The 122,693-nt window shown below is 53.1% G+C and overlaps 3 protein-coding genes and 1 long non-coding RNA gene across 13 annotated transcripts; 2 read left to right on the forward strand and 2 right to left on the reverse strand.

The window, feature by feature from the left end:
- Positions 1 to 17,369: 17,369 nt before the first annotated feature.
- Positions 17,370 to 28,449, forward strand: HCRTR1 (hypocretin receptor 1). The gene is made up of 8 exons (XM_032160034.2): positions 17,370 to 18,124; positions 18,266 to 18,444; positions 19,577 to 19,820; positions 20,183 to 20,298; positions 22,226 to 22,452; positions 23,696 to 23,817; positions 25,488 to 26,572; positions 26,677 to 28,449. Exons 1-7 carry the CDS (start codon positions 17,926 to 17,928, stop codon positions 25,676 to 25,678), a joined length of 1,278 nt encoding a protein of 425 aa, XP_032015925.1. The 5' UTR covers positions 17,370 to 17,925; the 3' UTR covers positions 25,679 to 26,572; positions 26,677 to 28,449.
- A 101-nt stretch (positions 28,450 to 28,550) lies between these two features.
- PEF1 (penta-EF-hand domain containing 1) lies at positions 28,551 to 43,884 on the reverse strand. 3 transcript variants are annotated; one of them, XR_004249194.2, is made up of 6 exons: positions 43,700 to 43,884; positions 33,851 to 34,151; positions 31,824 to 31,979; positions 31,168 to 31,311; positions 29,234 to 29,526; positions 28,551 to 28,909 (listed from the first exon to the last, which is right to left on the reverse strand). XR_004249194.2 is itself a non-coding variant. In XM_032160038.2 (6 exons), the coding sequence occupies exons 1-6, from the start codon at positions 43,721 to 43,723 to the stop codon at positions 29,297 to 29,299; spliced, it is 690 nt and encodes a 229-aa protein (XP_032015929.1). In that variant the 5' UTR covers positions 43,724 to 43,884; the 3' UTR covers positions 28,551 to 29,296. The 3 variants fall into 3 exon arrangements, 2 of the variants coding, with proteins under 2 accessions (XP_032015929.1, XP_032015928.1); XM_032160038.2 differs by having other exon boundaries at positions 28,551 to 29,526; positions 33,851 to 33,943; positions 34,109 to 34,151; XM_032160037.2 differs by having other exon boundaries at positions 28,551 to 29,526.
- A 31-nt stretch (positions 43,885 to 43,915) lies between these two features.
- On the forward strand, positions 43,916 to 59,009 carry LOC131384012 (uncharacterized). The gene is made up of 4 exons (XR_009214474.1): positions 43,916 to 44,241; positions 50,681 to 50,820; positions 54,738 to 55,012; positions 58,547 to 59,009. It is a non-coding gene; the product is annotated as an uncharacterized LOC131384012 (long non-coding RNA).
- Positions 49,374 to 102,923, reverse strand: COL16A1 (collagen type XVI alpha 1 chain). Of its 8 annotated transcripts, XR_009214468.1 has the most exons (74): positions 102,736 to 102,923; positions 101,023 to 101,129; positions 98,960 to 99,034; positions 98,732 to 98,849; positions 97,387 to 97,510; positions 96,816 to 97,082; positions 96,133 to 96,213; positions 95,876 to 96,001; positions 95,001 to 95,054; positions 94,675 to 94,701; positions 94,101 to 94,136; positions 93,060 to 93,086; positions 92,008 to 92,070; positions 91,684 to 91,725; positions 91,515 to 91,559; positions 91,378 to 91,413; positions 90,932 to 90,994; positions 90,526 to 90,570; positions 90,345 to 90,440; positions 90,123 to 90,161; positions 89,508 to 89,552; positions 89,346 to 89,372; positions 88,720 to 88,830; positions 88,302 to 88,337; positions 88,028 to 88,063; positions 87,839 to 87,949; positions 87,448 to 87,483; positions 85,314 to 85,349; positions 85,162 to 85,206; positions 84,714 to 84,845; positions 83,913 to 83,948; positions 83,616 to 83,723; positions 83,202 to 83,324; positions 83,043 to 83,096; positions 82,804 to 82,845; positions 82,424 to 82,459; positions 82,284 to 82,337; positions 82,024 to 82,092; positions 80,111 to 80,155; positions 79,993 to 80,019; positions 78,999 to 79,058; positions 78,787 to 78,834; positions 78,615 to 78,668; positions 74,247 to 74,300; positions 73,996 to 74,028; positions 71,712 to 71,828; positions 71,585 to 71,626; positions 71,405 to 71,491; positions 70,630 to 70,674; positions 69,618 to 69,662; positions 67,819 to 67,872; positions 67,189 to 67,242; positions 66,596 to 66,649; positions 64,998 to 65,042; positions 64,843 to 64,896; positions 64,544 to 64,579; positions 64,133 to 64,195; positions 61,424 to 61,495; positions 61,171 to 61,224; positions 60,500 to 60,544; positions 60,254 to 60,298; positions 59,906 to 59,959; positions 59,425 to 59,478; positions 57,763 to 57,813; positions 57,337 to 57,426; positions 55,878 to 55,913; positions 55,227 to 55,271; positions 54,132 to 54,320; positions 53,629 to 53,695; positions 52,704 to 52,880; positions 52,421 to 52,498; positions 51,400 to 51,675; positions 50,083 to 50,245; positions 49,374 to 49,969 (listed from the first exon to the last, which is right to left on the reverse strand). XR_009214468.1 is itself a non-coding variant. In XM_032160040.2 (72 exons), the coding sequence occupies exons 2-72, from the start codon at positions 101,093 to 101,095 to the stop codon at positions 51,473 to 51,475; spliced, it is 4,851 nt and encodes a 1,616-aa protein (XP_032015931.1). In that variant the 5' UTR covers positions 101,096 to 101,129; positions 102,736 to 102,923; the 3' UTR covers positions 51,325 to 51,472. The 8 variants fall into 8 exon arrangements, 1 of the variants encoding a protein (XP_032015931.1); XR_009214467.1 differs by having other exon boundaries at positions 49,374 to 50,245; XR_009214469.1 differs by lacking the exon at positions 93,060 to 93,086 and having other exon boundaries at positions 49,374 to 50,245.
- Between the last annotated feature and the right edge of the window lie 19,770 nt (positions 102,924 to 122,693).

Genomic DNA, 122,693 nt, shown 5'->3' on the forward strand with positions numbered 1-122,693 from the left:
CTATTGAATTCTGGTTAATTTCTTCATATCTGTCTTTCAGCTTTCCCTTCAGCTATATCTAACCTACTGTACTTTTCAAATATATAGCTATTTCAAATATATATATATTTCTATATATATATAGATAGATTTTGCAACAATAGCCATTAAAGATAGAAGTCAGAAGAATGATTTCTTCAAAATTCCTAGAGAAAAAAACTGTTGATTCGGAAACATGTACCCAGTAAAGACTATATATATTTGAAATATATATATATATTTGAGCATGATCTTGGCTCACCACAACCTCTGCCTCCCAGGTTCAAGTGATTCTCTGACTCAGCCTCCCAAGTAGCTGGGATTACAGATGCCTGCTACCATGCCCAGCTAGTTTTTGTACTTTTAGTAGAGACCGAGTTTCACCATGTTAGCCAGGCTGATCTCAAACTCCTGACCTCAAGTGATCCACCCATCTCGGCCTCCCAAAGTGCTGGGATTACAGGCACCAGCCACCATGCCCGGCCTCAAATTTTTTAAATTGTGAAATATAACACAATATGGAAAGGCATATCAAATACAATTGCACAGCTTAAATAATAATTATAAAGCAAACATCTACGTAACCCCCCAGGTCATAGAGTAGAAGATGATAGGCACTCCTAAAAGCTCCCTGTGTATATCCCATCACAATCCCTTACTTTCTCTCTTAAAGGAAACCATTACCCTGACCTTATGGTAATCATTGTCTTGCTTACTTTTTATAGCTTTGTCCTCTGTGCATGCCTAAAGATGTGTTTTAACCTGTTTTTGGATTTTATATAAATGGAATCTTACAGTTTGTATTATTTTTGTCATGCTTTTTTACTCTACATTGCATTTTTTAAGATTTATTCTTTTTGTTATGAATAGCTATCGTATGTTTATTTTCACCACTGTATACTATTACATTATATGAATATACCACAACTTATATATACTTTTGTTGATAAATATCTGATTGTTTCCAGCTTGTGGCTATTATAATGTTGTTTCTCACCTGATACTCAGCCCAGACATCAGGTTTTCTTTCTTTTTTTTTTAATTTCAGCATCTCATTTTCCTTTCTAGTGTCTCTATTTAGTTGTTTTTCCCACATCTGCCTCATCACTTTTTTTTTTTTTTTTTTGAGACAGTGTCTCTCTCTGTTGCCCAGGCTGGAGTGCAGTGGCATGATCATGGCTCACTGCAGCCTCTATCACCTGGGCTCAAGCAGTTCTCCCACCTCAGCCTCCTGAATAGCTGGGACCACAGATGTGTGCCACCATGCCCGACTCATTTTTTATTATTATTATTTGTAGAGACTAGGTCTTGCTATGTTGCCCAGGCTGATCTCAAACTCCTGGGCTCAAGCAATCCTCCTGCCTTGGCCTCCCAAAGTACTGGGATTACAGGTGTGAGCCACCATGCCCTGCTTACCTGATCATTTTTTAGAGTATCTTTTTGCTTGTTCATTTTTGTAATCTGATGTTATATTTACTAAAATATTTTATTCACAATTATGGTGTTTTATATTCCATGTTTGATAAATCCAATATCGGAAGTCTTTGGGGTCTAAGTTTATTATTTATGGTTTCTAGCTGGCTCTCAGTCATGGTGACTTGATTCCTTGGGAGTTTGGTTGACAGTGTGATATAGGTATATACTTCTCTTTCTTCCACACGGAAAACCAGTTTTCCCACCACCAGGTATTGGAGGGAATTGATTTAAATGCCACCTCTGACATAGGTTGAACTTCCAGTCTGCATAGCTCTGTGTCTGAGCTTTCAGTTCTATCCCATCCGTTTATTTGTACATCCCTCTACCAATAGCTCCCTGCCTTAATGACTTTGGTTGTATATATCTTGTTATGTGGAGGGTGATTCTCCTCATTTTGTTAATTTTCTTCAAAATTACCTTGGCTACTCTTAACTATTTGTTCTTTCATATGACCTGAGGATAAGCTCGACATGTTTCCCAAGATATTAATTTTAAAATCTCTTCTTTGAACCTCTTACTGAAAGTAAAATAAATGTATAGGTTAATTTAAAAATAACATCTTTACAATTAAGTATTTTCTTCTATGAGCAAGTTATACTTCTCCATTTATCTAGGTCTCTTGAATGACCATCAAGAAAGTTTTAGGCCAGGCGTGGTGGCTCATGCCTGTAATCCCAGCACTTTGGGAGGCTGAGGTGGACAGATTGCTTGAAGTCAGGAGTTCGAGACCAGCCAGGCCAACAAGGTGAAACCCCATCTCTACTAAAAATACAAAAATTAGCTGGGCATGGTGGCAGGCTCCTGAAGTCCCAGCTACTTGGGAGGCTGAGGCACGGGAATCTCTTGAACCCGGGAGATGGAGGTTGCAGTGAGCCGAGATCGTGTCACTGTACTCCAGCCTGGGTGACAGAGCAAGACTCTGTCTCAAAAAAATAAATAAATAAATAAATAAAAATAAAAAGAAAGAAAAATAAAGTATAATTTTCTCCATAAAAATCTTGCATATCTCTTAGGTTTATTCCTAGGTATCCCATAGTTTTTTTTATGCTTTTATAAATGGTGTCTTTTATAAATAGCATTTTATGTTTGTTGCTTAATGACTGGGATGTGTTCCGAGAGAGGATTTTACTGTTGCGTGAACATCACAGAGTGTACTGACCCAAACTTAGATGAGATAGCCTACCTACTACATATACACCTAGACTACATGGTACAGCCTGTTGCTCCTAGGATACAAACCTGTACAGCATGTTATTATACTGGTTACTGTAGGCAATGCAATGGTGAATATCTGTGTATTTAAATATATTTAAACATAGAGAGGTTACAATAAAAATATACTATGAAAGATTTTTAAATGGTACATCTGTATAGGGCACTTACTATGAGTGAAGCTTGCAGAACTGGAAGTTGCTTGAGTGTCAGTGAGTGGTGAGTGAATGCGAAGACCTAGCACATTACTATACACTACTGTAGACTTTATAAACTGTACACTCAGGCTACACTAAATATATTTTTAAATTTTTCTTTAAAAATAAATTAACCTTCGCTTCAGTAACTTTTTTACTTTATTAAAACTTTTTGATTGTTAAAAACTTTTTGCCAGGCGCGGTGGCTCATGCCTGTAATCCCAACATTTTGGGAGGCCAAGATGGGAGGAGGCCAGCCCAGACCCTTAGCTGTCACAGTATTGTGGATGCTGGCAGAAGACTTGAGAGTCTTGGGTCAGAGACAAAGGACTTTATTACTCATGGCCCAGGAAGTAGCATCAGGTTCATGTCTGAGTCAATAGTTTCACTTGCCCCCCAAGCCCCACAGTGATGTTGAGGGCAGTGGAGGTGGCATAGACGGATGACGCACATGCAATGAGTTTGCATAATAGCAGAGGAACCCTGAGTTTAGGGAACCGAAATCCCTGATCTCTGCTACTGTAAAAGTTATCAGAATCAAAATGGAGTCACTTATGTTAAAAGTGACAAATAAAGCTGGAGAAGGTCATGAAGAGACAGCTCTCATGCACAAGTTGCCTGATCACAAGAACTATCCCAATTAGCCAGGCGTGGTGGTGATTGCCTGTAGTTCCAGATACCTGGGAGGCTGAGGCGAAAGGATCACTTGAGCTTGGGAGGCAGAGGTTGCAGTGAGCTGTGATGAAGCCACTGCACTCCAGCCTGGGCAACAGAGGGATACCCTGTCTAAAAAACAACAACAACAAACACTATCCCAAAAGACTGCAACAACCATCACAATCTTACACACAAAATACCGCAAGGCTATCTGCCCAGAAATTGCCTGTCCAGCCTCAGACTAGCGCCATCCTTATTATTGATCCTTGTAGCCAAGGATAATTATCTTGAACAATGATGGAATCCTCCTCATTTTTCCCTCAAAATCTTTTGCCTTTACCTCCATGAATACGCATATAGTATACTACGGCACACATATTCCCATTGCAATGCCTATTCCTGAATAGATATCATTTTCTTTCAGAGAGCCTCTTTCTCTGTGTTTTAGGTTGACATCACAAACGGAGACATTATTAGGCCGGACAGTAATAAGTCTCCTGTTCAAGAAGGAGACACTAACTATACGTTCCAAAGATGGTTGATATACCAACATCCTTGAAAAGACAGTCCAGAACAAAAGAGCAGTTAGTGCCTCTGTGTGCAGGGCATCCAGAAACGAACCAGACCCATGGAAAACCTTCTCAACAGTTTGAATAGTTTGTCTGTGGAATCTCTTAGATTTTCTATGTAGATGATCACATGATCTATAAATATAGATGACCATTTTATTTCTTCCTCTCCAGTGGTTTATACCATTTATTCCTGACATCACAAACGGAGACTTTAAGACGGAAGCTTGCTCTGTTACCCAGGCTGGAATGCAACGCCATGATCTCGGCTCACTGTAACCTCCATCTCCTGGATTCAAGCAATTCTCCTGCCTCAGCCTCCCTAGTAGCTGGGATTACAGATGCACGCCACCACCACGTCCGGCTAATGTTGTATTTTTGGTAGAGATAGGGTTTCACCATTTTGGTCAGGCTGGTCTCAAACTTCTGACCTCAGGTGATCCACCCATCTCAGCCTCCCAAAGTTCTGGGATTACAGGTGTGAGCCACCACGCCCTTCTGATGACCAAGGTTTTCTGGGCCAAACTCTCAGCTTCCTGCTCCTTGGTCTGTAAGAAAAATTCTCTCTTCCAGTAGTCTCTTCAGCTCCTGCAAAAACTCAGTCCACTCTGTCAATGAGGCCAGACATACGAGGACTCCAAGAGTGGTCAGGAGAGGCATGACCGAGCCTGCGAGCCTAGGACATGGGGCGTGGGGTCAAGTCAAGCTTGTTAGTAGGTAGTGAGGCTGTGATAAGGTTCAGCTGGGAGGACTCTAGCTCTTGCCCTTCACTAAGGCCCCCACTTTATATCATCAACAATAAAAGGGATATTGTTCTTCCATAATCAGTATTTTGCTTTCTTTCCCAGCATGTCAGAATCTGGGTGAGGAGGAAAAGGACTATTTAAAGGAGACCCCTTGAAAACTGGATATCTGTATGCACAAGAATGAAACTAGACCCCATCTCTCACCATATACAAAAATCCAATCAAATGAGTTAAAAACTTAAATCTAAGACCTCAAACTATGAAACTACTGCAAGAGGCCAGGCGCGGTGGCTCACGCTTGTAATCCCAGCACTTTGGGAGGCCGAGGCGGGCGGATCACGAGGTCAGGAGATCGAGACCACGGTGAAACCCCGTCTCTACTAAAAATACAAAAAATTAGCCAGGCGTGGTGGCGGGCGCCTGTAGTCCCAGCTACTCGGGAGGCTGAGGCAGGAGAATGGCGTGAACCCGGGAGGCGGAGCTTGCAGTGAGCCGAGACTGCGCCACTGCACTCCAGCCTCGGTGACAAAGCAAGACTCCGTCTCAAAAAAAAAAAAAAAAAAAAGAAACTGCTGCAAGAAAATTCCCCAGGACATTAGACATAGGAAAAGATTTCTTGAATTACATCCCACAAGCACTGGCAACCAAAGCAAAAATGGGCAAATGGGAATACATTAAGTTAAAATGATTCTTCACAGCAAAGGAGACAATCAACAAAGTGAAGATACAACCCACAGAACAGGAGAAAATACCTGCAAACTACCCATCCAACAAGGGATTAATAACAAGAATATATAAGGAGGTCGGCCTGGCGCAGTGGCTCACACCTGTAATCCTAGCCCTTTAGGAGGCCAAGGCGAGTGGATTGCCTGGGCTCAGGAGTTTGAGACCGGCCTGGGCAACACGGTGAAACCCCACCTCTACTAAAATACAAAAGAAATTAGCCGAGCATGGCAGCGTGCGCCTGTAGTCCCAGCCACTTGGGAGGTTGAGGCAGGAGAATTGCTGGAACCCAGGAGGCAGAGGTTGCAGTGAGCCGAGATCAGCCACTGCACTCAGCCTGGGCAACAGAGCGAGACTCCATCTCTACAAAAAAAAAAAAAAAGAATATATAAGGAGCTCAAGCAACTCTATAAATCTAATAATCCGATTAAAAATGGGCAAAAGACCTGAGCAGACACACCACACAATTGGCAAACAGGCATATGAAAAGTTGTTCCACATCAGCCAACAAAGTTATCCCATCTTCATTGCACCTGCCTTGTTCCAGTTGCTGGCGGCTGACAGGATGGCTCCACCCACATTGAGGGTGGGTCTTCCTCTCTCAGTCCACCAACTCAAATATCAGTGTCCTCTGCCCACACTCTCACAAACACACCCAGAAACAACACCAGCCATCTAGGCATCCCTTTATCCAATCAAGTTGACACCTAATATTAACCATCATACCATACATAAGTACATAACAATAAAGTAGCAAGAAGATGCCACAAAAATTGAGATGTGGTATAAGAATAACAAAAGTTTAGAAAATACTCAAATAAAAGCCTATTTAGTGAGTAACAAGCCAGTATTCGCCATCAACACCCCACCCCCTAACAAATGCAGACATCTGGAACATACAGGGAGGGGAGAGATTTTTAAAGAGAGGGAACAGCTTTCTAAAAAAATTAAGTCACCTTGGACAGTCACAGTGGTTCACACCTGTAATCCCAGCACTTTGGGAGGCTGAGGCAGGTGGATCACCTGAGGTCAGGAGCTCAAGACCAGCCTGGCCAACATGGCGAAACCCCATCTCTACTAAAAATATAAAAATTAGCCGGGCATGGTGGCATGTGCCTGTAGTCCCAGCTACTCAGGAGGCTGAGGCAGGAGAATTGCTTGAACCCGGGAGGCGGAGGTTGCAGTGAGCCAAGATCGTACCACTACACTCCAGCCTGGGCGACAGAACGAGACTCCGTCTCAAGAAAAAAAAAGTAAGTGATATTTTTCATAAGGACTAGAGTGCCTACAGGGAGTGTTGATGTCTAGAGTAAATCCCTCCTTATGTGGCCCAGGGTGGAGGCTGGAGTGTCTGTTTGCGTATCTGCCCTCTGCCACGTACCCTAAGCCTGCTGGTTCATCCTCCCCAACTCAGTCAATGAAAGGACAACCTAAAGACATTTTCAGATACGCAAAGATTCAGAAAGCTTTCCTTCCATGCACCCCTTTTAAAAATGTTATTTGAAAATATACTTGAGATAAAGGGACATAATTCGAGAAAGAGAGACATAACAGATTCACAAAACAGTGGAATTAACCCAGTAGCACAGTGAATAGAAGTACCAGAGGTCCATAAAGCCATCCATCAAAATTAGAACAGGAAGTCAGAGGGTTTGGAGAAGAACGTCTTTAGGAAGAAAATGGGCTTCATTCAACAAATAATGTAATTAAGAAGCTGGAAGATTTTAATGACTTGACTTAAAAGGCATATGTTTCTTCTCTCAAGGAGAAAAGAGGAAAGCAATTAGAAGCTCCATGAAAACAAGAAATTGTGTAAGAAAGTCATGGTCCAAATATGAAGTGAATTAAAATGTCATATGACTCTGAATAGCTGAGGGAGTGGAGGAGAACACACTTGAGCTTGAAGCCTGGAGCACTTCCCTTTGAGCAGCATTTAGACCATAAGATTATAGTTCCTTCTCTATGTGTCCCAGGGTTCTATTTGGCTCTGTAGAGAATAATGTTTATATAATCATAATATTGTTTAAGAACACTATTGATTTTCAATATTTGAAATTCAGAGATAGACGATACACAAAACCAGAACATTTTAATTATGGATATAGAACTAGATGCAAATGTAGCAGTTTAGCAAAAGGAATTAGGAGAGAAAGCAAGAGTGATGTCTCATCTTACACAGTGGGGAGTTAACAGATAGTGCATGAAATTAATGGCACAAGAAAAAAGAGCTGGAGATATTTGTATCTAACCAAACTCTGGAGGGAAGTTACCTTTGCTACATTCATCTCGTTTCTGTTTTCTTTCTTTTTCTTTTTCCTTTCCCTTTTTTTTTTTTTGACAGGGTCTTGCTCTGATGCCCAGGCTGGAGTGCGGTGGTGCAATCACAGCTCACTGCAGCCTCAATCTCCTGGGCTCAGATGATCCTCCCACCTCAGCCTCCCAAGTAGCTGGGACTACAGGCACCTGCCACCAAGCCCAGCTAATTTTTTGTATTTTTTGTAGAGATGGGGTTTTCCCAAGTTGCCCAGGCTGGTCTTGAGCTTCTAGGTTCAAGTGATCTGCCAGCCTTGGCCTCCCAAAGTGCTGGGATTACAGGCATGGGCATTACAGGTGTGGGCCACCACACCCGGCCATAAACTCGTCTTTCATAGTAGGAATTGTTTCAGATGCTGTCAGTTCTTCAATAACCACCCCTTCCTCTACCTGTAGTCACAGAACTCTTACATCTCAGCTGGACACCACCTGACATGGCTACCCAGACAAAAATTATATTTCCCAGCCTCCACTGCAGCTACATGTGATCAGGTGACCAAATTTAGGTCAACTTGATGTCAGCAGAAGTGACGTGCCTTTCCACTTAGTTGAATTATAGATGTGACCAGCCATCTCTGACATAGGTCGAGAGTTTTTTAATTTTTGTGACAGAGTCTTGCTGTGTTGCCCAGGCTGGAGTGCAGTGGCATGATCTCGGCTCACTGCACCCTGTGCTTCCCAGGTTCAAGTGATTTTCATGCCTCAGCCTCCTGAATAGCTGGTCTTACAGGTGTGTACCACCACACCCGGCTAATCTTTGTATTTTTAATAGAGACAGGGTTTCACCATGTTGGCCAGGCTGGTCTCGAACTCCTGACCTCAAGTGATCCACCCACCTTGGCATCTTAAAGTGCTGGGATTACAGGTGTCAGCCACTCCACTCAGCCTAGGCCAAGAGTTTTGCCATAAATATTACAATAGTAGCTAACGGTTATATACATGCTAAGTACCCATCAGGCACCTTTCTAAGTGTTTTGCATGTATTAACTCATTTAACCCAATGGGGATATGTAGTCACTTCCTATTGCTGCTGTAACAAATTAACCACAAACTTAGTGGCTTCAAGCAACACAAAGTTATTCTCCTACAGTTCTGGAGGTCAGACATCTAAAATCAGTGTTTCTTTCCTTCTGGAGACTCAGGAAAATCCATTTCCTTGCCTTCTTCAGCTTCTACAGGTCACCTGCAGTCCCTGGCTCGTGGGCCTTTCTTCTTATCACCACGACCACTTGCTTCCATCCTCACATCTCCTATCACTACTCTGACCTCTTGCCTCCCTCTTATAAGGATCCTTGGATTTCATGGAGCCCACTCAGATAACCCAGGATTGATACCCCCAACTCAAAATGTTTAGCTTGATCACTTCTGCAAAGTCCTTTTTGCCGCATAAGGTAACATTCAAAGATTCTAGAGATTAGGACTCAGACATCTATTATTCTCCCTACCACCGATGGGTACTATATCATCCCCTTTTATAGATGAAGAAACTCAAAATAGAGAAGCTAAATAGCCTGCCCAGGATCACACAGCTGGTAAGTGGCAGATCCACAGTTTAAACCCATACAATATGGTCCTAGAATCTGTTCATATAACCATGATACTCTTCTATCCTGGCAGAATTCTGGCTTTCTGATGACATTGGAGTTGCCTGACCAGCCCTGGAGAGAGAAAGACACCTTTTTTTGGGGGACCAAGTCTCATTCTGTCGCCCAGCTGGAGTGCAGTGGCACGATCTCGGCTTACTGCACCTCCGTTCCCTGGGTTCAAGCAATTCTCCTGCCTCAGCCTCCCGAGTAGCTGGGCTTACAGGCACACACCACCACGTCCAGCTAATTTTTGTATTTTAAGTAGAAATTTTTTTAGTAGAAAAATTTAGTAGAATTTTTTTATTTTTGTACTTTTAGTTTCACCATGTTGAGACCAGGCTGGTTTCAAACTCCTGACCTCACGTGATCCACCCGCCTTGGCCTCCCAGAGTGCTGGGATTACAGGTGTGAGACACCTCGCCCAGCCAAGAAAAACACTTTCAACTTTCAAAGCCACTGTCATTTGGTGGGGCTCTTTGTTACAGTGGCTATATTCAAATACAGGAGTCAATAGTAATCCACATAAATAAAAGTAATGCTTTTCATTTATTCTGAATGGTTTGAATATTTTACAAGGAAAATGTATTATTAATTTCAAATCTGCTTAAGTTGCAGGACAAAACTGCCGACCCGTCTGTGTCGCACCTGGGTTAAACCCTCCCACCGTCTTTGGGATACATTGAGTTCAAGAACCTCAGCCTGCCTTGGAGGCCAGCGTTTCACCCATCTTTTTGTTTCTCATTGCTCCTCTTCATTGGAACACTCTCAGGCCAAACTAGTATTTGTGGCATACTAGTTTGCAACAGACCTTTCACCATGGCCACCTTTGCCTGTGCTCATGCTGTCCCCTCTACCCAGAATACTGCCCCTTCTTCCTCTCCCACTCCTGCCTAGCATGTCTCATTCAAAGCCTAGCTGTGAGCTCCTGTTCATCCCTCAATACCTAGCCGAAATTGCCTGTGGAAATCTTTTCTGTTTATCTTGGTCTTTCTCTGCCCTGTTACATATTTTCCTCAAATGTCTGGTGATCCAGGTTATAGTTTGAAACCCCAGCTCCCCACCTTTCCCACCATACACACACACACACACACACACACACACACGCACACACACACACACACACCTCCCAGGAAGAACAGGCGCCTCCTTTTTCCTTCCCCCACTTGTGTGTCCCTGTGTCAAAATAATCATACCAGAGGCAGGGCGTGGTGGCTCACGCCTCTAATCCCAGCACTTTGGGAGGCCGAGGCAGGTGGATCACGAGGTCAGGAGATCGAGACCACGGTGAAACCCCGTCTCTACTAAAAATACAAAAAATTAGCTGGGCGTGGTGGCGGGCGCCTGTAGTCCCAGCTACGCAGGAGGCTGAGGCAGGAGAATGGCGTGAACCCGGGAGGCGGAGCTTGCAGTGAGCGGAGATCGCGCCACTGCACTCCAGCCTGGGCGACAGTGAGACTCCGTCTCAAAAAAAAAAAAAAAAAAAAAAAAAATCATACCAGCACACATTTACTATGGCCATTGTTTATTACTAATATTATTTATTATTTTAGGGTTTAGATCTGTAGCAGCCCCCAGCACCAATACATGGCTCAAAACAATACCAAATGTCCACTTCAGTGTCACGATGTCTGACAAATGATGACCACTTGGACTTCTTAAAATGTTAAATTATTTTTAAATATGTGCATGTGTATGATTATGTCTGTCTCTGCCCTGCTGGTGCCCCAGCTCCTGATGCCCTGCACACCTATCTGGTCTCGGGATCCTTACAAATTCTATATGGCAAAGATCCTTGTTAGTTTCATCTTATTACCAGCAAAGTGAGGTACAGAGAAGCTGTTAGTTTTCTATTGCCGCAGTAACAGATTAACACAAATTTAGCAGCTTCAAACAACACAAAGCTGGGCACAGTAGCTCACGCCTGTAATCTCAACACTTTGAAAAGTCGAGGAAGGTGGATGGTTTGAGCTCAGGAGTTCGAGACCAGCCTGGGCAACATAGCGAAACTCTATCTCTACAAAGAATACAGAAATTAGCCAGGTGTGGTGGTGTGTGCCTGTGGTCCTGGCTACTTGGGAGGCTGAAACAGGAGGATTGCTTGAGCTGCGGAAGTCAAGGCTGCAGTAAGCCGTGATTGCTCCACTGCTCTCCAGCCTGGGCGACAGAGTGAGACCCTGTCTCAAAAAATATATATATATGTGTGTATATATATATGTGTGTATATATGTATATATATGTGTGTATATATGTGTATATGTATATATATGTATATATGTGTATATATGTGTATATGGATATATGTATATATGTGTATATATGTATTATATGTATATATACACACATATGTATATATATTATATGTATATATATAATATGTATATATATACACAAATAAAAACAACACAAGTTTATTCTCTTATGGCACTATAAGTCAGAAGTCCCAAATGAGTCTTGTGGGGCTAAAATCAAGGGGTTGGCAGGGCTGCATTTCCTCTTCATCATCCTGTCTTCTCTTTCTGACCCTCCCAGCTCCCTCTTATAAGGACCGTGTGATCACACTGGGCCCACCTGCATAATCCAGGATAAGCTTCTCATCTCAAGACCCTTAATTTAGCCACATCTGCAAAGCCCCTTTTGCCATGGAACATAGCCACATGTTCTGGGGGTTACGACGTGGACATCTTTGGGGGCCATTATTCAGCCTATCACAGAGATGAAGGAAGTGACCAGCCCAGGATCACCCAGTAGTAAGCAGCAGAGTGGCGGTCTAATCCCCATCTTCCTGACCCCAAAGCCTGGCTCCTGACCTCCCCTCAACACGAGGGGTGGGGTGGGGGTGGGTGGGAGGAGATGTATTTTCTGCGGTTTCTGTACCCTGTTGTTGGTGCTGTCCCATTCCGCCCCCACCCTGCCTCCACAGGCTCCATCCTGATGCATTTCACACCACCCCTGTCCACTCATCTCCATGAGGGTCTCCCTAGCCTAACCAGGAGAGTCTCCATCTCTGCAGCCTACCCAGCCTCCGAGTTTGTTTGTTGAGTGAGTATATGGGTAAGTGGACAGACAGAAGGCTGCAGGCTCCAGCCCCTTCTTCCTGGCTCCTGCCACTGGCTTGAAGATGCTGTCTAGGCTGGGAGTGGTGGCTCACACACCTGTAATCCCAGCACTTTGGGAGGCCAAAGCAGGAGAATCACTTGAGCCCAGGAGGTGGAGGTTGCAGTGAGTCATGATCGTGCCATTGCACTCCAGCTTGGGCAACAGAGCAAGACTGTCTCAAAAAACAAAACAAAACAAAACAAAAGAGGAAAATGATCTCTAGCTTTGGGAGTCACAGAGAATGCCTGACTCTGGGTCCTGGGCTCCTCCTCTCCTAGTGGCTACCTGTCTCCTTCAAGCCACCCAGACCCTGAAGGAGGAGGCCCATCCAGAGGAGAAGAGGCACAAAGGCTGAGGACCTGGATATGGGGAACAGGAGGTCTCTGAGTCCCTCCCTGGGCATGAGCTCCCAGAGGCCACTACTGTTGGCCCAAAGACCAAAACACCGCAGCTGCTCAGTGGCCTCCCCAGGCTCTGCTCTCAGAATCCCCTTTCCCGAAGCACAGCCCATCTCTGCTGGCCTCCCCTCACCCACCCCACACCTCGGCCTGCTGCCTGATGTCTGCTCTTCTACAAAGCACCTCTGCCTTCCCCAGAGTTTTCCTATCCACGCGCCCAGGTCTGTAGCGGCATTAGCAAGAGGAAACCCAATTACATTCCAATTACTCTAGTCCTAGCCAGACAGAGGTTACTGTAAGTCACAGAAGGATTGGGAAAGAGGAGGAGGTAGCACCTGGGGCCAGTGCCTGGGGTGACACTTGAAGACGGATATGACAGGGACCTGTGGCTCCGAGGCTCAGGATTAGATCAACAAGGCTGGGGCTGGCTGGTTCCAGGAAAGAGGTCGTGTGGGCCCCTGTTGACAGACAGCTCAAGCACAGCAAAGCCCTGAGGCCAGCCCTCCCTGGGCAGAGGAGGCGCCAGGGCTGGAAGCCCGGCCTGGACATGGAGGACCTGAGGTCCCTGGGGCCCTCCCTTGGACATGGGCATTTTACCAGCGTTCCCAGAGCCAGTGCTGTTGTGCCTGAGGAACAAAATCCTGCAGCTTCCTGTAGGTCTTCTAGAACACTACTGGTTCCCACCGCCCTGCCCCCAGGATTTTCTCTGAGCATACACCCACTCTCTCTCATGCCCATCTAGGCCAAATAACTGGCCTCTCCCACCCTTGGGCTGTGGCTAAATAGGCCAGATTCAGGACCAGAGGGGATGCGAGACCTAGTGCCTCCAGGCCAGAGCCCTGGCTCCTGCTGCTGGCTTGAAAATCCCTGGCCAGCATCTGATAGGGGAGACAGGGAGATCTGTTGCTTGTGATGGCAGGAATCTCTCAGGATCCCTTGACCTGGGGAGCAGCCATCTTTGGGGCACCAAGGGATAAAGAGTGGGGGAAGGTTGGCAATTGAGATCCCTCTTAAATGGAGGTGGGACTGACTCTGTGACATTGTATACTGGGGGGAATTCTCAGCCATGATGTCCTCCCTACACAGGCATGCACCACCCTGTATCATGACTTGGGGAACCTGGAGAGCCCCTTGCCCACTCCAACCCATGGTATCTGGGAGGCCCTGAAATATGGAGATCTGCACTCTGGGCTAGGTTCTAAGCCTGGGCTGTGCTGGGCTTGGCCGGTGCCTACCGCCCACACAGACAAACATGGATCTGTACCTTCCACACCGTTGGCTGCACCTTGTTTGCCGCAGCTGTCATTGGAGTGTCCCCACACAATCTGCCTCCCATCCCCACACATGCTGCAGCCCCCTCTTCAGCCCCTATATAGCAAACAGTCACAGCTCCAGGTAGGGGGGAGAATGTGGGGGGATAAGATGAGTCATTGCTGTGGGAACAGATGTACCAAGTTCCACATACGCACACTCACAGAGCCTTACACACAAAGGCATGGCCACACTCACATTCCCACACTCACAGGGAAACACGCTGGGAGGCCAGTGCTAGTCAAAGCCACAGTTGAACATTCAGATCCACACAGAGAAACAGTCATCTCCTCACACATACACATTCCCCATAGACACAAACACCAAAACACAGGGACATATCAAGACCCAGACAGACACATCCCACCCAGAGTGACCTCCAGTCATCAACCCAGAGCCCACCCCCTGTTGATATGCACAGTCAGACTCAAACATACTGGATTCCCTAGACACACACCACAGCCCTTACTTGAATTCAAGACTCAAACACAAACACACACACATGCACACATATGCAGACATGCATGCGCCCACGCATTCATGCACGCACACACACACACACACACCAGCCCCTCTTCTGAGTCCCTTCACTCATTCTCCTACCTCGGCCAGCACCGAGGGAAGGCAAGACATCACACACCATGCAGATGCCATACCTGCCCAAGGACAAAGTTCTGCCTGGGGTTTAGCTTCAGTCCATCCTCCTGTTCTGCAGAGGTGAAGGTCACTGGCCCCTCCCTTATGCTGCTCCAGTTCTTCTCCCACACCTCCTATGCCTGACGCTGCATCTCCAGAGCCTTTGAAAAGGGCTTTGGCTGCAACGGGAAAGATGGTGGTTACATCCCAGGAGTCATCTCCCAGGAGGGAAAGAGTGTGAGTTTCAGAGGGTGACATATTAGGAAGGTCCTATGCTGACGTAGGGGATGGCCAAGGTGACTGCATTGATGCTCAGGCAGTCACCCTTCACCTACCTGTGATTTCCAGAATCCCCAACCTTCAAACCTTTGCACCTGCTGTTTCCTGACCTTGAATGCCTCTCCTCGAATACCACAATCCCCCTTGCAGGACTACCTTCTTATTCTTCAGGTCTCCATGGAGATGCCCCTGCTCCAGGAAGCCTGTTCTCATGCCCTGGCTGAGTCGGTCTGTCCTCCTGTGCCCCACAGCCCCCAGGGCCCTCACACTCTCCTCACACCACAGGTTAATTGCCTGGGTGTGCACCTGCCTCCCCAGCAGCCAGAGAGATTTTGCAGGGGAGGGAGCCTCTGACTGGTAAGAGAGGCTAGAGGCCTGAGAGGGGCAGAGGCTTAAAGCCCAGCTCTGCCTCTGCTGTGCGACCTTGGGCAAGTCATTGCCCCATGTGGGTCCAGTGTCTTTATCTGTAAAATGGGGACAATAACGACCACCTCACCAGGCTGATATGAAGATTAAATGAGAGCAGGCATCATATGCGTTGTACATTGTACAAATGGTAGCTGTATTATGATAACTCATCGCCTGGCACACAGCTTAATAAATCGTTATTTGTGGAATTAACGAACCCCCACTTCTGTCCCCACCGGCGTCCTTGATTTTTGGGGGGAATAGTAGGTATAATAAAAAGAGGAACTGGGGGCAGATAGGATGGGGGGCTGGGAGATGGGAGAGCAGGGCTCTCTGGCATCGTTGGGAGCTAGCTGTTCCAGCAGCATCCGGGGCTAGGCTGGAGGCGGTGCAGGCATCCTCTCTGTCTCACTCCTGTGACCCACCTGTGCCATCCTCCTCCTCAGTTAGGTGAGGCAGCAAGGAGAGGCGGGGCTGGGCTCCACCTCTGCACTGTAGCCCTCTGAAGCTGCCAGGCCCGCCGGCACACATTAAGTGCGCCCAGAATGCGGGGTGGCCGGGGGCATAAATGTTGAATGAATGAGGATGGAATGAATGAACGGATGGACGCATGAATGGAGGTGGGATGGAAGCGCGAAGTGGGAGGCGAGAAGGAACGCGAGTCTCCCTCCGCCCTGCGGGTCTCGGGGCTGGAAGACACGGAGCAAAGACCGTCTGGGGGCTCCCACCCCGCCCTGCCCCTCCCGCCGGCCCTCCCTCCCCGCAGCGCGCAGCCCGGCGGAGCCCGCGCCGAGCCACAGCCCGCGCAGTTGCCGGGGATCGCGCTCAGCCCCGCGAGCCGAGGCAGCGCAGCCTAGGGAGGGGGCTGCCCCGACCCCCTCCTGCAGCCCCGGCCCCCAGAGGCTCGGCCTTCCTCGCAGGAAGGCGAAGTCCCCGGTGCCAGGTCCGGGGACCAGCAGCCGAGAACACCCGGGTCCCGGAGCCAACAGGTGCGGGGTGTGGGGGACCCCCAGGCCCGGGATGGGGGTTCCAAAGGACCCGCGGCGAGGGATGGGAGGAGCCAAGAGTCTCGGGGGGTAACCTGGGTGCTGGGAGACCGGCTCCTCGGCCAGCGCGGCTCTCCTCCAGGCAGGCTCCGAGTGCCCTCGCTCCCCGCGCCTTCCCGGAGCCCCCGGCAGCCCCCGAGGTGCAGGAAGGTCCTGCGGACGGAGCGGGCCTACCGGCGTTCAGTGGGGTATGAAGGCGTCCCCTCCCCTTCCCCAGGGGTCTCCAGGGATCCGCAACCCTCCGGCACCTGGCCGGGGTCGTCCTAGCCCAGCCGGCGGAAGGAAGGGCTGAGTGCGGGAGGAGGGAGGGGCGGGGAGCTGGGCTGGCTGGATTTATGAATGGAGAGCGACCCGCGCGCCGGAACAGCGGCTCCTGGCGGCCGTCGGGGAGCGTCGCGGCCCTGGGGACCCAAAGGGGGCCTCTTAGGGGGCCTGGATGCTCCCCTTGCTCCCAAGGGGTCGTCAGTCCCTCCGCGCACCACCCCCACTGTGTGTGTGTTGTATGTGTACGTGTCCGCGCGTGCCCACCGGAGGGTCTGGCAGGTATGGCGGGTGGGGCTTGGGTCTCTAATACCTCCCTTGGCCCGTTTTCCCAACCCAAAGTTAAAGCCTCTGAACTGGCTCAAGAAATGTTTGCAATCGGGATGGCTTCTCCTCCCAAATCTATGGTGTCTGGTGGGTTCGAACAGACCTGGCTTAGGAGCTTTGTGACCTTGAGCAAGAGACTCAATCTCTCTGAGCTTCCGTCTCATCTGCAAAGCAGGGTACCCTAATAATGGTAACCAGAAACGCCCCGAAACTACCTTCTCGTACCAGGTTCTTGGTGAAGCACTTGGCACTCATCGGAGCTCATTACTCCTCATCGTGGCCCCGTAAGGTAGGTAGGGCTGTCACCCCATTAGACAGATGGGGAAACCGAGGCTGAAAGAGGCCAGGTAAGCTACCCAAGGCAACTGGTGTGGAATTGGGATGCCACCCAGGTCTGTCTTCCTCCACCAATTTCATGACTGTGAGAATTAAGAGGGAACTTATATGCAAAGTGCCTGTCACACTCCCTAATGTTTCCTTCCTTCTCTCTTTCCCCACTCCCTCCTTTCCTTCCTCCCTTCAGGAAGTTTGGGGCTGAGACCCAAAAAGACCTGGGGTGCAAGCCTCCAGGCACCCTGAAGGGAGTGGGCTGAGGGCTGGCCCGGGTTCCCTCCTCTCCCTCTGCAGAGCCTAGGATGCCCCTCCACTGCAGCAGCTCCTGAACTCATGGAGCCCTCGGCCACCCCAGGGGCCCAGATAGGGGTCCCCCCTGGCAGCAGAGAGCCGTCCCCTGTGCCTCCAGACTATGAAGACGAGTTTATCCGCTATCTGTGGCGCGATTATCTGTACCCAAAACAGTACGAGTGGGTCCTCATCGCGGCCTATGTGGCTGTGTTCCTCGTGGCCCTGGTGGGCAACACGCTGGGTAGGTCCAGGGCTTGCCCGGCAGTGCTTCTGGCTTTCCCTGGGGATTGAAGGGCGTTGTGTGGGGGGAGGAGCTGGCTGATTGGGCAGAACTAGGATGGGTGCGGCTCTGCCACCCGCTTCACCCCGCTGCACCCTGCAGTCTGCCTGGCTGTGTGGCGGAACCACCACATGAGGACAGTCACCAACTACTTCATCGTCAACCTGTCCCTGGCTGATGTTCTGGTGACCGCCATCTGCCTGCCGGCCAGCCTGCTGGTGGACATCACTGAGTCCTGGCTGTTCGGCCATGCCCTTTGCAAGGTCATCCCCTATCTACAGGTGAGCTCTGCCCAGGCACCCCTCACCACTCCTTGTCACACCTGTACAAAACCCACGGCCTTGCATAGGTCTCAGTGACCCCCAGACTTGCCTGTCAGACAGGACAGTGGCTCGTGACCCCTGAAGTGTCATCCCCTGCTGCTAGCAAGGGCAAGCCACCAGATCAGACACTCGAGTACACAGACACAACCCCACACACTTATAGAGATCCCCTCCTGGTCACAGCCACGGACGTATACATAGACACGTGTGGACACATATAGTCACCTCCAGGTACACAGGCACACCGTCAAGGAGAGAGGCACCAGCCCACAGTGACACATACACAACACCCTGGGCCTGCTCCCCAATCCCAAAGGGGCAGACGTGGGGGCCTGATGGAAACAGCCTTCTCCTCTCCCTCCTGCACTGGCCAGGAAAGACCCCAGTGGTGGAAACCAGGATGTCCAGATGGGGTTAGTGGGGTGGAAGGAAGGCTTCTCTCGGTTTGTATCCTGTGATCCACTTCCTGCACCCCAGAGGGCAGGGGGCACCCCTAGAGGCAATGCCCACACACCTCTGGCCCAGACTCATCTCTGCCTCCCAGAATGAGGGCTTTTTCCTAACTGCCTGGGGAAGGGATGGCATTCCATGGCAGAGATAAACGCCTCTTGGATTTCCCACTATTTTGAGGCTCCCCACTCAACTGGTTAACTCTGGTGACCCTGAGCATAAAGACAGATGGATGAGGGAATTCTGTGCCTCAGTTTCCTCATCTGTAACAGGGGGGCAAGAGCACTTACTTTGTGGGATTGTCATGAGGATGATGAGAACAGTGCCCAGCACATAGTAAGTTACGTAGGTGCAAGTTATTCACCAGAGGGGTGCACCTACCATGTGCCAGGTCTAAGGCTGGACATTGTTTATACATGATTTCACTTATTCTCGCAAGAATCCTGCCAGGTAGATGGTGTATTCTCATTCTGTAGACGAGGCTCAGAGAGGGTGAGTGACTTGCCCACATTTACACAGCCAGTAGGTGGTGGAGTCAGGATTTGCACTGCCCTGCACCTGCCGTCAGCCTCCTCACTCACCTACTCTCACATCTCTGGGTGGCCCCCAAAATGACCGACGTTGTGTCCCCACGGGGCAGGCCGTGTCCGTGTCAGTGGCAGTGCTGACTCTCAGCTTCATCGCCCTGGACCGCTGGTATGCCATCTGCCACCCACTGTTGTTCAAGAGCACAGCCCGGAGGGCCCGTGGCTCCATCCTGGGCATCTGGGCTGTGTCGCTGGCCGTCATGGTGCCCCAGGCTGCAGTCATGGAATGCAGCAGTGTGCTGCCTGAGCTAGCCAACCGCACACGGCTCTTCTCGGTCTGTGATGAACGCTGGGCAGGTAATGGTGGAAGCCTCAAGCAGGCATCCCCTCAGGTGGGCACTTCGGGAGCATGTACCCCTAGGGCAGGCATCTAGCAGGGTCCCTTCCAAAGTGGGAAACCCCAGGGCAGGTATTTCCCTAGGGGACAGCCTAGACTGGCTCCTGCCAGGGATACTCGCAGGGTGGGTGCCTCCCCTCATGTAGACATCTGCTCTAGTGTAGACGTCCTTCCAGGAGGGACACCCCAAGTTGGACAACTCCAGGGTCTCTGTCTGTCATGGTGGCTGCTTTGGCCCTAGTCAGGACAGGGTGGCATTGCTAACCAGGGCAGGGTGGGGCTCACAGATTGGGCCTGACTCTGCATCTCTTGACCCCTGCAGATGACCTCTATCCCAAGATCTACCACAGTTGCTTCTTTATTGTCACCTACCTGGCCCCACTGGGCCTCATGGCCATGGCCTATTTCCAGATATTCCGCAAGCTCTGGGGCCGCCAGGTGAGGCCCACTCTGGTGTCACTGTGTGGGCTGGGGGGCGGTGGGGGACCACTGGTCTAACTGAGTAGGCAGTCCTCTGCCATCAGCACATGCCATCTTGGCTGCAAGCAAAGAGAGAGGAAGCCCAGAGACACGTCAGACTCAAGGCCAAAGGCACCAGTGGCTACCCTGGAATGGAAGAGTAACACGTCCTTCTAACATTAGCGGCTGCCGTTTATTGAACTATCCACTCCCAGATAGTCTTGCATCCCCTTAGCCACCATATATTACCCACATTAAATATACAAGAAAACCGAGACCCAGAAGATCAACGTAACTTCCCCCAAACCACTCAGCTAGTGAGTAGATGAGGAACTAAAGCCCGGATCTGTGAGCTCCCACTGCTCAGTTTAGTACCACTGCGACAATAATAATAGCAACTCCATGTTGCCTGCCAAATTAGGCACTTTGCATCCAATGTCTTAACAACTATCTAACAAAAGAAGCAACGTTACCCACGTCACAAATGCCAAATAAGGGCAACCGACTTGCCAGATTCAACAGCGGCAGAGCCTTCTGGTTCCAGGGCCTATCTTCTTTCCTGCATTACAGACTGACCCACGGTGGGTTTCCTAGGTTTTTGGGGGGCAGGGGTGCTCAGGGGCCCTTGGCCTAGCGAGTGGGAGTCCTGGATTGGCGTCTGGGCGGTGAGAAAAGGCAGGCCAGAACATGACCAGGCTCAGGAAGGGACTCTCACACTTGGGGATGTCACCTACATTCCACAGGAAGTACTGGCTTGTACCCAGGCCATGCCGAGCAGTGGGTGGGGACACGTACTGGCTGTGACCCAGGTCCTGCCTTGGAGGAGCACCCAGTCCAGTAGGGCCCTTCCTGGCTGGCCACCCCTGCAGTCCACCAACACTCATCATCTGCTCCCCACAGACCCCCCCAACCAAGCAGGACACAGGTGCGATCTCCTCATTTGACAGACATGAAAGCAAGGCTTAGAAAGGAAAATGAGGTGGCCAAGGTCACATAGCCCACCAATGTCTGAGCGGGCTCTAGACCCACGTTTCCAGAACTCTAGCCCCATGCCCCTCTGTGGTGGGTGATTTGAGTGTCCGGTGGCAGGAGAGCCTTCTCCAGGAGTCCAGAACCACCCCAGGCTTATGGGCAGTGGCCCAGGCCATTCCATGCTGCCCACCTGCTCACCCCTTGCCCAGGCCTCCTCACAGTCTGGTATGACCCACGGGAGGCACAACTCACCCCCGCCCCTACCCTCAAAGATAGTGTTGGAGATTTAGGGAGGATGGATGGGCAATTGAGAGGATGGGGCCTGGGGTCTTGTCAAGGGTCCCCACCTCTTTGAGTCTTAGTTGCCTCATCTATACCTAAGGACCAATAATATCTTTCCACAAGGTGTGTTGCAGGGGATTTCACAAAGAGCTAATGGAAAATGAAAGTCTAGGCTGGGCTCAGTGGCTCACACCTGTAATCCCGGCACTTTGGGAGGCTGAGGCGGGCAGATCACCTGAGGTCAGGAGTTCAAGACCAGCCTGGCCAACGTGGTGAATCCCCGTCTCTACTAAAAATACAAAACTTAGCCTGGGTGGTGGAGCACACCTGTAATCCCAGCTACTCGGGAGGCTGAGGTTGAAGAGATCCAAGATTGCACCATTGCACTCCAGCCTGGGTGACAAGAGTGAAATGCCATCTCAAAAAAAAAAAAGAAAAGAAAAGAAAAGAAAAAGTGAAAGTCTATCGTTCACTCTCAAGCCCAGAGTGTTAGTCTTTATCATAAACATTAGACTCCTTCCTCTCGCAAGGGTTTTATCCCTTTGCCCATCTCCACCCTGCCCAGGGTCCAGCCTGGCGTGGGCTCCACAAAAGGCAACCACCCTCCCAAGGTGCTGTACCCACCACTGCTGTCTCTATGTGTGCTGGACAGATCCCCGGCACCACCTCAGCACTGGTGCGGAACTGGAAGCGTCCCTCAGACCAGCTGGGGGACCTGGAGCAGGGCCTGAGCGGAGAGCCCCAGCCCCGGGCCCGCGCCTTCCTGGCTGAAGTGAAGCAGATGCGTGCGCGGAGGAAGACAGCCAAGATGCTGATGGTGGTGCTGCTGGTCTTCGCCCTCTGCTACCTGCCCATCAGTGTCCTCAATGTCCTTAAGAGGTGAGAGCGCGGGGCATGGTTGGGGTGGGGAGAAGTTTGAGGTTGGGGAAGGAGCTCTCCTTGCCTGGGAGAAAGACCTGGCTCCACCCCTTCTCCACTATGTGATCTTGGGCGGGCCATTTCTCTTCTCTAAGCCTCCATCTCCTAGGGCTATCGTGAAAATTCACGCATTCATTCACTTAATCATCACATTTTAGGGGGCTGGAAATACAGTGAACAAGTGCATAAGACAGACAAAGTCCCTCCCTTCATGGAGGCTGCATTCTAGCGGGAGAGAAGGGAAGTAAACAGAAAAATCAATGTATATTATAATGTCAGGCAGTGATAACTGCTGGGAAGAAAAATAAAATAGGACGGAGAGTGACCATGATAAGGGTTGGTGGGTTTTTGCTTTTGCTTTAGATACAATGGTTTAAAAAAAGCAGGGGGCCAGGTGCAGTGGCTCACATCTGTAATCCCAATACTTTGGGAGGCCAAGGAGGGAGGATCGCTTGAGGCCGGGAGTTCAAGATCAGCCCAGGCAACATAATGAGACTTCGTCTCTACTAAAATTCAAAAAATTAGCCAGCCATGGTGGCATGTGCCTGTAGTTCTAGCTACACAGACTGAGGTGGAGGAATAGCTTGAGCCCAGGAGGTCGAGGCTGCAGCGAGCCATGACTGCACCACTGCACTCCAGCCTGGGTGACAGAGCTGTCTCAAAAAAAAAAAAAAAAAAAAAAAGCCTTTCCAAGAAAATGACATTTGAGCAGAGACTTGAAGGAAGTGAGACAGCTAACCATGCACGTGTCTGTACGGACAGCCAAAAAGGGTCACAGGGCGCCGGGGACAGAATGCAGGCTATTGGACAGAGGACAGTTTCACTTAGAGATTGTGCTTGGCCACTTCCTGGTTGTGTCATCTTCGGCATGTCACTTTACTTCTCTGAGCCTCAGTTTCCCTAATGGAAAAATGGATGATGTCTATGACTCATCATGTTGCTGTGAGGATGGATGAGAAAGTGGATGGGAAGCCCCAGGGGATCCGATGGCCAGGAGGCTAGAGATGCCCATCGTGGTGCTTGATGCCCTCCATGCTTGAGAACCCCAAACCCTGGCCAAGACCTCAGGTACAGAAGGCCAGGAAACATGGACGGAAGTGGGCAGTAGGAACTCTTGCACTTTACAGCTCAGGTTCTGTGAGCAGCACTCCGATACATGCACACACAACTACCCCATTTCTGACGCTCCTCCACCCGGGCCTAGGGTGTTCGGGATGTTCCACCAAGCCAGCGACCGTGAAGCTGTCTACGCCTGCTTCACCTTCTCCCACTGGCTGGTGTACGCCAACAGCGCTGCCAACCCCATCATCTACAACTTCCTCAGTGGTGAGCGGGCTGGGGATGCTAAGTGACTGAGGGTGGCCAACAGTCCACGTGACAAGTCTCCCCATCCCCAGGCCAGGGCCCAAATAAAGGATGGTGGGCGAGGATGTACCTGCTGTGGGCACAGTGATCCTGCTCTGGGTGGACCCACCCCCAGCAGCCCTGGCCTGAGTGGGAGACGGGCCACACTCCCCACGGTGGCTGGCAACCAGGATCCAGTTTTGCAGATTCTGCAGACCAGTGAGTGAGTGGAAGGGCAGGGGCTAGGGCAGCTCACCCCCACTCCCACCCCGGGTGCAGGCACAGCAAGACCTCCAATCAGCTCAGGCAGAGGAGTCCACCCTTCCCGGAGGGAGTCAGACCTGTGGGAGGAGGGCCCTGGAGCCCCTGCCTGAGGAAGGATTGCACAGTCCAGGTGTCGGGGCTAACGGAGGGTCACTGGCAGAGACAGGCCAGGCCCAGGAAAGGGCTTCACCGGCTCAGCTAGACACACACTGGCAGAGCGACTGGAATCTCAGGGGTTGTTCCCTTTGGAAGTCTTCCTCCCCTGCCGCCCCCACTCCCACTCCAGGCCTCTCCTCTCTGCTGTCCCACAGTGCCCACCCCCCGCTCTACCTCCCAGTCTCAGGGTGGTAATGGCGCTGAGGCTGAGCTCAGCAGAAGCGTGACTCACCAGCCCTCTGACTTTGGGAATAGACTTCCAAAGAACAGGTCCAGATGACTGTTCAAGCCTGGACAGAAATAATCTTTGAGGAACTATTAAAAGGTTAAAGAAGGGATCAGGAGACAATAGTATAACCCTCACTGAGACTCAAGAATTACTCAACAAGGCTGGCTGTGGGTTTCCAGCTCAGAAAAGAGAACAGATGATGAGCTGTGTGGGGAGGGGAGGGCAGACAGACTTACTGACACATATGCCTTTGTTTGGCCTATATTTACTGAGCACCTACTGTGTGCTTGGCCCTGTGCTGGGCACCAGAGAGGCTGGCAGGCTAATGACACATGATCAAAGGGGCTTCAGCCTGACAAAATCTGTTTCTGTGGTATACTTGGGCTGAACAAGGTGGTGTGGCGTTCCCTCCTTCCCTCCTCCCCCTTGAGAAGGGCTTTGGAGTTAGAATTGGGTTCAGCTTCTGGCTGGGTGGCCTTGGGCAAGCCACTGTACCTCTGTGCATCTCATCTGTGAAGTGAGGATAAAGGACTGCAGCCTTTCAGGGTGCTGGGATGCTCTGGGCGACAGAGGCCGAGGCACCCAGCACAGCGTGACTGCCAAATGCAAAAGGGCTGCTGCTGCCGTCATTTTCATCATCAAAGGCAGAGAGGATACAAGCCTCGAAACAGATAGTGACCCCCACGTACACACCAAGGACAGCAGAGGTGATCCGAGGCCCCTGAGCCAGACACCACGTTTTGAGCCAGCCTCTGAGCCAGAGCACAGTCAAGGAATCAGATGGCAATTGCGTCTCTCCTTGGGAACCCGCTCCAGGGCTTCTGTCCTCTCTCCCTGGCGGTGCCGAGGTTGCCTCAGGGCTCTCCCTCCCAGCTCTATCCCTCCCTCCCTCCCCGCCCCCTCACAGGCAGCTTGGCTGGAGCTGCGTGGGTGTCCCTGGGCTCAAGGCCCCTTCCTGCTGCATCTGTCTCCTTATGGCTGTGTCTTTTGTTTCCCAACCAAGGCAAATTCCGGGAGCAGTTTAAGGCTGCCTTCTCCTGCTGCCTGCCTGGCCCGGGTCCCTGCGGCTCTCTGAAGGCCCCTAGTCCCCGCTCCTCTGCCAGCCACAAGTCCTTGTCCTTGCAGAGCCGATGCTCCGTCTCCAAAATCTCTGAGCATGTGGTGCTCACCAGCGTCACCACAGTGCTGCCCTGAGCGAGGGCTGCCCTGGAGGCTCCAGCTCGGGGGATCTGCCCCTACCCCTCATGGAAAGACAGCTGGATGTGGTTAAAGGCTGTGGCTTCAGTCCTGGGTTTCTGCCTGTGTGACTCTGGATAAGTCACTTCCTCTCTCTGAGCTTGTGTCCCCTAAGCAGGGTTGATGTGAGGATTAAGCATGCTAAAGCAAGTGGAAAGCTCCTTGTAAACTGTGAAGTGTTGTGGACATGATTATTGTTGTACTTCTCTCATTTGGCCATACCCCACAGTATAATCTGGCCCCATCATCCTTCCAGAGCTTGGCCATCCTCCTGAAGACCCCTTTCCTACCCAATTACAGGCCTTCCCTGGAGTCTGCTCTAGAGGTCCCAACAGGCATTTCCATCTGGTTCCATGGCTCCCTGAAGCCCAGGGCTGCACTTGGCCAGCTGTTGATGCCTGTGTGAACTAATCTGGGCCCAGCCTTTCTCCAGTGGGCCACAAGCGCAGCCCCACCCTAACCAGGTGCCAAGGGCACACACCACAGACCCGACCTTGTTGGCTTTGTGGTGTGATAAAACACTCTCCATGGCCGCTTGGCACAGAGGCCAGCAGCCCGAAGCAACTGTAATTAAAAGCCTGGCACTGAATGTTCCCTTTCCTTGTCATTGCACAAAATCTGTGCTGCTTAGGTTAGGAGCAGAAGGTGGGGAAGCTGGGGGGAGGGAAGACAAGAAGGCACTAGAATGCTCTTATCTGCTGACCTCCCACCCCCACCACACGGGATCCCAGATGGACTCAGCCAGGCCTCGGCACATATGGTGCTGCCTCCTCACGCGGTGCCAATCCTGTGACGCTGGGACCTCGCCCCTTGACACAACTGTCTGCTCACAGGCCCAATGGCCTGAGGAAGGTAAGGGGGGCCGGGTGGGCAGATAGTGGGTTAACGGGCTGATCTACTGTTATCTTCATCTTCTTGGAAACCAGGGCTTGCGTCTATTTTCTATGAACTCACAGGATAAAAAGAGAAAGCCACAGACTTGGCCAGACATGCTCCGTCTGCCACTGAGATGATTTTAAGGCTGCCAAAGGCCCTGAGCCTTGTTGCCAGAGCGGGACGTGAAGCGCAGTCTGAAGTGCTACTCTGCTGAGAGGAACAGGGATCTCTGGCAGGGGCCAGCTCTGCTATGCATATACCACCAGGTCTGCTTAACTTGATTAATGGAGCTGTGGGCTCCCTCTGACCTCAACTGTCAAGAACGTGGGCAGAGCCTTGGTGCTGCCAGGGACCCGGCCCAGGAGTGTTGGGCACTGCTCCTCCTAAGCACCCCGCTTTACCCAGAGCAGGTGGAATGTGTGGTCTAAGTATGCCACCTGCTCTCCACACGACTTACCAGCCCAGCTCTCTGTGGACGGGGCAGAGCTCCAGCTGCTGCCAGGATGGACTCTCCTGCCCATTCCACACTCCCACTGGCCTTAGGATCCAAAGCGGTTGGCACAGTGCATAGGTAGGCTTGGAGGTGAGTGTGCAGAATGAGGTATGAGGGCTGGCCCCCAAGCTCAGAACCAACCGTGCTTACGAGATCAATCCAGGTCTTGGGCTCCTCAGCCTCAGCTGAGCACAAAGGTGAGAGACTACAACTGGCACCATTGGGTTTCAGCAGACACTTGGTTCAGTGGGAACAAAGGAACAGGCACTGCTCCTGATGGCTGCACGCTCTGCTGGCTGAACCCAGCACCATGGGGGGCTTCAGCCCTCCACTTTGGGGGACTCAGATAAACTGAAGAAACTTCAGGGGAGGTGACCAGGATGCCGAGGGGAGAGCTGCTCAGTGAGGGACTGCTCAAGAGCCCAGGGCTATCTGGCCCGGGGAAGGGAGGACTTGAGGAAATGTGGTATCTGGGGTAGGCTCCACTATGTAGAGGGTTGGCATGCATAAAGGATGATGTATGTCCTGGGAGGCCCACAGAGAAAACCACAGCCAATGGTGGTCTCTTCAAGATGGCAGGATTTAGAATCCACATCAGGAAGCTGTTTCTGCCAGTCATGGAGGAAATGGGCTGCCTGGAAAGGCACTGAGTTCTTTGCCTTTGGCGAAGCAGAGGCCAGACGCACACGGAGCTATGAACGGAATTTCAGCTCTGGATGGGGGCTGGCCTCTGGGAACTGGATTCCATCTAATGCTGGGATTCTAGCACTACAGAGCCCAGAGGAGAATGCAGCTGACCTGGCTAAGCCCGACACACTGCTGGGCCTCACTGACCTGCAAAACAGTCAGTTACTTCCAACTACCCACTGCAGGGAGGACAGCCCTGCACAGGGCCTCAGAGCTCTTTATCTCAAAAAGCCAAAAGATAATCACCATTACCCAGAATAAAGCCCCCTGGCAAACTAGAATGTCTGGTGTCTTTGGCTTTTGATTGAAATGTGGTCAGCTCATTACAGACACTCGGTGTAGACTGGGTATTATGCTGATCTAAAGATCTGACTTACAAGTACAGACGTCTGTGCTTAATAAAAGTGGGGGGAACGTTATGACTTAATAAATGGAGTTTGTCTGGAAGATAAAACTAGGGCCTGAGAAAATAGAAAAGGCCAGGCTATGAAGTTTGAGGTAGCTGCTTTCAACCCAGAATGCCAGCCCTAAAACTGCTATGAAATAGCTTCCTGAATAGACCTTCAGGCCGTACTGAACTGAACCCGGCAGGCCCCTCAGCTGGCTACCCTACACTTCACTTCCCTCTGGCAGTGGAGAGGAGCCCCACATAGGCCATGTCCCCCCAAGCTGCTGCTTTCTGCATGGCTTGGTGTATAGGATGTACTTAAATAGTCCCTAAAAGAATGAGTGGATGGACCTGTAGCTGAGAAATCACGGTGGAAAACATGGAACTCCAGAGTTTCATCCTTTTATTGAAGCTTACAATTTCACTGGACTTTTGGCCCCAAATGAAAAAAAAATGCAAAGTAAAAAAAGTATTGGCAGGGAGAGGTGACCACTGTCTCCTGGAGACTGAAGCCGAGCAGAGCATGGCAGGCAAGTGAGGGGTCCCAGCTGCGGAGGGCAGAAGCCTGGCCAAAGATGCCCAGGGAGCAGACTTGTCTGAGCAGGGCCAGCCCCAGGCAGCTAGAAGTTAACACACAAGGATTTATGGGTATGGCAGAATCCAAGCCACTGGTCCCATAGGCAGATCTCTCTCATGCTTGGTCAGATTCCACTTCGGAGAAAATGGGCTCGTGTGACAGGATGGCCTGGTGAGGGAACACAGGTACTAACAGTAACGGCCGATGAACACTCACCACTGGCATCAGGGTGGAGCTCAGCTGGCTGGACACTAACTCCATTCCAAGGGCCTGCTCCTGGTACCAGGCTGTGCCACTCAACTGTTCATGGCCATCAGGACATTGAACTTCCATCCTCTCCTCCATCAGGCCCCTACCTGTGTGGCCTCAGCCCCGTCCTCACTATTTGGTGGCTATGATGCAGGACTCTCAACCCTCTTTTGGAACAGTGTTGCATCAAGCAAGGGAGAATGTTCTTCTAGAGGGACAGGAAAAGAAGAGATGTCCACGTACTTCTCTCACTCTAAGAAGCCAGGAAAGGTCCCTGGTGCACTCCACTCTCCACAGATGGTTGGGTCATAGCATCCGAGAAGCTGTCATGGTGACGAAGTCCTCGAAGCTGAGCCGAATATTGCCTTGTACAGCTGTGTCCTTCTCCCGGAAGGCCTCTGTCAGCACCTGCAGCTGGGTGCACACCTGGATGAAGCGGTCAAGCTGCATGGCAGGATTGGCAGAGCGTGGGCAGTAGCGGGAGACCAGAAGCTGGGTGAACTGGGGGCTCAGGTTGTAGCCCATTTGGGACAGAGCTGGAGAAGAGGGGCACACAGACCAGACACACAAAAACCTGCCATGAGCACCTCCATCAATCAGCAATACTGGATCACAGCAGTTCAAGGAACTTCGAGAGGATGGGCACAGAAGCATAGAGAGGGTAGAGAAATCCCAGGGGTCTAAGATGTCAGGAGCACAACAGGGGCCCTGTCTGGATGCTCCCCTTAGGTGGAAGGCCCTCATCCCTCTTTCTCCAAATCTCCATTATTGTCTCTTCACCTGAGGCTCATAGGATTGCAGAGATGACAACGGACTATCAGCAATCATCTCTGACTCATTTGCATTCCAAAAGGAAGCCTGAGCTCCCAGGACCACCTTGCCTGGGGCAGACATCAGAGCCAGCACAGCAGAGGTATGAGGACCTGCTCTGGAAGTCAGCCCCTGGGCAAGTTGCTTAGCCTCACTATCCCTATTTTATCATCTCTAAAATGGGGATAATACTCAACTTGTAGTAAAGATTAAAACGGGTGATCAAGTAAAGCACTTAGCACAGTGACTGGCACATAAAAAGCACTTGTTAAATGCTATTTTAATAAAGTCACCGTCACTCCAAGGTCTCTTGGAGCACCCTGTCTTTTCACTGGGATGCTTCCTTCCTTCCTCTGTTCATAACTTACCAGGCCAGGCTAAAACCTCAGCTCTCCATTTGGTATGCGGGCCCTTGGGCAGGTTACCTACACTAAACCTCAGTTTTCTCACCTGTAAAAGGGAGATTATAAGGGATTCTTCATTGAAGGGTGTGGAATTATAAATAGTACCTAGCACATGGGAAGAATGAATTACATAAGCCTATTAAAAATAGCAAGCATTCAGTAAACACATTTTGTTGTGGTTAATATCACCCTTACTAATATCCATGACAAAAGCGGGCAAGAGTAGGTGATCACTATAGGTCATCTCCCCTCCCTTTTACTGGGGGCAGATGTGGTGCACTCACTGCTGCCCACAGACCTCCTTAGTCTGAATGAAATCCATAGCCTGGGCAAGGGACTGGACTCTCTGGGGAGCCCTTCTCCCTCCTGGGTGGCAAAGCTCCCTCTTGGGTCCTCCCCGCAACCTCTTACTAACCTGCCTGAGCCCAAACTGTGGCCTCCTACCTTACAGAGTCAGTTTGGAACCAGACCTGGGGCTGTGGCCTCAGGTCATCTTCCCCAGCTGCAGCTTTGAGAGTGCTCAAGGTCCCAAAGCTGGGAAAGAAACTGCCCACTAGCAGAGGTGGCAACAGACCCATCTTTCTGACCCCGGTTCAGGGCTCTTTCCATTCTACATGCTAGAAACCGGAGAGGAAGGAGTCACCCAAGCCACACACATTGGTCTCATAGTCCTTAAGGTGCCAAGTTTCCATCCTTAAGGCTCCCTGTGGCTGGGGCCGTCTCACCCAGCACTCCAGGGTCCAGCCCTGATTCTGGACCCAGGTGTTTCCTTGCCCTGGATCTTGGCTCAGTGCCCCAGCTGGGTCAAAGAAGGGGTGAGGGACGCAGGCCTGCACTGAGAAAAGCATTTTGTAGTGCAGGTGGACATTCGGTAACAAGAGGAAACCCCTTTGTTGTATCGTAGGGTGTAAAGAGAAGAGTCTAGCTCTGCCCTGCCCATCGTGCCCCGGCCATGACCCGCACCTTGCTGCAGCTCTGTGTAGCTAATGGAGCCCGAGCGGTCCCGGTCATACTGCTGGAAGAGGTTCTTCCACTGCTGGATGAATTTCCACAGGGCTGAGAAGCCGTAGACATCGATGCGGCCTGACTTGGTCTTGTCAAACATGTCTGAAGGTGAGGAGGGAAAGGAGGGGAGGAAGGCTTCAAGACTGAAGGCCAAGGGTCCCCCTCAGGACCCACTGAGGCAGCCCTTCTCTCCAGGCTGGAGTAGGCGACTTCACAGAACCAAGCCCTAAGGCCCAGATGCTTGCACCTGAGACACCCACATCAAGCGTGGCACCGTCCTCCTACTCTGGACACCTTTAGCCCCACCCCATCCAGAACTGCATTTTCTCTACAGGCCAGGGACCTGACCCCTCCCTGCTGTCTCCTACAGGGGAGGGAGTACCATTCTACAGAAGAGGAAGCTAAGTTAACCTGTAACTAGGCAGGGTCTAGAACTTAAGAAAGATCTCAGGAAAAGAGCTCTCAGTCCAGGGGATCTCACCCTGAACCTAGCTTCCTCCCCGCAGTCCTCCCTGGTCAATGAATTTCTCTTCAGAATGTCCACCCACCCACCTACTGTCCACTATCAGGTGGCTCTGCCCCAGCTCAGGCCCAAGGGCAAGGCGGAGACTCACTTATCATCATGAGGCAGGTCTCATCATTGAATGAGGACCAATTGCAGTTGACCAGGGCCTGCTTTAGCTCCTTCATGGAGATATAGCCACTGTGATCTGAGTCCACCGACTGGAACCAGGAGTAGGCCTCAGGATCCACACTGGGAGGGGCGCCACCTGGAGGAAGGGGTGTGAAGGCCATCAACAGAAATGCCAGGAAGGGCCAGCCTCAGTAACTTCCTGGCTACAGGTTTTTCTTACACACAAAGCCTCACAAATTCACCTTCCCTGTCTTCCATCAAGCTGACATTCTTACTCTGATGGAAGAGGACCTTCAGTGAAGATTCATGAGTATTTGCAGTTGATTTCTATTCCATGAGTCCTCTGGAGTTCTTGTATAGTGTTTCCAGACACTACTCTTAATTGATTTTATGTTTTTAAGGAACAGGGACCCGTACCCCTGTAGCATTTCAAGAATTCTCTGGAAAAGGTGAACTGCGAGATGGGGGAATGGATAGTAGATAAAAGTGTAGAAGTGGCCAGGCACGGTGGCTCACGCCTGTAATCCCAGCACTTTGGGAAGCCGAGGCAGGCAGATCACCTGAGGTCGGGAGTTCGAGACCAGCCTGACCAACATGGAGAAACCCTGTCTCTACTAAAAATACAAAATTAGCCGGGCGTGGTGGCACATGCCTGTAATCCCAGCTACTCGGGAGGCTGAGGCAGGAGAATCGCTTGAACCCGGGAGGTGGAGGTTGTGGTGAGCCGAGATCGCGCCATTGCACTCCAGCCTGGGCAACAAGAGCGAAACTCCATCTCAAAAGAAAAAAAAACGGTGTAGAAGCTGGTAAGTCTGTCTACCTTAGGACACTGAGTTAACTGGCCACAATCCGGGTCCCTTCACACAAAGACAGCCATGGGCAGTTGTGGAGGACAGGAGCCTAGTACCAAAGCCCAGTAAGGACAGAGGGAAAAAGGTATGCCTGACTTAGGGATTAGTCTGACCTCCTTGGAAAAATCCAGGCAGGTTCTAGCCATCTTCCTAAAACATCGGTGTCATAGGGGAGCAAGGGCCACAGCCCTGGGGCAGGAGAGATTCTGTAACATGTTTGATCTGTGTAGTTTGTATAGAAGGGCTCAGGCTTTGGAATCAAAGCAGACCTGGATTCAAACCCTGGATCTGATCCTTACTAGCCTGTGTGACTTTAGGCAAAATGTATAATTTTCTGAGTAATGATTTTCACATTTCTAAAATGAACCCATTTCCCCAGAATTGTTGTTAATGATTAAATGAGATAACAGCAAAATAAAATCCTCAGCAAAGAGCCTGGAATGTGTGTATTCTGAGATATTTTCCCAGAGAAACGGATATTTAAACTGAGTTTCTCCCCATGGTAGGCTACATTATCGTCTCCTGGCTAATAATCTCTAGCCAGGAGACACAGTCTGCACACCCACAGACATTGTACTAATATGGTACAATGGTTTAAAAGGCCAGTTCAATAATCTATTATTAGATTACTTGCTCCTCTCCCCTTCCCTATGAGAGCATTGTACATCCTCTCCCACTGCCTGGTGGCTTGCAGAGGGGCATCCTTTCCCATCCTACTGATGTCAGTCTTGATTGGGGGGTGCTCTGGCCAAAAGAATGCAAGTGGGCAAGACATACAGTACTTCAGGGAAGTTTAAGAGGCATTGTGCATTCCTACTCTTGCTCTTTCTCTCTGCCACAAAGATAACATAGCCCAAACAGGAGCTGCTCCTTCAGCATGGATCCCTGAAGACACAGGGAACAGAAACTCAACAGCCAGCTAACAGCTGCTGACATGTAAGCAAAAGAAAGTAAGCATAAGCAAGCAATACAAATAAATGCTTGCAACAAAACTAGCTGACAGACTTCTCATTTTGAGGACGCACACTGAAGCTGGAAGCAAGATGCTAAGGTGCCAGAGACCAGGCTGCCTGCACACCTACAGGAAGGACAAAGGCTGGCCATGGATAACTCAGAACCATGTTAGAGGTACCCAGAGTCCAAGATTACTACTTACCCTGTCCATAAAGCCCAGGCTGCTGGGCACCGTAGGAACTTGGAGGTGGCTGACCATAGGGGCCCCCTGGAGCTGCACCGCCATATGGTCCTCCTGGAGTTCCAGAGGGGAACATTCCAGGATTGGGGTGTCCATAGGGCCCTCCACCAGCTGGTGGTCCATAAGGCCCTCCAGGGGCAGGACCCCCATAACCACCACCAGGGGGTAGCCCACTACCATACTGCCCTCCACTATTGGGGGGTCCAGGGTAGTAGCTACCCGGAGGGGCTCCTGGTGCTTGTCCCGCAGCTCCTGGGCAGCCCTGCAGGAAGAGCAAGATATCAGTCAGAATGATGAGGCCAGAAACTAGGCAGAGTACAGCACTTTACAACCATAAGGCACTTCCACCACCATCCTTTCAACTGATCCTATAGGTAGGGTTGGAATTATGATCTCACTGCTCAGATGGGCAAACTGAGGCTTCCAGAGGAGCAAAGAGTCACCCAAAGTCACACCGCCGATGACCTGCAGAGTCAGGGTTGAAATCCTCCTTTCCTAACTCTCCTTTCCTGCACATGAAGGGGCTCCACAAGGGCTGGGATCCTGTCTGGTTTGTCACTTTATCCCCAGCTCCCAGTGTAGAATGGATGCTCGGTAAATATTTCCTGTATGAACGAATAGGCAAATGAATCAAACAGAATTCCAAATGCCCATCCTGTGGTACTCCCTTCTCTATCTGCAGAACTCATGGGGCAAACGCAATCTCTAACACACACCCCGACCCTCATCAGTCACAAATGACATAGTTATAGCATGGATTCATCCATAGCATGTCTTCCTTACCCTGATGTAAAAACATTTCCCTATCCTCACTCACAACTCTTGTGAGGCAGGCAGGGGAGACCCTATTCCTAAGGCAATATGACACAATGCTTTAAATGGCCAGTTCAACAGCCAGGCGTGGTGGCTCACACCTGTGTAATCATAGCACTTTGGAAGTCTGAGGTGGGCAGACCGCTTGAGCCCAGGAGTTAGAGACCAGCCCGGGCAACACAGAAAAACAACATCTCTACTAAAAACCTGGGCAACATAGAAAAACTACATCTCTACTAAAAAAATACAAAAATTAGCCAGGTGTGGTGGTGCACACCTGTAGTCCCAATGACTCAGGAGGCTAAGGTGGGAGAATCACCTGAGCCTGGGGAGGTCGAGGCTACAGTGAGCCATGATCACACCACTGTACTCCAGCCTGGGCAACAGAGTAAGATCCAGTCTCAAAACAAACAAACAAACAAAAAACAACCAGTTCAAGAGTTCAAGTTCAGGTTCTGCCATTTACTAACTGGACTGACTTATCCTCTCTAAGCCTCAATATCTTCTGCTGTAAAATGGGAACAATAATAGCTACCTCTCAGGTTAGTTTGTGAATGAAATGAGGCCTGCTATGTGAAGCACTTTGACACAGGGCCTGGCACAAATTAAGCACTCAATAAACACTATTAATAATAGTCTCCTACAGAAGACAAGACTCAAGTCCAGGAAAGTCACACACAGGCTGTGTGGGGGGCTGGGACCAGAACCTAGGTCTCTTGGCTCTATGTCAGGGCATTTGTGCATTAGAGCATACATGGGGGCATTCCCTCTCTCATCCACCTTCCCACACCAATAGCCCTCGGAGTGTTCCGCTCCATCTCCCTAAATGGCTGGCACAGGACCCAGCAGAGCACAGCCCCAACACATGTGCAGACAAGCTGAGCTCAAGGGCACAGACAGCAGCTAGGCCCAGCTCCGAGGACGGCACCATCTAGACAAGTTCTAGATCAACCTGTAAGTGCACCAGCGGCCAAGCCACTGAGGGCCTGGGCTCTCTCTTTTTATTGTGTTTGATAGCTTGAGATAATTACTCTTAAGGCTAAGGCCAAATTCATGAGGTTTTTTGTGGGGAGAGCAGGAAGCAGGCCCTGTCACCTCCCCCACTCCCCCACTCAGCAATCCTTGGGAGCTTTTCCTCCCTAGAAGCTGTCATAGCTACTAGCAAGACTCCTTCACAGACAAGAATGGCTCAGACAGATCTCAATTTAAAACTCTGCTCCCATCAGCTAAGTTCATGACTGTGGGCCCATGGCTTCATCTCTCTGAGCCTGCTTCCTCACAAACATAACAATTCCTTCCTCATTGGACTGTTCTGCAGATTATAAAAAATAAATGCAGCAAAATTCGGTTAGTTTAATTTTTAGCTAAAGAATCCTTTGATAACCAACCTGGGCAACATAGTAAGATCCCACCTCTACAAAAAACTTTTAAAAATCAGCCGGGCATGGTGGTACACATGTAGTCCCTGCTACTCGGGAGGCTAACGCGGGAGGATCACTTGAGCCTGAGCTGGAGGCTGCAGTGAGCTGCGATTGTGCCACAACACTCCAGCCTGAGTAACAGAGAGAGACCCTGTCTCCAAAAAAAAAAGGAGAAAGAATCCTTTGATAAAATAAACAAATACAAGAAAGTTCTCTGGCTGAAGTAAGGTGGCCCTTACTCCAGAGCCCCTACCATATGGAACCTTGCTACATTCTGAAGGGGCTCTGAAAACCCCTCACAGTGACTGAAAAGACAGTCTGAAAACCACTCACACAAGAAAAATAGTTTTTACAACAGTGCCTGGCATAAAGCAAATGATCAGTAAGTCATAGCTGCTATTGCTATATTAATTACTATTATCAGCAAAGTTCTGGGCCAGGTGAACTGTGAGGGGTGGGGTATAAAGGAGAGTGAAGCAATCTGAAGGCGCTCGCGGTTAACAGGACTTAATATGTAGACACTGTGTAACGTTTAATAAGACAGCACAAGGAAAACACGTGTTTGAAATGGAGACATAAGTCATGTGCCATAGGACTGCAAAGGAAGGAGGGTAAAATCCAGGAGTGTTTCCATGAGAGTGGCATTTGAGCTAGGACTTAGAGAACGAACAGGATTCCCAAGGGGTTGGAGAGGTGTGACAAGAGGAATACCCAGAAGACAAGTCACTTAAGCTAACCCCCATTTTACAGACGGGGGAGGGAGGGAGGGACTCGCCCAAGTCATGCTGTGAGCTGGAGGAAGAGACAAGGCTGGACCACTCCCTTGGACCCAATGACTCCCCCTGCCTCCTGCTACAACGCTCCTTCCTTCAGCAATAGGGCTCAGGATTCCAGCATAGGATGGAAAGGGAGTGGGAACCCTGCAGAATCTGGGCACACCCAAAGAACAGGCCAGACACGAAGCCAGAAGTAGCTGCCCCGCTATAAGCCCTGTAAGCAAAGCTATAAACTGCACCTGGCACCTAGGAAACCACCTATAAACCACCTATAACCCACCTAGGAGACACCCCCAGGCCAACAAAGCAGGTGCTGCCAGGCAGGCCTCCTGCCCTTCTGGCTATTGTAGTCTGGCAGCAATTAAACCCTTTCCTTTCCGTCCTGCATTCGAAGGCCTCCTCTGTAGTTTACAAAGTACTTTCACAAACACAAACACTACTGGCAGAATCTTGCCAATGGCCTCCTAACAGAAAAAAGGAAGATGTTAGTTGCCCTCTTTTACAGATGAAGAAACTAAGCCACAGAGCTGTTAAAGGACTTCATTCAGCACGCACTTTCAGAGTGACGATATTGTACTAGGCTCTGTAGTAGATCTGAGGACACAAGTAAATGAAGTCCTGCCCTTAAGGAGGCCACAGGTAATTGTGATACAATCTGATCAGTGCCATCAGAAAAATTTACTTATGTGCTATCAAGGAAGCTTAAATGGAGGAATTTGTGCTGTTTGCAGAATGAATAAATGAACAATGTATGAAGTGGGTCAAGGAAAGCTTCCTGGAGGAAGTGGCAGTGATATTGGAACTGGTCCTTGAAGGATGCATAGACATTCTCCAAAAGGCAGGCAGGGAAGGACACTCCAGACAGAAGGGAGAAGAAAGACAAACGCACAGACTTAAGAGTAAGCATAGTGCATTCAGGGAATGAGTTAAACTGCAGAGCCAAGAATGCAGTGTGAACCCAGAAAGGCAGGCCCTCTATACACTCCTTGGCCAAGCACCTCTCCCACTGCATTTCAGTTAGCCATGAGTTATCAGTGTCTAAGAGTAGTTTCTGTCTGTCTAGCATCTCCCCCACCCAACAGTAAGCTCCCCAGGGGCAGACACTGGGCCTCACTCATCATGGTACCCCAGGGCCCAGCACAGTGCCTGGCACCTGCAAGCCTCCACAAATATTTGGACAAATGAACACCACTCTAAAGAGTTTAGCTGGGGCTTTATGCCGGAGAAAACAGAGCACTATAGAAGGGTTTCCAATAGGAGAGGAACGTGATCAGAACCTTGTTTAGAGAAGTAACCAGCAGCGGTGTGGAGGATGAGCCAGTGAGGGAGGCAGTTGCCCAGGTGCTGGGCAGGCAGGGCATGAACCAGACAGCACACTTGGGGATGAAGAGAACGGAATAGATTCTGAAGCTATTTCAGAGATAGACCAGACATGACTTGGTGACTAATTAGATTAGGAAAGAGATGGAGGAGGAGTGAGGAAAGTGAATGACTCGGGTTTCTAGCTTGCACAAGATGAAGGAGGTGGAGCCAACTGAGACAGAATCCAGGCTACACAAGAAGATGAGGTGGTCCCCACCTCACAGAGGGTCACCCAGTGTCACTGAGTTGTTAGCAAAGGTCTGAACCAGAAATGAAAAACAGCATCCCTGATTCCACATTCTTTTACACTACTCCATGCTCCCAGCCCTTTTCAGAGTTTTTCCAAGAGTTATTTCATGCTGATAAACCCAAGATTGTGAAGGCCGGTGGGGTGGGGAGATAGGAAGAGTTCAGTAACTGCGGCTTCTGAAGCAACACAGAAAAACTATCTCTAGGGCTCTGGCTGATTGCAAATAAGCTACATCTGACGCTCTGGGGGACTGGGGCAACGAACATTTACTGAGGCTCCGCTAGGCGCTTCCAGTTCAACCAGCTCTCACTGATCCTCAGTCCTGTGAGGTAAACAGTGTCATCTCCATTTTGCAGATGAGAAAATTAAGGGGCGGAGAGTTTAATAACATGCCTGAGACCCGGGCGGATCACAAGGTCAGGAGATCGAGACCATCCTGGCTAACACGGTGAAACCCCATCTCTACTAAAAATACAAAAAATTAGCCGGGCGAGGTGGCAGGCGCCTGTAGTTCCCAGCTACTTGGAGAGGCTGAGGCAGGAGAATGGCGTGAACCCCGGCGGGCGGAGCCTGCAGTGAGCCGAGATCGCGCCACTGCACTCCAGCCTGGGTGAAAGAGCGAGACTCCGTAAAAAAAAAAAAAAAAAAACATGCCTGAGACCATGCAGCTAGAATGGGCAAGTTGGGATTCAAGTCAGGGTCTGCATGACTCTATACTACCCCCTTCTGTTTGTTCACTCAATAAATGAGTGAGTGCCCAGCATGTGTCTGTGCGAGGGATTGTGCTAAATGTCTTTGTCAAATATAATGAATTTCTACTGTGAACAGAGGTAGAGGGGAAGGCTGGATTAGGTGATCTCTCAGAGCCTTCAGGCCCAGAAATCGGGGAGTCTCAGAAAAATCTTATTCTTTTTCGTCCCAGCACCTAGACCCACTTTGAGAGCCAGATTTTGGAAGACACCCCAAAGACTCTTCAGTCCAACCTCTCAGTTAATAATGGAAAACCTGCAGAACCACCTGGAATCTCTACCTGCACTTGCGCAAGCAGTAGGGAGCTTACCTCCTCCCAAATAACCAGCTCAGAAAATCCGGTATTTTTTTTCTTTTCTTTCCAGTTCTGAGGACTCAGTCTTCTAACCTCAAGACCCCTGTGAAGCTTAAAGGTATCAAAGGCTGTTCCAAGCTGAGCCCTGATGACAAATGGAGGAGGGAGCATTGCAAAGACAGGTTTGCACCTCAGAGCTACCCTTCAAGTGCATAGGAGGAGGTGGGAAGCCCAAACTAAGGGGTTAAACAATCACAGGAAGACAAGAAGAACAGTTCAAGCATTCACCAGCAGAGCCACTTGAAATAGGAGAGAAGCATGCAACCAATAAACAATGAGCCAAGAACCATCCCCAGACTTTAATTACCTCTGTGCTCACACTTTCAAATCTTTCCAGCTTCATCACTCCTGAGCTACAGACCCACATATCCAGCAGCCTCCCGGACCTTCCCTCCAAACCCATGCCTCCCTGTGTTCTCATCTCAGTGAATGGAGCTCCGTTCTGCCTAATCATCCAAACCTAAAGCCAAGTTTTCTCAACTCTACCTCCCAAGTGCTTCTCAAATCTCCTCTACCAGGTCACAGTTCTCTTTAGCCTAGATTACCTCAATAGCGTCAAAACCGGTATCCCTGCCTCCTGTCTCTCCTGCTTCAATCCATTCTCACAGTACCCCACCTTAAGCGCTCCAAAGCACAAATGGGACAAAACATTTCACTGGCTCCCTCACTACTCTTAGGATGAAGTCACACTCCCCAAAAAAGCATACAAGGCCCTTTGGGATCTGGCCCTTGCTTACCTTTCTAGTCTTATTTCCTACCCCTTTCCCCCACATTACTACAACTACACTGAACTTCTTAAAATTCCTCCAAAATACTAGGCTGTCTTACCTGCTTCATGGGCTTTGGGCAGCTATTTCCTCTGCTGGAATATCATTCCTTTCTTCACTCAGCTAATTTCTACCAGTGATTCAGTTGTTGGCTTAAATATCACCTCTTTTTAAAATGCACCCCTAGACTGAGTTAGGTATCTCACTCTCCCGTGCTGTACCTTACACTTACTCCCATTTAATACTTATCATATTGCCTCTTCAATCTGCAGAACTGCATTACTCCTCCACTTGGAGTATTCTACATGCCCAACACCATACCTAGCACTTTACGTGGATTATCTCATTTAATCTTTAGAGTAATTCTGAGGTAGATACTATTATGACCCCATTCTAAAGAAGGGAAAACTAGTCCAGGCGTGGTGGCTCATGCCTCTAATCCCAGCACTTTGGGAGGCTGAGGCAGGTGGATCACCTGAGGTCAGGAGTTTGAGACCAGCCTGGCCAACACGGCGAAACCCCGTCTCTACTAAAAATACAAAAAATTAGCCGGGTGTGGTGGCGTGTGCCTGTAATTCCAGCTACCTGGGAGGCTGAGGCAGGAGAACTGCTTGAACCCGGGAGACGGAGGTTGCAGTGAGCCAAGACTGTACCACTATACTCCAGCCTGGGCGACAGAGCGAGACTCTGTCTCAAAAATAAACAAATAAATAAAATGTTTTCAAAAAAGGGAAAACTGAGCCTCAGACTTTTGCAACAAACTTCTGCAAGGGAGTGACAAAGCAGGGATTAGTTTCTTTCTGGCCTCAGAAACTAAGCTCTTAAGCACTGAGATCCACCAAGCTGGTTCCCCCATAGGACCAAAGGGGGCTTGAATTTTACTTCTCCAATACCCAGTCCCTGCTTGGGTACCCTGGACTGGAAGCAGTGGAAAATTACAGGAATTCTGACTCCTAACAATAGGCTGGAATCCTCCAAAGTGATGTAGTGGGTGGAGGGGAGGCAGCACTGACTGAGATGCTTTAAAACAACTCGTTTCCTTTCTTAGAACACCTGAGACCAGGAGGCGGACAAGGGTATGGTAGGAAAAAAGCAACATTTCTTTTCCTATTCCAGACTCTTCTTTCTGTGCTCCTTTTCAGTATTTCACTCCAGGAATAGCCCAGGCAGCATGGCATCATGAGAGCAGTCACCGCAGCAAGAGCTGCCACCAGACACTGGCATGTACTAGGCACTAGCAACATGCCAGGCTCCCTGCATTTTAACCCCATTTTAGCCCTTTTCACAGGCATTATTTCTCCCTTTATACAGGTGAGGAAGCTGAGGCTCGGAGCCCTTGGTTTGTCCGGGGGTATATAACTATTAAGTAATTCAGCTAGAATTCTAGCACAGTTCTGTCTAACCTGTCACTGCTGTTAGGATGCACACAAATTGTCCCTAATGCTTATTAGCATGTAGATTCCTGGGTACAGAACAGGTCTGACGTGCGACCCAAAAGTGTGCTTTCTTAAACAAGCTCTCACATGATTCTGAGGCAGAAGACCAGCCACTGGGAAACAAGGCACTATGGATGTTTTTTCCTCAGAAATACTAGCGTCAGCCTGTGTTCCTCAGAAATACTAGAGTCAAAAAAGTGACCAGACATCTGAAAAGAAAGCGGGGAGGGGGAGTTTCTATGGTTAGATACGTTTAAGAAATACTGCATATCATATTCCTTTCTGGAAGATTTACAATGTATATTAGCAAATTAAGAATTCTGAAATGGCTTGTGGTCAACAAACTTATTCAGCTATACTTAACAAGAGTATTTCCAAAACTTTAGTTAACTACAGAATCCTCCTATATTAACAATATCTATTAAAATCTCACAAGACTCAGCAAATGGAACGGACTTTACGAAACAACTGCTATGTTACACTTCCTCCTAACTCCAGCCCGCACTGGCTTCTCTCTTTCCTACCTCTCTCTAAGGATGCAATAAGAGAAGTCCTAAGCTCTGGTCATGGCCTCACCCTCACTTACTACGTGTGACTTTTGGGAAGCCACTTAACCTCTTTGGGTTTGTTCCTCAGCAGTTAATTAGGGGTAATAATACCTGCATGCCGATAGGGCCTTCGTGATTAGGATAATGGAGGTCCAAATACTGTGTAACCCGCACAAGGCTGCACTCCCTGGAAGGACTGTTACATCTTTTGGCCTGTGACTAAACTCAGTTGAGCACTGTGTAATACACAATTGATCTTGTTTTCCCACATTTCCTGCATGGATTTCATCTCCTAAATAACTGTGTGGTCGCAGGCCTCTGTGGGCTTCATTTCCTCCTCTGTAAAATGAGGGGTCTATTTTGAGGACCCTCGGGGCACTGGCCTTTTAGAAGTCTAGTAAAAATCAAAATGCTAAAGGGCAACACACGTTACACCTCACTATGTACCAAACGCTTCGTAAGCATCACCTCCCGACTCTCCACAACAGCTTTATGAGACAGATCCTATTATTCGGCCCTATTTTACAGGAGGAAACTTGGACTCAGAAAGGCAAAACGTCTTGCTCAAGGCCTCACAACTATTTAGGTGGTAGAGCTAAGATATGAACCTACCTCTGACACCAAGGTGCACTTCAACACCCTACTGTCACCCAACAAAGAATTCTGGCCACAGAATCACCTTGCTGCGGTATTCCTGACTGAATCAGGATACGCTGGGGAAGAGGCATCTGAAGACAGCCCGGGTTCTGACCTCGGCCCTGCTGCCTGACTGCCTGCTGACTTCAGGTAAGTTCTGTGTTTTCTCGGGGTTCACTTTTCTACAAGCGAAATGGCGGTGCTGAACTAAGTCAGTGGTCAAACCAGCTCACTTGTGGCGCCTGCTACAACCAGAGTTTCCTGGTGACTCTGATGCAGTGTGGGGTGGGTCCGGAAGCCTGGATTTTTATCCGACGCCCCAAATGAGATCGACGGAACCAGAACTCTAAACGTCCGGTCATGGCTGATGCCCCCGCCCAAAGCCCCCATGGGGGCCTTGGGAGGCTGTGGAGCCCAGGCCAGCGCCAGCCTGGACCTGTGGGGTCCAAGGTCCCCAAATCCTCGCATGAGCGACGTCAAAGGGGGCGCGACACGACCTCGCGAATGTGCGGTCCTTCATGACGTGAGCAGGGCGCGACCGACGGTCCCTTTTCGGTTTTCTACAGCGCAAGGCCTCGCTGAAGCGAACCCACCGTGGGAAGGGCGCGGAGAAAGCGGGGAGAAAGAGCAAGGGGGGCGCCGGGCCTGCGCTTGGCACGGCTGCTACCTGGATTCGCGGGCCCCTCACACACTCACCTGCCGGTACGGATAGCTGGCCATGGCGATTCTGACGTCACACGCAGGCAAGGGGTGGGGCTTTCCGCTCTCAAACCCGCCCCTCGTTTCGGCTTTGTGGCTGGGCCCGCATCTGACTGGACGTTCGCGCCTGTCAATCTTGGGAGCTGTCGGCCAACGGAAGTGATGATGGGGGCGGTGGGCGGATGCCTACCCGAGAGACCAGGAGAGCTAAGTGATTGATGGAGCTTCCGGAAGTCTTGGCGGCTGTACCGGCGCTAATGTTCCTCCTTTTCCTGAGGTGGAGTGGGCCCAAGCGGTGGTCAGGTTGGGATATTTAGTGAGAAGCCTGGGTGGGGTGTTGCTGTGGTAGCCATGTTATAACCTGGCAAGTGGGACGCATGAGAGTGACGTAATTGCTGGCGTAGCTCCTGAGTTTCCGCAGAGGAGCCGCGGGAAAGGAGAGGAGGGGCGGTGGCCAGGCGGTTGCCCTGACAACGGGGAACCGACCGACTCTTCCCAGTAGGGAGAGGCGGTGGCGGAATTACTTCTCTAATGTCAGGGTACTGGGTACCAGTTAGTACCCTTGTAGTGGGATACAGATCTGTGGTCTTTGGAGGAAAAAAACCCAGATCGTTAGAGTTGGAGGAAAATTGAATTATCTAGTGCCTCTTTCTTCATAAATGGGGAAACTGAGGTGCAGAGAGGCAATTGACTTGCCCTAGCTCACAGTGGATGGCCTAGAACCGGGGTCAATGGATGTCCAGTTCTCAGCAGGGAATTCTAGGTCGGTCCCCATCGTAGGTCAAATCCTGGTGACTGAGTGATCTCAGCACCATGTACTTGCCACTCAGTGTTCCCTTTCTACACTATTTGTGTGCTTATTTGATTACTTTGTCAAGTTCTTCCATGTGGGCTAGGATTTTGTCTGTTTTTGCTTGTCATTATAACTCCAGTACCTAGTATAGCGACGGACACGATTATTAAAATAAATGAATAAATGAATGTTATGAAGTGTTATCCAGTCTAGCCCATCTATCTAACCAAGTGCACTTTCCAAAATCACAGTGCTGATCGTGCCACTTGCCCATTGCACAGCCTACAATGGATGCTCTTCATCCATGCCTACAAAATAAGGCCCAGTCTCTTCATACTGGCACTCCAGGCCCTTCAGAATCTGGCCCAACCCCAACTTTCCAGTCTTCCGGCCCCTTCTGCTACTCTGTATTTCTGTGCTCAGTTCCACCATTCAGCACTTCTGCTTTGGAGGGAGGATCTTTGTTTTATCACTTTCTGACTGTATCACCTTAGGCAAGTTTTTTTGCTTGTTTTTAATTTCCAACTTTTATTTTAAGATCGGGGTATATGAGCAGGATGTGGTTTGTTACATAGGTAAATGTGTGCCATGGTGGTTTGTCGCACAGATCATCCCATCACCTAAGTATTAAGCCCAGCATCCATTAGCTATTCTTCCTGATGCTCTCCCTCTTCCCACCTCACTCTACGCTCCAACAGACCCCAGTGTGTGTATGTGCTCTCCTCATTCAGCTCCCACTTATAAGTGGTAATATGCGGTGTTTGGTTTTCTGTTTCTCTGTTAGTTTGCTGAGGATAATGGCTCCCAGTTCCATCCACGTCCCTGCAAAGGACAGGATCTTGTTCCTTTTTATGGCTGCATAGTATTCCACAGTGTATATCTACCACATTTTATTTTGGCAAGTTATTTGACCTTTCTAAATTTCAGTTTTCTTAGCTGACAGGAACAAATGTGTAAATTTGAAAATGAGCTTATTGTAGCTGCTCATGCCCCAAACTTAGGTTCAAACCACTCCTTTCACCTGGACCAGCAGCCCTCCCATCTCCAGTCCTGCAAGGCTCAGTTCCAATTCCATTCTCTACCTACCCTCCCACATTCCCCTTAGCTCCAGAGTTAGCCACTCTCTCTTGCCACTCCCCCTTTGCACTTGGTACTGTCACTGTGTAGTATTCCAGCCTGCCTTGTATAAGAGTTTTCTTTTGGTGTTTTCCCCAAAACCCATTCCTCTCCATCTCAGAAAATCCACCCAGTCTCTCAAGCTGAAAACCTAAGATCATTCCTGTGTGTCCTTTTTTTCTTCACACACTGCCTCACCTCCCTCATCTCCATTTGCTGTGATTCAAACATGTACACATCTGCTCTTTTCTCCCTGTTCTCACTATCACTGTAGTCCAAGACACTATCATCCGTGCCTGGATCACTACAATAGCTGACTGACCAATGTTCCTGCTCTCACTCTTCTCCCCACACTTCATTTTCTCCACAGGCAGCCAGAGTGGTTATCTTATTCCTTGGCTTCAACTCCCTGGGGACTTCCCATCACTCTTATAATAAAAGCTAAACTCATCCTAATGACATTCATGGCCACACATACCAGCATCTCCAGCCTCATTTCTTGCTGTTGCTGTCCTCCTTGCCTCATTCCAGCCATGCTGTCCTGGTTGTGCCACTCCTGGAATGTACAGAGCTCATGCCTGGATGTTGGCTTTGGCTGGTCTCTGACTGCCTGCTCATTCCTGTCTCCAGGTCTTTGGACTAGCTCTTCCCTCTGTCTGGGATATTCTTCCCTTGACTTTTCACTGGTTGGCTTCTCCTTATCATCCAGGTCTCAGTTCAGATATCACTGAGTTAGCGGTGGGGGGAGGGATTTCTCATCACCTAGAACACTAGGTGTTCTAGTAGGGGGGGAATTTCTTGACACTGCCCCCCACGCATTCCCATCATCTATCTTATTTGTTCATGATACGTGTCACTAGTTGAATTGTCCAGTTTGTTTACATGTATATTGTAGAATTGTCATTTTCTTATGTAGTCCTCTAACCTCAGCACCTAGAATAGTGCCTAGCAGGAATTCAATGTTAGTAGTTATTATTATCATGTATTGAGTGCTTACTAGGTACCAGACATTGTGCTAAGTACTATGTGTTACTTCATTTTCACCACAATCTTTTGAGATAGATACTATTACCCGTTTATAATGAGGAGCTGAGGCTCAGAGAGGTTAAGTGACCTTCCTGTTATCAAAAAGATAAATTAGCCGGGCGCGGTGGCTCACGCCTGTAATCCTAGCACTTTGGGAGGCAGGGAAGAGGGCCACTTGAGCCTAGGAGTTCGAAACCAGCCTGGACAACATAGTGAGACCCTATCTCTACAAAACATAGTTTTAAAACATTAGCCAGGCATGGTGGCATGTGTCTGGAGTCTAGCCACTCCAGAGGCCAAGGTGGGAGGATTGCTTGAGCCCAGGAGGTCAAGGCTGCAATGAGCTGTGTTTGCACCACTGCACTCCAGCCTGGGCAACAGAGAGACTCTGTCCGGGGAAAAAGAAAAAAGATAAATGGAGAAGTAGGACTTGATCCCAGGTCTGCATTTTTTTTAACTACTCAGTATTTAATAGTTAGTAGATTGTGTCTTCTTTACTTTTCTAACCCCCCAGTTCAAAAAATATTGGCGGAATTGAGCTGCAAAACTTCAGAAGGGAAGAAGGTTGAAGGTCAAGGGGGTATTTGCCTGGAGAGAGAACAGTGACAAGCTGGCCTGCAAACTGGAGTCATGTGACACACACTCATTTATTCCACAAACATATGATCCCATTGAGTTCCCACCTCTTGCCAGGCTCTGTTCTAGGTGATGAGAATCCAACTCCTATGAGAATTATTTGCCCCCATTCCCCTATGCCCAGCAAAGGGCTTAGGAGAACTATCTGTGGGAGGTCTGTGCTATTTCGTGGATGGGGCATCCACGTCTTCTCTTAGGGAGTCAGGGACGTGCCAAAGCCAACAGCCAGGGCTGTGCCTCTGAGGACCCACACAAGCCCAGGTATGTTTGTTTTGGAGGGGGCTGGATAAAAGAGAGATCAGGATCTTCCTAAGACTGAAAAACAGTCAACTCACTTCCAAAACCTCAACTACCTGAGGCAGACAGAGGTGGGTGGAGAAGTTCCTGTTATTGTTTCACTTGTAGCCCAAGGGGAAAGCATGGATTCCAGCCTTTTTTTAGAACACAGAGCACTTTCCTGAGTTCGTGGAAGCCCTGCGGTTGACCCATTAGAGGTGAGGCAGAGCTTGGTAATGAAAGCCCCGTCCACTGGAAAATATTGCCTCCCCTGGAGACACAGCCTCCCAGGAGCCACTTGGCTCTGCACCAAGCTTCTGTAAGGCTTACTGAGAAGGAATACCAACACCCACCTAATTATTATGGAATTAATTCTCTTTGATTCCAACTAGATCTAGTTCTGAAATTTAAATTCCAGTTGGATGCTGTGGATCAGAGGATGATTTGCAACTTTCCACAGAAGCAACAGAGGAATGAGAACAGCAGACGTGGCAATTTGGCCACACTCCCCTTCCATTATGGGATCATAAGGAGAGTACACTGACATCGTCTATTCCCGTAAACTGCTCAGGACAGCCACAAAAAAGATCTAGTCCTTTGGGATCTCCAGCACCACAAAAAAAAAAAAAAAAAAAATCCATGGCCGGGCGTGGTGGCTCATGTCTATAATCCCAGCACTTTGGGAGGCCGAGGCAGGCGGCTCACCTGAGGTCAGGAGTTCAAGACCAGCCTAGCCAACATGGTGAAACTCTGTCTCTACTAAAAACACAAAAATTAGCTGGGCATGGTGGCTTGTGCCTGTAGTCCCAGCTACTCCGGAGGCTGAGGCAGGAGAATCACTTGAACCTGGGAGGTGGCGGTTGAGTGAGTCGAGATCACACCACTGCACTCCAGCCTGAGTGACAGACTGAGACTCCATCTCCCGACCTCCAAAAAAAAAAAAATCTAGTCTTGTAAAGGGGTTAACAGACCCCAGATGAAGAAAGAGTCTAATTAGATTCTGTTGAATTCAAGCGACAGAGGAAAATATTATGACAAAAAGGAAGATTTGAATTCCAGAAGCATCAAAGTTTAGATTTTTCTCTGCAGAATAAATACACAGCAGCCTTTTCTCCATCTTACTGAGCAGAAGGTTTCTCCAATTAAGGACCCTCCAGCCCCACCCTTCACACTTGCCATCAGCTAGCTCCCCACTCAGCAAACCTGCCTCGACACACCTTTGTGAGAAACCCACCAGGGGCTTCCGACTGTCTCCCCTGCTCATGCTCCAAAATCCAATCACACTGTCCTGTCTCCCATCACTCAGCCAGCTGCACCCAGTCGTTTCTGGGCCTTGGCACATGCTGTTCCCTCTGCCTGAATCCATCTCTTCGTCTAGACACGGTTAGGTTCCCCAGCTGTGTACTCTCCTGTACCTGGCACTGCCCTATCATCCCACTGTACTGTAGGTGCTTGTTTAACTGTCTGCTCTCCCTGTGGATGCTGTGGGGGCAGGGACCATATCTATGTAGTTTGCCTTGGGATCCCCAGAGCCTAGTACAGTCCCTGGGACAAAGTAGGAAGAGGAATGCACTCATCAAGTTAGACTTTTCCAATCTGAATGATCTGTGTGCTGCCTCGAAAGCCTGGAGTAGGTTAAGAAATGAAGACAGAAGGATAATGGGGTTGGAACGCGCAAAGGCTGCCTAGGAGGGATGGACGACACATGCCCCTCCTTGCTTTCTCTTCAGCTTACCCAGCTCCTGAACTGATAAGCAAGATCCATGGATTTTTTGCTGACCACATAACAGAAGAGACTATAAAATTCAGCTTTCCATCTGGTTCTTCATGGTCCAAGAAAATACAGCAATTTCAAACTCCGGGGAGACATGCATTCAAATCATGAAAGCTTAAACCTAGCCTGTCGTAGAATCCCTTAAGAGTAGCATGAATTTGACTCAGGAAGAAAAGTGAAGAAGGCATCATTTGCTCTATAAGGATCGATTCCCTGGTGACCCTTAAAGGAGATGAGTTTGATGTTTCCTCAGCAGCTTTTCCCCTCTGGCCTTCAAAGCCAACCTGCTCAATTCCACAGCTGGTCCTTGCGTCTCTTTCTTTCTGCCGGCGCCAACATACTCCTCATCACAAGGCCTGTCATCAGCTGGTACTCGGCAGACTAGGCTGAAAGAGGAAGCTGGCCTTCCAATGGGAGTGCTTTAACATCTGTCCTCTTCCACTGTCCAAAACCTGGCTGCCACTTCAATGCAAAAATGATGCCTTTGCTTTTTAATGTTTTATGTTAGAACCAGGGTTAACTGAGAATAGCTGGGGAGGGATGAAAAAAGAATCAGCTCCTCCTTTATCTAAAAACATCACATGAGATACTCGGGCACGCTCAGGAGTCCGATTTCATTCTTCTGGCCACCAGCACACCTTTGCTCCTGGCAGGAAAAAAAAAATAGGGCAAAGGTTCTGAAAAGCCATCAATAGGCTGGTCTCCTGGTATTTGGGACCCAACTAGAGAAGGGAATTTTCAGAAATGTGCTAGAAATACCAGCTCTGCAGAGATTTGACAGCCGGTTTGAAGGCTTCAGGCAGTTTGGATAAGCATCTAGACTTTGGGTACATTTCTGAGCCTGCTCTGTGAGTCCTTTGAAGTGTATCCAACTTGAATAAACCTTCCAGATAGCTGGGGCCAGCCCATCAGGACAAGCGATCTAAAAAGTGGAGAAGGAAGAAGCTCAAGAGAGAATGTTTCTATAATATTCAATTCACTGTCTTTTTTCCCCTTCCTAGCCTTTTTTACATAGGGAGAAGGAGACAACAGATCACCAAACTCCCAGTGGACTTTGAGGACCATGAGCTTAGATCTGCTCGTGGCTTGCCCTCGACTCCTTTGTACTGATACAACCTGGCTGTTTCTAAAGGCCTAGGCTAAGATGTACAGGAAAAGTACCACATATATTAGAATAACGAAGAATAACAGGAGATGTTATTTGCCCTCCAGAAAGTCATTGCTGGAAGCACTTATGGAGAGCTAGTGACAGGGCCATGCATTGGTACAGGCAGAAGGTTCCATCTCATTTCCCAGAGAAGCATTCCCTGGCTGCCTAGGACAGAGCTGGAGCCTGTCTTCTCTCCTGTTTGCACAGGTTTTCTAATCATAGAATTACTGGAGCATCGAGAAGCGCCTTCATGCTTGGAAGGGCTTCCAGGCAGATGAACACACCTCAGCACCAGGTGGCATTTTCCCAGGGTGCAACCCAGACAGGCTCTGGGTCACACTGACAAGGTGAAGTGGATGGGCAAAGAGTGGGTGGGGCACCGAACACGGGTTGCTTTAGGGAATCAAATAGGGAGGGACCTTTAAAGCCGGAAGTGGGGCCTTCCAACGTGCTTCAGTTCACTCAAGAGGAGGGGCTGAATGATGCTCCTTCTCTAACTCAAGAGACATAGGCATGAAGAACAGGGCACAAGATCCCGGGGAGCAAAGGATCATTAGCTGCCCCCATCCAGCAGAATCCCACAGCGCCACCGGCTGACCACAGGCAAAGAGGGAAATACCCTTTATTTTTTATTTTTTGGAGACTGAGTCTTATTATGTAGCCTAGACTGGTCTCAAACTCCTGGGCTCACGCGATCCTCCTACCTCAGCCCCTTGAATAGCCAGGATCACAGGTATATGCCCCTGTATCAGAAATGCCCTTTTTTGATCCTGGGACTAAATGAGAAAAGGAGGACAACAGGGAGCTCTGGCTGCAGCGCCAGAGGAACCCACTGGAAGGGAAAGGGCAGATAGTTTTGTTTCTTTATTATTTAAAAAATATTAACAGCAATTAAAAACAACAACAACAACAAAAACATTCACAACCTGTCACAGAGTCCTATAAGCTTTGGCCATTTATTCCCAACGGAGTCCTTCATCCAAAGGCAGGTGGGGAATTTCAGCCAAAAGGCCCCTTCATGGTTTTCATGGGTGGGTACTGCTGCTCCATCGGCATGGCCCCAAAGCAGTCAGAGGGGTTACAGTGGCCAGCCTTGCCTGGCTGGCCCATGGGACCCGGGGGCCCAGGGATGCCAGGGATGCCTTGCTGGCCCATTGGTCCTGTTGCACCCATCTTGCCATAGCCTGGAGGACCTTGAGGACCTAGGGAGGGAAGGGCCACAGAGGGAAAATCAGAAGACCCAGATCATAAGGGAAAAAAAGCCATAATGGCATCAGATAATACCTTACATTTGATGACTGTTTCTCAAGTTACCACATGTTTTCATGAAGACCTAGTCTGATCCTCACGTTGATTTAACAGTAACAATACTGCTGGCAAGTTTTATTTAGAACTTCCATGTGCCAGGCACAGGGCTCAGTGCTTTTGATGCATTATTCATTGAATCTTCACAATTTCCTGAGAAAGAAGCTATTGTCTAATTTTGTAGATGAGGACACAGGCTCAGAGAGGTTGCCCCTCTGGTAAGTTGTGATGCTGGGTCTCAGAGCCAGGTCATCAGGCTTTGGCCATTCTCTTTCAGGCTGTATAGCCAAGCATTCATCTTAGAGAGGACTTCCAAAGGGCCTCAGTGGCCTCTTCAAGGTGTACAGCCAGTGAGGTGCTGAGTAGAACCTGAACTCGAGTTCCTCGGCCCCACCTCCATGCAGCTCTCTCCTACTGCGTCATGCTAGCCCAATTTAGGACTTAAGGACAGGTACTGAGTCTTCCGCCCCCACATCCCCACAGGCCCTGGCAGAGTGTCTTGCACACAGTGGCATTCCTATAAATGTGGTTGACTGGCCTGTCGTTATTTGGAGTTTGACACAGCTGTGTCATAGAAGAAACAGAAAGAAAAGGGGTCTCTGCTGCTCTGGATTCATGGTCTCAAATGGTGGTACTTCCTACCTGGGGGGCCGGGAAGACCATTTTCTCCTGCAATGCCAATACCAATGTCCCCCTTTTCACCTTTGGTACCAGGCAGTCCTGGAACAAAAGAAATAAAATAAGTCCTGTCCCTGAGCAGAAAAATGACACAGCCAGTCAGATTACTTGAAACACACACACACACACACACACACACACACACACACACACACACACATCCTATATTCACAACAGACCTCATAGAATACTTAGGCCTGCCCCAAAGAACGACATGTGTCCCTTGGGAACTGTAGGGCAGAGCTACCTCTCACTCCTGGCAAGCCCTGCCGTCCTTCTCTGCCAATCTGACCAGGGAGCCCAGGTGACCCTGGAGCGCCTGGCCTGCCCGGAGCGCCGTCCTTCCCTGGAGGCCCTGGTCGTCCCGGAGCCGCCGCCATCTCCATGGGGAACTGCATCCTGGAGGTGTAGTAAGCCATTCTCTCTGTAAAAAAAGGACAAGGACAGGGACAGGTCAGAGGGTCCCCCAGGGACTCAGAATGACCACAGATGCTGCATATAGGTCACCAGCATGGAGTCCACAGCAGCCTTCCTTCACAGGGATGTCAGGGCAAGGAGTATGGGGGTGGATCTCGCAAGGGGGTTCCCACATCCTGGCCTCCACATCGCTCCCCATGGAGATCTTTCCAAAGCACAGATCTGACTATGGCATCTCTGCTCCAGCGCCCCTCATTAGTTCACCGCTGGCTTCAGAATAAAGTCCAGATTCCTTGCTTGGCATTCAAGGTCTGCTTCCCAAGCAAGACGTCCAGCCCCTTCAGGACAGGGCCTGTGTTTTCCCCAGTCCCTGGCACATCAATGTTGGACGAACAAATGAACAGAAAAAAACACTTCAAATAAACCACCCCAGCCATCTTACAATGCCGCTCGCCCCTGTATTTAGAACTCACTTCAGGCAGACTCGTTTGATACCAATTTTCTTGTCTGTCTCCTTTGCTCAAGTGGGGGCTTGGGGAATGCGGGAGGGAATCATTTTATCTCTGAACAGAGCAGGTGACAAGGAAGGTCTGAAGCATAATTGAACATCTGCCTGTCAACCCCAGGCCTGTGAGTGTGTGGAGGGTGAGAGCAAGAGGACATTGAGCTTTAAGGAAAAAGAGGCCAAGGCAGGGCAGAGAAGTCACAAGGAAGGGCAGGCAGCACCCACTGCCACCCAGCTGGCTGCCAGTTACCATCAAACATTTTAATGATCTCTTGTCTGATGAACCTCTTGATTTCATCATAATTCACCATGTCTCCCTGAAGAAAGAGAAAACCTGCCTCAGTTATACTTCCAAGCCTGGCATTTTCCCCTGTGGAAATAAAGGATGGGGAGGAAGGCAAAGGTCCGAGGAGTCTGCCACAGATTCTTTTTTTTTTTTTTGAGACAGAGTCTCACTTTGTCACCCAGACTGGAGTGCAGTGGCACGATCTCGGCTCACAGCAACCTCCGTAGATTCTTAATCCAAAGTCCTAACCACCCAGATATGGTACAAAACATTTTGTGCTTAAGTGCATTTTTCTGGGGAGAGGGTCCTGTCATCCCCACCCTTCCACACACAGTTAAGAGCTGCCCTCTATGGGAGCCAGGCTCTTTCCCGCAGAATGTCAGCAGGAGCTTGGAAGATGGTCCGAGCTCCACCCCACATGCCTGCTCTATGGGACAGTGCCCACGGCTGCCAGCCTTCCCCCTTACCATGGAGCCAGGCACACCAGGCAAGCCAGGGCTCCCCGAAGGCCCTGGAGCTCCAGGGTGGCCTCTCTCTCCTGCAGGGCCCGGTGGCCCAACAGGCCCCATGGAACCACTCTTGCCAGGTCCACCAGGCATGCCGGCTCTCCCCTTCTCTCCTGCCTGGCCCTTCTGTCCTGCAGCTCCTGGATCACCCTACAAAGATAGATACTTAGTGCTGTCAAATTTACATCATGATGTCTCACCAATCTGCTCTTTTCTCTCCATCCTCCCACCGGGCCCCCAGCGTCTCCCTCTAGACTATGGCCACAGCATCCTGACAGGTCACTCCACCTCACTGCCCCAAAGTGGTCCTTCTAGAAGACAGTTCTCCTGGTGTTACTCCCTGCTTAGAAATTCTGATGGCTCCCAAATGTCTTCAGGATAAAGCACTCATTCATTGGCCGGGCATGCAAGGCCATTCATTATGTGGTCCTGGTCGTTCCTTCCTCAGCCTCCTCTCCCCACCCTCTGCCACCCACCAGACCTCACTGGTGATGATTCTCTGATTCTGCCGTGTTGTTGTGGTCCTCCCGGCCTGAAATGCCCTTCCCCTCATCTCTCTCTACCCAGTGCACCCCTCCTGAGCTGAAGTGTTCCCGTTCTCTCCGCAGCGTCTCCGACTCCCCAGACTGGGTTGGGTGCTCCTCGCTCTCATCCCACAGCGCTATGTCTCATGTCTTCTGGAAAACTTGCCAATCCCTAGTGTAAGTGTGACTGGTCTATTGTGAGCACCTATGGTTCAGGGACCTCTGTTTACCTGAGGCCAGGACAAGGGCCGGGAATATGAGCAGGAGCAAGGGAGTGCTCGGGAAACGGAAACAATGAATGAATTAATCAGCCAATCAGTGAGTGAATGAACTGGAGATTTCCTTCCCCCCAACCACAGCTAATGACCCCATGTGAGAAATTTTCAGACACTTTCCTGCTCCAAGTTCTGCATTTTTTTCCCCTGCCCACTGGCCTTCCTGTGTCTCCTCTCTGTGGCTAAAGCCGTAACTTGCAGCCGGGCTTCATCCACTCATGAGCTTCTCCTCTCAAGCCCAGCCAGTGCCCACTCACCTTGGGACCAGGAGGCCCATAGAATCCCTGCTTTCCAGGGGGTCCCTAGAGGAAAGCAAAAGTCAGAGGTGAAGTCCGGGCAGCATCTGTGAGGCTCCCTGGGGAGGGAGGAGCAGTGAAGAGGCCCCTTCCACAGCCTGAGGCCCCCGGGTGTGTCCAGCCAGGCTCTGTGTGAGACAGGAGCGCAGCCTCCCTGCCCGCAGAGGGGCTGACAGCTAGAAGGGAAAATGATGTCCTCTGGGGCATGGCCTTGTTTAAGCATGTTGTTGGCTGGGCCCCCATCACAGATGAAGAGAGGCGAGAAGTCAGAATGAGAGGGCCAGTCTGTGGCATACTGGGGGGCCTGGAAAGACCTGGTACCCAGGAGATGTTTGTTTGGAATTTATTGTCATCATTATTATTATTGTTGTTGTTTTCTTTTGACCAGGTACAGGGTTTGAAAAAAAAAAAAAAAAAAGGTAAAACAAATCTCACTCCCATCCTTGGCCTCAAGTCTCTAATTCCTCTCCCCAGGGCAACAAGGGTTAACAATTTCCAGAGACAGCCCGTACATAGAGGGAATGTTTACCGAAAAAAATGAAGAGGGGTCAGGGCAAGGCGAGGAGCGAGAAGCATCCCCAAGGAAACAGTGAAGACCAAGTACAACTGTACCTCTTTGCCAGCTGCACCATCCGTACCAGGTTCGCCCTGGGGAGTAGAGAAGCATTGGAGATGTGAGGAGCTCCAACCCCGTTTGGTGTCAGATGCCTCACTTTGTACACGGGGCAAGCCCAGCCCCCTGTTCCACCCAGAGGCCACGATCCTCCAGCCCTCACCCTCTGACAATCTGGGCACAGGCCGTGGAAACTTAGACCCCCACTCCATACTCCAGCCTGATCCCAGAGCCCCAACAGCTCCCAGCCCCTGTCTACAAGAGCTTTACAAGGGAAGAACAGACTGTGCCTGCCTTGCTGTGTGCTTGGATCCTGGCACCTTGCACACTCCCTGGCTCTGAATCTATGTTAAACGTTTGCTGAATGAACACATGAATGGCCTGAGCCGGCCCCCTCCCCGAGACCAGCAAGGCAGCCTCCCTTCTGGTGGCTGCTGGGGAAGAGGACTCTGATTGCTAGGTAAGTAGGAGATTCATCCAGGGGCCATGGAGGCTCCTGAGCCTGCAAGGAGGGAGGCAGGGTCCTTGGCAGGAATCAGAGCGAATAGGCGTGGTGAGACTGGGCCCGCCTGGCAGATGGGCTGACTGGAGTCAAACACCCCAGCCCAGGCCACCAGCCCCACGGTCACTGCTGCTGCCCCCCAGAAAAAGTCTGCGTTGATGGAAAGCATCCTGATAGATCCCAGGAGACCTGGGTCCCTGCCTCTGCTCTCCCAGGAGACTTTTCATCCCTGACCCTGGCAATCAGCTGCACCTGATGGGGTTCACCTGTCTGGAGCTTTTGAGAGAGGTAGATTTGCAGCGTGGCTAAGGACATGAGTTCTGGAATCAGGCAGGCTGGGATCAAGTCAGAGCTCTTCCACTCACTAGCTATGTGACTCCAAGCAACCTGCCTAAACTTGCAGAGCCCCCGTTTCCTCATCTGTAAAATGGGGACAATCAGATCCACTAAATGGGGCTGCGGCACAGATTAAGATAAAATGCACAGCAAGCACTTAGTCCACGGTTCGGCACACATCGGTGACCGATATATCAGCGCTCTTAGTGTTAAACATGAGCTGAGACCAAGTCCTGGTTTCTGAGGACCTCAGGAAGTTACAGTAACAGCACTTCATTTCTGGTTCCTGACATTTAGCAAGATTTTCTGTGGTTACCGACAAGCTCCCCTGGGGAAGGGGAAGAGGCAGAACAGGGACACGTAGCTGAGGGGTCTGCAGAAGGTTGATGCTGAGGCACCGTCATGGGCAGGACCTCGTGTGCAGCCTGGCACAGCACTACCTTGCAGGGCCTGTCCTTCCAAATTCAGCATGATCCTCAGGCCCGAATGCCACGCTGCCATCCTGCCATGCTGCCAGCCTCTCCTTCCTTGGAGACCCCAGATATGTTGTGCTGTGCTCAGTGGGCTTTGAGCCAACTGACTCTTTTCCCCGGGCTATGCTGTAGGATGTGGGATCTTACCGGGGGACCAGGGTGTCCAGGGGGGCCGGGCTGGCCTGGGAGGCCTGCAAGGCCCCTTTCTCCGGTGGCTCCTCGGTCTCCTTTCAGACCCTAGAGAACAGGAAGGGGGACGGTGAGAGGAGAGGAAGGCAGGCAAAGTGGACTCCCATGTAGCCAGAGACAGACACCCCATCATGTGCCAGGGACTAGAGGGAGAGGTGGCACTGCCTGAACTTGCAGCAGGACTCTGAGATGACCTCCAGCCCTCTCCAAAGCCCTCTGCCACATCCTGGAAGGCGAGATCTTTGGAGGCAGGAGAGGCTGACACCAGGGAAGGAGGGGATGAGACAAACTGTTCTGCATCCCCCCAGCTTCCTCTGAATGGAGCCCACAGCCAAGCAGGGCAAAACTCCTGGGAGGGAGGAAGGAGCGGAGTGTGTTACTCACCACTGCAGAGATCCCAGCTGGTCCTGGCTGGCCTGGAGGCCCTGGTGGCCCCTAAAGAGAGATGAGTCAGTGGGATAGAAACAGGTTCTAATAGTAAGACCCCTGGGAGGCACAGGGTCTGACAGTAGAAACAAGCTCTAAACTTCAGCAGCTCCATTTCCTCTGGAAACCTTCCTTCGCTCTGGTCTTGCACTTGAGCTTCCGACAAGATTTGCGCCCAGAGCTGAGGCCTGGGGCTCCTGGGCACACAGGACCCTCCCTCCAACCCAGGCTGAGTGGAGCATCTGGGGCTGTGCTGAGGGGGATGACCTGAAAGCCATGGCCAGAGGCCAAGTGCAGAGGACAAAGGCCTGGGGAGTTACTCCCTGCCCTAGGTGGCTACTGAGACCCTTGCTTCCCTAAAGGCAGCCCACTTCCTGCTGTTCTGTGGAGGAGGGAAGACCAGAAGCTGGGGGTCTGTGTAGCAGGGGGCGAGGGGCAGGGGCTTGGCACTGACCCCGACATCCCCAGTGACAAGGAGCCAACACTCGCTGGCCAACACTGGAGCACACGGGACTCCAACACCCAGACAGTCCCTGCTGCTGCACTAGGGCTGCGTCTGAAATGCCCTTCCCTAGCTCTAATACCTACATCCATGCCTCTGCGGTGCAAAAGGTCACCTCCCTGATCAGAGTGACACCTTCTCTGAACCCCTGGGGCACTTGGGTCTCTCTCATAGTGCTTCCCACAACACCCCCAGGTGGCACGTTCCAGAGGCCACAGCCTCTGTTCTATTCATCTCCAGTCTCCTGGGGTGGAAGTGTCTAGCACAGAGACTGCCACACTGCAAGACGAAGGGGCTGGACGGACGGAAGTGAGAGGCGGAACCCTGCACCCCCTCGGCCTCAGCCCCACTGAGTCTCCAATGGGGCCACACTTCTGAGTGCACCTCCCCCTGTCATCTGTAATGTGAGGGGGAACCAGGCTTGATATAGCATTCCCAATCCAGGGCCTCTGGACCCCTTGAGATGCATAAAAATAGCGATGGGGGCCTGAGAGTTCTTTTTTTTTTTGGTCATGAGCTATTTTTAACATTTCCAAAAGCCTCCTGGAAATTATTATGCAGCCAGCCACAACAGGGCTGCAACAAAATGCCAGTATCTTCGCTTTTCTCTGGAGTCCCATCAGCTCAGTGCCGTCACACTGATCAAAGGCACCGCCTGGCAGTCTGTCTATGTTAGTGATGAGTAAAGTAGACAGGAAATTCATTATTGCTTGATAAATGTCCTCTCCAAGTCACCCCATCTTGGGAAACACACCACCTATTTACCCAGTTGCCCAAGTCAAATGCAGGAGTCACCCCTGGTTCCTCTCTTTCTGTCACTGTGTCTCCCCAACCCCAGTCCAGCTCATCAGCAAGTCCCCCAAGCCTGGCATGGCGCGGGGGCCCCACGATTATTTGCTGACTGAATGACCTCCATCTGATAAGTGAACTTGAATGTGCCCAGAAAATAAGAAAATAACAGAAAGCCTGGAAACCACAGAAGGAGTGGCCCCAGTGCTCCCACGGCTGGGGCAGCCCCTATGGCAAGTTCTCTCAGGTCATGACAGCCTACGTGCCACCAACCACCCTGCCAAAATGCTAACTCTTACGGAGACAGAGACAAAAGTGGTTCAACTCACAACGTGGCCGGGGGGACCGGGTCTTCCCTGGGGTCCCATGGCACCAGGTTCACCCTGCAGGAGCCAGAAAAAGGAAAAAATGACACTGAAACTGACTCGCTTGCACCATGTGGCTGTCGGGTGGGAGGGGGCTGGGCAGAATAGGTGGTAACGCCAGTGGCCAAAGGAGCTGGGCCAGTTCCCAGCCTCCAGACCCAAGTTTCCCAGAGAGTTAGGTAGAGAAGGCAGATCCTCAGCCTAAGCAGGCCAGGCCCTGCCTTTTTAGGTTGGTGACCCAGCAACCTCCAGGGAGCAGAGCCAGTCACACCCCTTCAGAGGAGGGAGAAAGTTCAAGACGTGCAGTGTTGGGTGACACCCCTCCCAGAAGGCTTAGGACAGAAAGCAGCCAATCTGCCAGGGAGCAGGAAGAAGCGGCTGCATCCCAGACTCCGCAGAGTCTGAAGGCAAACTGAAGGCAGCCGTGTGGATCCCTGGCCCTCACCTCTGCGCCAGGCCGGCCAGTGCTACCAGGGGGACCTGGTTTGCCACAGTCACCCTAGAAGAGAGAGGAGCAGCTGGAGCTTACCAGACCTTCACTTGACATCCCTACCCCAAGTCAACCTCACATCAGAGGGACCCTGCCACCTGCCCCAGCTTTGGCCAGAGGCCCTCTGACGCCCTCCAGCTGGTAGACAGAGAAGCCCTGACCCAGTCTGCCAGGCACCAGTGGCCCCAGGAGGCTCTGATGCTGGGATGGCCTCTCTGCCCAGGATAGGCTGCCATGTATGCCTGGGGGCAGGCCTTCAGGAGAGCAGACATAACCTGCTTGGCAGAGGTCACCAGCCCTTACCTTAGGTCCTGGGAGGCCAGGATGTCCTGTTTTCCCCTTAAAGCCCTGAAAGAAAAAGCAGGGAGTTCTCATGTCCCTCATGTCAGCTGGGGGCCTCTTCCCACTCCTCCTTCCTCAGTTCAAACAATTCAAACCAATCCAAAGTCATAACACGGTCCACGGAGGATCTGGATTTAAGCTGTTGCCACCACCCAGGCAGAAGCTGCAACTTCGCAGCTTCCAACTCCTTCCTGCAGCTCAACTTACTGGTGGTCCCATGAGTCCAGGGGGGCCAGCAGGACCAGGGTCCCCCTAGGGAAAGAGACGAGGAGGATTGAGACGAGAGTTTTGCCCAGCTTGTATCCACCTCATACCACTGTCCTCCCCTCTCTCCAGCCCTCCCCAGCTATCCCAAGATGGAGAGAAGAATCCAAGCCTGGCTCAGCCTCTGACTGGCTGTGGATCCTCAGTGACTTCCAGCCCCTCTCCGGGCCTTAGCTTTCCTTCTTTGGGATATATAAGGGGGTTGGCTTTGATGTTCTACCCTGTCCTGTGGCCCCAGCCCTTTCAGATTCCCCAGCAAAACCCAAGGAGCCGGGGCTTGCTCAAGTCCTTCCGTGTCCACACCCGGATTCTTCCTGAAGCCCAGCCTGCTTTCCTCAGCTGTCTGGAGTTTCTGCGTACATAGTGCCTTCACCATCCTGCCTGTGGTGAGACCTGGCTCGCCTAGCCTGCTTAAGGCCATTAGAACTGGGAAGCCAAGGGGCTGTGGTGCCATCGGGGAGCTGGGGTAGAGAGAGACAGACCGAGGGAGGGCATGGGTGCCCCCTGACAAAGACGGGGACACTTCGGTTCTTTCCATCAGCGTTCCCTTGACTTTGCCTCCTCCGGCAAAAAGGAGAGGAAGGGGTGCCTGCCCTCCCGGCCCATCATCTCACCCTCAAGCCAGGCTTGCCGTCCTTCCCATCCAAACCATCCAGACCGGCGGGGCCCTGGAAACAGGAAAGAGGCATTTCTACATGCTGGTGCGGGAGCCCTAGGAGGTGGGAGACCTGGCCCAGCCACTCAATTCTCTCCACCCCTCCCCTGACTCCCACCCCAGCACACACACACAGGTGCACACACACACATGCACCACACACATGCGCACACACCCCACATGCCTCCCATGCTGAAAGGGCACACACTCACCTGAATCCCAGGAGGTCCCGGTGGCCCAGGGGAACCAGGCAGGCCTGATGGGCCTCGAATCCCTTCGCTGCCCTGGAAACCAGCCCCCCCCCGCCCCCACAATAAAGTCAGCAGGGCTTTGCCCCACCCTTGGAGACCAGGCCCTGGGTCAAGGGTCCTGGTGACTGCCGGAAACAGGACAGCTGGCTTCTGGGCCCAGTCTGTCCCTGTCTAACTGCATATGTGCCACACGTCGCCTCCCCAGGAGGATCTGTCTTCATCTACAAAGCATCCCCTTTCCTTGCTGCCCCACGAGGAAGGGACAGGGCATCTTCTCCAGTGCTGACCCAGGGGCTGGCATGGCAGGGGCTCAGTAGCATGTGCTGAACGGAAAGCACAGTTTCAATCCACTGTGAAAGCTGCCTGTCACATTCTACTCCTCCATCAGACCCCCTGCCTCCTCCCCACCTACCTCCCTACCTTTCCCCCCATCCCAGCAGACATGGGCCCGGGCTGCACAGAGGCCTCAACAGCGCACCCAGCGCCATGTGGGCTCTGATTCCCCAAGATGAAAAAGTGGGTGCCCCTGTCCTCAAGGAGCTCACAGTCCAGTGAGGGTCACGGGCCCAACACAACTGGGGGCAATACAACAGTCCAAGTGTTGTGTGTGGAAAGGAGCTGGGGGAGCTCAGAAGGGGGAGCAGTTCCCTCTGGCTGGGGATCAGGGAAAGTGTCACAGAAGTGTCACCAGATGCTAGACTCTGAGGATGTCTGGGATTGGGCAGGTGGAGGAGAAAAGTGCATGCCAGAGGGAACCTAAGAGAAGGATAATGATTTGCACGTGGGCACATGCCTGGCCTGGCCAGGGTGTCTGGGGGAGCCTGTGGGATAGGCCAGCAGGCAGAAGGGGCTGGAAGAGTCACCATGATGAGTGGGGGCCCTGAACGCTGTGCTAAACTTTATGGAACAGTCAGCGGTTTTTAAGCTGTACTTCTCAAGGCGCTGGGGCTCCTGGGGGAGCCTCGAAGCTGGGGGCATGAAGTGGGGACTGAAGAGGGGGACTCTAGGACCCCCACCGTTGTCTTAGCCAGGGAATCTCCACTTGTATTTGTTTTATAGACTGAGGTTTTTACATTTGCTTTTATGTGATAAAAAGACTCTGGAACTACAAAATAAAGTCTGAAAACCCCTGTTACAGGCACTGGGGAGCCACTGAAGGTTCAAAGCAGAAGAGTGATGAGAACAGATGCATGGATTGGAATGTTTACCAGAAAAGGCGGGGGGAGGCAAGCAGCATAGCGGGGAAGGCAGCTGCATTCTCCCAGCGTGGAGAGGGTGGCTGCCCTGGATCAGTGGCTGTAGGGTGGTCAAGGGAAGGTATCCCGCTAGAGAGACCCAGCAAAAGGGGAAAAAGAACTTGGGGGCACTGTAATGCCACCAGCCACCAGGAGGGGTCAGCAGAGCCCCAACCAATGTTGGCCCCCACTGGCAGTTGGGATGAAGAACCACTGGCCAGAGATTTGGGATTCTCTGCAATGACCAGCCTAAGGAGAGCAGGGGCTGCCACTCAGGTAGGAGGGAAGGGAAGGGGGAGGGGAGGGGAGGGAGGAGGAGAGGGGAAGGGAGGAGGGGAGGGGAGGGGAAGGAGGAGAGGAGGGAGGGAGGAGGGGAGGGAGGGGGGAGAGAAGAAGGGAGGGAAGGGGAGAGAAGGGGGAAGGGGGAAGGGGGAAGGGGGAAGGGGGAAGGGGGAAGGGGAAGAGGAAGGGAGCTAGCAACCACCACTGTCCCAAGCATGGCTAATCAGCATGGGCTCTGGGGAGGTAGTGAGGGGCCCAGGTCCGCCTGGAGCTGGGAAGGAAGTCTCAGCTCTGCTGCTAACACCACTGTGTGCCTCTGGGCTGCCCCAAGCCTTGTGGGTGTCAGTTTCCTCACCTGCACAGTGAGACGTTCATGCGTGTGCTCTCAGGGCAAAGAGGCTCTCCACAAGGCTGTAGGCTCCTGCCTGTCCCTCTGAACCCAGGTCCCCCGACCCCAAGCTCAGAAGTCAATCTTGGGGCTTCTTACACCACCCACTCAGCACATCTAGGGAGCCCAGAGGTTGGGCCGAGACAGGGATGTCAGCCCCAAACCAAGGCAGAGCCATGTCTCCAGCATTTATCAAGCCAAAGTCAAGAGCAGCCAGCATAGGAGCTCCCCCAACTGCTGCTCCCCCAACCCTTGTCACCAGGCAGGACACGGGCCACCCCTGCCCTCTCTGGGCCCTTGGGGACAACTGGAGCACGGCTACCCAGGAGGAGCCCATTCCCCTTCCACGTTGGTGTCCTCCTTCAGGACGTGCTTCCCCTGTCTCTCAGCTCCTCGCTCATCCTCCCGCCCAGGAGACGAAGGTGGCCTGGGCTGCCTGTCACATTCTATTCCTCCATCAGACCCCCTGCCTCCTCCCCACCTACCTCCCTGCCTTTCCCCCCATCGCAGCAGACAAGGATCTGGGCTGCACAGAGACCGCAGGCATCCTGGGCCAAGCAGGCATCCCGAGGAGCCCACTGGTCCACTGCAAGCCCTGTCGGCCTCCGGTAGTCACTGGGCCCATCCTGGAGGCCTCTTTTCCCAGCCTCAATGCAACTGGGTCAGTCTTGGAATTTCCTGAAAGCCTGATGCTAGGGGTGGGACAGGGGCATGGGAGCTGCATGGCTCAGATCTGTGACTTTGCCAACCCGGGGTCCTGCTCACCTTCTCTGCTTGAGGGCCAGGTGGGCCAGGTGCTCCAACTTTGCCTGGGAATCCAGGGGGACCCTGTATCAACAAAGGGGCAGGCAGGAATGAAAGTGGGGCTGGAGGGGGAGTTCCCCTTCTTTATTCTTCCTGTGCGTGATGCACTGTTGTTAATGCAATTCATTTTGACTTCCTAGAAGCACCACTTGGGAGCATTACGTCTGCCTGGCCTGCTGGGCTGGGGCCCACACAAGAGGCTGGGCTCTCCAGGTCCTGGTTCCTGGAATCAGGCCTGGCCACCCAGGCCGTTCTCCCCTGCCTCTCCCCTCTTCTCCCCAGGACCATCCTCCCCCAGCCTGGCCTGGTCAGGCCTGCCCCTCCCGATGAGACCACATCAGACAGAGCTGGCTTTGTGTCTTCTTCACTCACCGGTGGGCCCGGAAAGCCTGGCTGGCCTTGAAATCCCTAGGGTGAGAAGCAAGGGACAGTGTACTGTACCACCGCCTCTCTCCTGCCTGGCTGCCCAGGTGGAAGGAGTGACAGGTGGGGCACCCTCAAACCCATGGGTTTTGCCCTCCCCTCTGCCCTCCAGGGCTGGCAGGTGAGGCTCTGGGCATGGGGTAGGTCACAACCCAAGGACAGGTAGGGTGGGGAGACTAGAGCTGGTGATCACCAGGGACCCAGCTCCTTCCCTGCCTCCCTGCAACCGGGTCCCAGTCGTCACTCACCTGGTCGCCCTTCTCACCGGAGTTACCTTGGGGTCCTCGCTCTCCTCTGGGACCCTGTCACCCACAGAGAACAATGCAGCCGAAACCTAATCTTCTTGCCCTCAGGCCCCAGGACAAGACCAGAACCACATCTCCCCATGACCTCCTTCACTCACCGCTGGGCCTGGGGGGCCTGGGAGGCCTTCAGATCCTGGGGGGCCCTAAGGACACAAAGGAACAGAATCAGTCACTGCTCCTGGGGAGGTGAAGGATGAGGTAGGGGAATGTGACAGGGGACTGCCCAGAACAGAGGTGGCATGTTCTGGGAGGCCCCCTCTGCCTGGTCTGCTCAGGCTTCCCTGCTCTTGCCTGAGCTACTGAGCCAGCCTCCAAACTCGTCCTGCCACCTCCTGGCTCACTCCAGGCCAGCCAGCAAATGGCTGCCCTCTTCTCCTGGAGCACAGCTCTGATTATGTCACTCTCTCGCTCAAACACCGTGTGCAGCTCCCTCTGCCTCTGAGTGGGGCACACACTTTCCACCAACGCTGGTCTTTGAGGCAGCCTGTGATCTGGCACCAGCCACCCTTTCCCACTTCTCCTCCCTCTCTCCTTCTCATCTTCTGCCTTGCTCAGCCAGACTGCTGTTCTCTGACACACTCTATACCCTCACACCCCCAGGCCTTTGCACCCTTACTTAGCACAGCTTTCTCTTCTACCTGGAATGCCCCCTTTCCCCCTTGCTAGGTCCCCTGAACCCTTGCCAAATCATTTGATGGCTGGAAGCTGTTCCTGCAGTGCCCCTCCCAGCCTCTCCCTCTGGAATTCCCCAGTACAGACAGCCACAGGGATCCCTCCTTCCTGCTAGTCAGCTCTCAGCTCAAATGCCACCTGCTCAGAGAGGCCTTCCTGTCCCTCCACTTCGATGGTGCCCAAACACCTCTCCAGCCCCTTCCCCTGTCCCACTTCCTCCATGAGTCCCAGCCCTCATGGTTCCTAGGCACTTGTTTATTCATCTGGCAGCTGCCTCCCCCACGGCAGGGCAAGAGGGCAACTGTTCACGGAGACATCCTCAGAGAGGAGCCCGGCACCCCGCAGGCCCCTGAGAAATATCTGTTACTGAGTGAATGCCTGATGGGGTTTGCTGAATCCCACTGGGGCCTCACTGAAATTGGTGAATCTGTAAGGCTGCAGTCCCAGTTTGGCTGATCCTAGATCTGAGGTTTGTGAGGTTTGTCACCAGATAGATGTGTGTTCAAGTCCAGGTTCCACCACTAACTCACTCACTAGCTTCGGGACCCTGGATGCGTCTCAGCTTTGTCACTCTGGGGGCCCCAGTGTCCTCCTCTGGTCACAGCCCAACTCCTGTGCTCAACGTGGGGCCTGTCAGGCCGTGGCTCTGAGGGTGGCTGTGCGGGGGCTGGGGTCCACTGGGGGTCTATAGTGCCAGGTCCTCCTTTGCAGGAGGCGGAGGATTGCTTCTGCGGTTGCCTCCTGGCCCCCTCCCCTTGGCAGCCCTGCGGGGATTCTCCTCACAGCCTCCACCTCCGCAGCACCCACAGCCTCCACCTCCGCAGAGCCCACAGCCTCCACCTCTGCAGAGCCCACAGCCTCCACCTCCGCAGAGCCCAGCCTGTGCTGCAGCCTTGGGTGGGGTTGGGGGGGGGGCAGCAGGGGTCACGAGCCTCCCCTTCACAGGCTGCTGCCAAGTCTCCAGCCCGAGGCTGTGCAGCTCCACGTGCAGCCCTGCACCCGCCCCCACGCCGCTGGGACTCACCGGCTCTCCTTTCTCTCCCGCTGACCCGGTGTAGCCACGCTCCCCCTTGATGCCCTGACAAGTGGCAAAGAGACAGTAGAATTAGCCCCGCAGAATTACCCCGTCACGGCGCTAATGCGAGGAGTGGAGACTGCAGCTGGCACCCAGACCGGCTCTAGGGGGATGGCACTGGGAGGACCACTGGGTGCTCCAAAGCTGCCGTGCCTCCCATCCTCCCCCGTGCCCCCCAAGCCCCCAGTGGAAAGGAGGACACACCCACCTAGCAGTTTCTGTGGGGGGGGGGGGCACCTCTAAGCTGTCTCTCCAATCTCCCAAACCCCCCACCCGCAGGAGGCACATCTCAGTTCTTGCCGTGTCTGGGCCTGACAGAGTGCTCTGAGAGTCGGGCCTGAGCAGAGTGGTGGGACCAAGCCACGCTGCCAAGGGGGCCTACAATGGGGAGGGGGGCTGCTTGGACTTTAGGCAAAGGAAGAGGCTGAAATGCCCGGGAATGGGGAGCCCGCCGAGGGTTGCCCAGCCTGGCTCTGTCCTGACCACCAGCCCAAGCCTCTGGTACCTGGCACCCGCTCCCCAGCAAGGGTCCCCTTACTCACAGGCAGTCCTGGGGGGCCCATGGCACCTGGGTAACCTGGTTGCCCTGGAGGACCCTGCAAAGAAAGGCAGACATGACGGATAGCCCCCCAACATTTCTGTTCTCCCCTCGCTGGGTAAGAGGGTAGCCAAAGCTAAAACCTCTGGGGCTGCCATCTAGCAGGTGCTAGCCTGCCCCAGCACTGCACACTGGGCCATCTCCCCAAGCCCCAGGTCCCTTCGGTCGTGACCACCACAGACCTGGGCTGGGGAGGCAAACCCCAGCCTGGCCAGACCCTGAGAGCTGAGCCAGAGCAGGGGACCCAGAGCAGGCATAAGGACCAGGGAGGAGGGGGTGGGTGGGGATGCTGAGTGACAACAGCCAAGGGAGGGAGGGGAGCCCCCAGGTATGCTGCTGGAGGACAGGGGCTGTGCGTGCGTCTGGCAGGGAGTCAGGGCACATGGAGATCGGCCTCTGCTCCTGGGGGAGTGTGGAAACCTCACACTGAGGGAATCCCGGCAGAGAGGCAGACAGTCTCAAGGAGTCCACCTCCCGGCTTCCACTCCGCAGCCACCCCTCGGAGCCCAAGCTCTGCCTCCCCAGCTCTTCCTCCCTTTCCAGCCCTTTCCAGCCCCTGCCAGCTTCCTCTTACCGGCTCCCCCTTGTCTCCAGTCAGGCCCGTGAGGCCTCGCTCTCCTTGAAGGCCCTTGGAGAGAAAAATCATGAGAAACTGCAGGAGTGGGCGGTCCCCACCCAGCCCCTGACTCCTTCCCCCTGCCCCACTGCCTTCTGTTCCCACTCTAGGCAAATGTGGAGGCCACAGTGGCTCTCCTAGTGTCCCCAGCAAGGTGACCCACAATGGGTGTTCCAGCAGGATGACTGGTAGAGGTGTGAACCCCACATATGGGTGCCTTTCAGGAGGATACCCTTCAAGATAGGTAACTGAAGAGATATGCCCTCCAGCGGGGGTGACTCTGGGAGGGGACCTCTCAGGTGCCCGTCGCTGGTATGCCCTGCCATGGTAACTGACTGGGGTACACCTTTAGGAAGGTGATGGATCAGATGTGTGCTTATTCTGAGGGGCAACTGTCAGGAGAGGTACCCCAGATGGATGCTGCCACCAAAGTGTATCATATCATCAGATACCCAACACTTACCTGTCCAAGTCCCCCACCCCAAGCAAAAATCAACACTTTCTTGGAGGGAGACAGGGGAGAGACACAGGAAGGCTGCCTCCAGAGCAGTCCCTGTCACTTTCTAGGGTAAGAGGGCATGTCACTTTCCACGAGAGCTACAGCCCGCACCCCAATTCCTTACCCCAGCCTTTGCAGGTGCCGCGCCATTAAGGGCACTTTTCCTGCCCCCTTCTCCCTCATCCCCTCAAGAGATGGCGCCCAAACCTTTCCACGACACAAGACAGATGGCTAGACGGACAGATGGCCCCTTCACCCAAGCAAGCAGAAACAGACAAGGCCTGGCCACAGATGAGGAGGTGGAGACAGATGGAACTGTGACGAGGAGGGGCCCTGCTCCCTGAGCCTCCATCACCAGGCCTGGGAGGAGAGGAGCCAGGCCCCAGGAACACAAAACCTGACAAACAGGAGGTTAGTTTCCATGACCCAGGAGGGAGCAACAATGAGGCTAGGGGTGATGTAAACACACCTGTGACGATGACGAAGGCAGAGCAATTAACGACACCTGGCAGAAGGAGCCGGCCAAGGTGCCGGGCACAGAGGGGCAGGGCCGCACGACACCCAGAAACCCAACTGGCTGGTATCACATGCCCCGCCTTGGAGCAGACTGGGGCTGGAGCCAAGGAAGAGGAAGGGAAGAGGAGGCAGCTGAGAGTTTCCTCTAGGACGATGGAAAAGGTGCAGGAAGGGCTGCCTTTAAATCCCTGGGTGCCTCTGGACAGCCCTGTCAAGCAGCAGGGCAGCAAACCTGTGCCAGCCTGCAATGTGAAGCCCTAAAGCTTTGGCATCTCTGCTGGGCTCTGAGCCAGGTGCCTGGCAGGGCCCCAAGAACTACTTTCAGCAAATCTTCAGGCAACACCGAAGGTGGTGAGAAGCAGGAGGCAGAGTGAGAAGGCAGGGATGGAGAGGCCCCCTAGAGGCACCAGCTTAAGAGGAAGGTTCACGAGCTCAGGAGGGCTTGGGGGAGTGCTGCAGGATGGTGGGAGAAATGGAGAAGGAAGACAGAATGGGGTAAGAGAGAGAAGAGGAGAGAAAGAACGCAGGAGAGGAGGGAGAGGAGAAAACGGAAAGCAGTCAGAGACTGGGAGGATGTCCAAGCTGCCGGGACCTCAGAGAACCCGTGTCGTTAGCTACCGTGCCTGAAGGGGGACAACAAACACGGAGGACGGAGGTGAAGGCACGACAGGAGGGAGACAAGCAAAAGCCACAGAGACCTGGCTGACCGGGGGAGGGAGGTCGAGCAGTGCTAGGTTCTTACAGGCAATCCGGGGGAGCCAACAGCACCAGGAAAACCTGGGGGGCCCTGGTGGGAGAAACAGGCAGGTCATATCTCGCAGGCACAGTAACCCTGGGACAGCCTGGAGGGCACAGTCTGGGGCTTGGGGGTCATGGGGAGAAGAGGTCATGGGAGTATTTTCAAGGCAGCTGGAAAAGAGCCTCCTTGAAAGTCTTGGCTCAAAAGGCAACTGTTCCTCCCCTTGGCTCCGGGAAGAATGGCTCCTCCGTTGACGGAGATGCAGAACGGCTCCAGAGTCAGTGCTTCCCGAGTCTTCCGGAGTCTCACTGAAGACCCGGTTGCAGTGGAAGCCCGTTTCTTTCGGCCTTGCCCACCATGCCTGCCACCCGACCTCCACCTGTCCCCCGAGTTGGGGGCTCCCTGGCTCTAAGACAGCTCCCACCAGCCATTTTCTTCTCCAAAGAAAGCATTTTCAGTTCTTTCAATCTTTCCTAGTCACTTCTATTTTCCTGCCATGTCAGCATCACAGAGGACTCCAGAGTAGATGCCCTGGTCTGGTTTTTGTAGATTTACCCTAGAGATGGCCCTACAGAACAATGGAGGACAGCTACGTCTTGGCCCCGCGCCCTTGTGGGGACTGGAGTCACAGGCACATGGAGAGGTCTGGCCAGCATGCCGCAGGCTTCCCTAGTTGGGAGGCTGTGAGCCTGAAGCCTAGGCCCCCCTGCCGAGGGCAGCCTGGGGCCACTGTGGAAAGTGCAGGAGGGGGTGGGGACAGGGAAGCAAAGATGTGCCTCTGAGGACCTCCCCTAAGCAGGACCATAGGCAGTGGGCAGAGCAGGGCGGTTCCAGGGCATTCAGTGGTGGGAGAGCACAGTCCCTGCAGACGCTCTGCGGAGGGACCGGGAGGGCAGTGGAAGTTCCCTCCTCCTGCCTTGCCCAGCCTTTTGGGGACAAGGCCGCGGGATGGTGTCTGAGTGTAATGACCCCTTTGAGAGCCTCCCAAGCAGGCCAGGGCACCACCGATACTTACGATAGGGCCTGGAGGACCCGGGGAGCCCCTCATGCCAGGCGGACCCTGCAAAGGAAGCCAAGGGAAATGGATGAAGAGGCGCAGGCCCCATAGAGCCCCCGGGGTTCCGGCAGCCCCTCCTCCCAGCTTGCCAGGGCCAAGGTCAACAGAGGGCAGCTGCTGTCCAAGCAGGACCACTGAGCAACGTTAGAACAATCTTTCATTTGGCTCATTCGGTCATCCTACAAACATTTATTGAGCAACTATTATGTACCAGGCATTAGTCCAGGGGCTAGGATCACAGCATAAACAAAATAAATAAAAACCCCTGCCTCAAAGCAGTTACATTCTAGTCGGGAGACGGACACTAACAAATAGAACAGGAGCTGGTACATAGTTGATGTTGAGTTGACACCTGTGGAATGTTCCTGAATGAAGTAAATAGGCAGGATGTTGGATGGTGATGAGTATGATGCAGGCCAAGGGGACTGGAGGCTCTGGGGTTGGTGTGGATTCAATTTTAAAGAGGGTGATCGGGGAGGTCTCTCTGAGAAGGGGACATTAGAGCAAAGCTGAAGGAGGGCAGGAATGAGCCCCGGAGAAGAGCGTTACGGGTAGAGGACACAGCTGGGCACTGGGGAGGAAGAGTATGTCCCACCCTGGGTCCCGTGTATCCCAGAGGAGCCCAGAGTGGTAAAGGGCATCAGTCACGTGAGGCCTCGGAGGCCCCCAAAAGGCCTCAAAGGCAGACAGGGCCCCAGCTCCCTTGAGGATGAATCCTCATCCCTGGTCTTACCTCTTCTCCTCTCTGGCCTGGCAATCCCGGAGGACCAGGTAGGCCTGGGCTCCCAACACAGCCGGGATCTCCCTCACTGTTGTCGCCCTGGAGAAGGATGGAGACAGTGACAGTGAGCAGTCAGGGCCTGTCCCTGTGGGGCATGAGGCGTGGTCGGGGGAGATAAGGTGAGGCACTCACCCGGGCCTCCTCGGCTCTTGGGCGCTCCAGTGACAAAAAGCACTGCAAGGGACAATGAGAGGCACAGTGTCTGACAAGGCAGCCAGGGAGCTCTCCTTCACAGGGCGGCCCCAGGCCCAGTCCCTACCTGGGCGCAGTTATCGAGGCCTGGCACACCGGGGATGCCCTGGTCTCCCTTCTCTCCCTTCTCCACGAGGTAGCCTGGGTGGGCCCTCTGCCCCTGGACACAGTCCCCACAGATACTCTGAGCAGGGAGTGGGGAGAGGAGTGGGGTCTGGGTCAGAGACGGGCAGGATGGGCCCACTGGGGAGCCTCACTGAGAACCCAGAGCCGGGGCTCCCTGGCCCGCAATCTTTCCTCCTCCCACACCCCCTCCCTCCCCAGCCGCATCCCTGCGGCAGCTTTGCTCCATCCTCGGGGGACCCACTCCCAACAATTGGCTTTGAGTTTCCTCCAGGAAGAAGCTCTGGTACAGCCAAGCCAAAGCCACTTTCCAGACAGGCGTGTGGGCGGAGGCGAGGGGCCCGCAGAGGGACCATCTGTCCCGGCTGTTCCTGCAACCTGCACCCACCGCGAGGACAAGCCACGAGGAGCGAGGCTGGAAAGGCTGGCTCCGAACGCCAGCTTCTCTGCCCAAGGGAGCAAAGGAACAGCTGCGGGAGGAGCCAGGCCCTTCCCAGGAGCCCCTGGGACAGATCTCGGATTGCTCACAGGCTCCTGGCTCGGATTGCGCCACCAGAATTGTCTTCCCCACAGGAAGGGGTTTAACCTTCTCTGGGTCACAGACCCCTCTGAGAGTTTGATGGAAGCTATGGGTCCTTTTCTCAGAACGATCAAACCCACTAGTGAAAAGCAGCCTGCAACTTCTGAGGACTCAGGAGTCCGGAGCCTGTCTGCGGCCAGTGTGGTGTCCACAGACGCCCAAGACAGGAGACCCTGCTCGCCTTTACTGCTCACCACCAAGCCCAGTGCTAATGGCTGGCATTCACTCAGCACCCATGACGCTGGGCATTGTACCTAATAAGCCCTGCACATTATCACATGCCATCTTGACGGCGCAGTGAGGCAGGGAGTCTTATAAGCATTGTGGAGATGGAAAAGCCCACTCAAGAGAGGCAGTGTGACTTGTCTAAGGAAAGTGGGAGCCTGGATTGGCGTGGGCCTGTCCTAGGCCACAGCCAGCGCTCTCTCCCCAGGCTTCCTGGACTGTGGGTGCAGGTGGTGGCTGGGGCTCTGGGTCAGCATGCCCCTGGGTGCCATCTGACCCCTTCTCCACACTACGCGCAGTTTCTATTTGGGATCCTCTGAAGAGCACTTGATGAAGAAGCCAGCAGATGAAATGTTACAGGAGAAATGTCAGATTCTGGATTTGGAGTCACACGATCACTGCCCAGTCATTGACAGAAGCAGAGGGGAGAAGAGCTGGGGGTTTCGTTGCCACAACCCCACTGTGATCCAACATGTAACTGATGCCAAGAGGTTACCCTGAGCTCCTCTGGCTGCTTCTGGAGAAATCTGCCGTTCAGTACACGGAAGGGGTAGAGAGCCCCCATGCGCTGCCCTGACCAAGGCCCATCGGGGTCACGGGATGTCCAGGGCACTAACTAGCCAGTGTCAGAAGAGAGTGGCCAGGATGAGCGGGGGCTCTGGAGGCCAACACAGGGGAAGGACCCCTGAGGATGCTGAGCTAGAGGAGAGAAAGTCCAGGAACACAAGGGCCTCCTTCAAAAACCTGAAAGCAACCTGGGGAATTACTGTGCTCTCGTTTCTAGAGGTGACTAAGCAAAGATGGGCTATGTGACCCTTGATTCCAATAGGAACTTCTGCTCAGTTTGGGAAGCCGGACCAGGCCATAGCCCTCTGGTAGGGTATTAAGGCTGTGTACAGGCCCTGGCACAGGCTGATCCTCTGACCAGGTCCGAAGTCCCCTTTCTTGGATTACCAGAAGTGCTTCTCAAATCCATCTCCTCCCTGGATTCTTTCTGGATTGACTAGAGAATGGCTGAAGCTTTCTTCCAGGCCACACCCAATCTCACAGCCCCCCACCACTGCACTTTCACCCCCTCTGCTTTGCTTTGGAAGCTGCTGGGCTCTGCTGCAGTGTGACCCGGGTGCTACGGGGTCTCATTGCCAGCTGCCGCGAGCAGGCTTCAGGGCTGGGTTCTGCTGACAGCATCTGCCATGTGGGCACCTTCACAGGATTCCTTTAAGCACTCATTCAGCAAATGTTGCCTGGGGGCCTGTTACAAGCCAGGCATCAGCTAGGCCCTCTTAGACAGATGCTTGGAACGCGTATTCCCTGCAAACTGCTGCTCTCTCTGCGAGGTGCCACACAGCTGAGCACTTACTAGGAGAATCCCCTTAGGAGACACCCCCGCCAGCTCACACTTCCCTCCTGGGTACCCTCTTACCTTAAGGAGGTGCTGTTCAATTGGTAAGGATCCCTGCAAGAGACAGATGTGTGGGCTCAAGCAGGTGAGGGGAAGGAACGTGGAGACTTACGGGATCAGATAGAGTCTTGGGACGTGTCATGCACCTTCCAGCCTCAGAAGTGGGAGAGAAGAGAGACCCCCACTGCAGCTACCGGGCCAGCTTCACAGCCTGAGCAGCCCCGGGAAGGGCAGGGAAGGGGCATGGACAGGGAGTCCTGGCCGGTACCCACCAGTTCCGCAGTGAGCCCGGGCTGTCCTGGCAAACCGTTGTTTCCAGGCACTCCCTGTAGCCAAGAAGAGACACGAGTGAGTGGGCTCCATCTCTCTAGCCTGCTGGTCAGCCTGTTTCCTTCTCATCATCCCCGCCTCCTCTTCCCCTTGTCCTGCAGAGCTGAGAGCCCTGGCTGGCACAAGGCTGACATCTATTCTTAGCTCAAAAGCCTCCTGACCCCTTATAGGGAAAGCCAAGGAGGCCCAGAAGAGAGACCCCCCAAACCAGTCCAACAGCGAGGGTTTTCCCCACACATCAGAGGAAGGTCAGAAATTGAGCAGAGGGTCTTCCGTGGAACTACTGTTTATTTCTGTGCTAAGTCGTTTTTCTGTATTTTCTCTTTCTCTTTCTTTTTCCTTATCTTTTTCCTTTTTCTTTTTTTCTTTTTAGAGACAGGGTCTCACTCTGTCACCCAGGCTGGGGTGCAATGGCATAATTATAGCTCACTGTAGCCTCGAACTCAGCTCAAGCGATTCTCCCACCTCAGCCTCCTGAGTCGCTGGGACTAGAGGTACTCAGCACCACGCCCAGCTAATTCTTTTGTATTTATTATAGAGACCAGGTCTCACTGGTAGGCTGGTCTCAAACTTCTGGGTTTAAGTGATCCTCCCACCTCGGCCTCTCAAAGTGTTGGAATTATAGGCATGAACCACCACACCCAGCCTACTTTCTCATTTAATCATCACAGTTATCTTGTTGAACTACGTGCTGTTATCTCCATCTTAAAAATAGCACAAAGAACCCAGAGGAGGCTGGGCACAGTGGCTCACGCCTACAATCCTAGCACTTTGGGAGGCCGAGGTGGGCAGATCACCTGAGGCCGGGAGTTCGAGACCAGCCTGGCCAACATGGCGAAACCCCGTCTCTACTAAAAATACAAAAGTTAGCAGGGCGTGGTGGTGTGTGCCTGTGGTCCCAGATACATGGGAGGCTGAGGCAGGAGAATCACTTGAACCTGGGAGACGGAGGTTGCAGTGAGCCAAGATCACGCTACTACACTTTAGTCTGGGCAACAGAGGGAGACTCCGTCTCAAAAAAAAAAAAAAAAAGAAGAAGAACTCAGAGGAGTAGGTAACTTGCCAAAAGTCACAAGTTGAGCAAGGCACAGAGCCGAGGTCCAGAGCGAGGATCCTGGCTTCTAAGCCCTCTCTTAACCACAATTCCAGCATCATTCCTCAACAGACATCCCCAGAACATTCATGTACACAGCAGGGGTGGATGCTTGCCAGTCAGATTCATCTAGATACAAAATTCTGACTACCTGTATAACTTTTGGCAATTTATTTGGGGGAAAAAAATTCTATGCCTCAGTTTCCTTATCTGTAAAACAGGGATAATTTATGGTGAGGCTTCAAGGAGACAATGGCTGCAAGGATGTTTATGTTAAATCCACGCCACCCGGACACTGTTCCCCTTGCAGATTCCTGAGGCACATTTGCATATTAAATACTCCATGGAGGCAGGGAGTATGTTCCATTTCGAATCCCCAGTGCCTGACATGGGGGAGGCGCGCATTAAGTACGTGTTGAGTGAATGCACCGCTGCTCAGCCTGCTCCTCCCTGCACAGGACCTCCTTGGCGCGCTCTGAGATCTGGCCTGCCTTCAAGTCCCAGCTCCCAGCAATGGAACGTATCACCAGCCCCTGAGCAATTTCCAGGCAGGCTCTACCAGGCCTGGGTCAGACCTGGAGCCAGCCACCATCCAGCCTCCCTGGCACCTCCGTGCACCATCAGGGCTTAGAGCAGTGCCTGGCACAGGGAAAATGCCTTGAACATGTCAATTATTACTATTTATTTATTTATTATTTTTGAGATGTATCACTCTGTCGCCCAGGCTGGAGGGCAGTGGTGCAATTTCAGCTCATCGAAACCTCCGCTTCCTGGGTTCAAGAGATTCTCCTGCCTCAGCCTCCTGAGTAGCTGGGATTACAGGCATGCACCACAAGACCCGGTTAATTCTTTTTGTATTTTTAGTAGAGATGGGGTTTCGCCATGCTGGCCAGGCTGGTCTGGAACTCCTGACCTCCAGTGATCCGCCGACCTCGGCCTCCCAAAGTGCTGGGATTACAGGCATGAGCCACCACACCTGGCCGGAGCATGTTAATTATTATGCCTTAAATCATTATTCATCCCCTGCTCCCCTCTCCAGGGCCAGTGTGTTAGTTCAAGCCTAATACTTTGTAATTGTTTTCCTGACCTCTCAGAACTAAATGTTCTACCTGTTGTCCTACTGTGGAAGCGAAGTGCAGCCAGAGTTGAAACCTAGGCTTAACGACCTACTAGTTGCCTCAGGCATCTTTCTTAACCTCAGTGCCTCAGCTTCCTCCTCTGTGAAATGGACTGAGATGAAATGAGATAACTAAGCACTGGGACAATACAGCCTTGGATGAGTAAGTGCTGTACATCCCTGAGCCTGTTTCTATACCTGAATAAAGGGGCCGCTCGGCCCTCCTGCATCCCACCTGGCGTGGGGCAGGTACCTGTGAGCAGCAGCCTCAGCTTGGTCTCAAGCACTGGCACTAGGTGAGGACTCTGGTGCCTGGGACCAGACTCAGCAGTCACTCCTTTCTGCCTCATTCCCCAGCATGTCTTGGCAGGGTTTACATTACATCAGCTCTCACTTATTAATGGGTCACTTTGAAACGACTCTTACGCTTCCCCAAGCAAACTGCAAGCCCTCTGCAGACAGATTCCTGTTTCCTGGCAGTGTGGCAGGAAGCCCCAGACACTCGGCAAATGTGTGGCTGCAAATATGTGGCGTGGGCTCTAGTTCAGCACTTCCAATGGGGTAGAGAGAATTGGGAACCTGGCAGAGACTCCCATCAGCAACACTGGCTCACTAGAGCAGACTCCCAGCCCACGGTGGCAGGGGAGGTGTGCCAGGGTGGCGGGGGCAGGGAGGGAAGATACAAAACGTATCAAATCATTGGGGCAAGGAGGAGTAGCTTGTAAAAAGCTTCCATGTGATGCCGCCCTGTTTCTTCAGGTGAGAATCACTCCCTTAGGAGCTGGGAGCCAGACACACGGACAGTGGTGTCTATGCCACCTAGAACCTCTGGAAAACGTGGCTTGCTATGCAAACCACTGGGAACTGTCCTGAAAGGCATCAGAAGAAGGCAAAAAGTGCTTTGCATGGGGAAGCCCGAGTCTAGCATCGTCAATTCCTAGTCGGGTGGCCTTACACAAGATACTCCATCTCTCAGAGCCTCAGCTTGTCCAGCTGTGACTTAGGAATAACAATACTGCCTTCCTTTTGCCGGCTTTTATGTAAGGCTCAAATGAATAAAAGAAAGGATGTAAAATAATAATAGTACCCATCATAATAATAATGATACCTAATGCCTTCTAAGCATTTGTCATATAAATAATATATAATAGTCATGGGTACAATTCTATACCCTTCACATGCATTAACTTGTTTAATACTCACAAAAGCCCTATGAGTTAGGTGCACTTAGCAGAAGAGGGCAGTGAGACACAGAGAGGTTAAGGAACTTGCCTACCGTCACACAGCTAGCACATGGCAGAGCCGGGATTCAAGTTCAGGCTGCCTGGCTCTGGAATGTACCCTTTATTCACAGTGTCACACAGATCTTGGCTCCTGATGCTCTCCCCTCAGTATCTCTGGCTTCCTTGCGATTCCCCAAACACATCCCACCTCTGGACCTTTGCACCGGCTGCTTTCCCCGCCACAAAGGCTCTCCCTCACAGCTTCTCATCTCTCTTAAGTTTTGATTCAAACATCACCTTCTTTTCAGTACATTTTGCAAATACTTCTCCTGCCCTCATCCCATTTTCTATCCTCACTCTCTGCTTTACCATTCTCCTTAGTACGTATCACTTTCTAACACACTATATTTTATTTATTTATCGTGCTTATTGTCTGTCTCTCCTGCTAGAATATAAGCTCCAAGAGGGCAGGGACTTTTATTTTTAGCCACTACTGTATTCACAGCACTTAAAGCAGTGCTAGAAAATAGCAAACGTGCAAAAACACCTGTGCGTGAATGAGTGTTGAATGCTGCTCCAAAACAGTGGGCCGGGCTCTGTACCAGGGTAATGGATTTTTATCTGACCCAGATTGTGGGTTCCTGACAGCTGATGCAACAGTGCATTCCTTGAAACAGTTCTGGGAGCGCAGAGCCTGGCCTAGAGGCTCGGTGGGCCCTCCTTGCCACCCTGGGAGGCAGGTAAACAGAGGAGTGAGAAATGGCATGTCTGTGTTTTTGGGGTGGGGGAGCAGCGTCCTTGGGGTCCAGCCTGCAGCAGCTACCCTGACCGCATGAGCTCTGCCACCCGCGCTCCTCATTCTCTTCTCCCCCTTTACCTGCAGCCCAGGTACTCCAGGGGGGCCTGGTGGTCCGGGAATACCTGGTGGACCCTGAGGGAGAGAGGAAAGAGTCAGAGCCAGCAGAGAGCTCTGCCCCATGGCCGAGAGCAGCTGTTTAGGGTGGACAAGCCGCGGGGCGCTGGCGGACAAGAGGAGACAAGCGACACACCTGCGGGCCCGGCTGCCAGGAGCTGCCCATCCAAAGTCCCGGAGCACCCTGGGTGGGAGTGGGGGTCGCAAAAGGGGAGAGGTTATAGGCAACGTCTACACCAAGCGCGGGGCTGCGTGGGGAGGCGGCTGGCCGGGGTGCGTGGGCACCCAGTCGAGGCTGAAGCTGGTCCTCTCCCCCGGGCTGGGGGAGGCTCTCACAGCGCCACTTACCGGCAGGCCAGAGAAGACGAGGTCTCCTCGAGACGGGCAGGAGCACTCCCCTGGCTCACCCTGAAAAGACAAGAGCCTTTGTGAGACACGGACGAAGACGAAGGGCCCTCTTGAAATGGACATCTGAGAGGCACGGGGGCTCTAGAGATGGAGAGGCCAGGGTTTCAGTCCAGGATCTGCCCCTTCTCATGTGCCCTTAGGCAACCTGTTCAACCTCTCAGCACCTCAGCCTCCTCGCCTGTAAAAAGGGAAGGATAATTCTAAGCACATGGAGTCTCAGGAGGACAAAATGGATTTGTGTATACAGGGGTCCTGTCGCATGGGATTATGCAGCAAACGATGGTCCTGCTGTTACAGTCGTCAGTTATAAACTTGTCTGCTGCCACGCAGGTAATCTTGCCTTCAGTACAACTGCAGCCCCACGCCTCTGGGCCCAGCCTGGCTTCCATGCCCTTCGCTCAGGGGCCCCTCACCTCTCTGCCCTTTCACCACTAGTCCTTCCCAGCTCACTTCCTGCCCCATCCTCTGACTCAGGCCCCATTTGAAAATGCAGCTGCCCTCCTAAGGGGGCCTTGGAGTTTTCCAGTCTCCCATAATCCTAGTTGAGTCCCAGGCCAGCAACCAGGTGAAGTCAGGCATATGTGGAGCCCCTGAAACGGGGGTAGCAGGGAGCCCAGGATGTCTCCTCCACCGCCATCCTCCAGTCCAAGGCAGCTTCAGGTGCACAGGCTCCCCTGGTTCGTGGTGGGAAGGCTGGAGGGGCTGCTAATCCGCCAGAGTATGGGTCACAGGTGGGAAGGCTGGAGGGGCTGCTAATCCCCCAGAGTATGGGTCACAGCTGGGAAGGCTGGAGGGGCTGCTAATCCGCTAGAATATGGTTCATAGGTGGGAAGGCTGGAGGGGCTGCTAATCCGCCAGAGTATGGGTCACAGGTGGGAAGGCTGGAGGGGCTGCTAATCCCCTAGAATATGGTTCACAGGCCCTTGGAACTCACCTTCTCTCCTCGTGGTCCTTTTTCACCCTGCAGGGAAGAAACACAGGAAGGTGAGCAGATAGGGGTGCCGAGGCAGGGCCGGCCATCGCTTCCTGCTGCCCCGAGACACTGTACTCACTGGCGTCCCTCTGGGTCCCGTCTGTCCTTGCTGCCCATCACGGCCCTGAAGGGAGAGAGCCCAGAGTCAGAGGGTGAGACTGGGCAGCGGCCAGCCATCTGGCCTGCTGCAGAAAAGGGCTGTAGGACAAACAGAAGCAGCGCCAGGCTCCCCTGGAGCCCAGGGCCCAGGGCCCATGTTCCAGAGGAGGAGACTGAGGTGCCGGACAAGGAAGAAGCCTGGCATTGCCTGAGCATGTCTGGGTGCCAGCCACTGGACCAAGTACCCATCAGGGAACACTGAATGGAATCCCCTCTCCCAGCCCGGCAGGACGGTACTGTTCTGGTTTTCAGGTGAGGAAACTGAGCCTTGAAGAAACTTCGTGATAGACCCAACAGCCAGCTGCAGCCAGGCGTGTGTAGGCCTGAAGTCTCTGCTCTCTCCTCTCTCTCTTTAGTGCTTGATACACTTTCTTCCTATCACAAAAGTTACATCTGTTGACCTAACTGGGAGAAGGGGATTTCGGCCCCTATTTTATCCACAAGAAATTGGAGACTTTGAGAAGCTGTCACTTGCCTAAGGTCACACCCCTAGCGAGTGTGGGGCTGAGGAAGGGAAGCCTGCTGGATGGAATTCAGCATGAGGAGAGGTCTGGAATGTTCTCCTGAAAAGGAAAGCAGCTTGGGCAACGGCATGGAGTCTGCTCAAGCCAGGAGAAGCCAGCCTGGCCACACAGAGGCTCATAGCTCTGTGCTCATGGCTCCTTCCTGTGGGCTCCGCCACCTTCACACCTGGGACTTGAAGCTCCCTGAGGACCAGGCCCACGTCTCTCCTTTTGCCTGGGGCTCCCTGGGACAGGCAGGAACGCTGGCTGTCCAGCTCTGAGGGGCAATAGAGACTGGCCGTGTGGGCTTGGGTGAGTCCCTGACCGCTTTGGGTGTTGATGCACTCTCCTATCAGTGAATCCCAAACTGGAACTAGAATTTCTCCAGGGATCCGCAAAGATAGAAGAGGATACAGTTCACTGGGCTATTTTTAACATTACCGAAAGCCCAAGACAAATTACACATTTGCCCACCGCCTGGCATGGAACAGACTGGCTGAAAGGTAGCATGCCTTTGATTTTGGCTGCAATTAGATTATCTGGTAAAATTCTCGCGGGTTCATGTGGAGTAGAAGCTGACGACTATACAGGTCTTTGATGACTAAAAATGAGGAAATGCACTTATGATTACTTAATCCATGCAATTTGTTCAATAGACATGTCTTTTAAAACCTGGGAGCCACTGGGTGAATAGTACAAAGGGAAGGTCTTTCCAATTACACTGGAAGTAGTTGCTGGTCTGGATCTGTGCTGTCTGATACAGTAGTCCATGGCCACATGGGGCTATTTAAATTTAAATTAATTAAACTTAAATGTCACTTAAAACTGAGTTCCTCGGTCACACTAGCCACATTTCAGGTGCACTCAACGCCACCTGTGGTTGTGCAGAACGCAGCTTCCATCCTCATAGACAGTTGTACTGGGCAGCACCGGTTCACAGGTCCCTAATGACTGGGGATGGGCTTTGAGTCAGACAGGCCTAGGTTGAAGTCCCTGGCTCTGCCTCCTCACCCTCTGGCCTTCAACTTCCTGATCTATGAAGTGAGTTCCCTTACAGGGCTGATGTGAGGATGACATGAATTTCTGTGTTTAGAACTTAGGACAGGGCCTCAGCATGATCACTGCTCAAAAAATGGTGGTGATCATTATTGTATTATTCAAGCATTTCCCTAAAAGAGTGAGGTCTTCCTTGTCTGAGGCCGGGCTGAGGCCTCTCTCCTCCCATCCCCGGTGCTGCTGGGATGGGCAGGGTCAGCCCCGTGCCCTCTTCCCAGCAGAAACATCCTTGGTTCCAGCAACACCACCAGCACGGAGCACAGAGAAGACTTACTGGAGGCCCAGAGACACTGGCCCCAGGAGGTCCCACGGGTCCGGCGGCTCCTTTCACCCCTGGAGATCCCTGTGTAAGAGGGGGTACAAAGGTCGCAGGGGCAGAATTGGAAGCCAGCTACAACCCAGCAGGTAAGACACATCCCAACAGGTCTTGGGCAGCCCTCTGATAGGCATCATTTGGCCCCCATGTCCCCTGTCCCTGCTGCTGGGACACCCTGGAATACTGCAGGCCCAATACCCATGGAGGCAGAGGCTCACCTGGGCACCCTTCTCTCCGGTGGGGCCAGGTGGTCCCCGAGGTCCTGGAAGTCCCTGCAGATGGAAACACAGTTAGTTAACCCATATCCTAGAATGGGCCCCTCCCCTGCTATCCTCCTTCAGGACTCAGGCAGACGTACCTGAATGCCAGGCAAACCAGGGGCTCCAGGCTCCCCCTGCAAGTCAGAAAGGGCAGACTAGGGCACAGCAGCCACAGCCAACCTGCCCCACTGGCCCTGCTGCACCAGCAGACCTGGTCTGGGTGGGGCATCTGCCAGCCCAAATTCAGAAGAGCTCCCCAAGGAGACCCTGAGGGTCAGAGAGGCTGGGGTCAAAGGCAAGTCCCTGACAGAAGCAACAGCAGGCCAGGGCTGTGACCTGATCCCTGATCCCTGGTCCCAGAGCTAAGTCCTGTGCATCTGGGGGCAGGCAGAGCCCTGCAGTTTGGGAGTAGATGGAAGTAGGTAGTTGGCTAATGGAAGTGTTGAGGGGACAGGCAAAAGCAAGGCTAGAGACTCACCTGGGGTCCCTGGACTCCCCTTCCTGGAGGCCCTGGCTCTCCCTGAAGAGGCAGAAGGACAGTCCCTGGCTCAAGGTTCCCCGGTCACCCTTTGCCCTTCTCCCCAGCCCCTTCTCCAGCTTCTCCCTGCCCTACACCCTGCCTCCATTTCCCACTCCACGCTCACTGCCCCATGGATCTCCCTGTCCCACCCCTGCCCTCACATAGCTACAGCCCAGGGCCCCAAGACTCACACATACCTGCACGCCCTTCAGTCCTGGGGGCCCTTGAACTCCTGGTAGACCGGGTTGGCCCTAAAAGGCACAAGGTGGCCCATGGAGTCCCCACGAGAGAAAGGGGGACAGGAGGGAGAGGAGGCAAAGCCCAGGCAGGGAAGGGCTGGAGGGCAGGCAACTCACGGGTTTACCGGGTCGGCCCACGCCTTCAGGGCCCTGCTCTCCTTTGGGGCCAGGCTGCCCAGGCCGTCCTGCCATGTCGGTCACTGTCCCCTGCAGGCTGGGGCAGGCAGTGCAGCCATCACCCTGGTCAGAGATGGGTATAGCCGGGAGCCCGTGAGCCGGGGCTGGCACCCAGGCCAGGACGCCCTGCACCCCTCTGAACACTCTGCCCCTTGAATGCTCCTACCTCAGCCTGGGAAATCAAAACAGGCCCCTGACACTCCTAGCGGAGGAGAAGCCCCGAGGAGCCTCCACTCAGTGACTCTGACAGCCATGAAGGCCCCAGCTGGCCCTGCAGTCCTTCCCTCACTGGTGCGACACCTGATTTTTTTATGCAACAAACTCTCCCGACCCCAACCACCCCGCCTGACTAACCTTTTCTCCTTTTGGCCCCACGGGGCCCCGAACTCCAGGCTCTCCTGACAGTCCTGGCCGCCCTGTGGTGCCCGGCGTTCCAGGGTCTCCGGGATTCCCAGCATCACCCTGTAAGGAGTGGGGTTCAAGGAAGGCAAGGATGGCCCAGCCGGGGGCAGGTTGCCCCCTGGGACTCGCAGGCACTCACAGTCCTTTGCTGGGACTGAGGGTTGGGGGCTAGGGAGGGACGAAAAGGAGGCAAGGAGGGGATCTGAGAGGATGCCCTGCCCACCCCCATGCCCACGGAGGCCCTCTCACCTTCTGCCCCTTCAGTCCACGCTCTCCAGCCCTGCCCTGAGGAGAAAGCATTTCCAGCACCCGCTCACTCATACCGGGCACCACATCAGGCCGGGGCATACAACAGTACACAAACAAACACAATTTCTGCTTTCATGCTAGTGAAGCAATCTTGCCCGGGTTCAGAGGAGAGATTTGTGCCAGACTCCTTGCCTGGCTGACATGGGCAAATTAGCTCATCTATCTCTGTACCTCAGTTTCTTCAGCTGTCAAATGGGGATGATAAAAATAGTATAGGCTTCTGCCCTGTAGGGATCCTGTGAGGTTAGACAAGCTAATATGTCATGTGCAGCAGTGCCTGCCACATAACGTCCACTGTGGCAGTGCTGGCCATTACTATGAAAGCAGTAACAGTGATAATAACCACAGTGGTAACTGCCATTTCCCCAGTGCCCATAGTGTGCCACTAAGCACTTCATGCACACCATTACTAGGCTTTACTCTGTGCAGGAAACAGAGGTGGAGAGAAGGTGACTTGCTCAAGTCAAAGACTTAGTAAGAGGCAAAGCTAAGATTGGAACCCAGGTCTCTCTGGTCCTAGGATGGCGCTCTTTCTGCCCACTCTGCCATACTCTGTCCCAGGATAAAGGGCAGAGACCTGTGAGGGCAGCTCCTGCTGGAGACAGAGGCTCTGACCCCGCCACACCCTCCCCACTACCCCCAATTGCCCAGGGAGTCAAGAGACCCAGGAAGGACCCCTCCCCTCTCCTTAGCCCCGCCTGCATCCCCCCTCCAGAGGCCCCTGCCTATGTCCCACCTCACCTGTTTTCCTGGCAAGCCAAAGCCTGGAGGCCCAGGTTCCCCCTTCTCTCCGGATGGGCCAGGCAAGGCCAACACATGGATATCCCCATCCTGAAGGTTGGACAGGGCCGGGCATGGCTCACAGGGCTCCCCCTGCCAAGCAAGGACATTGAGTTAGGGGGTCCCCCAGGCCCTAGTGCACTTGAGCCAGGTTTGGAATCTAGGGCTGGGGAATGTCACTGGGTCTGACACTGCACCTCTGCTGGGTGAGGGGTTATCTTGGGAAAGATGAAGGGAGAACAGGAAACAAAGGTGGAGCTGAGTCATCAGGGGTCTCCGTGCCTTGCTAAGGGGTCAGACTCTGCCCGACGGACAGCAAGGAGCCCCGGAGTGTTTGAAGTCAAGCAAGACGAGTGTCTATCTAGGAAGCTCACCCAGGCTGCAGCACGGAGAATGTCCCCAGACTCACCTTTGCCCCTTTGATGCCTGCTGGCCCCACTGGTCCTGGTGGCCCCTGCATGTTAAGACGCTACAGGTAATGCCCAGCATCTGCCAGGGCCATGCCTATCAGCCCCCCCACCTTGTCCTCTCCCAAGCTGATGCCATCCACAGCATACTTACTGGACTGCCAGCTGGCCCTGCCTCCCCGAAGTTACCCTGAGAGAAAGCACAGAAATCATGATTAAAGAGGGGATGGACTCCAGGTGCTAGAGCAATCCCAAACCCAAAACCATAAAAGCAGCCCCTTCAGATGTCCAGACTACCCTCTCATGTCCACAGAGGAAGAAGGCTTTCTCCAAGGTCCCCAAGGGAGTCTGTGACCAGCCAGGGGCTAGAAGCCCTATTTCTGCCCCCAGCCTCACCTCATGGAATCCAGCCCACCCTCAGTCCTGGCTCAGCACACAAAAATCATGAAGGCATTTTTCCAACAGCCTTTCATTGGACACCTTTACACGCGGAGCACTGGGCTGAGGCGCTGGGTAGACAGCAGTGAGCAGGACAAACAGTAATGCCTGTTGAGCTTGCACAAGCGGAAATTTCTAAATCATCATTTTAAACAGCGGTGAGTACTATGAAGGAAATCAACAAGGTGATGAGACAGAGTAAGTGGAGGTGGTCAGAGAGGTGTTAACCCTGATTATTACCAGAAGAATGAGAATAAGGTCATCCAATGAAAGAATAGGGGGAGGGTAGAGAAGAAAAACATTCTGGATGCTTCTAGTGGGAACCAGAAGTACAAAATCTGACAGGTGGGAGTAGTCCGGACATATTCCATAATGGAAAGAAGATCTGCATGGCTAAAGCACAGTAAACCAGAAGAGAAGGGGAAGAAGCGGATGAATTTGGGAAGGATGGGGGCTGGGGCATCCGGGGTCCTGTGAGATACAGCGGAGCTTTGTTAGAAAGTAAGTCACAGAGGGACTCTAAGGAGGGAAATACTGATTCTTCTACAAAGCCACATTAAAGTACCAGGTGAAGGCCAGGCACGATGGCTCACGCCTGTAATCCCAGCACTTTGGGAGGCTGAGGCAGGTGGATCACCTGAGGTCAGGACTTTGAGACCAGCATGGCCAATATGGCAACACCCCGTCTCTACTAAAACTACAAAAATTAGCTGAGTGTGGTGGTGCATGCCTTAATCCCAGCTAATTGGGGGGCTGAGGCAGGAGAATCACTTGAACCTGGGAGGTGGAGGTTGCAGTGAGCAGAGATCATGCCACTGCACTCCAGCCTGGTGGACTGCTGCAGGGCTACAGGGGCCACGGGCAGACCAGAGGAGTTTCCACCATACAGGAGAGAGGCCATGGGGACACAGATTACCATGGCAGTAGCGGGTGTGGAGAGAAGTGGAGGGGGTGAGAGAGCCATCATGGGCAGAACTGTCAGGACTCGCTGGGGGCTAGAGGGAGGGGGCAGTGTCAAAAGTGAAGGACCTGAGGATGACCGCAAGGCTGAGCTTTGAGGGGCTGGCTGTGAGCTGATGACTGAGATGGGGAAGCTGGGAAGAGGTGGCAGGCGGCGTGGGGGTGCAAAGGCCCCACATGTGATGTGACATGTGGGCTTCCCCTGTTAGGGTTGAGTCTACACACATACTTCAGTGTTTCTCACACTTGAGCACTCGTACACCCACAGAATTTGGGTAACATTTGGGTAACACTGCATTAGAAGTTCAAGCCTGTCATTTGTCTCCAGTGCAATCATAAATAGATACGTTAACACAGGCACTGAAATTGAGTGACCCACAGGCGTAGTGAAGATTACAGTCTCTGGAGCCAGGCTTCCTGGGCTCGGTCCCAGCTCTGCATCCAATCACCTGTGTGACTTTGGGCAATTTACTTGGCCTTTCTGTGCCTCCATTTCCTCATCTGTGAAATGGGAATAATGGAGCACATACCCCATAAACTCTGGGAGGACAAAACAAGTGAATACACTTACAAGATTTGGAATAGTGCCCGGCACATAATAAGCAATAAAGAAGTGTTACATATTATAAATATTATAAGGTAATCTTGAATGTGCTTAATAGTTTTAGAATATCATCACACCTACACTAAGGAATTCTCTTACAGAACATGAGGGCTCTCAGAAATAAATTCTTTGACTCAAGTCTGCAAAACACTAGTAAATTAATTTCACCGTGAATTTACCGTCTGAATCTCTTGTTTATATTACCCTCATTCCCTGCCCGCACCGCTCCTCCCCTGCCTGCCTGCCAAGAAACTCCAGTGTCCCTGACATCTAACCCAGGTCTCACCTTCTCTCCTTTCAGCCCTGGCACCCCAGCTCTCCCCTGAAAAACAACCAAGACAGAGTCTCAGCATCTCCCCATTCCCACCTCTCCAAGGCTCCCCAGGTCCCAGTGTCCAACTAGAAACAGAAAGGTAAGATAGGAATTATGTCCTTCAGGTAGCTGGACAGTTTCATCAGACAACTGAAGCTAGAGGTGCTAAGAGGAAGTTCCAGGGCAAGGAGCCTGGGGCAGCACAGGGACGGAGGGAGGGACCAGGAGACAGGCCTGGGACACCTGCCTCTTCCCCTCCCTCCTGATCCCTGCCCTGAGACTTGGGATCTGAAAAGCCAGGGAGATCACCAGTATGGCAAGGATGGGCTGAACTGGGCTGGGCTGGGAGAAAGCAGTCACTCACCGGAAGGCCAGGCAGACCAAAGCCAGGGGAGCCCACATCTCCACTGGCCCCTGTGGAGGACACAAGATGCTGGACCCCTGCAACCGAGCTGCAGGACAAGCAGGGCTCTCCCTGGGGAAAGAAGAGGAAGGATCAGAAGTGCTCCCAGGTAGGCAGGGGAGGGCAGCCAGGAGAGCAGGGTTCCCTCACCTTCTCTCCTTTGATGCCTTGGATGCCAGGGTCTCCCTGCAGGGTAAAAAGGTTTGTGGGCTGAGGCAGGGCACGATGGAGCACCCCCAAGCTCCCTGGCAATATGCGAGGACAGCAATATCACACACGCAAACCGTCCAAACATCTAGGGGTCCCATGGGGTCCAAGGCCAGCACCCCAGAGGCAGGGTTCATCAACCCACATAGCAAGCAGGAGCGTGGCGGGGGGAATGAGGCCGGGTTAAGCTACCCCAGTGGAAAGTTCCTGCATGTACCCGATTGCCTTTTTGTCTGACAGCTCCCAGGTGCTCCTGAAAGAGGGGGTCTGTGAGAGAGGGGACTGACCCAGTCCTGCTCACTCCTTTCCTCTACCCCCCAAAACATACCCAATCCTAGGACACAGCCTCACTCACAGTAAGGGTGGGCTCCAGCCCAGCTTGCCCAAAAGGCATCCTAGAGTCTCCTGGAAAGCCCTGGGAGGTTGCCATGGAGACCGGAGGTGGCACTCTAGCCCAGCCCTGAGTTCTATGGTTCAGACCCCTTACCACCGTAAGAGCCCAGACTCTCTGCCCATAATCTCTCTGTGGACACGAGAAGTACCCAGCCCCTCTGCCCAATTCCTCTCTATGATCATGCCCCCAGGTTTCTTTGTGTGTTGGGGGAGGTCCCTCTGTGGTCACCCTGGGCACTCACCCTAGCTGGTACAGGATCACCAGGCTCCCCTTTGGGCCCTGGTTTTCCAGGGAGTCCAACAAAGTTCTGGAACCCTTCAGGCAGTGTTGGGCACACTTCACAGGGGTCACCCTAGCAGAAGGGAGAGGCAATATGTGGACAGGGTGGGGCTGAGACCCCAGGGAAGGCGACGGGCCTCTTGCACATACCAGCCCTAGATGTTGGGTCCGCCAGAGCCCCACCCCCAACATCAAAGTGGACAGCAGGAATGCCTCTGGGGCTTCCTGTTCAACTGACTCATTCATTCACCACAAGATTCCAGGGCGGCACAAAACTACATCCTCACCGTAAGCCTTAAAACATGACTGTGTCCCACTGACAGACATGGAAACTTGGGCTAAGAGAGAAGCTAATTGATTCGGCACATTCATAACCATGTGTGTGGTAGAGGGAGGGTTTGAACCCAGCTCACCCCCAAGCCAGGTTCTTTATGTACTCATTGCACATGGACATCAGAGGAAGAACGGGTGAGGGTCCCCTGAGGAAGGTCCGGCACCCCTAGGCCTAGGGCCCTTGATGCTCACTGTCATTTGCAGAGAGGGGGTCCCATTCCCACCCTGATCTGGGGAGCCAGGCCTGGGACTCACCTTCTCTCCCTTCACACCTGGCTTCCCCTGTTAGAAAAGAGGCAATGGGCATCAGTGCCAGGGCAGAGGGCTGGTGTGACAGCTGAGGGCCCGAGGACCTAGCCCCTCCCTCCAGAGGCCTTGGAAGAGCAGACCCTCCCCTGCTGGACTGGGGTCACTCACAGGTTTCCCACCAGGACCTTCCTTTCCTGGGATCCCGGAGCTGCCCTGTGGTCAGAAGAAAGGATAAGGGGGGAGCCTCCTGGCCAATGCGACCTCGGCATGTTCCCCTTCCCCACCCGTGCCCCTCTGTGATGGCAGAACAATCTTTGCCAAATCTCTTGTCGCCATTTGTTCCATTCGGTAGGTTCCTGTTGCCTGCCCTCCATGTCTAACCCAAGCCATTCTAGGTTTCAAAGGAAGGGAGAAAATGAAGCCTCTGTGTGCCCCTTTACTGGTGCACAGGACCCCAGCAGTCACAGACAGAAATTTCCAGAGCTTTCTCCACATCCAGGCACAAAGCTCTAAAATGAGCTTGGGCCCTCCAGCAAAGTCCACTTTGGTCTTTACAACACTTAGGCCTGCCCATCCCTATACCTGGAACGCAGGCCAAGGTTCCCACCTCAGTGAGCACTGGGATGGGGACAGGACACTCCCCGCCAAGGGGCCTGGCCAAGCTGAGCCCAGCCTCCTCCCTGGGACTTGCTTCCCCTGTGGGAAGCTGCCCCGGCCCCTTCTCCTCTCTCCTCCTGTCAAGCTTGGAGCTCCCCATGTGACCACACTCCCACCTATGCTTACCTTGTCTCCCTTAGGGCCTGGTGGGCCACCTGGATCCCCCTGAGGGCAGAAACAGGTTGAAGTTTCCAGGGACCTCTCGCTACAGCGAGATCTTCTACCCTCACCCTCTCCTCCAGCCAGGACCCCGGGGACAGAGTCTTATCTTCCCCCCTTCATTCCCTGGCCAGGGTGGGAGAGGGGTCTCTGAGAAAAGCACAGCAGGAGAAGCAAGGGGGTACTCACCGGGGTCCCAGGCAGTCCTATCCCAGGGGGTCCAGGGAGGCCGGGGGGCCCAGGCTCTCCTGCCAGCCCCTCAGGCCCAACAAAGCCAGGGTCTCCCTGGCACAGACATAAGGTGGGCATCAGACAGCTGCTACCCCAGCCCTGCCACCCCATCTCCACCCCACAAACATCCACAACTCACCTTCTGCCCTTTGGGCCCAATGACACAGATCTCTCCTGGCCGGCCCTGTGGGGGGATAAGGGGGAGGGTGTACAAACACTCCTGAGGCCTGGCACCTCCCCACTGGGAGAGGTGAATGCCAACCTGTCCCACCCTCCCTGCCCCTCCCCCAAACCAGAGCCCACCCTGGTGCCCCAAGGTCAGCACGTGTCAACCTTATGGTGTTAGAGGTTCGGGGCTCTGAGGCTGGGAGTGAGGAGGCCTGGGCTCAGGTCCTTTTCTGTCCCCTTCTTGCTGTGCTTCCTGGGGCACAGCCCCTCCCCACCCTGTCTGAGCAAGGGGAGGGGGCTGGATTCTGAAGGTTAAATCCCAGCATTCTCAGACCCCGTGCTGCGGGTTGTGGTGGGGAAGGGTCCCAGGCACCTACGTCCCGGCCTGGCTTTCCCGGCACGCCCTTGATGCCTCCGTCGCCCTTCTCGCCTTTCTGGCCCTGGGGAAGGAAGAAGCAGAGTGACCAGGATGAGGAAAGGGCCTGGGACAGCTGGGCAGCTCCATCTGGGGCAGGGACAACTGCCTTCTAGACCCCTGGTCTCTGTCTCCCCTGAGGGTGAATGGCTTCAATCACCATGGGAGGGTAGACAACAGGAAGAACTTCCAGACCAGCCAAGCCACTCACTGGGGGAATCTGTGGCATTTCCCTCTAGGTCCGCTGTGTATTTGGATGAGGCAGGATGACTGGGTGGGGAGGGAGGGTCCTGCCAGCTCTGTGCCCACTGACACCCTCTCCTCAGAGAACCCTGACTCCTCCTTCCTCATGGCTGTAGAGCCTGCAGACCTCCCTGGAACCCGCCCCTCCAAATCCAGGCTTGTTACCTTCTCGCCTGTTGAGCCTGGGAGTCCTGAGGGTCCCTGAGATGAGGAGGGGAGACAAAGGAAGGGAGGGGAGGAAGGGAGGGTAAGGCTGGGCCCTGGACCCACCACCCCTGCCCTATCCCTGGTCCCACACTCACCAGAGCTCCTGACTCCCCCTTCTCTCCCTTCGGGCCTTCTGCACACTGAACAGGGGAACACGGTGTTGGGGGAGGCAGAGGGTCACCTGATGGGCTGCCAAGCACACAGCCTTTCCCCAGGGGCTGGCCCCATATTGGCCCTGAAGCAGGCATCACCTCCACGTCTTACCTGAAGCAGGCCATCCGGGGAGATTCTAACACAGTCATTGCCCTGGGGGTGGGGAACAAGGGATCGGGGTGGGAACTCCTGGGGAAGTCTCCGAGATGTGTTGTGAGGAGGATCAGCCCGGGAACCCCACAGTCCTAAGTATCCCTAGAAAAGAGGGGCTTCCACACCCGAACCCCTAGAAAGACCCTGGCCCTCACCCCCCTCCCGTGATCTGGGCCAAGCTGCAGGCTTTCTGCTGGGATAACGGGATGATGGCTCACATCCCACCTCACCCCAGGGCACAGCTGGCAAAGGTTCTGCCACGGGCGGGGCTGGGACACTTACCCGTGCTCCCTTCTCTCCCTTGGAGCCTGGTGGACCAGGCAGGCCCCGCTCACCTTTCCCTCCCTGAGAGTGAAACCAGAATGGAAGCTAGGACCGGAGAGGGCACATGGGAGCCTCGAGGAAGCTCTCCCCACCTCTGGCCCCCTCCACCCATCCCCCAACACATGGGTACGCAAATACGCACACACGTGAGCAGTGTCCCGCCCCGCGCCTCCCCTCACCACACACAAGCATATGGATTCCACACCCGTTCATCCACATGCCCTCCCACCCCAAGATGCTATTTTTGGCAAATCCACAGTCTCAAGTAGGGGGGTATCCCATCCCCCATACCTGTACCCAAGCACATCAGCTCACACACAGCACAGCTGGAGGCACGTGGGCACACACATGCACGGTGGCAGAAACCCATGCTGGCTGAGTGTCAGGCTGCCTGACTTCAAATCCTGTACTTGCTAGCATGTCACTCAGAGCAGGTCATGTTGCCTTTCTGAGCCACAGTTTCTTCATCAATAAAACGGTATTGACGAGCACACACAAGCACAACTCACAGTTGCATAGCTTCCCTCCCCATCACTCACAAGCTCTGCAGCCTCGTTAGCCCACAGGTATATGGGTTCAACTCCAGCCTTTGTGTGCCACACATATGCAAACATGTGTCCCCGAGATGCATGTAGCCACACCCACACGTAATCATTCTAACACACCCAGTCAGACATATGTGGGCACAGCTGGGCCTCAGTTTCCCCTGAAGTAAAATGATAGCACCCACCCTGCAGGCTGACTATTAAGAGGGTTCAAAAGGGTAACAAGTGTGCACGGGTGTGGCCTAGGGCCTGGTTGCACAGAAGGGCCTCAGAAAAGGGCAGCTCTTAGCATCTTTGTACACACACAACCCCCTGCTTTCTCTACCACGCATACACCTAATCACCCTACACACATACAGGCTCAGGTGGCCCTGATATAAACACACAGCCACAGGGTCACAGGCTGTGGGAATGGCTGGGGCTGCCAAAGAGGACGGGAATGTCCTGTTCTCCATTAGGACTCACCTTGGGGCCAGAGGGAGCAAGTGTGACCTAAGGGGACAGAGGAGAGGGCATCACACTTCCGGTAGAGAGAGAAAACCAGGGACCCAGAGAAGTCAAGCAATTTAGACAGGGTCACACAGCATGGTAGCAGGACCAGCAGCCTATATCCCAGCCCCTGCTCTGCCTCCCAGGCAAACTAGCGAGCTGACTCCATTTGCTCAGCCTGTAGCATTTGCAGAGGGTCTAACCTACCTCCTCTAAACTGCCTGGCTTTGGTTAGCTCCGCCTCCCAGTTGCTGGGATAACATGGCTGCTTGGTTTCCATGGTAACCTCTGCACATCTGGGGACCATCAGTCTTACCAGATTTGGTGGGGGACTGGATTGAAAGAGGGAGCAGGGAGCAGAGGAGGTACTCCTGATATCCCCCGAAGTCAGGGGGCCTGGAGCAGAGGGGAGCTGGGGTTGTGCCCTTGGTGGACCAATGTGGCAGGTCAACTCAGAACGTTAGGCCGCAGAAAAATGGTGACATGCTGCCTATGGAAGAGGCACAGTTGGGTGCCAGCTGGGCTCACACTGAGCCCCTCTCCTTGCCCTTCTGGACCCCCGGAGGAAGGCTGGACCAGGGCCAGCTAGCAAGGGATAGCAGGCCCCGAACCAATGCTGTGGGAGCCCTTGCGGCGCTGAGCCAGCTCTTCCCCTTCTCTAGGCCTCCAGGAGAACGAAGGAAGCCTCCACCAGAGCAGGGAGAGAACTTGCGGGGAGTGCAAAGCTGCCATCAGCAACCAAGGCCCTGGTCCTGCCGGCCACAACCCCATGCCCATGCTCTGAACCCGAACACACTGCAGATGACAAGGCAGGTCACAGGCTTTCTTCCACACAGCCCTGGCTTGGTGGGGATGGCAGTGGGGGGTCAAGCCCGGCTCTGGGAGATGGGCAGGGAGCGAGCGTGAAAGTGTACAAAGACCCCCTTGTCCTCACCCAGGAGGCTGCCAAGCCAGCTCTAGGCAACGTCCACTCCCGGCTCTTGCCCGCTCCACCCTGCACACCCTCCATTCACTCACATTGCTGTCCCGGGCACCATGGACACAGGGCGGACACTGAAAGGGAAGCGCAGGCGAAGAGGTCAATTCTGAGCCCCTGGGTGAGCCCTCCCCACCTCCATCACCACCAGGCCCGCAGAACATCACACATGTCTTGAGTGGAATCTGAGGGGAGCCTGAAGATAGGAATTCTATAAAACAAGCCTCACCCCTCATTTCCCACCCACCCAGCCCCACAGCCATTTTTCAGATGGGGAAACTGAAGCCCAGAGAGGAATAGCAATACGCCCCACGTCACACAGCATGCTGGGGCAGAGTACGGCCCAGAATCCAAGGGCACCATGGCTGAAGGCTGGACTCTCCCCATGATGCCCGTGGCCGTTTGCTGCCAATTCAGCAGGAGTGTCCTCCAGGGCTACCTACCCCCCAACCCAAGGAGAGGCAGTGGGCAGACAGGGCCCAGCATCAGGCCCTCAAGGAATGCCAGGAGCTGTGTAGTCAGCCAGGACCCCTATGCTGAGGATCCGTGCCCAAAGCCTGGTCCAAAGAGTTCATGCTGGCACCTCCCCTGCTGCCAGTCCACTGGGAGGCTTACCTCATCGGCTGCTGTCTCCCGATGGACCTGAGGAAAGGGCGGGGGGTGTGGGAATGGGCAGGGAGCTCAGGGGGCCGAGGACTGTTTCCAACACCCCTACCCCCAAACCAACAGGAGTGGGCACTCCAGAGAGTGCCAGGCACTGCGTCTGTCTCACCCCCATCCGTCCTTCTTGATCAGAGCTGGCACCTACATGTCCTAAGCTCTGTCCAGGAGGTGGGAAAGGTGGAGGAGAGTGGGAGTGGAGCACCTTATCCCTGGGGTTTACAGGGGCACAGAGGGCAGACTGAGGGCAGGTGGGCTCCTCCCCCCACCCCCACCTCTACCTTTGCTCCCCTTTCTGCCTTCTGGCTGATTCTTCCCGTCAGCTGGGTATCCACCTGGGCAAACAGAGCAAAGAGAAACCCTTGGGGAGGGGGAAGTTCTGGGGCCCAGGCTGGAAAGGGGCACCCAGGCAGGGGGCATGGGCCCCAGGTATCCCCTCAGCCTGGCATCTGGCACCTCCTGGGGCATCAAGGGCCTGCTCAGGCCCCTGTGGCTGCCCCAACAGGTCCCCCTCCTTCCCTCCCACCCACCCATGTGATGACAGAGCAAACAAGACCGTGCATCAATGGGATCCTGTGTTCCTGCATCCCAAGGCTGGGCAGGATGCCCGGGCAGGCAGGGAGAGTGCCCAGCCAGGGGGTGGGGCTAAGGGAGGAACCAGGCTTCCATGCCACCTCTAAAGAACCTGAGAGTGGGCAGGGCAGCTGGCCATGGTGCTGGGTGTAAAACCAGGCTGGCGCTGGCTGGCGCTGGGCCCAGGAGAGTGAGCCATCCCTGGGGGGAAGCAGTGTGACCTGACCTCTGATCCCAGGTATCTCTGTCCTGGAGAAACTGCCTTTGAGGGACAAGCCTGGTCCTGCCCTCATCAGAAGAGTCTGGATGGCATCCGCGAGGGTCTAGGCAGTGCCAGAGCTAGATGGTACCACTCTCAACACCCATAGGTGGGTGGGCACAGGGCCACCCAGTGGTGGCCAGTGGGCTGTCTCTGCCTCCCTGAATCATTTAGGGGTGGTGTACAAATAGGGAGGGCTTCCAGTGCCCCTCCTGCCCTGGGCCCATGGCCAACTGATCCTGGTGGCAGACGTCAGTCAGCTCAGGGGAGGGGTATCTAACTTGTGCCTGCCTGTGCTGGCATCCACCTGTCCTGCCCACCCACCTGGCTGTTTTGAGGCTCCTCCAGGCAGAAGCAGCGGGTGTAGACCTTGCCTTCAGACTGTGGATTGATCTCAACGAGCTCATTGCTCTGGGTGTCCCGGCGGGCCTTGGAGGTCTCTGGGGGGCACTGTTTGGTGGAAGAGCGGGGCTGGGGTCAGTACAGGAGCAGACTCCTCCTAAGACCTCCAGGCATCACCTTCTAGACCTTCATCTCCAGCACAGTGTGGCCCTGGGCAGCCCAAGGGCCGGGCCACTCACCCCTGCCGGTAAAATCTCACAGCAGCCCTCCTCCAGCACGAGCTCCGGGTCACAGTAGATGTGCACCTGCTGGAGGTCAAACTGCAGGGGACACACACATCAATTTCACTTCATTTTATCAAATAGCTCTGTGTCCTGGCCCCCCAGGAGGCACAGAGATGTCTCTGCCCCAGGATGTCACCTCAGGGTGTTTCCAGTCTGGCCTGGGAGACATCAAAAATAGAGCTGTCACCAAAGGCAGAACGAAACCGCGCGCACAGGAACGAGGGAGAGGAGGCCCAGAGGAACAAAAGAGGAGGAGGTTCCATTCATGCTGGGCTTTGAAGGGCTGGTAGCTACTCAGCGGATGAGTATGCAAGGAAAGGCATTCCAGATGGAGGTAACAGTGTAGGCAAAGGCACGGCAGTGTGAAAGCACGAGGTGAGCTGGATGGCTAGGATGGAATGGATCAGAGCAGAGCTGCACCGAGAGACGTAAAGGAAAATGGTGCTGCAGACACTTATAAGGACCAGATCATGAAGGGCCTTGAATGCTGGGTGAATATGTTTAGGCTGCATCTGGAGGGCAGCAGGAAAGCAGGGGAAGATTCTAAGCAGAAGGACTTGTTCCGATACAGATTCCAGGAAGCCCACTGAGGTTCCCAGAAGGCAAGAACAGAGGTCAGGGCCTGACCTAGCACTCACCAAGACAGGCTTGCCCTGCTCAGCATCCAAGCCTAGAAATACATGACCCACAGGCCTCATGGGTCGCCGGGGCCCCAGAGGCTGGGAGGAGGCTGAGCTGCAGTCCACGTGCACAGAGGCCACACGTCCAGCCACAGTCAGCATCAGCTTGTGCCAACGCAAGTCGAAGAGCTGGGGCACGGGGAAGATGCAGGACACAAAGTCGCCATCCTGGCCCTGGGCCCTGAGCTCCAGGCTCCGCTCTTGGCTGTTGATTTCCAGGGATACCTGGGTAGAATTTGGGAAGGGAAAGGACAGAGATTCAGAGCTCCAGAGTCACAGCACGGGCACATTCAGGGACCTCGAACTCATTTTGCAGGAGGGGAACTGAGGCCCAGAAAGAGAAGAAAGCTGGCTGGGGTCAAGGAGATATACATTCTGAAAGAATGAGGTAGGTACTGGTGGGCTGGGGAAGGCTTGAGGGTAGGCACAGGATGGAGCAGGGAGACCCCAGAAGTCCCAGGATGAAAGTTGGGCAGGACTGGTACTACCCAATGCCCTAAGAGGCAATCAGGGCACAGGGGAGGTTCACCTGTGGATACCCATTTGCATCGGTCACTTGAAACAGATACCACGTCTTCTGGTGGGTGTTTTTCTTCAGCAGTAGTGTCAGCACCAGGGCAAACTCCTCCGGGAGGCCCCGAGGGAATACTCGTCTGGAGATGCAGCAGGGAGGGTGCCCTGAGACTCCAGTGAGGACACAGTTGCTGCCCACCCTGGGCCCTCAGGACTGCTGAGCCTACCCAAGACATCCACAGGCACACATCTTCCATCATACACATTCGTTCACTCTCCACACCTTTACTGAGTGCCTTCCGCGAGCTAGGTGCGGGTCTGGCTGCTGGGAATAACAGTGGTGAAGGCCGGGTGCGGTGGCTCATGCCTGTAATCCCAGCACTTTGGGAGGCCGAGGTGGGCGGATCACTTGAGGCCAGGAGTTGGAGACCAGCCTGGGCAACATGGTGAAACATTGTCTCTACTAAAAATACAAAAATTCGCCAGGTGTGGTGGCAGGCACCTGTAATCCCAGCTACTTGGGAGGCTGAGGCAGGAGAACTGCTTGAACCCAGGAGGTGGAGGTTGCAGTAAGCCAAGATCACGCCACTGCACTCCAGCCTGGGCAACAGAGCAAGACTTGGTCTCAAAAAAAAACAAAAACAAAAACAAAAAAAACCCAACCAACCAACCAACCAAAAAACCCACATACACAGTGGTGAAAATACAGAGGCAGTGCCTGCGTTCATGGAGCCTTCAAGTCTGATGGGGGCATGGAGGCCATGAGCAAAGAAAGCCCAGAATAACTATTTCTCTATCGCATTGCAATTTGAATAAGTGCTTCCAATGAACCCAGAATACCCTGGGTGAATAACTGGACCTGGGGTGGAAGGAGAGATGCTGAAAAAAAAGATGGAAAGGGTTCAGCATGACTAGAGCAGCAAGAGATAAAAAAGAGCCTTTTGAGAGCTGAGGTTGAAGAGGCAAGCAGGAGCCAGACGAGGGCTTGTGGAAATTTGGACTTCACACACGTGGGTGCACACACTCATACGCATGTGCGTGCACACACACACATACACACACGCACATGACTCTTGTCAGGTTCCCGCCCACATCCTGTGTTCTCACAGTGCTCATAGGATGCAGACCTGTTCCCACCCACTGCTGGCCAGGGACAGGGGAAAGACAGAGGGTAGCTCTGCCAGGTACCACCTCTCAGCCCACCCTGCACGCCCAGGGTTGGAGACCAGGTTGACTCCTGGCAGGGGGTGGGATGAAATGACCCACAGAGAGGCCCCTGTGCTTAAGCCCCACGTCTGGAGTTGCTGAGGAGTGTGGCTGAGGTCAGTGTTGGTTCTCAGTGGTCACACGGATGCGTTTACCGCGTGGGCTGGCTCACGGGGGCCGCCCCCAGGCGCAGGATGAGAGGCCCCTTGGTGTTGCGGATCTTCTTGATGGCAGACATCTTCATGAGGCTGAGTCGGCGGATGAGGTTGAAGCCTTTGGGGGAGACATCAGGTGAAGAGCTCAGCTGAGCAGGTGGAGAGGGGTACAGATCGCTCTCAGAGGAAGGTCGCGGGGACGGCGCGATGAGATGGTTGGGTGCTCACCAGTCACGTTGGCTGGCAGGCTACTACTGTGTTCCAATTTGAGTCCTTCCTGCTGTGAAGGTGGGCATTGTGTACCTAGAAGAGAAGGGGCAGGGGGCATTAGGTGCACTCAGGCCAAGGTTGCTGCACGGCTGGAAGCTTGGGGAACCTGGGAGGGAGCAAGTTTATAGTCCTCACTCTGGACCATCAGCTAGATCCTGCCTTCTGACCCTGGCTCCCCAGGAAGCCTGGAGGCCCCCAACCCAGCATACAGTTGGGAGGACTGAGGTCCAGAGACTGAGGCCCAGGCCAAGGTCACTAAGTGAGCCAACGACAGAGCAGGCCCAGAACTCCAGGAACCCAAATCTCCCAACATCCAATCAGGAGCTAGGCCGGCAAGGCAGAGAATACACGAAGCTCTGGGTGGCTCTCAAGCACAGATGGAGTGGGGAGCTGTGTATTTACACATGTGCCCCCTCCATGACATACACCCAGGTGGGGGGCAGACGAGCTCTTCAGGGGTAAGGAAATGTCAGAATCATGCACACTGTGTGTCATGTACGATTATATGTACATGTCTGTACATGTGGGAGTTGCAGGTGCCCGTGCCACGAGGGATGACATGTGCAGCTGGCACATGTGTTCTCAGCAATAGGAACTTCCTACGTCCAAATCAGACAAGCAGGCCAGACACAAGTAGGAGCCAACAGAATGAATATTTACCTGAATAACCACCTTGTGAAACAGTGAGAAGAGACTGAGGGTCCGAGGGGACCACAAGCTCAAGGGTACCACCAGGGCCTTGGAGCTCCAGGAAGGGCATATTAATGGGTAAGGGCTCCCAGAGAAGGAGATCGCTTAATTCAGGTTTCCAAAGCCCTGAAAGAACAGGTGGGCAGCCATGGGCCTCCCTCACCCTGGGGCTGACTGAGCAGAAGTGTTGGGGGAGGTGCTACAGCAGGCAAGACAGAGGCCAGAATCAAAAAGGCCTTCTCATCAATGCAGAGGGATAGGTGGGAGAAGACAGTGAAGACAGCTCCTGGAAGCTGGCCTTGCACTCCCTGGCTAGACTGGCTGGCAGAAGGAATCCTGGGGCCCTGGGGCCCGGTCCCAATGACCCCACTGGACTCTCCCTCCCCCAGGTCTGGTCAGAAAGACCATCACTGTCTTCAGCATCACAGCAGCAATGGGTGACTCACCCCTTGGCAATGGGCCCAGATTCCTTACAGATGTTGAAATTCTCTGCCCCATTCCCCTCAGGGGACCCAGTGAGGGAGAGGAGAGCAAAGCTCACGCACACACAAGCAGAAACACATATGTGCACATACAAGGGGCAGGCGGCCACACTCAGCCCGGGTCCACAATCCCTTTCACCTCAGCTTCTTGGTTTTTCTGCTTTTCCTTGCTGGATTTGGGTCCTAGGAGTTCTGTTGCTGCTTGGTGAGGCAGCTGAGCTACTGAGCCCAGAGGGCACCCAGCAGGATCAGGCAAGTTGCCCGGTCAACTTCCCCTGGCTTTGGGCCCTGGAAAGCTGCACCCTCTGTCTCATCCAGAGTCTGGGCCTCGGGGAGGGCCTTTTATCAGAGATTCAGGGCCAGCCATGGAGGAGGAGAAGCACGTGAGCTAGAGGGATGGAGTCTCCACCATGAAAAGGATCAGCAGGACTTGGGGTTCTCTGGGGAGGCGGCATCCTTCTGCAGGGAGAGCTCACTGCCTGTTCCTCCCCACCCCACTGGTCCTACCAGCAATGTGTCCACAGGATTGGCTTACGTATTGGGGTGGGGGTTGTTCTTTTACACACAGAGACACAGGAGTACATACGAATGCACAGAGCCAGTCTGAGAGACAAACACAGAGATGCTCAGAGACATAAACACACGAAGACACGTGCACACACACTCTCCAGCTCACCGCACGCAGGTTCAAGGGTGCCAACACCTCAGACCACCCTGAGCCCAGCCCCTAGACTCTGCTATAACTGCCCACATGACCACACATACATGGTCACATATGTGCGAGGACCCCAGCAACCCAGGAAACCAGTTGCAGGCCTGTGATACTCTGACTGTCCTGTGTCATCTCACCTGTATTTGCCCCATGGCTGAAGGTAGCCCAAAGACCGAGCAGCCACAGGCCAGGAGCCCAGGATACCCACATCCTGGTCCAAAGAGGTCGGCTACAGCCACAGCACCTGAAAACCACAGAGACCGGGAAGGCGGATTTCTGAGTTCACACAGCACAACTCCACACGTGGGCAAGTCATGGCCAGCCCGTGGGGCCCAGGCACTGGTACTGGGGTGGCAGGAGGTCTGGCCAGGCATCAGTCTCTCTCAGAGGCCCAACCACAGGCCTTGGGCTAGGATTTGAGCAGAGGCGATATTCAAAATATTTAACCACCGGTATGGCACGGATACCAGCTTTCAGGCAAAGCAGAAAGCTGCCTACTGCACTGAAATAGTGTCCAGGCAGCATCTGGCTGTGCCAGTGGATACTTGCTGGATTGAGGAGAGGTCTAGAAGGTCTTAAAAGGCCAGAGAAGTTGGAGTAGTGATGAGGGCTTAAAGAAGAGGCTATTCTTCAAGACACATGGAAGTATTTCAATAGTCTAACACCTTGTGCACTGTCCTGGTATGTACACCAGCCTGATACCTTACTAGCTGCACCCAGCTCAGCCCAGGAAGCCCTGCCAGGCACCCACAGTGTCAGGGGCTGGTGACTGGGCTAAGATTGCGGGCCACAGGCTTCCACAGGGCTGTGTGGGGGCCAAGGAAGCTTTCCCCATAGGTACAGTGGGCAGGAGAGCAGGTCTCTAGGGCTCAGGACTTCATTGCTGGCCCCCGCCCCCCAGCTGATGGATGCTCGTCTTTTAGTTTTATTAAACCCTGATGGATGGGCCCGGATAAATCGATGCAGGCTCAGCAAGTGGCCAGCAGAGCCATACATCATCTGGCCTCCCCCAGGACAGGCAGCTCACATGCACAAACACAGAGACATGCATGTGTCAGCACAGCACATGCAGATGCACAGGTACATGTACATAAGGACACATATGTGGTACCAGTGTGCATGCAAAGCTATCTGCACACAGGCATGCTCACAGAAACATATGCTCGCTGATACACCCAGACACACCAGCTTGCATATACCTACATGCACACAGCCAGCCTATGACCACCCCTCCTGTAGGTCTTCCTGTTGGGAAGTTCTAATGCAAGTCTGACTGCATTCCTTCCAACTCTAATGGAATCCAATTTTCCTTCCCTCAATCATGGATAGGAAATGAAAACAGAAAGGACCCCTTACCCCAATACATTTGGAGATAGGACTCCAGCCCCCTTCTCCCTGGGACAGAACTGTGCCCCCAGCCTATTCATCCCCCATCCTAGTGATATACACATCCCAGCTCTCAAACCCTATCTTGGTCTTCCTCCTGCCAGCCAATAGAAGGGCTGCCAGCTGCAGCGCCATGTGGGTGCGTGTGGAGGCGTGGGGATGGAGGTGATCCTGTCCCCTTCTGGCTCCTAGTCTCTGGTCGCCACTCCTCAGGCTCCAGCCAGAGTGGAGGGCTACAAGGACAGAGCCAGAGAAGCTTCCAAAGAGACGGCTCACCCCAACACAGAGCCATAGATTTGGGTGCAGGGAGTCAGAACCGGGATGGAGTTTAGAGCTCATCTCGCTCTAGAGAAGACGACCAAGGCCCAGAGAGGGAATGCCACTTTCCCCAGGTCACACAGCAAGTCTGGCGGAAAGGCCTCTCAGCCCAGAGCCCTGAGGCCACCCACTGTATCCCCACTTACCGGTGGCCGGGGATCCCCCCACCTCACTGAGCAGTCCAGGCAGCAGCCGGAGGAAGCAGAGCCCAGGTTCCTCAGGTCCGCTGGGGGTTCTCCATCTCTCCCTGACGGTCACGGGTCCCCAGCTTCCCGGCGCTCGAGCTCTCCCGGCTGTCTGCTGCCCGGTGCACGCCTGCCGGGGACTGCCGGCCGCTCCGGGTGGGGGAAGAGAGGCGGTTCCAGGGGGCTGGGGGCCTGCCAGGGACACTAATGGAACACAGCTGGACGGGCCCGCCAGGGAGGAGGAGGAGGAGGGCCTAGAGGGGGCTCCAGCGGCAGCAGAGGCGGCTGGACTGCAGGGCGCACAGCCCCGCCCCGGGTCTGGCCGAGCTCCCAGGCCCGCCCCTCCTGCCTCACCGCCAGGTGAGCGAGCCTCGAGCTAGGCAGGACCCTGCGTGCCCAGAGCTGCCCTGGAAGGGGGCTCCTACGGGCCCTTTAAGAGCCAGGCCTGGAGTTTGAAGTGCCCCCCCCTTTCCATGTCCCTGGCTGGGCCCCCAGAAGGCTGCGGGGGCCGGGGGGGGGGGGCGGGGAGGGGACGGGGTGGAGGGAGAAGGGTAGAGACCCTCCTTCCAAGTGCGTGGCACCCGTGACGTGGCTGCCGCCCAAGCCAGCTTTTTCCAGTTCTTCTGCCTGACATTCCTAGTCAGTCTGTCCCTAGGTCTGTCTGTCCTGGGAGGAGGAGGGTGGGAGCCCCCTCCCTCCCCCGTGCTAAATTAACCCCCTCTGCTCTGGCCTGACTCCCAGGGAAGTGAGACTGAGGGAGTCCCCTTATTCCTCCTTACTCCATGAGACTGGAAGGGCTCAAATCCCTGGCCCCTGCTCTGGCTTTGCGGTTCCAAATGTGCTGTGTAACCACACTCCGTTTTCTCATCTGGAGGATGGGATCGTGACGCCTCATAGACCTTTGCTGTAAGCAGGAAATGGGCCAAGGGCTGGAAGCGCTTAGCACACGGTCTGGCACATAAGAGGAGCTCAGTAAATATTTGCTGCTATTATCGTTATTACTGTGATCCCTGGCAGGCGACGGGACTGGATTTCAAGCCTTTACACCAGCACTGGGGAGGGACCTGCTTTATATTCACGGTCCAAGGACGCAAGAGGAATTGAGCTGGGCTGGAAGATTGGAGCTCTGAGGAGGGAGGAGCTGGTCATGTTTCCAGTTCTGTCCAGAGGCAGGGCCGTTGACCAAGGTGAACTCCCCACCAAGGGTCTCCTTCCCCTGTAGACCGAAAGCAAATGTATTGGCACCAAGGCTGAGGATCCACAAAGTAGGTTCAAGAGGCCATGAGATGCTGGGCTGAAGAGGGAGAAACTGAGGGTCCCCAGCTGAGGGGGGCTCTGTGGAAGCAACGCGCCCAGTCCTGTGGCCCCGGCTAACCCAGGGTAGGGGGAGGTTGTAGGGGGCAGGTCTGGGATTCCCGCCTCCAGACCCAGAGGCGCTGAGTCAGCGGAAACCCCAACCACGCCACAGAGGCGCCCCACTGTGGTCCCAGTGAGGAGCTGGCCCCAGATGTGGCGGTGGCAGTGGTGGGGCCTGGGAAGTGCTGAGCTCAGCAGGCGGGAAGCGGAGCGGGTGGAGCCTTCTGAGCACTCTGGCCTGCGGGGTGGGTGGGCACAGGCCCCGCCTGCCCTGCCGGAGGGTGCTGCCCCAGCAGTGGGCACTCGGGAGAGGCGGGAAACACATATAGGTCAGGCTCTGTGCTGAGAACTTCACATATGCTAACTCCTTCGATCTTTACAACAACGCCTTAAGGCAGAATTCCATTTTTGTTCTCAAACCTGCAGCACAGGAAAAACACAACTTGCCTGGGATCCCACAGCTAGTCAGTGGTGGGGCGGGACTCGTGTCCAGCCAGTCTAGACTCAGCATGTGCTCTTAACCACCGTGCCATCCTGACAGCTCCCACCCGTGCCCCAGACAGGGCAGGTGGCTGGGCCAGGGATGGAGGGACCTGAGAAGGGAGAGCCAGATACCTTCCTGCAGCACCCCAAGGGTGCTCACAGGAACAGCCAAGCCTGGGACACACCTTACGCCTAGAAACTCTATCATAGACAGTCTAGCAATGTGCCCATGCCCCTTCCTCCCTTCCACACATACATGCACACATCCAGAAACACGCATGCAGGTAAAGTTCTAGCTCAGCACTTGAGTACGCAGACTCCATATGCATGTATAGGCACTCATGTTCACACAGACACACTTGGCACTAGAAACAGTTACACACAGATGTGCAGAGACACAAGATAAGCCTCCACATAAAACATACACAGAAACACACGTAAGAGCCCAGATTACCCCACGGAAATATATCCCTGGACATATGCAAACACAGGTGCATAATTCTCAGAATGCATGCATACAGCACTGTATATCCTTGAATGTGCACACACAGACGCATGCGTGTACACACAGACATGTGTGCACACAAACATACATGTGCCCACAGGCATAATTACTCAGATATGCAAGCAGAGAAGCCTGCAGACCTGCAGCACATACATGTGTGCGCACAGACATAGACGGCCACACAGACTCGGCTCCCAGAGAGACAGCCACTGGGACATGCGCACACTGACACATGTACACATATGCACACATGCAGCTATGCTGACACTTTGACATGCAGTCAGCGCCAGAAAGCCCTGCCCGCCAGCAACCCGGGTATCCCATGGGGCTGGGCTCAGCGCCCTCACCCCAGATGGCATCGCCACGAGGTAGTCAATGCTGCTAATCACCACCAGCTGCCCTGGAGCCTGCATGCTGCTGCCGCGTGGGGTTACCAAGGCCTTCCGGACCTGGGATAGTATGCCCAGATGTTGGCAGTGCCCAAGGGCCCTCCGCCCCCCACTGGGGAATCACCGTCTGGCAGGGGCAGCCCCTGGAGCTGGGGCAGGGTGAAGAGCCAACCCAGGGCCTGGTCCCAGGACAGGCCTGGGAGCCCCCATGCGTTCAAGAAGAGATGGTGTAAAGTTCTGAGGCTTGAACAGTGGACCAGAACCCCCACATGTACACGTGCACACCTGGGCCCTGGCATATGCGCATATGGGCTCACACGCAGACACATCACACATGATTGATTACTCTTCACAGATATGCCCTTCCTGACTTCCTCATCCTTTTAAATGCCACCATAATTCATTCTGATGCTCAGATAAAAACCTGAAAACCTTGGCTCCTTCCTTTTCCCTACCACCCCCATCCAATCCTGTCAGTTCTACCCCACAAATACAGCCCACGTCCATCCACTCCTCCCCACCTCCACAGCTGCAACCCTCACCCAGACCATGATCAGCTTCTGCTGGGCTGTTGCAAGAGCCCCCACCTGATCTGCCTGCTGCCTTGGGGCCCCACCACCCACTTACTTCCCACCTGGCAGCCAGTAAGACCTTTTCTTTCTTTCTTTCTTTTTCTTTCTTTCTCTTTCTTTCTTTCTTTCTTTCTTTCTTTCTTTCTTTCTTTCTTTCTTTCTTTCTTTGTCTTTCTTTCGTTCTTTCTCTTTCTTTCTTTTCCTTTCTTCCTTTCCTTTCTTCCTTCCTTTCTTTCTCTTTTCCTTTCTTTCTTTCTTTTCCTTTCTTCCCTTCCTTCCTTCCTTTCTTTCTCTTTTCTTTCTTTCTTTCTTCCCTTCCTTCCTTCTTTTTCTTTCTTTCTTTTTCTTTCTTTCCTTTCTTTCTCTTTCTTTCTTTCTCTTTCTTTCTTTTCTTTCTTTTCCTTTCTTCCTTTCCTTCCTTCCTGCCTTTCTTCCTTCCTTTTCCTTTCTTTCTTTTTCTTTCTTTCTTTCTTTTCCTCTTTCTTTCTTTTTTCTTTCTTTCTTTTCCTTTCTTCCCTTCCTTCCTTTCTTCTTTCTTTCTTTCTTTCTTTCTTCTCTTTCTTTCTTTCTTTCCTTCTTTCTTTCTTCCTTTTCTTTCTTGACAGAGTTTCGCTATTGTCACCCAGGCTGGAGTGCAATGGCAGTCTCGGCTCACTGAAACCTCTGCCTCCTGGGTTCAAGCAATTCTCCTGTCAGCTTCCCAAGTAGCTGGGATTACAGGTCCCCACCACTATGCCCGGCTAATTTTTGTATTTTTTAGTAGAGACGGGTTTCACCATGTTGGCCAGGCTGGTCCTGAACTCCTGACCTCAGGTAATCCACCCTCCTCGGCCTCCCAAAGAGCTGGGATTACAGGCGTGAGCCACTGCACCTGGCCAGTAAGACCTTTTCAAACCCATATCAGCTGGCTTCACTCTGTTGCATCAATCTTCCCAGAACAAAGCCCCAAATCTTTCCCTTGGCCTTGCCAAGTCCTTCATGATCTCGCCTCTGCCTTCCTGTCCAGCCACCTCACCCCAAAAGCTGTAGCCGCCCACTCACTTCCTTTCTCAGCCCTGAATTCACTAAGTTCACTTTCCCCTCAGCCCTTGTGCACCAACTCTTCCCTCTGCTGGCAAGGATTTGCCCCTCGTCTTTGCCAGGCTGGCGTTTTGATATCCAGGTCTCACCTCCTAAGTCAGCTCCTCAGAGTGGCCTTCCCTGACCACTAGATATGGGGAGCCCCTAGTGGTTCCCCATCACATGATCCTGGTTTGGGGTTTATTTGGTTGGCTGGTTGGTTTGGTTTTTATGAGACAGGGTCTCATTCTGTCACCCAGACTGGAGTGCAGTGGTGTGATCATAGCTCACTGCAGCCTTGAACTCCTGGGTTCAAGTGATCCTCCCTCCTCAGCCTCCTGAGTAGCCAGGACTACAGGCTGGCGCCACCACTCCTGGCTATTTTAAAAATGCTTTTGTAGAGGCAGGGTCTTGCTATGTTGCCTAGGCTGGTCTTGAATTCCTGGCCTCAAGTGATCCTTCTGCCTCTGTCTCCCAAAGTGCTGGGATTACAGGCGTGAGTCACTGCACCCAGCCCGACCCTGTTTTAAATCTCTACATAGCTCTGGTATTTGTTTGTTTGTTGTCTTTCTCCACTAATAAGCACGAAAGCTCCATGAGTGTCCCTATCCACCATTATTACCGTCCTTCAGCTGAGCCTGGCATCCTGCAGGCACCCACTATTGAATGAGTGGCTAAATGCATGCAAGCAGTGTCCAAGCACACAGACACAGCCTTGCACCGCAGGAGGTATGGCATAAGCACACATGAGTATGCACTTGCGCTGTCATATGCAGACACACAGGTGCAGCTTCGGGGTCGCAGAGGAGAGACTGAGACCAGAGGACCAGGGCTCCCTCTGGCTGCTTTTGTTTCTCTGAGTGTATCTCTCACTGTCTCTGTCCTCTGTCTGTGTGAAATCTCTGTGGCTCTTTCCTCCTTCTCAGCAAGTCTGTCCCTGTCTCCAGCTCTCTCTCTCGTAGGTCCCTCTGTTTTCCTCTGTGTTTGGGATCCTGTGTATCTAACTTGGCATCTCTATGTCTCTGTGTCTCTGGTCTCTTTTTCTCACGCTTTCTGCATCTTGACGTTCCTGTCTTCTGTCTCTCTTTGTCTCTGTCTTCCCTGTCACTATCTCTCTGCGCGTTTGTATCTCTCTTCACTCTGTCTCTGTCTCTCCGTGTGCATCTCATTCATTCTCCATCTGCCTGTCTCTCTTTCTGGGTCTGGTCTCCATCTTGCTGGCTCTATATCTCTGCCTCTCTGTCTTTCATTCTTCCTCCCTCTTGCCCTAAATCAGCTCGGCCACCACGTCTTCATGGCTGTCTGTGTCCCTGTGGCAGGGAGATCCATCTTTCTCATCTGACTGGCAGCTTTATGGTCATAGTGAGAAGGCCAGTTCTCCTCTCCGATAATGCCCCATCTCACCTAGGGGGCCATGGCGAACTCCTCACTGCGACCTGGGTCCTGCCAACCTTCCCCAGCCACCAGGCCCAGCCAGGGCATCTTACTTCAAGCAGCTCATGTTACCAGACACCTGCTTGGTTTGACCACCCCGGAGCTGCAAGAGAGGTGAGCCCAGAGCCTGATGGGCACTGCTGTGGATGTGGCAATGGCCAGGGAAGGTGGACACGGGAGGAGGGAGACACTCCAGGTATCCCGGGCCCCAGCTTGGCTGCCCCTGGACTCTGCCCACCTGTTTTGAATGATTCACAGAGTTGTGGCAGGCACAAAAGCCCTGGATTACAGTCTTACCTCTAGCCACTGTGTGGCCCTGGGCCCTGGGCCCTGGTCCCCATGTGTCATACAATCCCAGTTTAACCTACCTAGCCTGGTGTGTTACAGCATCTAAAAGAAACAGGCCTAGGCCGGGCGCGGTGGCTCACGCCTGTAATCTCAGCACTTTGAGAGGCCGAGGCAGGTGGATCATGAGGTCAGGAGTTCGAGACCAGCCTGGCCAACATAGTGAAACCCCGTCTCTACTAAAAATACAAAAATTAGCTGGGTGTGGTGGTGCACCCCTGTAGTCCCAGCTGCTCGGGAGGCTGAGGCAGGAGAATCGTTTGAACCCAGGAGGTGGAGGTTGCAGTGAGCTGAGATTGCACCACTGCACTCCAGCCTGGGCAACAGAGTGAGATTCTGTCTCAAAAAAAAAAAAAAGAAAGAAAGAAAGAAACTGGCCTAATTATTCTACCCCAGTGGTTCTCCACAGGGGGCAACTTTGCTCCCAGGGGACACTTAGCAATGTTTGGAGACATTTCTGATTGTCATAATGGGGGAGGGCTTGCCACTGGCATCTAGAGGACAGAGGCCAATGGTGTGCCTACCATCCTACAGTGCCCAGGACAGCCCCTCACAATCCGAATTATCTGGCCCCAAATGTCAGTAGTGCTGAAGGGGAGAAATCCTGTTCTGGGCCGGGTGTGGTGGCTCAACGCCTGTAATCCCAGCACTCCGGGAGGTGGAGGCAGGTGGATCACGAGGTCAGGAATTGGAGACCAGCCTGGCTAACATGGTGAAACCCCATCTCTACTAAAAATACAAAAATTAGCCCAGCATGGTGGCGTGCACCTGTGATCCCAGCTACTTGGGAGGCTGAGGCAGGACAATCACTTGAATCCGGGAGGCGGAGGTTGCAGTGAGCTGAGATCACGCCACTGTACTCCTGCCTGGGTGACAGAGCGAGACTCCATCTAAAAAAAAAAAAAAAAAAAAAAGGGTTTAAGGCTAGAAAGTCAGGTGGGCCAGAGATTGGAACTTGACTCTACGTAACACCAGGGCCCATAAGTTTACTTAGGTTACCTGCAGTCCCCCGAGTTCTGTAAAGCAGGAGGGTAGGCATTCTCAAGCTTGGAGGGCTTGTTAAACACAGGTCGGCAGGCCCCACTCTCAGAGTTTCTGATTCAGTAGTTTGCATTCCTAACAAGTTTCCAGGTGATGCTGATGTTGTGGACCCAGGGACCGCATTTGAGAACCCCTGCAGGAGAGTATGATGTTTGATTAGCTGCATGTGGGTTCAAATCCTGACTCCAGCCCTTACTGAGTCTATGACTTGGGGATATCACTTAACCTCTTCCTCTGCAAGCAGAGATAACAGCAGTGCCTATCACTTGGGGTTGCTGGAAGGATTAAGGGAGATAGTGACAAAGAGAAAGCCCCTCACAGGATGCTGGCACCTAGTGAACTCTCAGAAGCGCTCACCAGCATTGGGATCCCCAACCCAGGCAATGCTCCCCCTTTCCAAACAGAAGAAGCTCCCAGAGGGCAGAGAACTAAAACAGCCTCTTCTCCTGCCTATCAGATACCCCTCCAGGCCTAGTCAGAGCAAGGCACGAGATGCCATGTGACATAAACCCAGGCGGGGCAGTGGGATGTTGCTCACGTCTGCCTAGGTATTCCCAGGGGCTCCTGCCCCATAGCACAGGTTCTCCTGGAGCAGAGGTGAGGGTGGCACATAGTCAGCAGTGAGAACCCCCAGACTGGCCTTGCCCCCAGACTTCCTCCAGACCCAATCCCACACCTAATGACCCTAGCCTTTTGGGGTAAGAATGGCATAGCTTGCCACCACCACACCCTTATCCAAACATCCCTTTGGCCACCGACCAACACAAGTCAGTCCTGCTCTGCTGTGTGACCTTGAGCTAAACCCTAAGCTCCTCTGAGCCTTACTTTCTTCACCTGTAATAATCAAATAAGAGCCAGGTATGGTTGTTCATGCCTATAATCCCAGCACTTTGGGGGGCCCAAGCAGGAGGATCACTTGAACATAGGCGTTTGAGACCAGCTTGGGCAGCATAGTGAGACCCTTGTCTCTATTAAAAAAATTTAAAAATTAGCTGGGTGTGGTGGTGCACGCCTGTAGTCTCAGCTACTCAGGAGGCTGAGGCAGGAGGATCTCTTGAGCCCAGGAGGTCAAAACTGCAGTGAGCTGTGACTATGCCACTGCATTCCAGCCTGGGCAGCAAAGCGAGATCCTGTTTCAAAAAAAAAAAAAAAAATGCAAATAAGACCTCAGCATAGTGTCTAAAGGAAGGGGCGAGGGGACTCTAGTTCCAAGGTAACTGGGTTCAAATCCTGCCTGTACCACTTACTAGCTGTGTGACTTTTGACAAACTACCCCATCTTCCTGGAGTAAGCCTCAGTTTTCTTGTTGGTGAAACAGAATTGTCCCTCCCTCACAAGGATGCTATGAGGGTTACCTGTGACAGGTCATTTAAAGTGCTGAGCTTGGTTCCTGGAACTCAGTGAACACCAGCTATTCTAGACGTACAATGAGAGTGTGTAACCCTCATTGCCACCACAAAGAGAGTATGTAATCTTCACCACCACAACACACACAGTCCCTTGGCGGGCTTCCCTCCCCTCAATGTTTAGCTTTGAGGCTATGTTCACTTTCCTTCCCACTTGGAGGTGGGGGAGGAAATCGGGAACAGGCCCCCAGAGGGGGTAGATCTGGGCAGAAGCTTGGAGGAGGGAGAAGAATCATCAATTATTGGCCATTGATTTGCTTGAGCGTTCTTTGTGTCCTGCTAAACCAGAAGCCACAGAAGGAGCTGCTTTTGTTACCATTTCTCCCCGGAGCCTGTGACAGAGACTAGGCGTTTTAAAAATAGTTGCTGCGTGAATGAAAGAGGGGGTCGAGCTCCTTCTGAGGACAAACTCCCCTCCATGAAGTACAAACCAAGGAGTCTCCTGGGGGGTGCTTGGCGATGAGGGGAGTATTCAAGGACTCCCAGATTCTTTCTTTGCCTGCAAGAAACTCAGACAGTTGGTCTCATAAATTCTTCGAATCCTGGAATCTCTGGGTGGAGAGAAGCTCCGGCAGCTGCCCAGCTCCTCCTCCTCCCAGCAGTGCCTGGGCTGGGGCTGGGCAGGAGAGGCCTGATGACCTGGCTAGAAAGGAGGCTAAGGGAGTGCGCAGGGGAAGGGAAAGTTCAGGGAGAAACCCCAACTGTTTCACCAAAGCAGAAAATAAATCAGAGATCAAGAAAGGGTGTGATCCTGGCTCTGCTACTTCCTGGCTGTGTTATCTTAGGCAAATTCCTTCACCTCTGTGAGGCATAGTTTCCATATCTGTAAAAGGGGGTGATAGTAATAACACTAACCACATGGAATTGTGAGGATTCAATGAGATAATGCATGAAACTCTGCCAAGCCCATAGTGAACATTCAACGATGCTCGTTCTTAGGGAACATTCAACAATGCTCGTTCTTAGGGAACATTCAACAATGCTCGTTCTTAGGGAACATTCAACAATGCTCGTTCTTAGGTACCTTATTTTTATTTGAGCAGACTCTTTTCCTGCACCTCACACCCATGTCCGTCTCTGACATTTCCTCCTGATCCCCCATTTTATTATTTACATAGCTGGTTTCATGTAGCTTTAAGAGCTCAGTGACATTTCTGACAGACATAAGACCTTTTTCCATGAAGTGGCCTAAAGGATAATATGTAAAGAAAGAAAACCAACTGGAGTATTTGTTTGTCAGCCTCGATCATTCAGAAAAGGCCTGACACTGGTGTGTTTGAACAAAAGAGGACAGGTGCGAGAGTGGGACAAAGAGCCTGGGACTGGGGGACTGGGGACCTAGGTTCAAGGCCGAGGTCTGCCTCGATGCATTGTTTGGCTTTAGGAGGCTTCTTGCCCTTGGGAAACAAGGGAAGGCTGAACTTGGAGACTCTCGAGCCCACTCCATTCTTCCCAAGTCTGAGGGTCTTAAGCCTGTAATGATTCCAAACATGTCCTCTCCTTGAGATGGGGAAGGGGAATGGGAGTGGGGTGAAGTGAGCCAGATCTGTGTGAGGGCCAGGGTACCACCCTCCCCCTCACCCCCAATTCAGGCCTCATACATGCCTCAGTTTACCAGGTGTTCCAGATCCATCCGAGTACCCTGTGACCATTCCCTGTACCACCTTAGCTAAGTCCTTCCAGGAAGAGGAGCTCACCACACCACATCCATTAATCCTCCTCTGGAAGGGGAGAACAATAGGTGTTGGAGATGGTAACTTGCTGAGCGGGACTGAAGCCAGGTGTGTGTGACTCCCAATATGCCACGAGTGCTTTTTAAAAAATTATTTCGGCCAGGTGTGGTGGCTCATGTCTATAATCCCAACACTTTGAGGAGGCGGATGGATCACCTGGGGTCAAGAGTTCGAGACCAGCCTGACCAACATGGTGAAACCCCGTCTCTACTAAATACAAAAAAAAATTAGCTGGGCTTGTTGGTGGGCACCTGTAATCCCAGCTATTTGGGAGGCTGAGGCAGGAGAATCGCTTGAACCCAGGAGGTGGAGGTTGCAGTGAGCTGAGACTGCGCCGTTGCACTCCAGCCTGGGCGACCGAGCAAGACTCTGTCTCAAAAAAAAAAAAATTTATTTCAATCATTAGAACAATCCCAAGTATGTCTCATTCCCAATTGACAGGGGAATGGGCCATAAACCTGAGTGTTATCCTCGGGTGGGGCACTTACAGTAGGAAACAGGCCCTAGGAAGTGGAGTGAAATCCAGAGCTGTCACAGGGCACTCTACTGTGCCATGAGCCTCTTCCTGTCTTTGGAACTCGGTTTTCTCATCTATAGAATAGCAGTGTTTGCTCCAGAACCGCTAATATCCAGGTCGGGACTCTGTGTTGCTGTGAGCCCAGGTCCCCACCCCGAAGTCTAGGACAGACCCATGAGCTTGGGTGGGAGAGAAGGGCAATGCAGACGTGACTGTCCTGCCAGGCAGGGGCGCCGCCGCCAGACGCACGAAAACAACCAAATAAATCAGGCCCAGGAACTCCTAATCCTTCCCGGCTGTGGCTGCTACCGCTTGCCCGGCCTGGGAGGGGAGGCACCGCCCTGCCAAGGGCGCAGAGTCGGGCCAGCAGAGCCGGAGTGATGCCCGTCCATCGAGGCGTCCTCAGCCCCTGAGGTGGGAGGTGGCGGGGGGGGAGAAGAAGGAGGCTCTCCCGACACGGTGACTCAGGCCTCCTTGACCCGCTCCTGGGTGGGCACGTTCCTGCGCCCCGGTCTATTTTTAGAGCCAGCTCTGGGCCTGAGCGCAGACTGGGGGTAAGGGGGGCCTCGTGGGGGGCGCAGGCGCCTGACCAGCGCCTCCAGCTCGGGGCTCAAGCCCCAGGCCCTCCAGCCGTCTACTTGGAAAAGGGTGGAAGCGCATGGAGGGTGGGCGTCAGGGTGTGCGGCGCAGGCCCGGAGAATGCGCCCCCCTTCCCCACAAGGCCTGGCAGTTCCAGAGAACTGGGCGCGGCCTCCCAAATAACCACCTCCGTTAAGTGGGACCAGGAGCCTCCCGAGGGTCGCTCTGTCTGCCTATTGGACCGGGGGCCAGGGCGGGCGGGGCTTTGGGCGGCAGAACTGGCTTAGGGTGGGAGAGGAGAGGAAGCTGCCAGGTCTGGGGATCCCGACCCCACCCCGCCGGCGGCCACGCCTCCAGCCCACTCTGGCCACGCCACTGGTCTGCCTTTGGACCACACTCGTGGCCGGGGCGCCTTCCCTGACTCCGCCCTAGGCCCTGCCTTCTGTCCGGCTCCGCCCAGCCCTGGCCAACCTTAGATCCCGTCCCAGGGTCCAGAGAGGCCTAGATGAGGGGTAGCCTGCCACTGAGAGGCGTGGATCCCTCCTCCCGCGTGGGGTCAGGGAGAAGAAGGGCGTCGAGGTAGGGGGTGAGGGAACGTTCCTAGCGCCGCGAACGGGAAGCCTCCAGGCTGCAGGACGTAGCTGCGGGGACCCGGCAGTCTGCGAGGCTGGGGTGGCCGAGGCCGCCCCGAGCATAGAACAACCCTGTATACATGGGCACAGAAAGGCCCAGGGAGGCGCCTGGGCAGAAGTGTCTGGGACGATGCCCCTGCCACGGAGCCCTGGAGTGGGGGCAGCTGATGGCTCAAGACCCATGAGCTCTGGTGGCGAGTACAGGGACGCGGGGTTTGGGGAGCCCCAAGTCAAGGTCCACCCTTCCGGGATGAGGGGCGGAGGAGAGGAGGCGGAGCCGGGTCTCGGGGCACCAGCCCTCCACCTAGCGGGAAGCTCGGGAACCGCGGAGTGCAGAGGTGGGGTGCGGAAAGGGCTCCACCGCGCCTGGGCTCCTTTTTCTCCGTGGAAGTCCCACTGGCGCCTACCCACCACCATCCTGCCCCGTCCGCTCCATCTCTGGGATTCGCCCCAGATAGAAAGGGGAGTCATTCTAACATCTATCTTCCCTTCTTCCCCCCACTCCGCCCAATCTCCAGGTTCCATCCCCGTCCCTTCTTCCTTGCAGTTATCCCTGGGAGCTGCCTCTGCCGGTTCCAGTCCCTGGAACACCTGACAACTGCTCTTCCTGCCACCAGTTTTACCCTCTCCCCCATCCATTTTTCATAGCCATGTGGTGTTTCTTTTTTTTCTTTTCTTTTTTTTTTTGAGGCAGAGTCTCGCTCTGTCGCCCAGGCTGGAGTGCAGTGGTGTGATCTCGGCTCACTGCAAGCTCCGCCTCCCGGGTTCACGCCATTCTCCTGCCTCAGCCTCCCGGGTAGCTGGGACTACAGGCGCCCGCCACCACGCCCGGCTAATTTTTTTGTATTTTTAGTAGAGACGGGGTTTCACCGTGGTCTCGATCTCCTGACCTCGTGATCCGCCCGCCTCGGCCTCCCAAAGTGCTGGGATTACAGGCGTGAGCCACCGCGCCCGGCCGCCATGCGGTGTTTCTAAACAGGAACACCTGGTTGTGTCACTTTCTTGATTAGAATCATTCAATGGCATCTCATGGTCCAAATAGACTCCAAACCTTGACTTGGGACTTGAGCTCTTCATCATCCAGCTCCACCCGCCTCAGCCCCAGCCCCTCTCTGCGGCTTTCTGCGTTCCACCCATACAGGGGAACTGTCAGCTCCTCATCCCTTTTCCAGGAACGCCCTCCCTGGCCTCGTCCTTGCTGTCTTCAGGGCTTAGTCTGGCAGAGACTCCCCTTCTTGGGAGGCCTTTCCTGAACCCCAGGTCTTAGTTAGGTGCCCCTTGTCTGAGCTCCCACAACCCCCAGTATGTGCCTGCCTCTCTCAGAGCAGTCACTGCCTGGGTCTCTAATGGCTTGTTCACTCCCGTGGCAGGACAATTGATTGAGATATTAATTGCTTTGCTCTCCTGTAGTTTCCCCTCCCACTTGCAAGCTGGTAGCCAAGCCCTTTGATTTTTCTAGCCTCAGGGAACTGTGCAGGGCTGAACGCAAAAAGCTGCTTGAAGTCTGATGGCTCGTCCTGAGTTTGGAAAGAGCTAAACTTCTGGAGGCAGGCATGCCAGGTGTTCCCAAGGGATGGGGAGAAGAGGACAGAGAAATGAGAGGTGGAAGCTAGCTGCAGAGGGTGCAGAAGCTGGGGGTCCTTTGGGTGGTAGGGACCTATGTCTAGCTCCCCTGACAGCTGGTAGCTCCCTTGACAGGTGACAGGAGCTGTGGGGATGTGTGGTAACGCACCTGGGGTGGCTGGAGTGCAAACACTGGGGAACCAGCTTCAGTGCTCCAAAGTAGCAGGGGAACAGCTTAGTCACTGAGCCTCAAGGGACCATATGGACTACTAGGACAATGGGCATCTCTGTGTGACCGACGTAGACTGAAGACAGGAGGCACCCCTTCTGTGCCATGTGCAGGGAGGGCCAGCAGCTCCTCGCACACGCCAGTGGGAGAGGTGGGAGGGAGCCTCAGTGATGGTTGAGATTAAATTTTTTGCCAACTCATAGGAAAGCGTTTAGAGTGAGTCAGACGAGTTGGTTTAAAGTGAATACAGAAACGGGGTATTTCTTGTTTGCGTGCCAAGCTTCCTCCCTACTACACCTGTCTGTGTGTCTCTTAATACACTGCAGAGCTGAGACTGTATGTGCCTTATTCAGAATTGTATCCTCAGCACCAGCGTGGTACCTGGCATATATTGACTGCTCAAAACGTATCGGTTGAATTCGCTTTTCCTCTGTAGCTACAGAAATCCTTCTAAAACCTAAGTCTGCTTCAGAATAAAATCCAAACCCCGATGATGGCCCACAGAGCCACTGTGATCTCACTGCCCCGTATCCGCAGCCCATCCTCTGCAGCTGAACTGCACTATTTGCAATTCCCCAAACTTGCCAAGTTGTTTCATGCCTTGTGCCTTTGCTTATGAGGCGCCCTCTGCCTGGGGTGCCCTTTCCCCTTTCTCTGCCTGCTGAGCTTTCAATTAGTCTTCAGACCTCAGTGCAAGTGTTTCCCTGTCTTCCCTGACACCCTCTTCTGAAGGCAGAGGAAACCTCTCCTGCTCTGCAGCCTAATGCTCAGGCCCATGTCTGTCTACCTCTTCCCCAAGCCTGGTTTCCTGGACTGTGAGCCTCTCTAGTAGAGTGAGTCCCCCATGACCAGCATGGTGCCAGGTACACCACAGGCTCTCGATAAATGCTCACTACTCGCTGGGCTCTAGCCTTGATCCTCCAAGGACTCATGGTGTGACCTCGAGCAACCTCTCCCTTCTGAGCCTCGGATTTCCCTTCTGCACAATGGGAGGAGTGGAACTGAATGTTCTCTAAGGGCCCTTTCTTCCCTCCATTGAGCTTGGAAATGAGAGCATGTAAAACACAACTCACCTGTGTGCACGGCAGGCCAGCTAAGGGCAGAACATGCTCAGACATAGAGCTGCCCATAGCATCCATGCATGGCCACCTGGGAGCAAGCCCTTGTCCAAACAGCTGCACGTGACGATGTCACACAAAAGTGCATGTGGCCCTCTGGACGTGGATGTGCCGTCCTCCCAACCCCCATCCCCCATCAACCACTGGCCCTGACAGTGAAAAATTCAGCAGCAGTCAGGGATGACAGTCTGGCAGTGAGTTAATATTCAAGGAATGAGCCTTCTGCAATATGCATGCCCTGAGGCTGGTGTCCTACGGGGCTCTCCCCTTCCCAGGCCTGCACAAGCAAAGCCCTCCCCACCCCACCACAGGCACAGACTCAGACAGTCTGCCTGCGGCAGGGCACTGAGAACTAGACCTTCAGCTCTAATTGCTTCCTGGACAGCCTCCTCCCAATGTCTCCTCATTCATTCATTCAGCAATATCTATGCAGTTCCTATCCTGTCCCAGCAACAATATGAATGTATGACCCTGTTCTGCCCTCAGGGGCTCACAGTCCAGTGGGGGAGACAGACAATAAGTAGGAAACAAGTGATACAAACTCAGATCAGGAGAAATGATACTGTGGAAAGGATTAGGTGATGTGATTTTTAAAAAATGACTTGGTGGGGGAAAGGGGTAGCCAAGGAAGGCATTTCTGAGGAGGTGGCATCTCATCAAAAGACGAGAGCCGCAAAGCAGACAGCCAGGGAAGAGACTTTCAAATTGAGGGCACGGCAAACACAAAGGCCCTGGGAAGGGAGAATCCATGAAATGTGTTTGAGGAGCAGGGAGGAGGCCATGGAGCTGCTTAGTCAGTGAGAGCAACTGGCAGGACATTTGGACAGAGCAATGGGCAGGGACCAGAGCATGCCAAGCCTCCTGGGCCACAGTGAGAGCTTTTGTTTTAGTCAAAGAGCAATGGGAAACCCCTGGAAACAATATCCATCCCTTCCCCCAGCTCCTCCATCTTGGGAGCCTTCTTAGAGACTATGCCTTCCTCATCTTTACTTTGTCGGTGCCCATCCCAAGGCCCAGCACGGGGTTGACATCAGACACCACTTACTGATAAATAAATGACCAGTCAAGTTCTCCTGGCTCAAGGCTTGGCTCAATGGCTCAGAGTAGGTCAACTGGGCCAGATTAAGACATTTACATGCCATCCATTGGGAAGAGTCTGGCACTCCCATACATCATTCACAATAGAAATAATACTGATCCATGAAGCATACTTCTTTATGCACATGTTGGAATGAAAACCACTGCCTTTTGGATTTTCAATTGCAAAATTCTGGATTAGTTCATGGAAGCAGAACTTCTTCTTTTTTTTTTTTTTTGTTTGTTTTTTTGAGATGGAGTTTCACTCTTATTGCCCAGGCTAGAGTGCAATGGCGTGATCTCCGCCTCCCGGGTTCAAGCGATTCTTCTGCCTCAGCCTCCCAAGTAGCTGGGATTACAGGCATCTGCCACCACACCCAGCTAATTTTTGTATTTTTAGTAGAGACAGGGTTTCACTATATTGGCCAGGCTGGTCTCAAACTCCTGACCTCAGGTGATCCACCTGCCTTGGCCTCCCAACGTGCTGGGATTACAGGCATGAGCCACTGCACCCGGCCTCAGAATTCCTTTCTGCTTATATGTGTGTGCACGTGTTGTTACTGTCTTGCTGGCATCCCAAGCTGAACTCAAGTCTGCCCATTGGTCACCCAGTGCTAGATGGCAGGGCTTGCCCAACCATCCCCTCAGTGACATGGCCTTGGCTTCTGCACTCTGGATAACGAGGAGGACCAAGGGTGCTGTTGTGGCCCAGGCCTAATTGACAGCAAGCAGCCCTACAGGTAGGAAGAAGGCAGTAGCACTGTCAGCAGGTTTTGGGAGCTGCTCATTGTGAGAACTCTGGGAAATAACCCTCCTTGGACCATCAAGGCTTGCTCCTGTCCATCCCTGACCCTCTAAAAACAGTACAAAGTGACCAAGGTCCAAGAGATCTCTCAGAGGAGGTATCTAAGGCTCAGAGAGGTTACTTAACTTGTCCAAGGTCACTCAGCAAGTTGGAGATGGAGTTGCAGTTGGGACCCAAGTCTGGCCCCTGAAGCAGATTGGAGGCATTCCCTCCCTGGGTGAGCCAGGCTGGGGAAGAATGCTGAGGGGCCCCTATCTGGATCCACAGAACTGATGGGAACAAACTGGAAGTTGGACCCAGCCAAGCCTTTAAATGGGACCTGCCCTTCCCCCAGCCCCTCTTTCACTACCCAGCTGAGCTCTAAACCTCTAAGGTCAATGCTCCCTCAGCCTCCTCTCTGGGTCCTAGAGATGGACCTCATCTCAGGGCCGCCATGTGGCTTCCACAGCATCACACAGACACAGAACTGGGCACCCAGGAAGGATCCAGAAGCCGGGTCTCAAGATTTGCTCTCACTTCTCTCCCAGTGGCCTATGTCACAGGTGCTAGCCCTCCTTCACTCAGTCAACCCCCAACCACACCTGCTCTATGTATGGCCCCAGAAAGGAATTAGACTCAATGGGGGGCCTGGGAGAAAAGTTGACCTCCCCTCCCCACTTCACTGACCTCCCCAGGGACGGCGCTTAGGAAACTCAGACAAAGCAGCTCAGTGATTCTCGGGGGATTGGAAGCTGGGTGGCTCAGGGGAGCACCACCATATGCAGGCCAGTTTTCCGAGGCCAAGTCCAGGCTGAGCTCTGCCTCTACTAGGTTGCACCCCACCCCGCCCCCAGTGAGTGGGAGTGACAAATGAGCCTGAGGAAAGAGGGGGGCGCTGGCGATCGATGGCATTAACATGGTGCCCAAATTAAATATTGACTTTCTTGGTTGACTCTAGGGATGCTTGGATTGATGGCTGAGGCTCTGCCATGCCACCAGAGGGGATGGGGACATAACAGCCTGGAGCAGGTCCACAGGGAAGCTGAGGCCTGGAGAGGAGGGGCTCACCTTTGCTTCCGCCTGCTCAGGAGAAGAAGGGTGAGGGCGTCAGGGAGCCTGGAGCACCATGCCTGCTTCTCCACCTTCCCCATGGAGTCCAGAGTCCCATCCTCCCAGAAGATCTTGGAGTCCAGGCCCTGTTGAGTGTCCCCCCAACCCCATTCCCACTTCCAGGAACTGTGGCTAACCTGAAGTGCAACAAATGAGCAGAATCCATCTCTGTGACGATAACCGTTACTGGGTCTCAGGACCCGGCCTCCCAAGATGGTAGGGCTGGTTATTTCTGATCATTATGTAGGATCTTGGGGAGGAGGTAGGGACAGCCTCTCTATTCATGGAGATCTCCCATTATCCTCTCCAGCTAACTCACCTTCAGAGACTACAGTAAGCCCTGAGCTTTCTCTCCCTCTTTTCTCTTTTATTCACCTGTCCTGAACAAAGGGAGTCTCCCTCTTTTCAAAGCTCCACTTTAAGAACTGTCTCTAGTCCCTTGATTTGTTCACCTCCCACCCCACTCTACAACCCACCTCAATGCTGGTTCCTCCCGTAGTAATGACTCCAGCCCAGCCCCTCATTCTGAGTTCCAGCCCCGTGTGTTCAACTACCTACTTTCTACTTGACATCTCCCATTGACCATCTCAAAGTTAACATGCCTGCTATGGTTTGAATGTGTCCCCCAAAAAGCATGTGTTGGAAATTTAATCCCCAGCGCAAGTGTTGGGAGATGGGGTCAATGGGGGGGAGTGTGTTTAGGTGATGAAGGCACCACCCTCATGAATGGATTAACACTGATTATAAAAGAGCCTGGGTCTTTGAATTCAATCTCTTGCTCTCTCTCTCTCACCCTTCTGCCTTCTGCCATAAGATGATGCAACAAAAAAGACCTTGCCAGATGACAGCCCCATAACCTTGGACTTCCCAGCCTGCAGAACTGCAAGAAATAAATCTCTGTTCTTTATAAATGACCCAGTCTCAGGTATTGTTATAGCAGCACAAAATGGACTAAGACAATGCCCAAGGCCAAATTAGTGACTGTCTCCCCCAAAGCTGGTCCTCTTCTTGTACCTCTATGCCAATGACACGGTCATCCATCCAGGTGTGTGAGACAGAAGCCCAGGTGTCATCCTTGGCTCCTCTCTGATACCCAATCCACACCAGGTGCTGAGTGCTGACAATTCTACCACTACATATATAGAAACGCCATTCCTCCTCCATAGCACTCTCTGAAGTCTCCTTCATGCAGATCATCTCCTTGCTGGTCTCTCTCTCTCCACCCTCACTCTTCAGTGTCCCTGCCCTCACCAATCCATTTTCCATCCACTCAAGAGAAATCATGTTGATATAGAAATCTGATCATGCCAGTACCCTGCTCAACACTCTTCCTTAGCTTCCCACTCTCCTTAAAGGCCAAAACCCTCCATGGAGTCTCCTCTGCCTTGGACACTTAGCATGTGTTTTGAGGGCCTGAGAGGGTGGAAGTCTTCCCAGACTCAGTGGCCTTGGAGGAGTGGAGGGAGGAATACGATGGGTACTGGGGACTGGATTAGAAAAGCCCCAACTGGGGGACCCCATGAGGTGCCAGTGTGGGCATGAGGAAGCCTGAAGGGAAATGAGTCCTGAGAAGCAGAAGTCAGCAGCACCCCGCACCCAGGTCCTCCCTCAGGCCACTTAATTTCCTTTTAATTGGTGCCTAATGGAAGTGACTTAAGCCCAAGTGAGTTTTAACGTGTCTGTTCCAGTCTAGCCTCAACTTGCTTCCCTTCTCCCAGAGTCTAGGGCTGCAGGGGTAAGGGTAAGGGTGAGGGTAAGGGTGCACCCTTCCCCCAGCACTGCTGAGGGAGGCCTGATACCAGTCCACAGGTCTCCTCAGGACCTTCCCCTACTTCCCCAACACCTCCTCCCTGCCCACGCGTATCCCCAGGATATGTGGAGGCCAGGAACCCTGGCTTTGGACCTCCCTTGTGCGGGCACTGTGCTGGCAACTTTCCCTCCATCACCTCCTCAAGCCCTCTCCATGGCCCCATGAGGCAGGCTGTGC

Source organism: Hylobates moloch, unplaced genomic scaffold (genome assembly GCF_009828535.3).
Source record: "Hylobates moloch isolate HMO894 unplaced genomic scaffold, HMol_V3 SCAFFOLD_8, whole genome shotgun sequence".
NCBI lineage: Eukaryota > Metazoa > Chordata > Mammalia > Primates > Hylobatidae > Hylobates > Hylobates moloch.

Coding starts and splice junctions, on each gene's coding strand:
- HCRTR1 (XM_032160034.2), top strand. CDS start 17,926: ATGGAGCCCTCGGCCACCCCAGGGGCCCAGATAGGGGTCCCCCCTGGC. Junction 18,445..19,576: donor AGGTCATCCCCTATCTACAG/GTGAGCTCTGCC, acceptor CCCACGGGGCAG/GCCGTGTCCGTGTCAGTGGC. Junction 23,818..25,487: donor CATCTACAACTTCCTCAGTG/GTGAGCGGGCTG, acceptor TTCCCAACCAAG/GCAAATTCCGGGAGCAGTTT.
- PEF1 (XM_032160037.2), bottom strand. CDS start 43,723: ATGGCCAGCTATCCGTACCGGCAG. Junction 34,152..43,699: donor CCAGCTATCCGTACCGGCAG/GTGAGTGTGTGA, acceptor CTCTTCCTGCAG/GGCTGCCCAGGAGCTGCGGG. Junction 31,312..31,823: donor GACCTGCCTCATGATGATAA/GTGAGTCTCCGC, acceptor CCTCACCTTCAG/ACATGTTTGACAAGACCAAG.
- COL16A1 (XM_032160040.2), bottom strand. CDS start 101,095: ATGTGGGTATCCTGGGCTCCTGGCCTGTGGCTGCTCGGTCTTTGGGCT. Junction 80,020..80,110: donor CGGGACCCAGAGGGACGCCA/GTGAGTACAGTG, acceptor TCTTCCCTGCAG/GGTGAAAAAGGACCACGAGG. Junction 74,029..74,246: donor CCGGGCTCACTGCGGAACTG/GTGGGTACCGGC, acceptor TGTCTCTTGCAG/GGATCCTTACCAATTGAACA.